This window comes from Centroberyx affinis, unplaced genomic scaffold (genome assembly GCF_046629955.1).
Source record: "Centroberyx affinis isolate AG114_WGS23_722 - 3 ecotype Tasmania unplaced genomic scaffold, CSIRO-AGI_Caff_v1 ptg001394l_1, whole genome shotgun sequence".
In the NCBI taxonomy this organism is placed as follows: domain Eukaryota; kingdom Metazoa; phylum Chordata; class Actinopteri; order Beryciformes; family Berycidae; genus Centroberyx; species Centroberyx affinis.
Window position 1 is genome coordinate 153,047 of NW_027279876.1, and position 142,121 is coordinate 295,167.

A 142,121-nucleotide genomic window follows, 5' to 3' on the forward strand; every position below is an offset into this window, starting at 1 on the left:
GCTTCTGGGCAACTGTATGTGATTTCACAGATAATGTCTTTATGTATTTCTAACACTGAGAAACAGCCAACATTGTGGACATTGTAGAAAAAGGTCTCTGTGGCATGACTCAACCTTACTGTTGTACAATTTGTCTTGGTCACACCGGTGAACCTATAAAGGTGGGGAATGGGAAAAAGAAAGGCCTTGTAACAGCCGATTCATTTTGTCCGAGGAACTTTCAGTTGGTTTGAGTTCTACTTTTTAAATATGGCGATGGTGAAAAATGGTATTGATAGAAAACGTTTTCATGTTAGTGATGTTATTCTACTTCTATGGTTGATAAGATTACTGTTCTGTAACACTATTATCAGCAGTGCTGGCTAGTCTAAAATAGATTACCCATATCATAGATTACTCATGTCATATCTCCTTGTGTCATATTTCCCACAGCGGTCTTTGCTCAGAAGCATTGTGATTAAAAGACATGTTCTTTAGGGTCAAGGTTATTAAAAAAGGTTATCTCCTTATTTATAGCCTTGCTTGATGATTTGAGAAATAGGCCTCTCTCTACACTGTCAACTAACGCAGACAAATGGACACCAGTATGGCCACAGACAACGTTGACTTTTGAGAAAGAGAAGGAGCCAACCATGTGAATCCCAAGTCCTCTCTGAGAATCCAGTAATAAGGACAAATGGACTCGTGACTTGGAGGACACCTCTTTTGCTGTTGAAGGACACATTTATAACCCTCTTGAAATTCAATTCCCAAGGTGAAGTGTGGATCAGTAAAATATTACACAGGCTACAGTAGCCCAGAGGCTGGTTTCTGCGTTTTGAATTGTCATGTTTTGATTTGTGAAACCTTTGGGAAGCCCAGTTGGGACCTGCATTCATTTACGCATTATTCTGCTGTGATGTATTTTGTCTTATATCCTCGCGTGAAAAGTCCAATATGCCTGGTTCCCTAGGAAGCGGTGATGGATTGTGGTTGTCAACCCAGTATGACGCATGAGACCCGTGGTAAACTCTGTCACTAGCCTGCATCATCCTCAGCTCTCCAAGGTGGCTGCTGAAGATACACATCACTCACTAATGTTGAGTTTAAAATGACAAGGCTGGAGCTCAACCCTTCAGGCCAAGTTTGCTGGATATTGGCTATCCATCCTCTGATAATCAGAGATTTACTCAAGGCCTTAACATGGATTGAGGTGGAGTCATGGAGTTACAGCGCATGTATATTTAGCTGATGCTCCTAGCCAGAGTGATTTACAGTGACAGGTAGGGGTTCAATGTCTTGCACTTCAATGGGATGAATAGCTGCTGTTGAACACATATTGAGCAATTAAACATGTCATATCCCAAGACTGATGCAGGCACCCTTTGGGCCAATCAGTAACACGATGCATCATCCCTCAAGTTTCATCAAAATCAGACCGGTGGTGTAGCAGTTATGGCCTTTCAAGCTTTGAAATGTTGACCTTTAATTATAACATCCTCATTAGGCCAATCAGTGTCATTTGTAAGGATAGCTGGATGTTTGTAGCACATTTCATGTCAGTTGGTGGAATACATAGGGGAGAAATTCACATTTTGTTATAAAGTGCTTTTAATGAACAGGTTTTTCACAAAGTGCTTTACAATGCACAAATACAACATTTTGCAACAGCTTTTAATGGTTCTACTAATCTTGGCACATTTTTGCATCCTTTATTGCTTTCACCTTTACATAGGCAGTCGTTGGGAGTTTTCTGCGAATTAACTGAAGTGTGTGCATGTGCGTGCGCATGCTACAATTGAATGTCAGCGTAATATCTCTGACACAACTGGTGCAATTTTGATGAAACTTGTAGGAATGACACACTTTGGCACTGTGTACTGGCGTTTAAAAACATTTAAAACCCAGCATGTGCAGCACTGTGTACAGAGTCACACGTCATATGTGTGGTGTTTGCTCTTGGCAGTTCTTGGCATGTTAATTGTGGAGCCAGTGTAGGCCTGTCTGGCCCTATTCATTAATGCGGCGATCAGGCACATGTGTGGCTGTACTGCATTATTCAACAGATGGAATAATTAAAGTAAAGTGCTCAGGTACAGTCGCAACAGCAACACTCCTATCCCAGAATAGGAATTACGAAAGGGAGAATGTGTTTGAACTGTAAAGCGGTCATGTTTGTTCCACCGGGGCATTCTCCGCACACCCAAGGACTAACGTTGTTTCCATCAATCGTATTTTCCCTTTGAGTCGCTGCTCCCCTGAACACCTCCACCCACCGCTATAATCAGAATGATCTCATGTTAATTGATGGGTTTGGATAATGCCACGGCATAAGGCCAGGTTTTCACCACGCACATTATTTTACTGATCAAATCAATTGTCCTAGCCTCGAGACACATAGTAGATGAGTTTCACATTAACAACATTCCTCATTAATATATGAAAAGGGCACATCTTACACCATTATGTTACCATTAGAGAGTGCGTTGTTTGAAGAAGAACCAATGGCTTTTCTACTATACTCTCGCCTCATTGTCTTCACCTCCTCACCTCTCTAATTAACTGGATTAGATTTTTGTGTCATATTGCCCCACTGGGCCCCAAAGTAGAAGAGGTTTATGTCTTTAAAAGGTCATTATCACAGAAGCAAAACAATGAGAATGCAATTTTATTCAAATCTGTTGATGCAAGGTGAAGATAAGGCTGGTTGTGCTGCAGTCTCTGTTGTGCTTTAACTGGGAGCATATCAATATCCATGTTGTCAAAGATTATCACGTTGATGTGTTTCCCCTGCCTTATTGTCTTTGTGGGAATTATGTGTTTACCTGTCTGTCTGGAGGAGTCTGCATGTCAATATGTCTATCTTTAGGTATTTATATCTTGTTCTCATTCCGCCTGTCTGTGAGCTGAGCAGCTCATCTGTATGCCTGTCTCTCTGTTTGTCTACTTGTCTGTCTGCATGAACGCCATCAACCTCTCCCCTTAAACACCATGTGGCACCCCGCCTCTTCTCTCTTCTTTATCTGTATTGCTCAAGACTCTAAAATATCTTTATCTGTAGTCAGCCTGGTAACCGGAAATGGACGTGGTCTAGCCAAAAGTAGGTGTGGTTTAGCCAAAAGTGTCTGAAAATAGCTTTAAATTTACTGATTTCTATCTTAAATGGTTTACTTAAATGGTTTACTGTCTCCGGACACCCATTTTTTATGAATTTAATTTAATTTAATATGAGAGTGTGACGTTTTGATTAATCCTCTGTTCACAACCTATCACAATTAAATGATATACGAAAAAACAAAAACAGTGAAATATGAGGACACTGAACACAGTACTATAAATTGTCCACCGTTGCCCAATGTGAGGCAGCGGATTACATTAGATGGCTGGAGTGGAGCTACGATGATTATTCACATTGTGGCAGGCCTTAAGGCTGTATGTGAGGAAAGGGTAATGAGCTGTTACATTGTCTCTGTTTTTGTTTTTTTTTATCTGGCACTGGCCAATTGCTACAGATTTAAGAAAGCCAAATGAAAAAGGAAAGGTAATAGATACACTGAGGCTACAGAGCATCAGCTGGTGACATAAACATTACAGAGGCTATAAAAAGGCAAAAAAAAAAAAAAAAAAATCCCGTCTGGAGGTTTTCAGCACAGAGGGTTGAGGAAAAGTGATGGAGGTGGGTGGTGGAGGTTGGAGGTTGGAGGTAGAGGAACACAACCAAATACCACTGAGGCCATTTCCCTGGAGACTGGCAGGCAGCAATAGTTAGGTCATCACCCTCCACCCCTCCGCCCAATCCCTGTGATGAGCGCAGCCCCAGTTTCCAAGGGATACAGCACCCATTGGATTGTGCTGTCAGCTGTTAGTAATTAGTTCCTTTTCCCTGGCTGAGATGACAACAATTTGGCCCTGTGTGCTTGTACCCAATTGCGAGCCATGCACCACTGTCTTGCATTTCACTTATTGGAGGCCACTCTTTCGCCGACTATTTGGTCTCTCTCACTACAATAGACGAAGGATGCTTGCTCAATACTTCACCGAGATCTTACTCTCCTTCTTTCTCCTAATGTCTCTCTCTGTGCCTCTGCTTTTCCCTTTTGATAGAAAGCTCTATTTATTGAGGTGTTATTATTCTTTTCAGGGTAAAGAAAAGTGGGCAGAAAAACTATGTTGTGTCACAGAAAAGTAAAACTGATTTAAAATGTCAAATAAATTGTCAAGAGCAACAGAGGTTGGATAGGCAAGGTTGGGACTGCTTAAAATGGTTGTGCTATTCATGTTGCTTTTTATCGCATTGTATATGTATTGCGCACCAAGACTTTCAAATAGAAATCGATTAGAATTCCTCTCCTCACCCTGTGACCTGCACAGGTCTGGATCTGAGGCAGAATCTGCTCAGTCCAACCTTTGTTTACGCGCTTAGATCAAAGGTTCTGCTCCGTCTCTGTGACTCAAACAGGCTGGCGAGGTGAGAGATGCAAGATACATTTGATTTGCTGTGACGGCACAGAGGATGATTCATTGATGATGTTCTTGAAGTGCAAGAGCCTTCAGGAGTGCATCACATCTCCTCGGTTTGTGTCCAACGACATCAAAGCCTGTCTTCCTCTCAGGGCGGCCTTCACTGCAAATTGATTTGGCGACAAGGGGAAGAGGAAACGCTCTCTCACAATGAAATCCACTCGAGTGTATTGTGAAAGCAAGGTGCAAGATTGGAAACAGGCTGAGACCTCGCAGGAAAGCATAGATTTCTTGGATTTTGTGCTGATGGTTGCAGGCCCCGCGCACTTTTAGCTTCAAAGGGAATTGGGCAACTTTGAAGACTGAGCTGGTTCAGGTTGAATGGCATGAGGACATTTGGCAACAGGCTATATATCATAAAGTTAAACTGCATGAAACCCCATATATCTCTTATATCTTGTCTTTCCTCATTGGATTTCCACTATTTGAACAAGCACAGATCTTTATTACAGAAGCAGTCCATTTATTCTCACAAAAACGCATCATTTGGTGATGAATTATTTCGCTATAAGACCCAATAAATGGAGCCGGTTTGTGGGCAGATGTCTTTTAACGCCTCGTGAAAAAGTTCAGCACTGGCAGAAGGACAATTAAGATCCAGATTTGTCTCAAGGAATGATCATTGTCTCATTCTGGGGATATTAGTTACAGGTCAGCAGTGACAGAGCACCTGAGGGGAGGTAAGGACAGAGGATAGTAGATACTCTGCAGCACCAAAGGGTGATTCATAAGGTTTTCAGTTGCTGGGTTGCCAGGTTCTGTGGTTGCCTGGTTGTGCTTGGCGCCGTTTTATCTTTTGCAACTGAACCCTAAGGTTTGTAAAGGAGCCAGGGCCTTTATCATTTTGCAGCCAGCTGGCATGTTCTAATGACATTGGCTTCAGGACAGTAGTCAAACAACAGCCTAATTAAAATCAGCCGTTGAAGCGAGGCACTACCAGGACGTTGTTGTGTATAATAAGGTGTCACTGACCATAAAGCATTGAAAATGGACAATACCTGATGTCAGACAGATTGCGTGCAAGGTCTTACAGTACATGCAATAATAAGAAAAGACAGAAAATTAAAAGGATTTGAGAGGATGTCTTTGACAATTAAGTGTGATAAGTGGTTTGGCGAGCCCATCATGTTTGATTCATTTGCACTGCTGACTCTGTACTTTACAAAAGCCCATTATGGAATTCTTGTGCTGCTAACTTCAGTAAAGGGTTCCCTAATGAAACTTTACATATTTCATCAGCGTCTTTCCCATTGAAAGTCTGTTTGGGACATTATTGATCAGTACTTTGGTGTTCTTAATGGTTTGAATCCAATGATGTTTTCATTCTCTCACCGTAGACAGGAAATAAGAGGCACTAGAATCGCAGCACTGTAATTATGTGTCATTATAGCAATTCACTCACTTCTTCTTGAGCAGTCTTTTGAATACTGAATATAAAGTCAGCAAAACACAACTTGTATACCATGGGGCCTTTCATTAATTTTGTTCAGTGGTAATTTCTGCTAATTGTCTTTGTCTACCTTTGGTTTATCTCATTTGCATATTAACATGGGCTTGAGAGGCAAAAAGTAGTTAATTGCAAAGAATCAAAATAGTTTGTCCGTTTGTCTAGGATATGGAAGTGAGAATCCTCAAATGGGGAATAACCAAGGCCACATTTTAGCATTTCCTCTCAAGAAACCTCAAATGCAGGTGTGTATGCCTGCTGTGAGTAAATTGGAACCAACTTTTAGATTCTTTTCTGAGGCTCGGCTTCTTCTCACATAGTCAAATACTAGGCATAATGGTCTTGGGAATTTTTTTTTTTAAATAAAAATGTATGGCAATTTACATGCAGAAACAGTTTTTTGAAGAAATTGTTTATTTTCTCTGGGTAGACTGTATTGCACCGCTTCAACTTTTACACAGGGCTTAAAGCAAAATTCTGAGCCTGAAATGTTCCTGACTGAAGGGGGGTAGTCAGCATCCCGCACCATCTCTATAAAACTAGTCCAATAACAAGAACAACTAAAACAATTGACACATTTCTGTGCTGAATGAATGAATGAAGTCCCTCTTTGATGTTACCAACGTAGATATTACAAATCTGTGTGCATGGTTTACTGATCTGTGGGTTTTCTAGTAAGAAAACCGTGCCCACTGATTTTTTTTTTTTGATTTTTTTTTTGTACCAGGTGACCCCCTGGTACAAAAAAAAAAATCAGTGGGCACGGTTTTCTTACTAGAAAACCCACAGATCAGTAAACCATGCACACAGATTTGTAATATCTACGTTGGTAACATCAAAGAGGGACTTTTAGGCCTATATACAGTGAGCCATAGCCATTACATACCACTTGGCATACATATAGTGAGCTATAATAGCCATTAGGCACCTAGGCCTATATGTGAACCATAACCATTGATTGATCACACCAGTAGGTCTAATTTATGATCCGATGTGTGTTTTGGTGACAATATGAAACCTATTTATCCCTATAAATAATGCTTGTGGAAAAAGTAAGTTAATGTATACATCTATAAATTTTATATGCCACTCTGTGGGCCACTGTGGTGTCCCTGTTTGACGCTATCAATGCACATACAAATCTGTGTGCACGGTCTACTAATCCGAGGACATCGTTTAGGACTCTAAAAAACTCTGTGAGTCCTCTTTGAACTCAGCATTGTCCCTCTGTAAATTACAGAGTGACAGTGCTGTCATATGCAGGGATCTGTCTATATTTATAAGGCATGGAATATTGACTGAGGGAATAGAACATTTTGGACTAGATTTTTCAATCTGCTGGTATGTCAAAAACATCTATTCTCTGAGAGCGTTGAAGGGCGCAGTAAGAGAGCGAAAAAAAAAAGAAGAGAAAACCAAACAATCACATTCACTTCTGTGCGCGAGTCCTGCTTTTACAGATGAAAAGATGCCAAGGTCATCCATAATTTATGAGCACACTGCCGCCCTACCTTAGCTCCCACCACAAAATATTATTTATCTAATTGTACTACTTCAGGGCTTGAAGGCAGCAGGGAGGGTGAGGGTTGTGGGCTGAGCCTGAGTAAAATTGATTTGTATTGCTTTACAATGAAACAGCCGTTGTCTATCCAATACCACACATATTTTAAACTGGCTGTTAAAATCATGTTGAACGCCCACAGAGTTCACATTCCACTTCTCCCAAATTTAATCTTTCTGTGCTTCTTATGCTGAATTTGATCCTGACTTGCTCTTTGCCACAGAAGTAAGCAATCAGCATTGAGGTCTTATTACTTATAACTCAAGGCTATAGAGAGAGGTTTGTTTACCTGTGGGAAAGCTACAGTGTTGTGGCTCATGTGTGTATGAATGTGGTATCAGTACAGGGTCAAACTAATTCAACCGCATTGTAGGTATTTAGATTACTTTCTTATCCAGAGCAGCTGACAGCAGATGAGCTGGCAGGTGTCTTGTTCCACGACACTGTGACAGGACCAGTGTTGGGCAAGTTACTCTGAAAATGTAATCAACTACTCTTTACATATTACTCATTTAAAAAGTAATCACATTACTAATTACTCAACAGGAGCAGTAATTAGTTACATTACTCTTTATATTAATTTACATTTCCTTGGCGATAGAGGCGCCATGTTTTTCCCTGAGTTTCACATTGTTGTGTTGTCGTATTAGATGCTTTGATCAATTGGATGTTGTGTTTTTCGCTGTGGAAAGCGTTTTGCCACACAAAGCCACACAAAGTTTACAACGGACGATAATGTTCTTTGCATCCTTGACTGAGATATATTCAAAGTAATGGGAATACTTCCATCTGCTGAAAGTCTGCGTCTCACCCTCACCCTCCATCTTTTGTTTAGTTTTTAAGATAATAGCCGATGTAAACCTGCCCCCTGCACATGTCCTTAAGATACCTATGATGAAAAAACCAAACAGGGATTTGGAAAAAAATGAAGAAAAAAAAAGAAAAAGAAAAGAAAGAGTTGAAGGGTGAGTGTTACTGGGATTAGTAACTGTAATGTAATTACTGAATTTGAAATTATAATCCTTTATACAACTCGTTACTGAAAAAAGTAATCACATTACTGTAGCATGTTACTGCCTAACACTGCACAGGACACATGGCTGTTGAACCTGTGATCTTTCAGCTCCGGGGTAGTCACTCGCTAGACCACCCTGCCACCCCAGGGTGTCATAGTTAGCTGCTTACCTGTACTGGCAGATGTCTTGAAGCAATTGAGAACCATTAGACAGACCTTGAACTCTGTCCTCTGCTGTGTGCGCTCGCCATTTATCTTTCGCAATGGATTAACAATTACCGCAAAACAGTTATTATGACTGCATGAGTTTTACATCAGGGCAAAACAAGGTGTCTCAACTTGTTTTCATCATCATCATCAATCATCACGCTAATAGTGTCATTATAGTGATGGAGACATAAATTACATGCCGATTCATGAATTTATTCATTCAGTTATTTGTTTGTGCACCACCTGAACTGTGCTCTGAATACTGACGCACTGAATCATTATGCACCAAGACGCTGTTTAAATCTAATCAGATGCATAACAATGCCTATGAGCTGACATCAGCCTCCATTCATGCTCAAGGGTATGCGAACCAGGTATTCACACCTTGCCTGGCCCTATTGTGCACTTTGAGAGTCCTTTCAGTTTCTATATTTTTGCAGTTTGGAAGTTTGGAACGTTTCCTGTAAATTGCCCTGCCAGATATAACCTGAAAGGCAAGTACTGTCAGAGAGAGAGAGAGAGAGAGAGAGAGAGAGAGAGAGAGCGAGAGAGAGAGAGAAAAAGTGGGTGGAACATAGAGCAAGTGAAAAAAACAGGAACAAAGTGATAAGACGTTCCAAAGTTCATCTGCACACCTGACGATGGCCACTCCTTTCCCAGGACAGAGCAGAGATGGTTCAGGTGTGGAGGCCAGGCAACATACCAAACGCCTCGACCACTTAAATATTATGTTGCTCCGTGGATTTTGATTGTGGCTTTGTTTGGGAGAGAACTGAGTTTTGGGAGGTTACCTGGTATTTTGTATCTGTGGAATATATCACATGGTGCCTATGTGAAGAAGTCAAAACAGAGGAGCAGCAGCTGGAGAGCCGGACTTTGGTCTCTTTCGTGCGGCCCTCATACCCCGTGAAGATGTGGTCTATGAAAGTCATCATCCTGCTCCTGCACTGTTATTGTGAGTTAAATGGGGCCAACATGGACCGTTCTTTTGATTTATAGAAGTTGATTACTTTCTAGGCAGTCCAACGTTCAGTCGAGCGTTTTCTTTCCCGAAGTAGTCCTAATACGAGTAATAAATAATAATGGCAATAGCGATAAATCGGAGTAATAAATTTGACAGATAGAGTCCTCTGAGATTCTTCTAATCAACGAGAGTCCCAGAACCCCATGAGGACTTTGCTCATTCTAAATGATAGTGATCGATGGAAAACACAATTTCATTTTAGTGTCTGACTGATGCAGTTTGTAATATCAACTATATTATTGTGTAGCTTATAAAAATGCAAATTTTGAAAGGACTACTCTGTATATAATTTTCAACCTGATGTCTTTCACATAGCCGATAAACTACATGGGCTATAACATTAAAACCGTAATATGCTCTGGGTCGGTAAACCAGGGTTCTGTGTATATGGCTCCACATTATGAAAATGTGTAAGTATGAATTGCTCCAGCTGAAAAATACACTAAAAAATATCACCCAAACTGAGGGACGGCATTGTTTATCCCATTCCTGTATCCCAGCTAAAGAGCTGGCAGTTGTTTCCTTGTATCAAACGTGACTGGCAAAGTTGAGAAACAAAACAAAACGCAGTATAGAGTTTCGGCTGCCATCTTACATAATCTCCCTATGGTGCTGAATCCTGTGTATGGGTGCTGTACTGACCAGGCCTTCGCAGCCAGCTGTAGGGTGAAACTGGAACGACTCTGCCTCTCCAGGGGCTTCATTTATGGAGAGCTGCCCTGGCTGAGGATGCTGAGGCTTGGATGGTGTTTCAGTGCTGTGATTAAAAACTGTGCTGAAGCATAGATCAAGGCGAGATGTGACCTGGGTACTGAAGGCTGTACAGTATGTTTTTACGACATGGTTTGGCTGGGAATGTCTGGGGATTTTGTAATGGTACAAAACAGTCCACTTACTTTGCCGTACTGTAACACAAAAAAAGCACATTCCTAGAAAACATCAAAAACGAGGTTGTGACATTGAATTGATGTTGTGACAGGTAGGGCACAAGGTCAGGCTGAAGGCATGAATTATGGATAATGGATGTGGATATTTATTATTTATATTTTTATAGCTTAGAAAAGGGACCTGATTGAAGTGAATTTTCTCTCCGTCCCTCGTTTCCTATAGGCTGTCTTTCTTCTGCTGATTGGAGGCCGTGCTTCAGCTCCAGAAACTTCAAAAACGTACTGCAGTGGGATCCTGTGGAGCCTGACGTCCCGGGGGAAGAGGTCCGCTATACTGTCCAGTACTGGAGGTGAGACACAGGATGACAGTTGGGTGATTATTATAACTGTACTTCCATTACCCTCCATCACCCCTGTGCCTCCCTGTACAGAAACACATGGAGAGCAGGAAAAGGTGTTTGTGGGATACACACTCATTCCCAGCACATACTGTAGATTTCCTTGTCAAGAGACTGGTACCTCAGCTGGCGAATTAGGTGTACGCCACAAGTAGCTAGATGTCCTGCGGGTTTCTATGGGGCTGCAACTAACGATTATCATTAGCGATTAATCTAGTGGTTATTTCTTTGATTAATCGATTAATCTTTAGTCTATAAAATGTCAAAAATAATGACAAATGCCCATCACAAGTTCCCAGAGCCTAAAGTGATCCTTCAAATTTCTTACTTAGTCTGAAAGAAAGCAAAAATAATCTTATCATTTGTGAAGTTTAACCAGCAAATCTTTGGTATTTTTGCATGATAAATGACTAAAACAATTAATTGATAATCAGCATTATAATCGATTCATTTTCTGTTGATCGACTAATTGATTAATCAACTAATCGTTTCAGCTCTAGAAGAAATTTACTGTATCTGAGGACACTCTGAATCAAACTTGAACCTGGCACATATTTTCTTCCCCTTTACCCCAGAAGGTTTTAGCCATTACTGTAACATATGCCTATGGCGAATGTTATTTTAGTCAAGAACTAAAAGTGATGTTGTGGGAAAGTTGCAAAGTGGTTTTCTCCGTTTCTCGCTCTCTCTCCGCACATAGTTTCAGAAATGGCTGGGTGGCTCTATCAATTTATTGCTCCACAACCAGCCTGCGCATTTGAGCTATACAGTGCTGCGGCTCGGCTTCAGTTTGCCTTCCCATGGCTCAGACACAATGCTACAGAATAGTTATGGGACCGTTCCCGGTCATTAGCATGGCCCTCACTCAGCACGGCCTCGCAAGCCGGAGAGAGAGAGCTTTCAGGACTCTTTTATAGCCTGCAAGGAGCATTTTCCTCTTTCTTTCTTTTTTTTCTTCTCAGTCTCCACAAACAGTCTCAACAAAGTGGAAATGTCATCTCGTCTAATTACTCATGACGCAGTCTCCCAGACAAATGTCAAGTGCCACCCCTATCCTATTGACTTTTCTCCCGGCCATTGTCACATGGAATTGCTGCTGCGACGTCCCAGTGTCAAATCAGAGATTGGCTTAACTACGGTCACTCAATATCAGTTCCTCGTTAGGCACAATGCTGTCAACTGTCTTTTTCAAAGAGTGAGTTCAAATGATGGATTAATGATAGGGCAAGTTTCATGTGATGTTTGTAGTAGCCATGTACGGAGTTGCTTTAGTGCAAATAACACAAATGTTACAATGACAATATCATGTCAGTTGTAATAAATTCATATGCTACATGTTGGAAGGGTTTAATTCCAAAAAGTTATATCCACTGTGAAAAACAAAATCCCCTTATGTTCTTATGTGCTTAATATTTGGAAAAATGGTTACATTCTCTTAAATGTTTATTTTGGAAGTAAAGGGCTAAAGCTAGATATTAATCTCAACAATAGTTAATCGGGAATTTTACTATCAAGCCAATAATCATTATAATTTTGTCAGCCAAGGACAACTTATCATTCTTTTTGTCAGAGTGGGTGTCACTTTTTTTTCAAATAGTAGATAACTCATTATGGAATAAAAAGTCTCAAAAAACATCTCCATAGCACATTTTAATATTTAGTATTTGTATGAACCTACAATAATATACAGGGTGTAGATGTGGTTCAAGTTATCATTGCTTTATCACCTTGTTTTCCACTCATTCCAGTGATGAGGATCAGCAGCACCAGACAAAACTGGAGTGTTGGAACATCACCGCTCTGTCCTGTGACCTGACTGCAGAAACCCCATCTGTTTTTGACGTCCACTACTATGCTCATGTCCTCGCCAACGGTCGTGTCTATGGCCGCAGCCTCAGATTTAAACCTATAGCAAAAAGTAAGAAACTCTAGAAACAAGAATTCATAAGAATTTTTATGTCTTTTCCAGTTGTGATCTTTAACTTATTGCGCATGATTACATTGACTCTCTCCGGCCAAGTTTTTTCTCCCACTTAAAAATCGATGTCACTGAATCAATTTTCTCCAACAATTTGTATTGTTTGTTTGTATTGTTAATTTATCTATTTATATTCTGATTCTGATTCTTACATGACAACAGAATAATATTCTAACCCCTAATCCTAAAATCAATATCAAAACAGACACGGCCAGAGATATAGCCATGTAAAACACAGCTTCTGACTTTTTGTCTCATTCTCTCTTTTATCCATCTCTTTCTATCCCTCTCTCTGCGTCTCTGTAGCTGTTCTTGGTCAACCCAGCTTGACTGTAAGCTCTACTGTGTCATCTTTACTTGTGGACGTCAAGCTGCCCTCGGGACCAAATGGCATATCCGTTGCGGACATTTTCAAAAACACCAACCGTCAGCCCTTCAACCCCACAACTCTCTATATTCTCAATATCACTCACCCAAAGTGGGCTGCCCAGGTGGGTCTCCAACCAAACACTGCATACTCACACATGCATTCAATCACATGCAATTACACGGAGTTACATGCAAGCACACTCAGTCCCTAATGCACAAACACCTGCTCGCATTATTCACACTCCTCACGTCAAATCAAGTCGGATTTATTCATGAAGGTTTGTCACAAAGTGCTTTTCAGAAAGACACAAATACTCATAAATACAAGAGATGATAAAACACAAGGCTACAATTAAAACAAAAGATAAAACAAATATATTAGCAATTCCAAAATACAAGGCCAGAGCTTAACACAAGGCCGTCCTTATCTGATGTTTCTGAAGTGACACAAAGTCAGCCTGCTGTGATTATTAAGGGTTGTAAACCGCTGCCGATTGATCATGATTTATTTTCTGCCCTCAGTCTATTTAGGTCAGTTAGGTTAATTATTGTTATAATTATGCATTACTCATCATTTATGCATTTTGTATTAATTGCAGTCCTTTTCCTAACCATTTTCCTTTGTTATTTAACATTTTGTTTGTTTCTGTGTTTCTCTTAAGTTAAATGTTTTTATAAGCCCCTTGGGAGTTTTCTTGTTTGTCTGACCTGTACAAGCTCTAGTGGACTAACAGTTAATATCCATTTGACTCACTGTTTCTCCAGGTCAATACAAGCACAACGGGCCAGTTTGTCCTCAACTTGAAGAACAATAACACCAAATACTGCGGCTATGTGGTCTACAAGCCAAGCTTTGAGCTGGGTCGCCCCCCTAGTGAGAATACCTCCTTCTGTGAGACACTGCCAGGTGAGGACAACACCGACCATAACCTCTATACTCATCTTATCTTATCTTCACACCGTCTTGCATACACTTGCATACTTGTACACTTACATGACGGTGAGTAATTCAAAGGAATAAGTTCCCATGACTCAGTACTTGGGCAGCTGTCCTTAGCTCTATTGTCTATTGCAAAACGTGACAGTAAGGAATGTACACTATCACATAAGGCATCTGTATTGCACAAGCAGCCTACATTGGCTTTCGCAATGTAGAAAATGCACTGAAAACATAAAAGTCGTATTTTTCAATGGGGGATTTCCACTCCTATACATTTCTACTGAGAAAACTTCCTGGTTACTGGAACAAGGGACCCTGTGTGGTTATTGGTACATCCAGGAACATACATACTACGTCACAGGCCTCTTATCAGTGTTTCTCCATAACAACATGCCTGTGCTTGTTTGTCACATTATGAATTTCATAACTTGCTGTACTGAAGTGCTTCAGGCTCTCTGGTTTGGCAGGTGTATTACTTTCCACATAATATGACACAGTATTCTCTTCCCCTTCAGGTAATCCCTGGATGCTTTTTCCCTGGTTCCTCGTGATTGCTGCTCTTCTGGTAGTCATAGCCATAATATCAGTTGCGTGTGTGTGTTTCTACGTGAGCGGTGGAAAGGAAAAGAGCCTGCCAGAGATCCTGGTAAGACAATCCAGTTGGGGATTCCCCTCGATGTGTGTGAGAATTTACAGTACCAGGAAATGTTTCCTTACTGGAAAACCAAGCCCACAGGCGCTTCCCCAAAACCAGCCTGTTTGGTTCGAGTCCTCCGAACCAAGCAGAACCAAATCGGTTCATTTGGGCTGGTGAGAGCAAACACAGGATATGAACTCCAGTCGCAGTCTTGATTGATGCTCATATTCAACTATTTCATTGAAAGCTCTTAGCTGGTAGGAGAAGCTGGTAAATAAGATACGATAAATAAAGCCTATGGGTGCAGTAAAGTGCAGCATGATTTGTTAATGTCATTCACCAGAATAAACCATGTTTTGATTTTCCCCCCATGGCAAAAAGTATGATAGTGTTGCAGGAGGACAGGTCACCAAAACTGTCCAATGACTGAGTTACCTGTCAGTCCATGTGACCCTTATTTACAACTTTTGGTCTGTTTCTAATAAGGCAGTGTGAACCCTGAATTAAGTAGATGCAAAGTGCAGCAATGAATATTTTCTTTGTTGTGAATCATGCCAGACATGTTTCAGAACAAAGAAAACAAACTGTAGGTGTGGCCACACCTTCTGTATAGATGTTTACGGTATTACTAGGCGGCAGGTGTTCATTACACAGTGCTGTAATTCTTTTGGTAAAGGGAAACAATGTATGAGTGACACCAGCAGCTTGTGTGATGCCTTGGTTATGGTGAGGTGTGTGGTGGTGGTGTAATCTGAACTTTTCCAGTCACATGTTTAACTACCATTTGTGTATTGCCCTTATCATGAATAAGTTGTTTGATTTCACTCATCTTTTATGATGTTAATGTTTAATTCCAAATTATATTCCTTTATATAAATCATGTTTCATTTAATTCGTTTAAGAATTCTGATGAGCTCAGTAGACTTCACATAAAAATCTTTAAAAAACACTTACAAAAATAAATCAATCTAATTTGACTTCAATGGTTCAATTTTGTTTGTCTTCCAAACAGGTGTCGAGTGGCAACATCCTGCCTCCAGTGCTGCAGTCTTCAGATAAATACCTCTACATTTCCAAACCAGAGATTTGCCCTAAAGGTGACCAAATTGTTTACAGCACTATCCAGGTGAAGCCAAACGTTGTCCCTGTTGGGTCTGGAGGCTATTCCCCCCAGGACTTCATCTGCCAGCCCCTGCCAGGGAGCAGTGGCTCCTCCATGGGCATGGGACTACACAGTCCAACAGCAGGGCAGCAGGACACCAGCGCCCAGTCCTCTGACATCTACAGCGCAGTGGGTGTACACGTGCCTGGGGAGGAGACTGAAGGATTTCAACAGGCTGCTAATGAAGACAGTGGAGGCACTACCCTCCCACGGTCCTCCCTTCCAAGGAAAGCAAGCTGGGATAAAGGTGGAACAGGCCCAAAGCTAATCTCACGTGTGGCACCGCCTTCACCTGAATTGGACTCTCAGGGGAGCAATTCAGCTGGGCCGCTGTTGTTGCCCACAGAGCGGGATATGAATGGGCAACTGATCTTCCCTATGCTCACATTTCAGTCACAGAGTGCCGCGGCTGGCGCCACATTGCCTCCTCACCCTGAGGGCAAACTGCATTTATCAGACCTGATACACTCCGGGGAGGGGGGTCGCTCGCTGTCACTGTCCTTACACAGCTTGGGGGGTTCAGAGTGGTCAGACTCAGGCTATGATCAGAGTACTGTCAATACCCCCATCTCATCTTTCCCTCCCCAAGATTCCCCAACCCAACTCCTCCTTCCTGCTTTTGAATCAGCTTATAAACAAAACTGGGTGCCATCCGCACCTCTTGGAATAACACGTGAGGACTACTGTGAACATGGGATGACAAACCTCCTTTGGAATTGGACTGATGCCAAAGAAGAGGAAGAAGAAGAGGAGGAGGAGGAGGAAGGAGAGGAGAGAGCAAGGCAAATATTTCTGGGAGGTTGGGTGGTACAAATTCAAGACTAATTCTCCTCTCTTCTAATCGTAAAGGCATAACACCTGTTTTTTTTTCTCTGATTTGGTCCTCAAATAACAGTAGAGACACGATTCAGCTCAGTGAGCTTTCAACAGGAGAGGAGGAAGTTGATGGGCTTTGGTGACGATGCAGACAAATGCCTTTTCTTGTCTGCTGTGTGGCTGATGATCCAGATCTATGGTGAACTGCTGAGTCATACTCAGCAACAATTGGCCCTTTAAAAACACTGTCCATTCCAGTGCTAGTTTGCTTTTACAAAACCACTGTTGTAAAATGTTGAAAAGAAGTTCTGGAAATGAACTCCTCATTTGCTGATCAGTTGACTTGGGTTTACATCGGTACGTACCATATGAACCAAAATCTGGACAGTCATGAAAGTATAGGAAATGTGAATAATGTTCATGGTGTTGTTTTTTTTTCTGTTTGCTATATACTATGAAGTCATTTTCAGTACAGAAATAAGTTTGAACAGTTCCAACTGTATTACCCACAGCACAGAGCTTTTTCATGCCCCTTCAGCATCATGGTATATATTTCAGTGGGCAACAACAGTGGGGTTTTTTTTTCTAAACTTTGCCATCACAGGCTAAAGCTATGTTCAGACAAGCAGCTAAAATATTTTTTCCCCCGCATATCTGGGTATAATATGGGATATTTGTTTGAATTCAAAACACATCTCTGAAATTTAACTCAGCCTGACCATCAGATCAGATTTCAAGTGTTTTATATTTTCGTCTCTCCCCACGAGACACGTATTTAGCTTCTCACATTGTGACGGAAAGAGCAACAAACATGGATGAGAGCCAGCAAGAGAATACCGGTACCTGGACAAATGAAGACGTTTTATTGTTCCTCTCACAAATGCAAGAAACTGGAAAATATTATAAATGTTACTATAATATGTTAGCTACTGGCTTGGTGCAGCGCCCAAAGTTGTTGAACAGAAGATCGTGCACTTAGGCAGCGTGTGCACACCTGCGTTGTTACTATGACGACCGATACCCTAATGACAGCAAATTATAATCCTGTCTAAACACACAAATCCAATCTGGTCACTTGTAAATTGCAATATGGACAGTCAACCTTAAAGATTAGATTTGAAAAACAAATCCGATTAGCTGCTGTCTGAACGTAGCTTTAGTTACGGTCCTGGTCCCCCTGTAATGTTCCAAACCTTTTGAAATGCGAGTAGAATGACTGAATTTTCTACTTAAAGGAATATATTCTTATTCTTGTATCATATTTCAATGTTATCAGTGATGTGTAAATATACAGCATGATTGCATTTGTACATATAAAAGAAATATGTTATATTTTTTTCTTAAACTTTCGTGAAGTTCGTTGTGTTCCTGTCATTGTTTGCTGTTCTTTCAGGGAAATAAATGACAGGGTGTAAAAATACATTTGAGCATTGGGTCATGGTACAACCCATGCCACACTGATAACAACTAGGCATGTAAAAGCCTACGTGCAATCTTTTCCACACAGTTGTAAACCAATAAAAACATCAGGTGTGTTGAAACAATGTGATGCGAGTCACATATGAACAGCTTGTACAGTATAATACTGATATATAGAACTGTAACTTTATTTTTTGTCTGTATGTGATGATTGTGAATTATAATTTTCACTAAACTTTTATGTTGAAAAAGTTCGAGAGTTGTATTCCAAAATGAGATATTCATCATTTAAAAAAAAAAAGCTAAACCTACCCATACAAAACGATTGCTGGCTTTAAAGTAAAATTCACTATTGACTACTATTGTATTAAGTTGTTGTATTTAGGCCTTTACTTACAGAATAGCAACATTTTACATAATAAGTTGAACCTCAGGTAAAGCACGAAACTCACTTTTTTTTTTTTTCTTTTTTTTAAATGAATAAGATTTTTTTAAATACTCTGTTACCAGACTTTGATTTTATATGTAGAATTATATTTATATGTAGAATCCTTGAAAATATTTTGTGTATTTTGAAGCTATGTGATGTGTTGAACCACGGTTTTCTAGTCCTTTCACTTTGTCTCCAGGTGAAATGTTAATCAAATATGCCAGAGCAATATATTGCCACCTGTGTGACATAGCCTATTAAACATTGAAAAGTATTCAAACAGGGCAACAATACTTGCCACACACATATTCTATGGCTCAAACAATAAAGAGGCGAGGTGCGTTGTGCAAAGGATCCAAAGTGCAGCTCATCAGCCTGTTGCCAGGTTACGCTTTCAGTCAAGAAAAATAAAGGAAATTAATTAAATTAATAAATGATCCCATTTACAGAATGACTTGTATAAGAATGACTATTTTAATCAAAGTTTTCTCCATATGAGGGTCCAGAAATCTTATCCAATGGGGGTCTGTGGCTTTATGTGTGGGTCTGTGAAATGAAAACATTTGTCTGGACAAGTCTGGATACGCCAAAGTATATCCAGTATACCAAATAAAACATAACAGTGTGTGCAGATTATGGCATACCTGTGACAGCTACCCCAGTTCTTTGACAAAACAACAAGGGACAATGTAGCCACATGGGAAGCTGTCCAAGGCATATCATGAGCCTTGGGTGGATCTCCGATTCACTGTCCATTGTGTGCCTTGTTATACAACCCAGACAGAATATTTCACAGTAAAAGCCTGACCTATAAACAGGTGACAGGGACAAAATAACAGAAACACAACAACAACAAGTGAAAAGTTGCTAGTTTTCAGCTCACCACCTGTTTTGTCTGTGAAGCTGACAAAACAGGTGGGGTAAAGTATCAGACCAAAGTATATCAATTCACAATATCGCAAGAATTCCCAACATCTAAGTTACACAGATGACAACATCACACAAACAGCAAAAATCAAGGCAACCTAATAGGCCTATCACTGATTTCATTCTCAGGGGGTGAGTGCATGGCATCCCAATGGCATGCCCCCCTTTCCAAAAACACACAGCAACAAGGAAAATAATAGCCGCTCCAATATTTGATAAACAGCCTAGATTAACAGTGAAATCAACCGCTCACTCACACACAATACACACCACAGTATCACAATACCACAGTACCATTTGTAGATGGGCTCTGTATCCAAGGCCAGTGCACAAAGATGCATGGTCTAAGGAGCACAGAACCTGGACTTCTGAGCAATGGAAAAAGTATTATTGTATGTGATGCTTACTCTTTCCTTTTTCCTACATTCAGGTGTGTTTATGTTTGAAGAAAACCAAAGCATAGGCTACCTGCAACCCATGGTGTCTGCTGCCATTATAGACCCACCACCATGGGCAGCCATCCTGTGGTAGTCATTAGGTCTGATGATTGCCCTGCATGGTCATATAAGAAATACAGGGCCATTTACAGGACCATGGACGCCCTGTGGTGCAAACACTGCTCCCTCATGATGTTCAAGATGATAATGTAGCCTACACAAACTCAAGGTTGGTTTCGTGTGCACCAAGATGGAATCAATACGTCCCATGGCTTCAATCACTAGATCTAAACACCATTGAACCTTTATGGAATTTCTGGAGCCGAGAGTGCGAAGTACATTTACATTTCCTTCATTTCCAGTCCCACTAGATATACTACTGTAGTTCAGGACTTCACTCCAGAGCCGGTGTTCTGACGATTTATGCTGCCTTGTCGAAAAATGCTACCGTAGCGCGAATCGCTACCCTAACCCGAACCATAACCCAATAGCACATCTCGATAGGTAGCACATATCAATAGAACACCGGGCGGCCGTGTACGCTCACTACGCAAGTTGCGTAGGGCCCCGCTAATTACGCAAGGGACCCGCCCCCCCCCCCCCCACTCGTGTCAAAGCGTGTGTCAATGTTTACAACTTCGATGAGAGGATGAAGCGGAACTATCCTTCTGGTCACGAAAAGAGGAAAAAAAAAACCCACAATGCGAGTGAAATGCGGGAACAGCAATAAGGTAAACTTGTTTTCTCTCCTCTCCAAGTTTGATGTCAGAAAATAACAGTAACGTTAAGTTGATGTGCTAGCTTGCAGTGCATCTCTCTCTAGTCTGTCTGTCTTGCTAACCTAGCTGGGCAGTGCATCTCTTGGTCTGTCTGTGTCTTGCTTGCCAACCAGGGCTGTGTTCTGTGACTTTGTCCCTGACAAACGTGAGAGTGAACTATTTATTACGTTTGATAAACGCCAACGGGCAACGGTGTTTATAGACTGCAGCTCGGAAAAGATAACCGCGTCGCGCGTGAACAGGCGTTCATGTGCGCGTGCACAAAATGAAACTCGCGCTTTCCAGCAGCAACCTCTGTGGGGACCAGTCCAGACAATATATGGGCGTGATGGCACTCCTCATAGGCACACATAATTTTAAAACAAGACAATGATTATCTAGTCTCTCAGGGTTTAGTTACAACTCTGGACTAATGCAAGATGGAAAGCAATGGATTGACATTGACTTTTGATTAAATATTGAATTTAAAATGTTGATTAGCTGGGCATACTGGGCATACTGGATGCACATTTCTCAGTAAATAATAACCATCAAGTATTCAGCCAAGCCATAGTATAAATAGTATTTTATATTTGAAAATATATAAAAGGAAATCTGGGGGAGCCAGTTTGAATGGGCAGCTGATAAAATTAATTATAGTATTGTTATCTATAATTTACAGGTGCTATGCTTAATTGTTGGATTGTAGTGGGAGCACTGGGGTGTCAGGTGTGACTGTGTGGCAATGGCAAGTGGTTTACATGGCTCACGGGTCAGGTAAGAGGGCCCCTTTTTGCTTAGGGCCCCAGGGAGGTAAGGACCGGCTCTGCTTCACTCCAAGGACGACTGAATTTGTTCTGAAAGCAAAGAGTGGCCCTGCTCCTTTTTATGCACTTAATATTCATGAATTGTTAGGTGTTTCTCTTATCTGTCGACCTCTATAAATGTGCACAGAAATATATTGTGGCTACACACACACATATACACACACACGCACACACACATAAATAAATACACCCACACCCGTACACTCTGTGCGATTGTCCCTTTGGACTCCGGTTGAAGCAGATTGCAAACAGACATTTTCATAAAATTTCCCAACCTTTTTATTTTTTTAACATTAATAATTTCACAGGTTCGACAACTCATAACTTTAAACAAATGTCTACTTTTGCTGTTAATTTTCTTGTCAGTGATTCTTCCCTCTCTTGTTCAGTGCAAATCAGTCAGTCAGTGGCATAACAAGTATGTTGGATATTCCAGACCCCCCAAGCATTCCCTGACCCTCTCACCATTAAAGTATATATGAATACCATGTTTCTGTTCTGCTGCTTGAGAATAACGGCTGAACTACGCTGCCCTTGACATATGAGTGGGCCCTGAACATGCGGAGAGACGAGGACTGACAGATGAACAGGGAGCAGAGGAGGCAGAGTAAAGGAAGATTTAACAGGAGTGCTGGAACTGGCAACGCACCAACAAAGTTCACTGATGTGACTAAAAAAAAATGAATGATGAAATGCATATGTGAAATAGCTCCTCTGAGTAGGAGTAAGTGGGAGGCAGAGAGACAGAGGGATATCGCATCAGAAACAGTCAAGACAATTTTGGGACAACCGCCTCCGAGAGAATCAAACCAGACTTAAAACAGCGAGGAGAAGTGAACCAAGGAAACAAGAGAGGATTCTAACTCTGACAACATACTGAAGGGAAGGAGAGAGAGTGTGAGTGGACGAGGGGGAGTCGAGTCTTGAATTGCAGACATTACATAGGGCCTGTTGTCCAGCTTTTCATCCTCCTCTCTCCCTCTGTCTCCCCACCTGGCTCTTCTTTAGACAGGTGTCTGGACATCTGGGACAGACTTTACCTATAGCTTGCAGCACTGACAGGTTCTTTTCTTTCTGTCTGCCAAAAGGCTCTCTCCCACTCCGACTCTTTCTCCCCTTTCAACTCTCCAAGTCCTGAGAAGACAGGGTGTGAGAGATTGCAGGGAAAACCCTCGTGAGTGCTACGGGGATGATAGAACTGGAATTGGAGAACAGTAGTTCGGATGAACCCTGTGCTTCTGCACAAATAGAATTTCAATCACAGGGGAGGGGGTGTAACTGCCCCGGATCAATGAATATATTGATGCACTGAGAGTCTCGGCCACTTAAGTCATTCCAAGTACCGAGAGCACAGGGAGGCAACTGGGTTTGACCCTTGCACATGGATATTTCAGTTGCTGCCAGCAAAGTAAAAGGACGGCCTTTGATACTTTCACTCACTCAGAATTTATTTTCAATAAAATAATAAACTATCAAAAACCTGTAGGCTATACTGCAATGTGTCCTTCAGACATTACAGTATACAGTGTATTGGTGGATTGTAATTGTACATCATGTTTAAGAGATTCACATTTATGTTTAATGGCTCCTTTGAGATTTGAACTCCAAAGCTTTCTTGATTCGGAGTGTACGCAGTTTTGATGCCCTCATTTATCATATTCTCTTGCATCATTTAAAGAAATATTCCAGCATGGAGAGATAAAGCGAAGAAAAATCCTTTGAGGCAATTATGCCCCTGTCAGACAACGTTTGAAGATGCTGAAATAACTAAACGAAGGGGAATGGATAAGTTTGGATGTCTTATACAGCCGCACGACTATCACCTAACGTTCAGCCTATCTTGGCAGCAACCATCTTTTTCTCCACAGTATCTTTTCTGATAAGGTGGGTAGAATTAACAGGGGCCATTGAAAAATATGCATGCCTCGCTGCTAATGAAGTTCTACTCTGATCTCCAAGTTTGATATAGCACCAAGAAGATCTTTCATGGCTGTTTCTCATTTACTCTCATGAGATAGTGGCAAGAAAAACTGTGCCTATTAAAGGACTGTGTCTATGTTTACACAGTAGAGGGCTAGCTTGAGTTGCTAGTTGAGTTGCTTTGAGTGTGCTTATGTTGCAAGCAATAATTAGAACAATGAGTTGGTTCAGGCAACGCTTAGGGAACATAGGGCAAAGGAAACAGACATGATTCCATTAAGATTTAGTGTGGCTTTTAATGTGATGCACATTTAATATTTAATGTGTTTGAAAGCCACAGTCTAAACCAATGGTTCATACAGCATTATTTATATGTTTGTGTGGTACCTCTGAAGTGATATCACATTTCACATTGGAATAAATACATAAACACACACAATGGCTTTCTATATTTGATGGTTCATCCAATGTTGATGATTGCTCAATGCACATTAGAGAGCAGGCATTGTAATGTTTTGGTGCATCCAGCCGGAAACTCCATTCTACCGGTCTACTTTGACTTGAATTGGCATAACTGGCTCACAATCCCCCATTCAAAGGCACCTACTACCTCTCTCCCAGACCAAATCGCTTGATGGATTGAAGTCTGCATGTAATTGGATGCAATCACTTCGTCCTCCCCCCTTTCCTCTCTTGCATTCTAATGAGCTCTTAATGGGTCCTTGATTAGAAAAAGGCACGAAAACAGCTGTCAAGGCCGGCCAGGAAATGATGGATCATCTTGGAGACTTTGGTGTCCATTAAGGTCTATTCTGGGCCCAATCACAACTAGGTGAGAAGATGAAAAGAAAGTTTAGTGATATTAAGTTCCCACCGAGACAAATCCCGGTGGAACCTTTGCTGCCATCTCCAAAGTGGCTGATGACTGTTGAGGACTGAGAGGAACTGTGCCAAACAAGAACCTCTTTTTATTTATCTAGTAGTGCAAAGCAGATGCTCAGGGGAAGCATTGATCATGGATCCAATAGGTCACAGTTTATTTCAATCAGGAGAAACTAGGTTGAATGCTCAAATGAAAACTTTATTCAAAAGCGAAACATACTGGAAACTTTTGCATAGGCTTCATCGTGAAACTCCTCCCATTCACAGAGTTAGGAGTACATCCGTGGATGGACGTAGGAATTAGGAAGCCCTGCCCCCCTGGGGAACCAGGAAGCCCTGCCCCCCTGGGAAATCCCTCTGGAGCTTTGACATTGGTGGTGGTGGGGTGGAGGAGGGGCGAAGATAAGCACAGCAACTGGAATGACAGCAGCATACAGCAAAGTTCTGTGAGTACCACAATATTATAGGTGACGTGTACAGTATATACTCCACTTAGATGATTGGCTTTCTGAAAAGAGAGGGAAAGTGTTGGCTAACTGTGATTGGTTCTCTGAAAAAAAGTGTTCATTAACTCTGATTGGGTAAATAGAAAGCATGAATGAAACTAGAGAGAGTTGGGTGGTATTCCTAATTGATCTTACGCATAAACTTAATTTGGATAGTCCAATGCTGATACTCACTGTCAAGTGACTGTGTCACTAACAAGTCCACTGAGTTTCAGGTTATACTCACAATAGTGTGAAAATCGGTCAGTAGTCATTCTCCAATAGTCATTCTCCACACTCATGTCTAGGTTAGGGTTAGAAATAAGGTCGAGTTAGGGTTAGGCTAAGGTCAGGGTTACATAGACCATAGGGATGTAGGAAATAGACAAGTGATATTTTGTTGGCTTTTTGTCACCTGATAGCTTATTGAGTATCAACATCGGACTATCCAAATAAAGTGTTACCTTCTGATGTTATTGTGCGCCAACTTTTTCACCACTAAAAACATGCTATACTCTCAGTGCTTTTCAGCGCCCCCCTTCCAATGTGAGTGTCAAGAAAAAGAAAGCAGTGCTGTAGAGACTAAAGAGATGATCCTGGTGGACCTGCACCCCAAGGCCAGGGTGGCAGAGTCTTTCCTTGGCACAGGAACTAATAAAGGTGGCCCTCAGCTGCTTTGTCCCAGTAGTTATTCTTAGTCTGACTGTCACCGCTGATATATCATGAGAAGAGAAGGCCTGGCAACCCTAGCTTGTATTGTGTGCTGATATTCCAGAGGCAGGTGTGGCCACTAAAGGCTTATAAATAACTGCCCATCCTACCACACAATGCTGTGGCCTTGAATGATGCCTGCCCTCCCAGAAGCCCTGTGTGATGCATACACACGCACGCACACACACACACACACACACACACACACACACATACAGATACACAAATACTCAAGAAATCATACAAGCCTAACAACACTGATGATGGTATTATGATTAAAAAAAAAATCAGGCTTCTTTAAAGTTTTATTTGCAGAGGGAGACAGAATAAAAGAAAACTTTTCAGTGGCACTAAATGAATACCCATCCACCCCCCTTATATACACACACACACACACACACACACACACACACACACACACACACACACACACACACACACACACACACACACACAATCTTAATGAACTCAGCCAGACTGAGCACCCTGTTTAATGAGACAGAACAGTGGACAAGTTCCAGGGACTAATCAAAGATCACTGTAAAAGGAGATGGGGAGAGAGGGAGGAGGGGGGGGGGGAGGGGGGGAATACGAAAAAGGGGATGGCAAATGGGAAGATGCAAAGACGGGAGGGGAGCGAAAGGAGGAGATAAAGAATTAATGGAAAAGGAGAATGAAAGATGGAGTAGAAAAGAAGAATCAGATGGGCAAGTCTCAGGTGCTGCAACAGTCATTATTAACCTTTTTTTTTTTTTAACAAAGAGTCCAAGGCCGGACTTTTAATAAGGATGATTCAGACGGATTGGGTTTCTCAGACTGTCTCCTCAGTCTGCTTAACAGCTGAGTGGCTCCCCTCCGTTCTTTTTCCTTCCTGTTCTCCTCTTCCTCTCTCCCTCTCTCCTCACATCCCTCTTCGCCTCCTCTGCCTTCCCACTTGTCATTTTCCCAGCCTTTCATTTTGTATTCCTCGCACCCAGGTGGGATAGTGCTGAGCGGCCGACATAAATATATATTTCCTTTCATGACAGTTATTGAGCAGACATTTTGTAGTTCTACCGCAGCCAGTTGTTCCCCTGCGGCCCTTCCAGCTGTTCCTTTCAGCTGCTAAGGTCATTCGGTCCAACCTGTCTTATTGTATAGGGAGCTATTGTGTCATCTTTTAGCCGCATGTCTGCAGAGCTGCCTGTAAATCGATCTGACTGGATGGCATTGATCTGTGAGTGTGTGTGTGTTTCTGTGTCTGTAGCAGAAGATTGTGTAATTGCAAAGGGTTGTGTGCATTTATGTGCATCTGTGCATGTGTGTCTGTCTACGCGGTGTAAGGTTGAGTGTGTGTGTGTGTGTGTGTGTGTGTGTGTACAGGGGAGGTGTCACTGGTCTATATTTACCACCTTAAGAATGAGGGAGCATTGTGTTGTCCACATTCTTGGCACTGAAGGACACTTTGTGTCCAGGGTCACCCTCACTGCTTCACTGGCAGAGGCAGAGACAGAGACAGAGGGGTGAGTGAGGTAGACACACAGACACACACACACACACACACAGCGAGAGGTGATACAGGGAGGTGAGACGGCAAGATTGATAGGGTGATCATTTGGGCGAGACAGTAACCGAGGAGAGAGAGACAGAGAGGAGGATCTTGAGGCCCGGTGGACTTACCTGTTTCTTCGAAGACAAGCGTGAGTGGGCTTTTTTAATTCAAGCGTAATCTCTAGGTAGCCATGATGGCATCAAGCTTTACTGCCTTCTCTTACTTAAGGCAGCTTACCAACACATTACACTACCTGATAACCCTCAATGAAATATAAAACCACAACACTAAGCCTTAAAGATTAACCATTCACACACTGTTCTTTTACATCTGCATACTGTGTGTCTTTGTATTGTCAGAGAGGTTTCTTTTCCCCCGTTGCTCCTCTTGAGAGTATTCACATGTTTCTCCGGCTAGTTGAACTTCTTAATGGTCTCGTCTTTTGACGGCCTCAATGCATGTAGCTTTTAATTACTCTCTGGGGATGACATAAAGCAAGCTCCTGTCGTGTTAAGACAATGCTTCCCTCTTCAGCGAACAGAATAACAAATTATTCGTCCCCTTGTTCCTCTGTTTGCCTTTTTTTATGGGACCTGGACGCTGAGCTCTCGTTTCATTTCAGAGACTGAAAACCCTGCTTTCCTTTTCCTCCCTTCTCTCCAGGGGCCCAGAATCCAGGCTTACCCATGGAGACTGATCAATTTTAATGCGCCAGAGGTCGACTTTTCATTAACAGTGTTCAAACAAACCGCTCCCCTTGCACAACAATAAGCCACAAAAGGAAAGCAGCTGGGGAATCAGGAGGCCTGCTAGCCCATTAGCCCTGTTTGCTAACTTGCTGCTATTTTCCACAACGTAATTGAAGGAGATGAGAAGAAATAACACATTACGGTTGTTTATGGTGCTAACACAGGTGGTTGCTAGTGGGAGTGGGTGAATGAAGCTATCACTCAGGCACGACCTGATTCTGTTTGTTGGGCGCGTTCTGCATTCACTTCCCCAGAGCAGCCACATGATTAATGATGGGTAGGGTGTGGGCAGCGGCATGGCGGACCCCAACTGATGAATTATTACTGGCTCAATGGCCCACAAAGGGCCGATTCATTTAACATGAGCCTGAAGCACACCTTCCTCCACACCTACACCTGTCTAACACTCCAATGAAAAGGACATTTATATAACTTGAAGAGTTTCACTCCAAAACATGACATCTACAATTTGAAAAAAAATACATTTTAAAACTTTTGCTTACAAAATAGCTACATTTTTGAGAATAGAATATGCATTTTTAAAGTATTGACTAATGAATTTCAGGTTGCAATTTTCCTCCTATAACATTTTGGAACAAAACCAACTTAGTGTAGTTGCTTAGTGTTTCTGTGTCAGGAGGTTGACATAGAAGTTTGACGTGAGATTCTTTTGACGCAGGCCTTAATTGCATCTGGATAGTGATTCAGAAACGTCATATTATTTATAGCATGCTGCTCTGCCTCTAAATGCACTTCAGTTGCTAATCCCAAAACGCTTCAAGATGTCAGAAGATTTGTGCCCCTTTTTGTAGCCCTAATCTATCAGAGAGCAAAATGGTGCAATTAACATTTTGCATACACTTAGCGCACCCTTTGAGCTCAATTACAATTCTCTAGGGATGAGGCTGGCGACCGATTTTCAATTCTGCACCACCGCGATATGGAATGGCAGTGGTCATTAATTTGCCACCTCAACTATGCTGAGTACTAGGTGTGCAACTGTAAGTTGTCCGCTGAATACAAAGCATAATATAAAGCAGTTACGTCCCTTGCCAAGGCTGAAGTGTCTTTAGTGTGAAGTGGCCATTAATTTGGCAACTCAACTGCACTCGGCCCTAAACATGCAGCTTTAAGTTGTTCCCGATAAGAGTGTCTGTCGAATGCTTATAAAGATAAAGTAGTTATGTTCCTTGCCAAGGCTACAGTGCCTTTAGTGTCTGACTCACTTGCCACCTAGCCTTCCACTACACAGAAGCAGCTGTTTCCTCCTCCTCCTCCTCCACACCGCTCCATCCTCACTGCGAGCTTCCCCTCCCTCCACAGGTGCCAGTTGGGGGGGTCACCATGGAAACCAGGATGGTGATGCAGCGAGAGCAGGAGGAGCAGTTGTCCCAGATGTCTCACAGCATGCAACTGTCCTCCCAGATCAAGAAGAAGACCTTCACTTCCAGGTGCAAACACCGTCTACTCTCACACAGTAGGAAATAGGATAGCCAGTTTGTTTTAAAACCTTTATTTTGGGATTTCGCTGAGAATGCACACTCTTTTTTAAGCACCACCTTGCTTCACATTCATACAGTTACACAGAATCACACCAGGGGCTTCCCAATATAACCACAGTTAAGAGGAATTAGAGGATAAGTGCATTGGTCAGCGGCACCTCGAGGGCAGTTGTTGGGGGAAGGTATAGGTCAATACTCATTCACTTTCACTGCCTACATTTTTCTAGCTTATTTGGAAATTTGAACTAGCTGAAAGTAGTGTTTGTAGCTGTGCTGTCAATATTAGCTTTACAGGAACCACCCATAACACAATACAATGTAGATGTTACAGTAAGCCGAAGACAAGAGATTTGCTTATTCAACAGAAAAGTAATTCATCTGCGGTGACTCTGCTGTAAAATTTTGACACATCATTCAAACATTTCAAATCAAGTGTTTCGGATGTGAGACTCTTAAGTATGCTCAGTGTGTAAGTAGCTGTTCTGATTGATAGCAAATTATAGACCCCAGATCTGTTTTTTGGGGGTTTTTTTTGGATGACATGATGGTTTTATAACCAGAACCAGGCTGGTTATTCTGAGCTTATTGAGACATCACAGCCGTGACATGTTGCCTGCACAACGGTCCACTGGTGGTAGTTGCTTGGCAGAGGCAGACTCACACTCATATTGCATTCACAAACACATACACACTTCGTTTAGACCCTCTCCACCCCAGAGAAGCCAGTCTATCTCTGGTTTTATTAAGTTACCTCTGGATGGGGAAGGGTGGACACTTCAATTCCCAGAAGCCCTGATTCACTACATAGCTCAAACTATTTGTAAACACACCCACACATTTCAATGCACACACACACACACACACACACACACGCACACGCACACGCACACTACAAAATGCAGTCCAGAGGCAGTGAAAGTACTCAATAGGTCAATATTTAATGTCTTACCTCTGTATTTTGTACCGTTTCCTCCTATAATTCACTCTGACATTGTGTTTGGGAGGTTTGCAGCATTTTTCAGCGGTGAAGACACAAATGCACACATACACACACAGGTGGAATTATCGAATTACATTTACTCGAATTACTGTAAGAAAGAACTTTTGTGTGTAGGCTACTTTTTTTTACACACACATTTTTTATAAGTTGGTAATTTTACTTTTACTTATGTACTGACTGAAGTATTGTACTTTGTTACATTTTAAATTGCATCCATTACAGAGCATAGGCTGTCCATGAGCACTACATCAGAAACTGGCCAGTCGTAAACTGCATCTGCATTATGCGCAAACATGAAGGTAACATTAAAGGCTAATTTATACTCCCTTTACGTACGAAAATAAATACGTCAGTTTCAAACGATGTAACCGTCACTGCCCACATACTTCCATGCGTCCTTTACGTTGGCATGGATGTTAAACAATACATCCACTAGAGGGCAGTAGAGAGTCAAAAGTTCAACTAACGTTCAATTCCCATCCAATCTCCTCGTGTTCTGTATCAATTGTTTGTCCCTGTGCCCGGGCGAGGTAACATCATAGATATGTTTATAATTTCTCACCAACTCGTACAACCTCTCGTCAGAGAGTTCCGACATTTTTTAAATGTCTTCGTCATGTCTCGCTGGTCTTGCTGGTCTCGCTTGAACTATTGGCTACACTGCCCCCATGATTTCCAGTGGTACTGCGGTGGTACTGCGGTGGTACTGCTCCGTTTCGTCCGTATCCGTAAGCTTTCAGAAAACGTGCACAAATACAGACGAAATGAACGCAGAGTACGGACAGAAGGCTCCGTCCGTATCTGTATCCGTATTTAACATTGAGCATAATTGAGCCTTAAGTTAGCTAACTACAACATTAAATGCTCATATTTATTCATGAGAGTTTAGTTAGCATTAGCCAAAAAGCCATACTTACAGCAGTAGACTATTATTGGTTTGTGTTTGCCTGTTTGTTGACTAGCTAGCGTGCTAATCTTGCTAGCTGGCAGGATAGCTAATAGCAAAAGCAGCATCAATACAGTAACACTGTTGAATGATGGGAATGGACATGGATGGGAATGTCTTTCAAAATCTTATTTTGCTTATAACACTCAAGTCTATAAAAAACGTGCATGTGAGTTAACAGTAATCAAAGTGAATCTTGCCTCTCCCTAGCACGGTGCATAATGTCTATAACCTACCAATGACGTTGCATATTTTCACGTGGCATCTTCATCTTATTCTGTCTTCAACCTGCATCTTACGTGAGCTACTACACACTCACAATTAAGCAAAATAACACTACTTGAGTAGAAAAGGATGATATTTCTATCGCTGTACACTCTCACTCACATGCAGTGCCTAATGACACTGTGGCAGAAGAGAAGTAAGAATTAAACGGGCACACCAATGTCCTTAACACCTAGCAGTGAGATCTAATAGGGATCACTGCTAGCCTGCCCTGAGGTTATGAAGTCAAATTTGCCTTCATTTTCACAGGCCCCAGTTTCTGCAGCGAGTTATTAAATTAAGCTAACCTGTGGGTCCACAATCTGCATGGCAGAATAACGGGAATTGGACATATTTTTCTCCTGGGGGATGATGAAAATAAGCAATTATTCTATCAAGCTCAGTTCTGCTGAGCTTAGAAGTTGTGTCTCCCTCTTAAAACTCCCTCTGTGTGTGAGAGCAGGTGCGTTGTGAATATTAGACGCAGGACAACCACAGAGGGAGCAGGCTCAAATTTATCTCTATACGTTAGCTGGAGCAAGCTTGCCTCTAGGTAGGTTCAGGAAACAATACCGCTAATGAAGGGAAAAGTTTCTGTCTCCCGGAAGAGTTTTATTGTACTTTTTGTACTGTAGCTTGTAGTTAGATCTATTCTTAGTCCCAGATGTCGACATGTATAATACTACAGTGAGTGCAGATCATCCATTAACTCGTCCAGTGCCTCTCTGAAGTCTTCCTCTTTTCTCATTTCTTTCATTTCCTCCTGCAAGTTAAACCTTAATATTTTGAGGAAGCCTGGTGTTTATTATGGCACTATCCTGCCTCCATTCCCCTGCACATAGTGGTAGTATAAGCTCTTTCCAAAGTGTTTGTTTGCTCTGTGTGTGTGTGTGTGTGTGTGTGTGTGTGTGTGTGTGTGTGTGTGTGTGTGTGTGTGTATGTTCATGTTCATATGCATGCCTGTTCATGTGTGTGTTCATCTGTGTACATGTCTGTAGGCTGTATCTTGAGTGATACTGCCCAGCCGCAGGCTCTGTGCTACATTATTCAACGGCCCAGGTCTCTCAGCAAACACGCAACGGGAACCAAAAACAAAGGGGAAGAGAAAAACAAGACAGCAAAAGCAGAAGTTATTCTCTGAGCACCGTGAAATGGGGAAATTTCCCAGCTTATAAACAAAAGAAAACGAGAAGTCACATCAATTTGCATTGTCATTTGTAAGACGGCTTGTTGAAAGCTATGCCTGAGGCTTTATGTTAGCAGCAACGGTAGCTGGGGGTTCTGTAACACACACCTGGGTGAATATCAATATCAGCACACAAACTAACAGAGTTATACACAAGCATACTGTAGCGATATACCTAATAATACTTTGGGAATAAGAAAAGCATTCAGACTGAAAATATCCTTTCATTGTTGCTGTAATTACTCTTGTTAAAAGTGCAATAGTCCTTTGTGGATAAAAGGGGAACAAAAGTTAACGCCTCTCCTATTACAAAAATGCCTTTCAGCTTCATTGTCTCAAGTGACCTTGTCGCTAACAACAAATATAAACTCCTGTTTATAGGGGCGCACATGGAAAAGGTCAGCTCAGTTTATTGTTGGTGCCTTAAATGGATAGCTCAGGCTTCAGTGTAGGCTTACACGTGTGTGTGTGTGTGTGTGTGTGTGTGTGTTTATGTGTGTCTATGTGGCCATGATGAAGAGACTACTTAAAGTTGCCGCAGGGAAAGAAGAACTGGCAACGCTTTTGATTTAGAAACACTTTATGTCTGCAGTGACTGTTTGGCTCATCAAGTGAACTGGAACACAGACTACTCTACCATTATATTTAGGTCCGTGCCAGTGACACAGTGAGGATAAAAAATTGAACATGGCAGATTATTACATGCTATGATGCCACGACAATTGAAATCGGCATTGTACAATGAATGAACTGTTGCCCCCGATCCATAACCTTTGACCCATATGAAACAAAGATCATAAACTATCTTCCTCGTTATTGTCTCATGCTCATTTCAGCAACCCTTGTTCCTCTTGCTGATATAACCTCCCTGTAGACAATAGCATGTGTGTTTACGCACCAGTAAGGAAAAGGGGAACGTTGCGTTGAAGAAGTAGAAGCAGCTGATGATGATCATCACATTTCTCGCACTTGAGAGAAAACAGGTCATCCGCTGCACTGCTTGGCGAGCGTGATTAGGCCAGGACCCCCCATGTGGGAGGCAGCTATGGACCACATAGGTCTCATCCAGCTGCAGTATTTTTGTCCAAAGAAAACAGAACTGCGAGGAGTGTTAACAACATTGAACACAGTGTTCCTTATTCAAAATAAGCTGAAACGTCCACCTACACAATTTCTGCACAATAGCTATAGCTGTAAATGCATATAAAACATAAAAACCTAGCCAGTGTTGATAGGACTGCCACAGAAATTTATATCTTGATCTCTAACTTGCATCTCTCATTCTTGTCTCAGGATGAAAGTTGAAATCACAACACCTTCACAAAGTTGACCATTTTGCATAAGTGCCCTATTTTAATGTAAGCAAGGTGGAACACGCAATTTTCTTTGCAAGATTTGAACAGTGGAAGTGCCTGTTGACATACTGAGCAGTGACAAATCAATGCTGTGCCACACACTGAGCTTGCTTAGGCCTGTAGGGCTGCGGGGATTGACAGAGGGTATTAGTGTGACAAACAGCGTTGACATCATATTTCAAAGAGGGCCTGTCTTTCATGGATCCTTGCAGTTTATGTTGCTTTGTTTGATTTTGGTTTGTCACTGTTTGTCTTGCTGGCTCTTCAGAAGGGAAAGAGGAGACAGAAGATATCCATTAAAGCAGTTTTCTGTCTGGAGATCAGATAGGAGTTGCCAGTTTTAAACTGAATCCCCAGAGTGCTTGAATAAATCAAAGCTCATGCATATTATGTTTGCCTACATTAGCAGCGCTCCCTCTGATGTATGGCCTCCCCTACTGTTCACATGGAGAATAGGAGAGCCGCTGCTGCTTTCTAGTGGCTGAGGAGAATAATGGTCTGATGAATTTCTAATTGGATAATGCGCTGTACCATGTCAAACTTGTTAATAAGCAAGTTAATATGAGCACTCTTTCCATCCATCAATAAAACAAAAGATCAGTGTGGGGAGTGACAAGGTGTGAATATTTATTTGGCCATATTTCACCTTTATTATTCGATGATATCTACAACATCCTCCATTAATCAGGCATGCCTTTGCTGTGTTTTTTTTTCTCCAATGTTCTCCTGATGTAACAGTGATGAAGAGGCCTCCTATGCTGATTTCTATCCCATCATCTCCGGTGACCTGATGTCCGTCAAGGAGATCCTGAACATCGGCAAGTTCCCCCGCCACAGGACATGGTATGGTGAGAGTTCAGATCCAACACAATAGATGGCAAATGGTTTTAGAAATCATTAACAAGGCTAACATGCTAGTAACACATCTTATCCTACAAATATAGCCTACCTTATAAATGTTTTTTAATAGGCAACAAATTCACATATTTTAGAGCAATTTGTAATCAGTATAGAAAAATGACTCACACTAAATGGATGCAATAGATGTCCCAGTTGATAACTGAAATAATGCAGCAAAAGCAGTAAAGATGCTTGAAACACTTTTTTCAAGACAACACAGTCAAATTTCTTTCGCATAGCAACAGCCAAAGTTCCCAACAACAAATCAGTCGCACCACAGGGCAAATTCAAATCGTCTCCATCTGCAGTACTCAGGCACAATGGCGTCTCTGGCACAATTTGTTTCCAGTTTTTTTTCCCTGAGTCATCCATGCCCGCTGCCATTTTGCATCTCTCCTTCATATGCATATAAGAAAGACTGAGAGCGAGGCTGCACTTCTCTCCAGAGGACTTCCTTCCTAGATGAGTTGTGCTTGTCATGAACCTCAGTGGGACTCTACTTCATCCCATCAGTAGTCACCTCCACATCCTCTCTCTCGCTCTCCACTTTATTTGAGAAGGAGGAGTGGGTCAAGTTTCACTGGCGTTTTGCCCCGCAGGCTATTATAGCACAAGAGCTATCTTTTTTGAGCCGTCCTTTTATGTCAATGGAGAGTCTTAATAAACAACTGAAATCAGCGTTCTTTCTTTGCCCTCAGATGTTTGAAATAGGCCAGCTGGGGAATTGTCCCATCACTTCTCATCTCAAGGATGTCATGTAGCCAATAAGCCATAACCATTGAATTGAATGATACTGAATAACCTTGTACATTTGTACTGATGGAGAGGAGGAAAGAACTATCTTCCTCATTATTAACCAGGGGTGGAAAGTAACTGTGGAAAAATATGTTGTTACTTTACTTAATTAATTGTATAAAGGCATACTTTTACTTCTACTCTGTTACATTTAAAATAAAATATTCCTACTTATTACTCCACTACATTTCCCATACACTGACTTGTTATAAATTCCTCAAAAATGGCTGAACATGATGTCGTTACAACAGTCATCACTGTGACCACGACTTTTACTTCAGCCTTCGACTTTACTTTTGGTACTTAAGTAAATCTGACAGTTGATACTTTTACTCAAGTGATATTTGAGATGAGGACTTTCACTTTCAGCTCAGTTGTTCAAGTACACATTTTGAATACTTCTTCCAGCCCTGATTAACCCATGCTCATTTCAGTATCTCTTGTTCTTGATGTTCTCTTGATGATATAACCTCCCTGTGTAGACAATAACGTGTGTTCACGCACCAGAAACGAAAGGAGAATGTTGCGTTGAAGAAGTAGAAGCAGCTGATGTTAATCATCAGATTTCTCGCACTTGAGAGAGAACACCGCTTGGCTAGTGTGATTAGACCAGGACCCCCCATGTGGGAGGCAGCTATGGACCACATAGGTCACATCCAGTGGCAGTATTCTAGCTGACATTTTTTCAGTCCAGTTCAGTTCAGTACTTTTATTGTCCCAACAGGGAAATTAGTTTTGCAGCCAGGAGTAATAAAACACCATCGTACCCAGTTAACAGTTAGCAAACATATAGCAGAGTCCTAATATACACAGCAATAGCAGAAAATATGTTAAGTATGAAAACACAGATGCCAGTAATATACACAAAACCCATTTATATTGCACACCTAAGACGGTTGAGCCTATGTGTTTGAGTTTAGCTGTTTTATAGCTTTGGGAATAAAGGAGTTTTTCTATCCAGCCCTTGGAGGTCTAAATCTACGGTCTTATGGTAGAGGCTGGTGTTAAGTGGGTGGTCTGATCAGTCAAGAATAGACCAGGCTTTATGAGAGACTGACAGACAGTAATGTCACAAATTATCTTGCCTGCCATCTGCACAATTCTGCTGAGTTTCTTATTTGAATATTCAGGTTGCAATCAAGGAGAGCAATAAAACAGACTAAACAAATGATTCATAAAAAAGAGTCATAATCTTTTTATCTACCTTAAAAACACCTAATTTCCTTTGTTGCCCCTTCCTGCAGATAATGTCAGTATTAAGTTGTCAATGGTGATACCCAAGTATTTGTGTAGCAGTGGAGTTAATTTCCCTCCTGTACAGTCTGTAAAGGCTTTAACTCATATATGTATCAGTGAAAATTGGTGTTAAGTGTTGAACACAGTGGAATCAGAGAGGATTTTGATGATGACGTGTATGGAACATCTTTTACTGAAAGTCTCTTATGATCATGTTGCAAGGAGCGGGATTAATACTCAGCTGTCATGGAGAGGATGTCATATATCTAAAAATAATTCCCAGAATGGGGAGGTTTAGGTCACAGAGAACAGGGACGCCAAGGGAACATGGCGTCTTGTGACATGATTTGCTTTACCAAAATCCCTCTTCTGGGGGCACCTTGCCCCTGTCTGGGTCACACATTATCTGTGTCGGGATTCAATAGCACTTTCACACGGGGGACACTCAGCTGCAGCTTCTTTCCTGCTCTCCTCCACTTCATCCAGAGCTTGATTCGATCCTTGTGGTGTCAAAAAGGATTTGACATCTCTGTTGTATGGAGACGTGTCCTCATCACGGCTAAAAATAACACCGATATTATGTTTTCTTCTTCAAGCCGTGAAAGGAAGCAAAGAACTGTCAAGTGGCCGGCAGCGGTAAATAGACGGACAGAGGTCAGAAAGAGTATCGGAGGAGAAGATGAATAGCATGAGAAGATAGAGTCGCCGAGAGAGAGTGAAAAGGGGGGAAGTCATGGAGGGTGAAATCACCCCCTCTTGAAAGACAAAACACATCTGACAGTAATGAGCCTCAGCTGCACCGATGTGCCCCCGCCAACTTGGCATCTCATTAGGTGCCCTCTCCCACAACCCCCCACCTCTCCCCCCGCCCCTCTTTGCTCATCACCGACTGTCTTTCCTCAGCTGCTGCCGTGCTCAGCTCTAATTCACCGGTCTTACCTCACCTTTTGATTTTTCCCACCTGTTAAATCCCCCTTACCTCTGGCATTAACAAGGTCGAGTCCCTCTGAAGCGTAATTTCCCCTCGGAGCCGCAATTCTCCACAAATCTCATACCCCTTAGAAGTGGCGAGACGGATGTGACGAGGATGGGTATTTTGGGACGGAGGATGGAAATCTGCTAACGCTGAAGATGATTGAGTCCTCCCAGGATGAGAGAGGAAGGACGGAAGGATGAACTAGAAAGCTCTCAAGGATTGGCATACTATTTCTGGAAGGCCCGAGTGTGGCAGGATGGGGGAGCATGACATTTGTTTTGAGTTGCGTGCGTGTGTGCCTAGATGTTTGTGCGTTTGTACGTTTGGCTCCAATTACAGACTAATGTTTGATTCACATAACGCACATTATTCCATCCTTTGCAACTTCCCCGTTTTCTCAAGCAAGCCCTCTTTCCCCTCTACTACCTTCTGCTTTTAGTTAGAGTTTTAAGATGTAAATTATGTGGATGACTCACGCATGCCTGGTTTGTTTGTCTCGGTGGGGGGGGTGGGGGGTGGGGGGGGTCAGCCTCTCCTCAAAACTTAAAGCGATATTAAAATTTCCATTTAGAGCAGTAAGTCATAGCACTCTCTCATACCCACTGACTTGATGTGTTCCAAGGGTTCGTTCCCCTCAGGGCCTCGAATTTCTGGACCCACAGAGATTAAAAACACTGACAGGCGCACACTTTACCAAGCCTGTGGCATAAAAAGTCAAGAATGTGCATCTGCATGCCTGTGTGTCTGTGTGTGTGTGTATGTGAGAGAGAAGAAGAAGAGAGAAGGAAGGAAAGAGCGAATGCGTGCACAAGTGTCTGCATATGCATCTACGCGTGTACGTATTTATTTGCATATTTATTGGTGCTGTTTGTGCATTTGACTGAATTATCACAAGCATTTGTAGGGCCATTTATGCTCTAGTGGCCATCAAAGCATGGAGAAGTGTTTGTGAATATTTAAGTTTCTGCCTCTCTGTTTGTTGTGGCAATGTGCGTGTGAAGTGTGTGTTCAAATAATTAAGCCCCGGGGACTGTCAATCAAAAGATGGTTCAGGATACACACCCCTCTGGTAATGAGAGTGGAGCATTAATAAGCTGCGTTTAAAAGGCAGGCAGAATTCGTTATTGCGCATGTTTGTGTGTGTGTGTGTGTGTGTTTGTGCACATTTGTAAGAGTATATGTATCTTCATTCATTCATTCATTCATGCATATGTACAGTATATGCACACAAGTGACTGTGCATTTCCGTGTGCATTTGCATATGGATGTATTCATACATACTATGCACCGCCACAGGGTGTATCCCAGATACTAATGATGTGATACTTTAATGATGTCTGTAGGGAAATTCAGCATTTCCATATCACCCTCCACAGCGAGACCAGAGCACAGGGTCAGCTGCAGACCAGCAACCCTGGAGCTTGCTCAAGGACACTTCAGCAGTGAGGAGGCTTGTTGACAAGAAGCCTTGAACCCCAGTCCTTCAGTCGAAGGACAGTTACCCTGCTTCTCACTACGGCACCCTGCTGCCCAGATAAAGGGAGATCAAGTTTGTGATCCTCTGAGTGAGTAGAGCATCACCACCGGCCATCTCCATGGCAACCAACTTGATCAAAGCCGTGGATGCCAAGGATGTCGCACAGCCAATAGCACAGCAGCACTTTGAACTGTCCACACCTGAGGAGTTCCTGGAGAGACGGACGTCATCCTGTGAAAGATTCAGTAGCGGCGCTGCATCTTGTCATATTGTTGTGAATCAGCAGTGGCAGTGAGGCTTGATATTCCAGCTATAAAAGACCAACCTCTCAAAACCGATGAACGTGTGTGAGTATGGTGCTCATGTGAAATGACACGTAGGTGTAAATGGAGCCTGCAAACCACCGACCTCGTCAGTGAGCTTTTCAAATGACAAAGTGCCAAATATCACAAGACTAGCATGTGTCTCCAAATGGATTTAGACAGACAGAAAAGTTAAAGCACCAAGAATCAATGTAAAATTGCTGTTTGTTTTCTCAGAGATTGACCGCTATTGTTCGAACCATGTTACTTTTCTCTGAAGCCCTGTCTCTTCTCCGGTCACCTCCTCTGAAGCCTGGGTGGTCTTGACAGCCTAATCATAGTTTTCAAATGAAGCTGATTATTTTCCCTCTGGTCTTGGTTGAAAATATTTCTAAATCTAAACGCTTGTATATCTATTTCTGTGCCGACTGAAATCAAATGGGTATTGCCATCTTAAAGTGTGTTTTGCTTTTATGTAGCTTTCTGCAGTCTTGGTACAACTTATTTTCCTAAAAAATGAAATGGTTTATTCATTTGCCACACAAACAAACATTGCATGCATAGTATTACTTCATACAATGGTACAAAGGTATATATTTATGTAGTATTTTGCTGTGTTATAAATATATGAATGTTGCTATTTTGCTGTAAATACGACGCAAATTAATAGTTTGTAACTCTGCTGGGATTGTTGTTATCCACTGCCCCTGTTAACTAAAACAAAGCAATAAACAGAATTTAGGGATGGGATGGTAGGCCTGTTAAAGCCTGTATACTTATATACCTTATATAATTATCTCACGATACAATTCGATACACAATATGGGGTTCACAATTCAATACATACCATATTTCGGCCCACCCCTAATTAACCCCGAATTACACAAATAATAGTAAATCCAGTTGTCCTGAAACCTTGAAATGCTCCACCATGAGAACTTTGTCCACTCCACCAGGGAGGTCCTGAAAGACACCATGGCTGCTGATGACGACGAGTACTACAGAGACAAGTGGACCATGTTTGGGAACGAGGCTGAGAAGGTGGAGATCGGAGTGATCAGGAACCAGCATGTGATACGCACCCGCATCGACCGCATGGCCCTGCGCAAGCAGGTAAGAGTCAGGTGATGGTCACAGGAATGATCCATAGCAATATCCAGTATCGCCATGTATTGAGCTTTGTGAACCTAATGCTTGTATATAAACCAGAGGTTCTCAACCATCAAGGCAGGGTTTTATTTGAACCAATCACTACAGCATTACTACCCACTGAATGTTATGTTATGATCACAACCCTAACCTGCTGCAGCACCTAGCTTACCTGTATGTTGAAATGTTACATTGTCATTCCTGTTGTGTGGTTTATGTCTGTTCTGTGTCTTAAATGTTATCTTTGTTAAATGTCTGCAAATGTCTGACTCAGTGCTTGCAAGACAAATTCCTGTAAAGGGCTAAATAAATTAAATCTGAATCTGAAATCTATGTCCTCTTGTTTCTTTTATCCAATTCTTTTGCAGTTTGTTTGTTTTTTGTTTTGTTTCGGTTGTTCTCTTTGTTTTTTGTTTCTTTTGAAGAGATATTTTTTCTCTGTTCATTTTGTATTTTATCATATCTCATAAGTGTAGATAAATGAACTCTAAACTGTGAACTCTAAACTCTCCTGGATCTGTCTGTGTTCCAGGCGGAAAAGAAGGCATCTGCCCATCTGAAATACCTGGAGGACCTGAGTCAGAAGGCTCCAGACTTCCCAATCCCTCTGCGGGCACACACTGTCTGGGAGGGCATGACGGTCAAACTATCCTGTACCGTCCTGGGCTGTCCAGCCCCAAAGGTCACCTGGTAAGAACTTCTTTCTCCCCTGCACTCCATTCTTATGAATCCCATTTACCTCCTGTGATTCATTTTCCAGCGGTTTATATAAAATGCTGTTGCTGAGGTCATAGCGCAGGCTGGTGTCATTTTAATTTAGTCTCTCACTGGGTCGGAGTGGATTGGAGCTAAAAAAAAAAAAAGTATTATCTGTCCAAGATTGACAGTTTCAGGGAGCTGAAACTATATAATGATATGCACTCCCACTGTATAGCATGAACTTTTTATCACTAATTCATGACTCATCTATAATACACTAAAATACTGAATTTGTCATAAGATCATTAGAGGTATAGAGGTGTGAGAGTTATAGAGGTAGGTAAGGATCTACACCTAACTGTGGCAGTGGTTGAATATGAAGGAGTGGCTAAAAGTCTGTGAGCGGTTCGCGAGAGCACATGAGACTCATGACACCAGTCCTGAACTCTGAGTTGAATATAGCCCCCTATATTAACCTGAAATTACCTGTGTTCATTCAGGCAATGCGCCAAAATGTAGACCTTGATACTTGAGCTGCTAAGAGACTAGCTGATGAAAAGAGCGGGTGTGTGTGTTCAGTATTCATGAACCTAAGCCGAGATCCCGATAACCTGCGGCCCGTGGGTTTAACCAACCCAGATGGGACCCATCCAGCCCGATGAGCTGCGAGAGGCCCTCAACAATACCCAGCTCAAGAAGGAATGAGAGATCAAAGGCCCTCTCTCTCGCCGTAATAGACTCAGTCAAGCTAACTGTTGATTTGTGAAAGATGTGCATAAGTAATTTGTGGGCAGGAGCACAGAACACCCAAGTGCTGCCTGTCGTCCGCCTTTACTTTGATATTCAAGAACAAAATTCTTAATTCATTCGGATCCCTTTTCAACTCGCTCATCTCAGGTACAAGGATGGCGTGCCGCTGAATGTGTCTCGCCAGCCATGGAATTACAGTCTGCAGCAGAAGTTTGGGCTTAACTCGCTGGAGATCAGAAGGTAGGTCGCCGGTTTAAATCCCGGATTAAGGGTGGGAACATTTGGGCAGAGAAAGTGAATCATAAAACTCTCCCCTCCCATCAGCAACCATCCTCCAGATGTAACTGTGTGAATGTGAAGCAGGGCAGCGCTGAGATAGAGCGAAACTTTACCCTTGATAAATAAAGGTTAAAATAAAAAATAAATAAATAAATAAAGAACTTGTGAGTGAGATTGGGAAATGTTGGGTCCTGTGAGGTGAAATGAGTCTGTCAGATGAAAAATTTATGAATTTTACTCCCTGTTGGTCAGGACTGTCCCATTAGCTGAATGCAGAGAAGTGGTTGAGAGTCAATCATTGTTGACAGGTCCGGGGGTGAACCACCAAAAAGCCCTTCTACCTTTCTTTCTTTGGTCCTCTAAGTTGGATTTGGGGATGATTTATTATCCGACACAGCACAGACTGGTGCAGTACTGCTGACAAATCTGCAGTGAGCATCACAGCTTCATAACACTGCTGATAGATTTTTTTTTTTTTTTTCAGCGCAATCTTGAACTGCTACCACCTTCCACAGATACATAACGTCCTATTTCTTTCCCAGGTGCTCTCCTGAAGATGCTGGCGAGTATAAAGTGATAGCCAAGAGCCCCCTGGGTGAAGCTACCACGTTTGGGACATTGGTGGTGAACTGTGAGTAATAGCCTGTTTCATGCTGTATATTCCCCCTCCCAACCCCCTTTTCCCCTGCTGGAAATTCATTATAGATTATAACAGATGGGTTAATACACAACTCCCCCTCCCAGGGATGTAGTCTCGATCTTGAGTTTGGTTTCAAGAACAATTGTCTCGGTCACATGCCTACATGCCAGGCCGCTATTGGCGGCCATTTTGAACTTGTGTCACACTCGTGGAATAGATCTCTAATTGGCATATACAGCGTTACTTCAACACATAAGTGAGAACTTCAGAATTCAGAATAAAACAAGCGAATAGTAAACATGTTGTCCCCCACCAATGATGTAGTTCCACCCTTGGGTCAGTCAGTGATTGCTGAGTGTACTTGAAATATGAGTGAAATTGTATAAGCATTTTCGTATGGGACAATGAAAGGACAGATTGACCATATATTTCTGTTGCCTACTCTCCTCAGAATAAGGTTTACACATTATATCTTGAAATGTAGTAACTGTAATTGTCTTGTTTTTACTCAGTAGAGTACAAAATATAAGAACTACAATACGCAATAAATACAATCCGTACATTACACAATGTACACTACAATACAATTTATAATACAATATGCAATATAACATACAACACCAGGAGCTAGAGTGTTATGAATAATATAAATGCTAAATGATAAGTGATATATGGTATTGCACAGTAGGTAAGTGGTAATATGATATAAGTAGTCAACACTGATGGCACAGTGGTAGTGCAGTGATGAGTGCAATAACAGTACAACAGTCCAACAACTGTACCATAACTACAATAACACAATAAATACAGCAGCGTATCACATACATCAATCGAGTTTATTTTATAAAGCCCTTTTAACATCAAGATGTCACAAAGTGCTTGAACATAAACATAGGAATGAAATAACAGAATAATAAAAAACAAAATAAATACAGACCCAGTCTTGATCCCCAAAGAGCACACATTAGCACAGTAGGCTACTAAACAGGCATCAGCACAGTAGCAAGGAAAAACTCCCTAGATGAAGTTAGAAAATAACTATGATCACTTTAACTGTATTGCTTTACCACTGAGTCCCCATTCATTGTCAATGCCGCCCCCTAGCGGCACAAAGTCAAAGTTACAGTGTGACTAACAAACTAACAAACAAACTAACTAACGAACTAACAGACGGAGACCAATCCATAGTCCCCCCTTTGGTGGGGGACAATTACCTAGCAATCTTGGGAACAGCAAACAATAGTTTGAACTTAGCAGGGATGTTAGCTAGTTAGCTACTAGCTACCCAGGCTATAGATTGCAGTAGCTAGCTATAGTGGGCCAAATATTACCTACCAAACAAGATCTATTGTTGACTTGACTTTTTCCTTGCTATTTAGTCCTTCTATTCCTTCCTTTTTCATTTTCAAAGATACGTTTTTCTCAAACTTTGTTTATTCTCTCCAGCAATACAAAGAAAAAGTGATTACACCTGTGTAAGGTTTGTAATGGTGCTCAAACTGCTATGCATTGATTAGTCAAGTCCTATGGAATAGCCAGTTAAAGGTCTTGCAGATAGATCCTACATCTCTGTTGAGCCTTAAGAAACTCCTTAAGCATTATTTCTACATTTAGGAAGACATAATATATATAATGTTTATGGTCTTGACTACAACCCTCAGATCAGAAAAATGCATTTAGGGTCAGCACACAACATGCATAATGAATTATAATGAATCACGAGTCATGGTGATGACTAATATTCGAAAATCTACAGTGAGCATCACAGCTTTACAACCTTACAACGCTGTGACAGAAGGTTTCATTCATATTACAAGATGGTATTTATTCCCTTTCTCAGCTTGTAAATGACCCGGCCTTTCTTGAAACTGCGTGGGGGCACAGAGTCTAGTGGTAACAAGGTGCCATATCTTTGTAGATCAATTAGATGGTGAGAGCCTTAATGAGACACTTCAAGGCTTCTCCTTGCCATCCATATTTCACAGGCTCCCCTTCGATTGTTAAAAATAGGTTAAAGGGAATATTAGATGTGACTTGCATAAATGGGGCATTGCCAGGATTGATTTGTCTCCTTTCTCTCTCTATCTCTTCCCCTTTTTCTTTCACAATATCATTCTCTCTTCCCCTGTCTCCGTCTTTCTCTCAATCTCTCACCCTGCCTGCCTCCCTTTCTCCAATCTTCCCTCTCCACCACTCTGCCATTCAGCATATCAAGGAGCCGCGGCTGGTTCAGAGCGCTCGCAGACCCCTGGTAAGTTTCACGCCAATGGCTAATGAAAAGTGTCGCCTTTGAAGTTCTTCTCTCCTCCAGTAAAAGGAGGGCTGAGTGGCTTTGAAGGCAGTGACACAGCGCTGGGTGCTGCTGTGCACCTCATAAAGAAAGATTTGGATGACTTGAAAGGGAGCAGAGTGTTGATGGTGTTTTTGCATCACTGGAGTTTGTGTTTCTGTGTGGGTGTGCATGTCCGTAGATGTATGGGTGTAAGTAAGACTATGTGTGGGACAGCTGCAGTAGGGAATGAAAGAATTGGTACCAAGTGAGCTGCAGTGAGAGTCATGTATATTTCATTCCAAGGACAGTGGGGGATTTATTCAGTTTTGCTCCAAGCTGTGGAGCATCACATATTGGCTGTGGCACTCTTTGGCCCAGATTAGCCTTCACCAAGTGGGGGGGATCAGGACATGTTCAGCCTGTACATCCACAGGAGGCTACGCTCAGTCCTGATCGGGCCAGCTATCCACTGGGCTGTAAGAGCTGCGACGGCACTCTTCAGAAAATGAGCCAGAATCCTTTACTTTAACTTGATGTCACGGCCCCCATCTACGGGGCTTTCAGCTCCCAGTCAAGCAGAAAAGACAAAATTTGCTATATTTTCTAAAATCAATGTTAAAGAAAATTGTCCCTATTTAAGATTAGGTTTGGGCCTCCAAAGAAGTAGAGCTTAGGGTTGAAGTCAGGGTTAGGTTTCTAATCTGCTTTTAAGATGGAAATTATGGTCAGTTCCCACAGATTGGACAGAGAGTAATGACCTATCTGTGCCAATTTTCGATTTTACTTTTAGGAGGAGACAAAATGGCTGAAATAAACACAACCTGTTGCACACACAGGGATGATTTTTTTTATCCTCAAGTAATAAGACAAATGGATTAAGAACTTATTATTTGCAGCGAAGGCCTGGGGGAGTAGTTGCAGGGGGAGGGTGTGCTGTTGTGAAAGTGTAAACAATTCATAGTAAGTTAAGAAGTATGGGAATACATGAAGAAATGTGTTTTTAAGAAATACTACAACTGAAAAATACAATTGCTTTTGTTGTTCACTTTGTGGTGATCACTGCCCGGAGTTCAATAGTTTAACCACCTTTTTGTTTACCGGTACATCACCGCCTCTACAGAAGTGTTGCATAAATGCCAGCCAATAGAAACATCCCCCACACGCCCTGAGAAATTAAATGGCAATCATTTTGAATGAAGCTTTATCAGCGTGTAATGCTATCAGGGCCTGCTTGCTGAGAAAATGGGCTGAGGAATCGCATGCTGCCATTTTCATGCAGCTGATACTTCATTATCTCATGAGGAGCCCGCAAGAGCAGATCATATTTTCGAACAAGAATTACTCACGAAACAAAAGAGCAACTGTGGCGAATTTATCATAATCATCAACATGGGCAGAGTGATTGAGTGATTGAGAACGAAAGATCTAAGGGGTGCGTTTTATTAAAGCTATACGCGTCCCTGTGATTGCCTGGGCTGTTCATTAGAATGAGATCATTATAAGAAACGCGTCACTGCCCCTCAGATTCATCCCTGAGAAATAGGATTTGTCAAGGCCTTGTAGCAAACATAGCTTTCACTTCACAAATTGCATCGCTTCAGTGCTTTGTCAACCGCGAAAAGGGTAGCTGAAGGAATAGCTTGTCAGGAACGGTGTACTTTCAAAAAATTGTCACATCGGCTCCGGCTTTTCTGCTGTCCTCAGTCGCATTTCTCTCTCGTTTTCATCTTTGTTTATTTTTTTTTTCCTCTGGGGGATGTCTCTCCTGGCTGTCCTTGGTCTCTGTGCTCCCTGAGATGGAGCAGGGGGACTTTTTCCATTATGGCTGTGCCAGTCGGCATATAAGACCCTCTTTCTAGTTAATTAAGGCCCTCTGGTTTGCTTCGTTCATTTTCGCTCCCCGCCACAAGTGAGAGAAACTGAGGAGGGGGAAAGCTTGTTACTTCTGGCTTGCTGGGAATAATGAGAAATTGATGTCACCGTAGCGTAACTGTACTCGACGGTATAGAGACGTGAGAGCCATCTTGGTCGGGATTAACAATGTGAGGAGATGGTGGTAGGATGAGCGTTCATGTCACATCATCTGCTATCAGTGTAGCTCTTCTCGCCTGTCACTTATCTCTTGCTCTTTCTCTTCTTTCTTATTCTTCTCCTCCTTTACCTGTCAAACTTCTTCTCTTTGTAGAGGTCCAAAAGGAGGCCTGTACACAGCTGCATCACTCTGCTGCATCAAAATGTATTACTGTCTGAATAATTATTATTATTTTTATTTTTTTTTAGCAGTAATGCTGTGTCTGGGCATACTTTCGGATATCTATAATTTTATCTTTGCTCAGCACCATAGAGAAAAGTGGATGTGCGTATGGTTTATGAAAAGTGTGTTTATCATTTTTCCTTCTTTTTCTACCCCCTCCTCTTTTTTTATCACGTTGTTCCCCTGTTTCTCCTTCATCCTCTATCCTTCTTCCTACCCCATTTTCTTCTACCAATTTTATTCCTCTATTTTTACCTTACCCTTTTTCTTTTCCTTTCCCTCTACCATCTCCTCCTCTCTGTACCACCACCTCCTTCTCAACCTTGTCTTCCTCCTCCACTAACCGCTACCTCCTCCTTCTCTACCTTTTCCACCGCCACCTTCCTCACCTCCGCTTCCTCCCTTCCTCCCTCCTCACCCCCTCCACCCTAGCCTTGGTGCTGGAGCAGGACGCCCAGTTTGGCGCCACTTTCCCCCCAACCTGGGTGAAGGAGGGGGGGAGCCTCACCCTGCAGTGTGGCTTCTCCTCGGCCCTGCTGCCCTTCCAGCAGGAGGTCAGCTGGTTCAGAGATGGTGAGTAGAAGACGAGTCATACTAGTCATACTAGACTGACGTTGGGCAACTTACTGTAGATTCTGTACCTGCTGAAGAGGTAGCCGGTTATTACTGCTGTTTGTACCCATCCACTCATCCTACAGGGGTCAAGCTGCATCAGTCAAGCAGGGTGGACATTAAGACGACCAGCGAAACGGCCTCCCTCACTTTGAGAGGCGCACACAAGGAGCATGAGGGCGTGTACTCTGTCCGCCTGAGGACCTGGGACGGGGTGCAGGAGCACAGCGCCTTCGTCTACGTCAGGGGTGAGGACACACTGCTACTCAAAATATATACACAAAATATTGCTGTAGTGTTTTACAATGAAGTGTTTAGGATGTTCTTTATATAAGCACCAAACTGTGAATACAGCCGTTCAAGACAGTTTTATACTGAATATCTGTGGGTTTATTTTCCGATACGACCGTGATTACATATTGCAAGCAACTGCAATTGTGTTCTGGAGGTTCAGGAGATCCTTTGTCCCCACAGCCATCAGACTTTAAAACACCTCAGTCAATGGCAGGGGCTCATGACCTTGGCTGCTGGACTGGAAAATAATACTACTGGATCTGTGTAGGCTTGACTCTGTCAAGGACTATGTGGACTCTGTGCAATAATATTACTGGACTGTGCAATAATCCTCAAGGACTATGTGATACTTTTTATTAACACCTTTTATTCATTTATTTATTTATTTATTTATATGACTCTTTGCTTTTAAGTAATTTCGGTTTTTAAACCTGTGCATGCTGAATTATCTTCTTTTATTGTGTATTGTCTTTAATCTATAGTTATATGTTAATACAGATTGTGTGAGCGACTGGACACCTGAATTTCCCCAAAGGGATGAATAAAGTATTTATCTATCTATCTTATCTATCTATCTCTATCTACATCACAGTATTTTATCATTTCAGTAAGTTTTGAATTTCGGTAGTTACATATACATGGAGGCAGGCTTGAGTACTGTTGGCACTGAAGATCAAGCCGACTGTTCAGCTATTAGGTGGCCTCCCTAAACAACCTGCCAACTTGCCTTACAAATGATGCAATTAGCTATTTACCCTTTGAAAAAAAGTCGATGTCTACTCCTATAAAATGTTTGTTGACACAGAAGCAAAACACATTACTGGCTGTCAGTAAACTTATGAGTCATCTAGAGACCTTTGCATGCGAAACAGCTGTGTTTTCGCAGATGGAATCATCTTTATTTTTTAAATACTGACAGTGAATTTCACAGAGAGACATTATTTTTCTCCAAGAGGAATATACAGTAAAGTGTTTTCGAGTTTACAGACTTTTTATTTACCAGGTTGTGGTTCTACTCCAATTTCATGTCAGTAAACTTACCCTGATTCTTATGGGGAAATTAGACTATCAATCAACGTGTGCTGCTGCAGAAAGCTTGTTAACATTTGCAGTGAAACTATTTACTGTTCGCAAACAGCTATGCTATTTGCTCTTTTGCATTGTTTGCAGCATGCAAATAGACCAGAAAATAACTCCCACTTGACTCATCAAAGCTTTGAAATGTGTCTGGGCGGCCCTGCAAGGGGGCTTGGCAAGTGTGTGATTCAATATAACACCAACCCTTACTCATGTATATATTGCACCTCAACCGCCACATTCACATTAATGTCCACTGAATTTTTCATGAGCTCGGTGTGCACGTACACAGAAAATTTATACTTGCGAGCGCCTGCACACACACACGCACGCACACACACACACACACACGCACACATATTTCTATGCAGAGAAATATGCAGATTTCGGCTTCCTTGAAAGCACGGCTCAGACTTTCCTGTCTTATTAAAGGATCTCGGTCTTTACTGGAGCCAGAGGTAGTAATTAGTGAACCAGCTAACTTCACCGCATGTGGGTTTTTCTGCCTCATTCACCCGTCATATTTGCATTACAAATAAGAGGTAGCCTACAGGAGAGCAGAGGGAAAAAAAGGAGAATGAGAAGAAGATGTGATGTCTTGGGTTTAAGGAGGAGAAGGAGGGAGGGTGAGATGTGCTTGGTGTTGACTGGAGTCTTTTGTTGATAAAACATCCATCCCTAGCCTCAAGAAAAAGTTTGGGAACATGTCACATCGTATCACTTCAATCCTCTTAACGTAATTCCCTCATTTAATTTTTTCTCCTTCTCTCTCTCTCTCTCGCACTTTTTTACTTGGCTGTGGTGTCTAGTAACATAGCGACCTGTTAATCTCAACGCACCCCCTCTGCCTTTGCCCTGCTCTCTCACTCTCTGGCCTAGATAGTTGTGTGTGTGAGCTGCAGTGGATTACATTCACTGGATTACTTTTAATTCTGCCACAATCACACTTTCCTTACGTCATCCTGTCTTTAGCTCCTCGTCTCTTGTTTCTCGATCTTCCTCTGTTTTCCCCTCTCCCTCCCGCTCTCTCATTGTTCACTTTCCGTGTTTTTCCTTTTCTCTCACTCTTTCCTTCCCTTCTCCATCCATTCTGCACTCCTATCCCTCTCTCATATCCCTTTCTCATTCCCCATCTTACACTCTTATACTTCTTGTCCATTGTTTCTTCTCATCTCATCCCTCAACTTTTCTCCCCCTCCAACCTGCTGTGTTCTTTCCACCTCCAGATGCTTCAGCTGCAGTGATGGGAGGTCCAGCTTCTCCCCTGGCAGTCCAGGTGTCTGATATCAACAAGGACTACGTCTTCCTGAGCTGGGAGCCGCCCAGCGCAGATGGAGCTGGCCCTGTCCAGGGTTACTATGTGGAGAGGTACACCGGGAAAAGAGTGCTATGTATTAAATGTCCCATCTTATCCCCTTTCATGAGTTTGTTCCCAAATGAAGAGGTTCATAAAATCAGCCACCACTGGCACGTGCTCTTACAAAATGCTTGGTGGCCTGAAAGTAAAGCAAATTATTTGTTCTTATTAAAGTTTTGAGTCATCTTAAAGTATCATTCTAATTCAGATTTCTACTTAGTCTCCTTTAGATAGGCCTGATCATCAATACATGAAAATTTAAAGTACAATAATTTAGTGTCTTTCACACCATAAAGATCCCAGCAAAAAGTATCTTACTGTCTGTAAAGTGACGAATTACGGGCTAAGTGTCCAACATCTGTTACTCATGATAGGCTACTGCTGATGTAGCCCATTGATGATTTAGGATCAAAATAACATTAGCATGTTTGTTGACATGGCTAGAATAAATTGGTGAAATTGAGATTAGTCAACTTTGTCCTGAAGATCTGTGTGTGTGCTACCTTTTTACCTTTGGGTATTCAACGTTGGAGCATATAAAAAAATCCTAAATGATCAGAAAAAGATGATATAAGTGAAGGCAGCACTTTTAACGTTAACTGGAGCCACCAGCCTGGTAAATGTCGGCTGTGGCTTATAAGTCTGTCTGTGGCTGCCAGGCAGGGATTTACATTGTATTTAGGTAAGACCAAGAGCTCAGTATTGATTAATCACATTTGTGCTTCAGTAGGAACAAAGATTTAGTGGTGAATTGGCCAAAATGAGAGAAGAATTGGATGAAAGGTTCTTGGACTACATTTCGTTCTCCACTGCCAAAAATATACTGAACAGAGATGAGATCTCTCGCATTGAAATCGCATTGGCTTAATGTCAGCAGTATGGCTTATCTTAGGTCTACTTACAGCTATATTTTCTGTATTTCAACTCAACAATAGACAGTTAGCAAGACTAGACTGCTGAACCACATCTTGGTCTGCGTGCGGCGGGTGAGGAAATTGGATTGGGGCAGATAAAGATGGCGGAGGTGGCAGCCAACGGTGGTGTAATATCCATTTGGCAGAGTTCAGAGGAGATGGATGATATACATGGTAATTATCGGCCTCAACACTATGTTAACACCAGAGTCAAAGACTCCCGCAGGAGAACAGGTGCTCACTTATCAGTGACACCGATCAATCAGGATCTCCCTATACGTGTACGTGTGTGTGCATGTGTGTGTGTGTGTGATGGTGTTTGTGTGGTTGCATATGTGACTCAGGTTTACTCAGTGTGGGAGACATAACTTCTACACTCATGAATGTTATTAGATATTGGGTAGAGGAAGAAAGAGACCAAGAAAGAGCGAGATACCTCCCAGTTCCCTAGCAACCCCCTTACGGTTTGAAACCTCCAGTCTTTGCTGTATTTGTTTACTGCAAGTGGCAGCAGTTTATTATCGATGTTGTATAATCTGCGCTCCGATTCTACTTTAAAAATATATTTTACTGTGTAGACCCATTATTTTCACATGATGGATTCTGGACAGAATTACAGACCTTGGCTGTGTATTTACTGGCTGAAATGTTTCTTTTGTGCAGTTTGAAATGATTTAAAATTGGTTTGATAATGTCACACACTGCATAAAATGTGAAATCATACATCTTCCTTTTTTCTTTCTTTCTTTCTTTCTTTCTTTCTTTTTTTCTTTCTTTCTTTCTTTCTTTCTTTCTTTCTTTCTTTCTTTCCATCTCGTAAAAGGGGTATTGAAAGAGTCTTGCTGAGTCTTGTTTAAATGTTAAATCTCCAGGACTAATTTCTTCTTTTCTCTCTCTCTCACTCTCTCTCTCTCTCTCTCTCTCTCTCTCTCCCCAGATGTGACATAGGTCAGGGCCAGTGGGTGCGTTGCAATGAGCTGGTCCAGAAAACGTGCTACTACCCGGTGTTTGGGCTGAAGGAAGGAACCATGTACCAGTTCAGGGTGTGTGCTGTTAACCAGGCTGGTGTAGGACGCCCCTCGAAGGCTACAGAGCCCATCCTCACTGCAGACCCCCTGGAACACACCAGGACCATGGGTAACACACACACACACACACACACATATCGAAACAGAGAGAGAGAGAGAGAGAGAAAGACAAAGAGACAGACAAATAGCGAGGTAACAGTGATGATGCAGTCCTCTTTATGGCTAATAATTTTGTTTTGACCTAGAAGAACACATTTAGCTACTCTTGGAGGTCAATGAATGTTTCCATATTTTTTTGTTGGTAGATAAAAAAACAATGCATTTCTGCTGAAACGCAAAGGTTTCATCAGGGTTACATGACAGACAGACAATGGATCATTTCATGCACCTCCAAGGCATGCAAGGCGAGGTAACAACGTTTTTTTTTTTTTTTTTTTTTTTTTTTTCTTGTAACCTTGTTTCAACCTGAAATTGTATCGCTCCCCTAGGGCCAATCAGTGTAATTTTGAAAATGGCTTGATACAATGGTGAGATGTTTCATCAATTTTGTCAAAATCCAATCAGCGGGGTCTGAGATATCTTGCATGACAGACGAACAAACTAATGAACAAACAGATGAGTGAACAAACAAACAGAAGCAGACTGATCCATAGTCGGTGCAACAAGAGAGAAAAGGGAATAAAAGAAGGAGAGAGAGAGAATTGAGGGAATTATATTAAGGAGGTTTGATCCGATAGAATGTGACATGTTCCCAAACTTTTTCTCAAGGCTACGGATGGATGGTTAACCAACAAATGCAAGAGAGATTTGAGTGTGTGTGCGTGTGTGTATGTAGAAGAGAGAGTGCGAAAGAGTGAAATGAACTAACACACATAGACACACATAGGGCTGGGTGATATGGACAAAAGTAATACCACGATAATCATACAATTTTTAATCTTGATATATAACGATATCTGCTAACATGCAAAATCTCATGTCATGTAGCGTATACGTGTCTTGCTAGCTAACGTTTGCAACTTAACCATTAGCTAACATAGTTTATAGCATATTACAAAGCACTGCTTATGCATTGTGATTTATTCTAAAATGCTCTTGTCTTACAATCATAAAACAATATCGCCATATAGCCTACAACTATGGACGAAGAACCCAGAAGTAGGCTGAGTTTCTAATTTCATCAAAACTCATTTGCATGCAAAGAGAGGATTTTGAGAGATTAAAATTTTCACAACAATACAACTTTTACCTTGTTTTATTACTCATATACAGTACTTCCCAATACAGAAAACAGTTTCATAGCGCCCCGGTTGATTTTGTCTCTTGAAGACCATGACACAGTCAAAGACTCCTATGAAAAACTGCGTGGAAACACATTATCATGGCAGCATAACAAGTGTAATATGTGCTACTACAAACAGTCGACAGAGAGAATGAGCGATGTGTTAGCGGCTCATTCCTGTCACTAATTCACCTCATCCACCTCAGCCGCTGTGTTACACTCGCAAAAAAAAAGAAATCAGGACTACCAGAGTAAACAGATGTAGGTGTAGATGTGGTCTGATCTCATTTTATACAGCCTGCGGGTTTGGCAGTCATTACTGTTACAACTCCTTAATGGTATACTAGAGCGGAACACTTTGTTTCTTAAAAGATTAGTTTTAAGGCATTTGGCTTTTTTTTTTAATACTTTACACAGTGGAGAGACAGGAAAGAAGGGAGAGGGAGAGAATGAGATCCGACAGAGGTCACGGATTGTGTGTGTGTGTGTGTGTGTGTGTGTCAGGGAGGACAGATGGGGTCTCTGGTCAAATGCTGTGGATCATTAAACACAGATGAAGGACGGACAGAAGGTTGGCTTGCCTCTGGCCAGCTCTCCATCCCTCCATCTCTCCATCTCTCCATCTCTCTCTCTCTGGCTCGCTTACCAAGGGCTGCTCCTCCAACATTAACACTAATAGTGTTATCATGGGCTCTCATATAACTTCATTACCCTGATATCTCTTCCTGCTTTCTTCCCACTGCCCCCCCCCCACCCTCTCTCCCTCTCTCTCTCTCTCTCGCTCTCTCTCTCTTCCTGTCTCAGTGGTCAAAGTGGACAGAGGGAGGGAGATCACCATTACCAAAGACCAGCTGGAAGGTGAGAACACTGTGTGTGTTCTTTTTCAATATATATTTTTTCTCATAAAACGATGCCATTTGAACTCAACTTTGCCAAATTTCATTTTCACCCTCGATTCAAATAGCGTCTATTTTTCACTGGCACACAGGGTGCGTGCTCCTCTGCCTTTGGGTTGCCTTGGGCTCACGGCTTAATGCATCTTCATATTATATTTAACAACGAGCTGCAGTAATTGTATGGCCGAGGCGATGAACATTTGTCCCATTTACAGAACGGAGCAGAATGAATAGTCCCCAGTGGGGTCCTGGTAAATGCACATAATGGCCCGAGGTAGTCTGACTGCCGACTGCTGTGAAGAGGGCTGATAACCTGAGTGGTGTAACTGAGGAAAAGAGGAGGGGTTTGTCAAAACCAGGGAATGAATGGGAGCCTATTGAGTGTAGCAGTAAGAGTGCATTCGTATGCGCTGTGTTTGTGTATTTGTGTGTGTGCGTGTGTGAAAGAGAGAGAGAACCAGCAAGAGAGAGTGAGAGAGAGAGAGAGAGAGAGAGAGCATGTGTGAATAAGAGAGAACCAGCAAGAGAGTGAAAAAGAGAAAGAGAGAGTGCATGTGTGAATGAGAGAGAACCAGTGAGAGTGAAAGCAAGAGAGAGAGTGCATGTGTGAATGAGAACCAGTGAGAGTGAAAGAGAGAGAGAGAGTGCATGTGTGAATGAGAGAGAACCAGCAAGAGAGTGAAAAAGAGAGAGTGCATGTGTGAATGAGAGAGAACCAGTGAGAGTGAAAGAGAGAGAGAGAGAGTGCATGTGTGAATAAGACAGAACCAGCAAGAGAGTGAAAGACAGAGAGAGATAGATAGAGTGCATGTGTGAATGAGAGAGAACCAGCAAGAAAGTGAAAAAGAGAGAGAGTGAATGTGTGAATGAGAGAACCAATGAGAGTGAAAGAGATAGAGAGAGAGAGAGAGTGTGTGTGTGTGTGTGTGCTGCTGTGATATATATATTTTTTTTTTCAGTTCCAAGCCTTCATCAGATGACAAAGTGGATGAGAGAGGACAAAGTTGCATTGAAACAAAGTCGTGAGATCAAACTTCCATCAAACATTGACTGATGTTGTGACACGCATGCATTCACACACACACACACACACACACACACACACACACACACACACACACACACACACACACACACAGCCTCACTGCCACTGTCAGATCAACATCTCCCATTTCACTGCGTTCCCTTTGCTCTCATCGCTGTGCTTGATCATGAGATCCAGCTCCAGTGAGTTCCTCTTTGATCCACATCACGGATGTGCTGACTCTTTTTTTGGGGGGGGGTACAAACAGAAAGACAGGCGGGCAGAGAGACAGACAAGCAGGCAGACAGGCACACATGATCAAAACTGGGGACTTGTGACATAAACAGGATGCTTCTGTCACCCTTTTGACACTTGGGGTGTGTCATTCATAGTGTGCTGTCCCAAGCCTTTTGACTCCTCTTTATGTTGTCCTGTATTAGGGATGGAAATGAAAATCTAACCAAAAGAAAAGAAAGGCATCGTCTCAGCCGGCACTATTTTTGCATTATACATTAATTTGGACTGACCTCATTCCAAACTTTTTCCTTTTTCCTCCTCTTTCCTCCTCGCCCTCTTGCTGCTCTGCAGGTCAGATCAAGGTTCCCTTCCCTCCCACGGATGTCCACGCCTGCGAGGTGAGCGACACCTACGTGGTGCTGAGCTGGACCGAGCCTGAACCCAGAGGCAGGGAGCCGCTCACCTTCTATGTGGAGCGGGTCAGTCTTTACTCCCACACACACACACACACACACACACCAAAGTTTGTTTTACTATATTTGTGAGGAAACTTCATTAGCCCCTTTCACACATGCAGCCTGTTCTGTAAATTTAACGGCGCATGGGTCATGTGTGAGTAGGAGCTGGTGTCGAAATGCCGGCAAATCAGTTCCATCAATTTCACTCATCAAGACTGCAGTAGGCCATATTGCGTTTTCGATAAAAATTTGATTAATTGTTCAGCCCTAATTGCCAGTGCTGTGTGTGAATGGTAGCATTACGTTAAAAAAGCGGAAAGGCATGTAGGAAAATGAAACAGAAAATGATACCTTTACCGGAAAAATTAATCTGGCAATTTTATGGGGTTTATTTGTGAAAGGGGCTATGGACTACTGATTCATTCCCTAGCACCTAACCCTAACCTAAACCTTCTCCACTACATGTCAAACTTTAACCCCTTACCCAAAAGTAAGTAATCCTAATTCTAATCTTAACCATAAACCCAAGACATAACCTTAAACTAAATTTAACCTGAACTCTTATTCTAGCCTAATCCTAATTCAAATTTTAACCCTAAATCCAATTTCTAATAATGAACTAGCCCTTAAAGAAGTGAGGACCGGCAAAATATCCTCACTTTGGAGGTTTGTCTGCATTTGGTCCTCATAAGGACCAAATAGAAATAGAAGAACAGGAGAACACACACACACACACACACACACACACACCTACGTGCACACAGATGCACAAACGTTCACACAAGGAAGTACTAACACATGCACCTACATACATACACACACACACAAGCATTGTACTTTGTAACACATACACACCCATTGAACACCATGATCAATGTCTTAGCGCTGTCAGCTCGCCTCTTTTGCTTGTTGAGTGTGAGCAGTCCAGTGCCGGAATATGGGCCAAATTAACAGCAGGCTCCTGACCGCAGCACTAATTAAAGACACAGGAAGAGGAAAAAAACACTCTTCTACCGCTGTGGTGTCAGTATAGGTGGGAATTTGTGGACTCATTAAAGGCAAGCAGACCTTGATGTTGCTCTTTCTCGCCGTGCGCTTTTGGCATTGGGAGTTTAATTTGCTTGCTTGCGGACTTCAAAGATTTTTGATTTTTTACTCTTTCCAGCAAGTGAGTAAAAACTACCTGGGTTGGATTTTGTAAGCGGTGTGTGTGGTTTAAAATGAGTCAAAGCTTTGTCTTAACCTATAGCAGCAGTGTTTCATGGGTGTATTCAAGTGATGCCTCCAAGAAAGTGGGATAAGAGGCCGGTTGGTAATTTGTGATTTTCTGTTCTTTTCACGTCAAAATGACAGTGGAGATTAGAAAAGTTTTCTCCCAGCGAATCCAAGTGCCGCGAGTGACCGTTTCACTTCAGCAGCACTGAGCCTCGGTCCACCAATATCAACCCAGACGCCCAACAGCTTCTAGCTCCAATAATCAGAAGAAAGGGCGGCAATCTGCCACAGGAAATGGATTTTTATTGGACTCTTATAAGTAGCTGGGGTAATAAAACTGTCAAATCTGTCAAAAGCATCTGAAATTACTAAACTCTGCTGCTTTACTTCCGCCCGGAAAATGAAGAGAACATTCAAATATCCCTCTCGCCCCTGAGCAAGCTCTTTATAATCACCGATCTCCTTTCAAAATGCTGCTGAGTGATCCAAGAGAGGGTGAGAAAATGAAACAATGGAAACTTGAAGCAGAAGGATGGTCATTAGCCAAAATGACTAATTGACACAAGATGAATCACTGTTTGTCTGCAGATCTACCTGCGTGTCCGTCTGTCTCTCTGACTGTCTCTCTAACTGCCGGTCCGTCTGTACGTAAGCATCTCCATCTCTTCTGTTTTTCTCAATCTGCATCTGTTTTCCCTTTTGAATCTCTCTGAGCATTTCTCTATATTTCTGTCTGCCTGCCTCTCATAACAATCTGCCCATCTGTTTCCCTATCTGCGCGTTAAGAGTTTCGCTCCAAAATGAGATAAACGCCATTTAAATACAGAGTGACTGACAGTGCAAAAATTGAAATGAATTAGGGCACTTTTTGAAGAATATTAGGCAGTTTGAGTCCTTAGCTGACTCTTTCACAGGCTGGATCCTCTATATTTTGACAATATTGAATAATGAACATCAAGATAATGAAGTCTCTTTTTTTTATATAGTGTTTTGGAAATTAACTCTCGTGTCTTTCTCTTGCTGTACCTCCATCAGTCCCTGGCAGGGCAGAACAGCTGGCAGCTGGCCAGTATGGACTTGGTGGTGAACTCTCCCAGGTTCCCAGTGTTTGACCTGGACAAGGGAAAGGAGTACTGCTTCAGGGTGCGCTCCATCAACAAGTACGGCGTCAGCGACCCCTCCGAGCCCAGCAAGCCCGTCTGCCTGGGGGAGCCGCAAGGTGAGAGAAGTTTTTTGTTACTTCCATTACACAGAAATCATGTTGCACTCCTCAAACGTTAAGTTCTCCTTCTTATTGGCTGGTGCAACCATCGTTGGTAAGTCCAGTTTTCTCTTGATGGAGCACTCACTCGCTGCTGTTTAAGAGAAAGTTTTGCAATTAATTTTGGCAAAGAGTGTGAATCTACAGGGTCTCAATTAGAAGGGATGGGATGTTCTTCTCTCTCGTAGCCACAATTTGTGATTTAGACCAAGACAGGCATATTTTTAGATTTAAAAAATTGCCAGTGTCTTTAAGTGTATTCATATTGTATTATCGTATGCAGACAGATATATAAATACATACACAATAGCTGGTTGTGAACTGCAACAAGGACACAATTTGGACAGTTTGTTTAGAGATGAGGATAGTGATTTTGTAGTGATATGGACAGGCTTACTGAATGTTTGTTTTATGTTTCAGAGCCGTGAGCCCCTTAGTGAATTGAGGCTCGTTTGGGTGTAAAAGCTCAATATTATAACAGTCTACAAAATCAATCTCCAACTCACAGCGGATCAGCTTTAGAGAGAATGTCTAATAGCATCACAGGTTATATTTCCACACACCTCCAGAGGAGTCTCATGCTCTAAAATGTTGTTTGAACTTTCCGAGAGCAGAAGGAACACTTATTTGAATTCTGTTTTAGAGTAGGTTTTTTTTGTTTGTGATCACTTCAGCTTATGAAAATGTGAATTAAAGTTTTTGCTAATGGCTTTTCATCTGATTCCCATCAGCTGTCCCAGCTCCGGCCCACTCTGTCCTGGCCATCAGGGACACAGACACCTCAGTGCTGCTGCAGTGGCAGGAGCCCAAACAGACAGACAGCATCCTGGGATACTACCTGTACTATAGTGAGGCTGGCAAACAAGACTGGAGGACCATCAACAACAAGCCTGTTACCAAAACCAGGTAATGGTGAAAACCTCTTCTTGTACTCTGTTGCTTTTATCTTTGTTGTCCGTATCTGTTATCTGTATTCGTTTGTGGGAAAATTGTTCATATTTATGGCTGGTCCCTGGAAGAATTGTTGGTACCTTGGTAACAAGTAGCATGGGTCTGAATAAAAAATAAATAGATCAACACTCAGCCCAGAATTCAAGGATGTTTTAAAAATGTTTTCTTGAAAAATTCCCATGAATACCAAGGTGATTTCACTGAGCTGATGGTGCAGCAGATGGCCCGGATTCAGTTGAGTGATCAGTCAGTCTGCCTGAACCTCGTCTCCCCACCTCAGGTTTACAGTCCATGGCCTCAAGACCCAGAGGGAGTACGTGTTTAGGGTGAAGTGTGTGAGCCGAGCAGGAAACAGCAAGTATTCGGATGAGTCGGCCCCCATCCTGGTCAAATCAGCCATTTGTAAGTGCAACTGTCAGCCATGACACAAAATTGTATTTTGTGATTTTCACAACCCAAAACTTTCTAATCATCTCTTTACCACACAGGGGGTCTTGCAAAGGCAAATTTCCATGTTAGAGCACTTAGTATTAAAATGGCTTGCTAACATGCTGAATCTGCCAAGCAGTACACAGGATTCGTTAGTCTTGGAGGCTCCCAACACAGACAAACACAGACAAACCAGAAGATAAATTCTGTTAAATGAAAAGGTTTATAACTTTTTAACACTGAAATGATCAGGCAGAAATGTTCATAGGTTTAGATAAAAACAGAAGGAAAGGAGCGCTGCATTTGGTCCTTAGTGTGGAATGGACAGGTGCTCTTTGGATGGAGGTAACAGCTGAGTCAGAATAGGCCAATGCATGGGAATTCTTTGTAAATATAAAATTTAAATTTAAAAAAAATGACAAAAAACATCATCCTTTACAGTATGAAGGCCAGACTAGGTAGTAATGCGTTAAGCGTAAAACGCCTTAACGCCTTGGACATTTTTGCTGGGAACAATTTGACTGGATCTTAGTGTAGGCCTGTACTTACAGAAACTTCCCATGCATCGGCCTATTCACGTTCATAGGTTTCTTTCACCTCAGTTACCCTCTCTGAGCTGTTTGTGTTCTCCAAACTGAGAAAGTCGTAAGCAGAACAAAATCACTTAAAGTCACAATGAAACCACATTTTGAGAGCATCTTGCTTCCTTAATGTAATTTATTTCCTGTAGAAAAACCAATGTGATATTAGAGAGAAAGGCAGTTGTATTTGATGGGAGGGGAGGAGGGGCGGGATTGTTCCAAAATCTGTGATGGTTTTATTGGCAGGACTTTTTGTGTCACCTCCTGCTACTCAAGATTTTGTGCTTTCCAAGAAGTAAAAGTAATTGAAAGTTAAAGTTTTGATATGAAACTACAAGAAAATATTTTTTGTCATTTTGTGGGTATAAGTTGTCAAATAGTTGTATGGTATAATAGGTGAAAAAGTCACTTTTCATTTCAGCCTTTATTTGCTCTGCAGCATTACCGGCACCACAATAACATTTTTAAAAAGTGGAAAAATGTTTTACTCAGGTAGGAAAGCTTTCAATATCATATCACAATGATGTCCACCACTACTTTTATCATTGTTCAACTAAGACTGTGGCTTCTTCCACATACGAGTCTCCCCCCCTTGCTCACATGTAACACTCACTAGTAGCAGCCATATCAAGCAGTGACAGGTACCGCATATGCCGAAGCCACAAAATTTAATGGTTATAGCTAGAGGGATTCTTTCTTTTGTTGTGGTTGGTTTAGAGCTAGGTGGCGAGGTACCTGTTGAAGAGCTACTGACCCTTCCCACTTTGCTGTGCTGCAATCTCAGATAATATGCTCTCTGCAGCCTGCAACCCGGTATAATGATGAGTCATTTTGCCTGCCACTCACTGCCACAGTATTCTCACATCTGGCCTGCCAGTCAGCCATTACCTGGGGATATATGGCTGAAGTTCAATTATTTGTGTCTGGAATCAGACAATGTCCTTAAATGAACTTGAAGAATAAAAAAATTACAGAATAGAATAGAAGTTGAATATTTTTTCCATCCGCATTTTAAACTGCTTAATATAGGCTCAGACTCAGACCACATCTTGGCCTATGCTCCAGACAGCAGTTGTGGTGGATCAGGGAGTTAGTGACATTTCTTACTCCATTAAACAAGGACGTTTGCCCATTGAGATTCACAAAAACATGCTTCTCAGCCTGATTTCTTTCTTTATTTTTTTTTCCCCCCTTGTTGCCCGGTCCAGATGTCCCATCGTCTCCCTCAGCCATCGCCCTGCTGCTGTGCACCGGCTCAGAGATGGTGCTGACCTGGAGGGCCCCTGCCTGCAGCGGAGGAGACCCTGTATGTGGCTACTACCTGGACCAGAGGGAAAGGGGCGTGGCCACATGGAGAGAAGTCAATGTCAAGCCTGTCAAGGAGAGGCAGTTTAAGGTCAGTGTGGGAGTAAAGAGATTTGTCTCACATGCACGTTGAATGGGCATAGCATGATGTAACTATGGTGTAAAGTTGTTGTTTTTTTGTTTTTGTTTTTAATATTGACTTTTTTTTAATATAAGCCTTTTCTTGTGTTTCATGTTAGGTGCATGAAGCAGTGTCACAAGATGATGTTTTTAAATACTGTAGATTTGAAGTGACTGTATCCTACTGTACAATAGCATCTTTTCTATTCACTGAGAGAACCAAGACTTTATTCAACAACAACATTGAGTGAAGAATAGCAATTTTTTGCGGCAAGCACAGCAATACAATTTGTAAAGCCCTTATTAACATAAGGGCTTTTTTTAAGGTAATTGTAACCAGTATAAGTTATCTCCCAGGTTAGCAGTAGCCTTGAAATAATGGCAATATTGGCCATAACTCCCACGTCTCCATCACCTGTGTCACTAGGCAACAAGCTGTGTCCATGGAGACCCAGAGGAAAGTTAAATCTTTAACCTGTTTCAGGGAGATTACAGGTCTAATTAGACATTGTGTGAATGTGTTATGTGTGAGTGGTTGTTTGTAGCTCCCGGGAAGCAACAAAGAGAAAGAATTACCAAGACAAATGACAGTACTGTATCAAGACTACCTGTAGAAACTGTGAAGTGCAGAGTTTTTCCAACCACACTTTATGATTGGAGATCCCTATTTGCTGGAAACCAAGTGGTGAAAACATGCTGCTCCCCCTGTTGGGCTAAATCAGCACCTACAACAGCATCACATCGTAAAATACATCCTCTTCTCCCAAAATGAGATTAGTCAGATTGCTGGCCTCATGGATGCAAATGAAATTAATTAGAATATTGATTGTGCTCGGGGCCCTTTTCTCTTCCTTCCCAGGTTGTGCAGGCAATGTAAATGACTTTGCCCTGAAAGCTTCCACAGCTTTAGCAGTCAGGCTGGCATGCCACCGATCTTGCATCATTAGAAGTGACGTGAACCCTTTGTATTTCTCTCTCCCCAGATTGAAATTCCACCACCTAGCATCTAGCAGTTCATTCATATGGGAGCGGCAGGAGTGCCTTGTAGTTAGTGAGGTTGTCCTCAAGCAGAGAGGGCACAGGTTCAATCCCCTGTGCAGCCATACCTTCTGAAGTATCTTTGAACAAGATACTTATCCCCTACTTGCTCTGCGGGCGCGGCACGAGCCAGCTGACCCTGCACCCCAAGCAGAGGGTGAAAAGACAATCTCCCTCCTGGGGGATGCATAAAGTATATCAAATAAAAAAAATCAAATGCAGCCTGTGCACCATCTAGTGGATGGGAGTTATGCCTGCGTCCATTTTTTTTTTTGGCAGACCCCTTTGTATTTCTCAGGTGGAGAGACAGTATATTGATCTGATAAGAAGGTTGCCGCTCCACCTCGGTGTGGTTAGAGGAGGATCTATAGTTGACGAAGGGTTCAGGGAGGTGGGGGGAAATAGGCTTTTAGATAGCGATTGCTATTACTGTGAAATAAGCTCCCTCTGGTAGTGTCAATTGACAGTTAGTTGTTGGGAGAGAGCCTACAGCAGCCGGAGAAGTTCACAACTGTTCACAAAGGCGATAAGGGCCTTAAAGTCTAAGTGGCTGTGAATAGGAAGATCAATGGGCAGATCGATAAGGCTGAATCCCTTCTCTTCCCAAAGCCAGTGTCTTGGGGGCCCAGCAAAAATGCTGTGGCAGCAGCAGCAGAGCTGATACCATGTAGAGTGCCTGTTTCCGTTAGGATGGCTGCGGACTAGAATAAGAGAGAGAGTATCCTATTCCTATCCCATGTGAAATGAGGCAGGATACTAGTTTGAATTGAGTCATGCTGATCTATGTTTTATTTATGCCATCTCTACCCATAGGTTTGCAACCTGACTGGTGGACACTGCTACCAGTTTAACAGTTTTTCTCAATTGATTTGACACATTTCCCCAAACTAAGGCTCATGCTCTCAACAGTTAGCACAGCCTTCGAAACAAACTGTCAACAGCCCAAATTAAGTGCTGCTTTCCTTTCAGATCACATCTTTATAAAAACCAAATACTGACATCAAAACTGCACACATCTAGTGGTAAGATAATCAATTCAGATATATTCACGAATTCAAGAATACTGATGGTAAAATGTGTTTATCAGAAAGTTCCACAGTCCTTTTCCATAATCTGATTTTGAATTTTATCCATAACTTGTTGATGAAACGTTTTCCTTACAGTAAGCAAAACATCTGTTCCTCACACTTTTGGAAATGCAGTAATATGTAATATTTCAAGGTTTTACATGTAGTGCATTTGTTAATTTCTTGTCATATCTGACAGTTTTATATGTTTGTCTGTGTGTGATACAGTAAGTGTTACAAGTGATACAAGTGTTGATGAATCACAATTTGTTTCAAAAGAAAACACAAACAAGATTACTGTTGTAACCAGTGACTTTACTCCTCATCGACTTTTTCATTTCTGTCAGCCCAGAGGATTTATGGTATTATGTCATTTTGTACAGGTACTTTTACTTTTACTTTTTTAGAGTATTAGTTAAAGGTGCTGTTAGTTTTGTAAAAAGAGTGTAGACAGATGTGTAAACTATTTTGAGAGCATGGTGTGTTTTTGGAGAGTTTTATGTATAGCGTTTGGAAAACTGATAGATCTAGTTTTGTATTTTGTGTGAAAATAGTGTAAAGTTACAGTTAGTTTTGCATAATTGTAAAGGGTTTAGGCGGCTGTGTTAACTGTTTTGAGAGCATGGAGCTTATAAGGTGAAGAAATGTGTCAAATCAGTTGAGAAAAACTGTAATTAACCTTTCTCATGCATGGTTTATTCCCACAGGTTGGCAACCTGACTAGTGGGCACTGGTACCAGTTCCGTGTGTTTGCTGCCAACGTGGCTGGTGTCGGGAAACCCTCCGAGGCCAGTGAGGCTTTCCTGTGTGAGAAGTGGACAATGCCAGAGCCAGGTGAGGAGAATGAGTCAATTCACTGTCATGTCAGGCAGGAAGGAGGAAGGAGGATTTTCTTTACAATCCAAAATACTGAAAGACTTGTGTGACATTAGAAAGTCGTCACATCCAACCTGTTCAAGCGTTTGAGAAGGAACGCTCTGTCATTATCTATTGAGTTGCAGTTTCTATTTACAGTTTTTAGTGGCAGTTTTCTGTTCTGTAGCTGAAATTTTCTCTGACCTCCTGGAAAGGGGGAAAGCAAAAAGAGAATTGCCCTTCAGGAATCAGCAAAGTACATATTAACATTATTATTGGATTATTATTACAAACACAGAGGTGCGCACACACACACACACACACACACACACACACACACACACACACACACACACACACACGAGGAACACTCAGACAGCCATGCCCAGCAGGTCTGGCCCCACTCATATCAGCTTCTCATGATATTAATATTGAAAATGGAGAAAGGCTCTCTCACACGCGACACTTTTAAAGCGCAGCTCATTAATCTTGGCAAATGGGCTTTCCTCCACGCCGTTAATAATTTAAAAGTGACCGAAAATCATTAAGCAAATTAACTACCAGGCTCTGGCACTAACTCAGGAGGGGTAGATTAAGCAAAGTCACCGCGCTTCTTTTGACTTTACTGTTATTTTTTTGTTCCATTCATTATGATTTCCCCTTCTGTCACAAAAACCTTTGTTTGGTTATGGTTTGTTATAGTCGCCGCGAGAAAATATACAGACCAATATTTTTCCCAGTGTTTTTCCCAATATTTCACTGTGACATTTTATTATTGGGGAGGTTTGAGGTTTTCTGTGGTTTTTTTTGGCACACAAGCAAAAGAGGCTGCTGGGCTGCACGTGCTTATGTACACACAGACACACACACACACACACGCACAGAGAAACACACATGCATACACACAATTTCACTCTCTCTCTCTCTCTCTCTCTACCTTTGCCTCTGAGTTCATGGATCCCCTGCAGAAAACACATTCACCTTGTTGTACGTTCCTTGTTGTTGTCACCCGTGCTCCCTCTCTCCCCCAGGCTGTCCCTATGACCTGGAGGTCAGGGAGGTGAGGCACGGCTCTCTGGTGCTGCTGTGGGCGGCGCCGCTGTACGAGGGACAGAGCGCTGTCACTGGCTACATGGTGGAAATCAGCCAGGGTGACCAATCAGACAGCTGGACCGCTCTGAATGACAAGCCAATCACTGACACCTTTTACAGGGTAGGTGAAGGGGGGAAAATGAGAAATAGGTTTTATATAATGGATATGCCCACTCTGTGAAACCTAAATAGGTTGCAGTCAGTCAAACAAATAGAAAGGAAAACCTACACTCACTCTTGTGTATTTATTTGCTGGTGTTGCAAAAGGCTTGATAAAGAAAGGCTGATGGTTTAAATGGGTTTTTTATGCATTGTACATTTTTCCTTTACCTCTGGGTAATTTCATTGAGTAATTTCTGTGTTGTTTTCACAGTGAGTGCATCTGATAACTGTAGCCCAACTGGGCACTTTGGACCATAGTGCCAGTAAATGAATACACGAAAAACCTACCCAAGAGTGTGCAGCGCTCACCGTATTTATTAATTTTGTGGAAAATTGAAGTGCCCCTGTATTCCATCCCTTTGTGTTACCTGTGGGTTTAAATTGTGAAATACAATCAATGGTAAATTTGTTTTTCTCATGACATCCAGGTGTCAGGTCTCCAGGCTGGTCAAACCTACCGTTTCCGTGTGTCTGCTGTCAATGCGGCTGGAGTGGGCGGGGCTTCCCTGCCCTCTGAGCCAGTCACAGCTCAGACCCAACCAGGTCAGTCATCATGGCTCCAGCTGTACAGATCAGTGATGAAAAGTGCCTTGAAAAGCTCTTTTCACATCTACCCAAACACTCAAACGACACTTGTTTAAATCTCTTCAGTTCTCATCAGCACATTTTCCAGCAGTCATACAGATTAGATCAGTTTAGAGTATTAAACATAATGCAACCAACAAATTCAACACTACAGCATGCTGTAGTAAGTAAAAATATATGAATTAAAAATATATGAATGAATGAATGAATTTACAGCATTTTTGCAGTGTGTGCAAATGAGGCAGCAACAGAAGAAAAAGATAAAAAAAAAAATATCAAAGTATCAAAGAAATTACTGGAAAATATGAAAAATGCATGCATGCATGATATGAAAAAAACTTATGCAGTATGAATAAAGAAATGAATATACAGATATATGCAATTTGCATCATTTATGATGAACTGAGAGCCTCTTTTGGATCTGACTTTATACTGGCAGCATTTTTTTTTTTATATTATGGGATTTTCTGATCCCCTTTTTAAATGCTATGAATTTGCCGGTGGAAACTCCAGCCAAGGATGTTTAGTTACAGCAGCACGTTGCAGCTCGGCTCAGCTCACTTTGATCTAGCTCAACACCATGAACCACACTGACCCATTCTATCCGCCTCAGGAACCAGAAACATTGAGATTGGCGTAGACGATGACGGCTTCATATTTCTGGCCTACGAGGCTGCGGAGATGACCGACCGGAGCGAGTTCCTCTGGAGCAAAAACTACCGAGAGGCCATCGACGCCGGGAGAGCCAGGACAGAGAGCAAGAACAATAGGTAGGACTGTCTGTGTCTCTTTGCTCCTGTGTGTATGTGAATTCAACAGAATCTGTGAGAATGTGCATGAACAAGAGGGGGATTCTTGGAGGGAAACAGTCAAGCTGTGAGAGAAATGTTTTGAATTCTAAAAGGTCACCCGGGTGTCAGACTCGGTGGAGACTCTCCCTCACATTAAACGCCTGTCTCAGTAAGGGTTGGGCCGTCTCTGCCTGTCCATCCTTCAATGCCTCTGCCCTTTTCACGCTCAGGTGCCATCTCTCTCTGGCTCGTACAGCACTGACCCAGCTAGCCCCTCTCATGCTCTTCCACCCTGCACAGCTCCAGCAACTATGGTAGATTTCCAACTAGAACTGTCCAATATGGACAAAATATATTGTGATTATTTAGACATATTCCATATTTTTAAAGCTTAGGATTTAGGTCTTGAGTCTATATTTCCATTGCATGTGGTTTGAAACAACACTTTGCATTAGCTTTGCAAAGGAAGATATTTCCCATTGGCATTCCCACTGATTCCCACTGTTCCACTCACTGATAGCATGTAAAATAAGAATGAATGTAAGTTTAGGTTTAGTTGGCTGAGGCAGGGGTCGTTGGGGCAGGAGGCATTGTACAGTCTGATTTCAGCACAAAAGATCCCCTTCAGCGGTCCGTGCTGCACACTGGGAGGATGAACCAGGGAACTGAAAGTACTCCATGGATGCATCTGTCTGTCTTCCTCCCATCTGTCCATCCCTAGATCAGCCCTCACCTTCACCAACCCCTCTGAGAAGGATCTGGGTCTCTACACAGTGGAGATGAGTGACAAGCCCGACCTGTCTTCCAGCTACAACTTCACCGCTGAAGGTAAACTGAAGCTTTTGGTTGTCGGAATGTGTGAAAAGAGAATAGAATAGAAGTTGTTTGTCCATTGTCCCGGTTAGAAAATTCTCTGGTCCTAACCATGACTTCACCCCAAGCACCCCCAATAAAAAAACACACACACATTAACATAATACATCAAATCAGTGCATAGGACAGACAAAAATAAATTCTGAACATAGTATACAATTCAACTCCAGTTCATCTATCCTTATTGAAGAGGCTGATTGCAGTAGAAATCAAGAACCTCTTAAAGATGAACTCTAATTTTAAGGGTTACAAGCTTTTCTCTCAAGCAAATAATTAGGCCCCTCTCGACTAGTTCCCCGGGTCGCTGCTATAATTCAGAATGTGTCCTCAATCAACTTTCCAGGTTACAGGCTTTAAAAGTAGGGCTACGCCAGCCACAGTTCTAGACACTGATGGATCAACATCATGTGTGAGGTGTTATAAAATGTCACACCTGATCAAACTGTTGACACTAATCCTTTGAAATTAACCCCGCTGTCTCCATTTTTCTGTCTTCAGACCTTGAAAGACTGACAGAACTCAGCTGGCAAGTCAGAAACCCACGTACGTACCACAAGGATAATGTATCATCAAGAGAGGAATCACACTTGAATCAAGGGATAACTCACTAAATTACATCAGTTGGTATCAGAATTGATTAAATCGGCAAGTACAATATATGCATAGGAATCGGTCTTGGTGACATTGGTGCAAGAACAGAGTACACAGTGGTTTTATTCAGTGATATTGTCATCCATGTGTTTTTTGTATATCTCATTTACTATGTAAATCGTCTTTGAGTACTTAGAAAAGCGCTGTATACCTAAATAAAATGTATCATTATTATTATTATTAGTAGTAGTACATACTGACACAAGATCAACAGGACTTCAATACAGTGTGAAGGGACAAAGCAAGACTCATACTGGACAGAAGAATATGCATATGAGCATTAATCTATGCGTATTACTCCACATATAGATAAACATTCAGTATTCTATGATGATTATGTGATAGTCTATTCGGATTCAACATAGCCTGTGCTCAGTGTGTCCATACTCTTTGCTTCATCATGTTTCCCTGTTGCAGTGATAGCGCTGAAGTCGGGCTGGGAGGTGGAGGTGAATGAGAAAGGGAACGTGCGTCTGTGGCTGCAGACAGAGAGTCTGAGCAACGCCGCTGAGCTCCGTCTCATCCTCAATGACCGGGAAATCTCCAGCACTCCGGTGAGAGCGGCTGCACAGGTTATCCTGTGAGTCGAGCGTGTCACTAACCCTGTCAGGGTTACGGGATTTGATTCCCACTCATGCAAAAAAAATTGTTTGCACTCGTACTGTAAGGCACTTTGGATTAAAGCCTCCACCAACAGGCAACATATTATGTTATGGTTTTTACATTCTGTACAAGGCTTATTGTCAAACACTTATTTTCAAAATTCACTTATCACTTTTTTGTGGTCATGATTTAAGGTTAGGCATAAGGTCGCTAATGAGGTTGAAGGGTACACACAGAAAATTAAAGGTGCAAACTGGAGTCAAAAATGGTTCTTCGGAGTGATGCCATAGAAGAACAATTCATGGTTCCACAAAGAACCTTTCAAGAACCTTTTAATATCCCAAAGAACTATATATGCCAACCATATAAGCTTTTAATTCTTAGTTATTGGATGGTGGGTAATAGCATAAATCTGGAAAATAACCAAACCCCACCATAGTATATACTGTGCAATTGCAAATGAGGCTATACAAGGGCAGATAAACAAAAACACAATGCAGGTGTCTAAGCAAAGGAGAGCAGAAATGTTTCTTTAAATAACCTTGATCTGAAAGGTCTAGGTGAGGTTTAGGTTTGCAAGCAGCTCTTTAAAATTGAAAATTATGATGCGTCCCAGCAACCCACTGTAAGACATATCAATACTGTATCTCTGCAAGCCTGCGAAAGCATCACTAATTGAGATCCTCTGTCCCACTAATCTTCAGACTGCTTGTTATGCTTTATGCCCTCCTGTGCGTAGGGCATACAAATGCATGCTACAGATGTAAGGGGCATGCATTTGTAAGAATTAGGGCTGAAATATGTATACTTGCATTTAATGGTTGGTTCGCATAAAAACTCAGTAACAACTTCCTGATTCATTTCATTTTGGGAAACAGCTCTGTGGAAGCTGTGAAAACTCACAACAAAACAATTTCACAAACATTCTCACCTTATTATTGACAAAATAATGGAATGGCTACAGCAAGAGGGAATATGGGAAATAATGACACAATAATTTCACTTGACTTTTTTAGAGTGCAATTCAAACTCAGATCACCTAAAAGAAAGAAATAGCATGATCATTGAGGAAAATAAACTGAATGTGAGCAAACATCCGTAGCACTGATATATGTTATGACACCGAGCTAAAAATAACCGGCACGGCTGTCAAGGTCATTGCACCGTGTACAAATGTGACCATAGGGAGAGAAATGAATATGACACATTATATTTCATTGTGGTTTCACAGCTCTGATTTTGTTTGTCTGTGTGTGTGTCTGTGTGTTTGCTTGCGTGCGAGCGACTGCTTTATATTCGGCAGCTTCCATTCATCACTTCTATTTCATTTTCATCTCTTCCATTATTTCTCTGTATCAGAGTTCCATCTGAACAGGACTGATTAGGCTTTATTTCCAAATGATCACAGCTGAGGTTTGCGAATTCAAAAGGCATTTAGCTGATTAGGGCCCTCAGGCTTACCATACATCACAAATCACATTCACCGCCGAGGCCTATCAACATGCAAGGCACACAGTAATCTTGCTGAACATGGAAGTCATAAAAATGAGCTCACATGTTAGTTCTTTGTGTGTTTGTGTGTGTGTTTGTCTGTGCACGTGTGTATGTGTGTGTTCATGCATATGTTTGAAAGAGAGAGAGAATATCAGCATGTACATTATGCATTTGTGTACATATGCCATTTCAGCTGTTTTCTGTGCACTGATACGTACTAGATTGTCTTTGAAGGAGTACCAGTTTTCCTATACAGTAGATTGCAAGTGTCTTGTCTCCCTACAATAAGAGTACGTCTGTCTGTATATGAGTTGACATATATGCAAGGTAAGGCTTGTTTACTCTTCTGCAGCACCGTAAGATCAACTTTGACAAGGCCAAAGGTCTGGTGGAGATCCTGTTTGATCAGCTGTCTCACGAAGATGAAGGCTCATACACGGCTCAGCTGAGGGACGGCCGTGCCAAGAACCAGTTCACACTGGTCTTTGTGGATCAAAGTGAGTCATTCGCTCACAACAATGCTGAAATTATCGACACCATCACACTGGATAGATTTACACTGGAACAAGAGATTTTTAATTCTTTGTGACAAAGATCTGATCTCTCCTCTTCTCAAACGAAGTGGAATATTTCATTGTTTCGACAGCTATGGGAGGATCACAGTTGTGCCCCAATGAATTAAAGAATAGACTGTCTTCCTGTATAAATGCAGAATGTTGTTGGGTTCTGTTGTTGTTCAGCTCACCACCAACCTGTGCTCAACTCAGTCTCCTGAGAGCATCCCAGTATTTAGCTCAGTAGCGTAAAATTAAGCGGAGATAATCTAAGAGATGAGCACCAACCAGCAGGTTGTGATCAGTTATCACAGTATTACTAGTGTGTTTCCATGGCTGTACAGTGGCTGGGTGTCTATTTTGCACTCAGTCTGATGCTGTGTGTGTCTCTGGCAGAGTTCCGTGAGGCGTTGGCCTTGGCTGAAGCAAACCGACGCGACCATCAGAGGAAGTCAGGTGAGGCTTCACGAGTTTGGGGTGCATCTATCCTGCATCTTCATGCCCTGTTTCATTTGCTCTGATGTGGAAACACTGTTAAAACAATAGGAAGTTGTTGTAGTAGTGGTAGTAGTAGTAGCAGAAGTAGTAGTGGTAGGACTTTATAGATCCCATAGTGGGGAATTCCTTTCCCAGCTGCAAATGATACAATGCACAGAAGAAATCACAATTAGGACAATATTCTCATAGAATATAAAACATCAGAATCGTACAGAAACATAGTAAATACCAATCAGAGCCTATGTTACTGGGAAACTACAAAAGGAAGGGCCTGCTACAGCTCCATGTGTTCATTTCAAAGCCTCATCGCACTAGGAGCAAACAACCATTTTAACCTTTCTGTAGTACAAACCCTTTCTGTCTGTAGTAGCTGGTGTTGCTGAAACAACACCTGTGTTGCATCAGTGTATTATGAAGTGGGTGAGCAACACTGTTTTGCTCACCCACACTTTAGACATGACTCCATTTTGCACAGTTCATTCTGAGGTGAAGATTACACCTAAAAGCAACAGCTTTTTTGATGATGTTTCCCAGCCTGCTGTTGTGTGTAATGACAGGTCTGCTTTCTCTCGTCCAGCCTCTAACTGTTGGATCTAGGGAGTCGAGTAAAGAAAGAAAGGCAGCTTTCTCTGCTGCTGAGATTCAGGCTTCGGTCACCTGAGCTCTAAGATGTGTTTAGCAGAAGCCATACATTATTTTTGCATGCTGAGGTCAATGACCCAGTGGCTGTTTGTGCAAACACATCAGTATCTCACGTCATGTACCCTATTCAAAGTCCACATGATGTTTTATCTATTGCAATTAGCCTACTTCTAACAACCATTTATCAAAGTCCACATAATGAATTTTATCTGTTACAATCAGCATACTTTGATACAATAATAATAATCATTTTATTTATATAGCACCATTCATACAAATGCAACTCAATGTTTTTTACATAAAATAGATGATGAATAGATTAAAACAGTAAATGGATTAAAAACAGCAAATGGATTAAAACCATTACATTACATTAAAAGCACAGGAATGACCCTCTATGCCAATGACAACAGCAATTCTAAAATGATCAACTCATAAAATGATAAGCAAGCAATAAAACGGAAGAATAAAAAACACTGCAAAGGAATAATAATAAGTGGACAGTATATAGCAGTATATATCCAAATAGGACCCGAGGTTACATTACTCCCATATTGTTTTGAATTTTCCAGCACTCTCATTTCCAGCACTTGTCACTGTCACTTCTCCTTTTCTCTGGTTTGACACCCTGCCCCTTGCCTTAAATTGCAACCACCCTCTTTGTATGCATTCATTCTCACTATGGACCACTGACATATTAGTGTGTTTCATTGATCATTTAGGAGTAATGACCATTGTTTCTGTGGCCCAGTGCAGGCGGTTAATCATTTGTTCTGTGTCCCAAGGACCCTATTTCCTGGAGTTCCTGTCATGGATCGTGACCGAGGATTGTGAATTCATTATGAAGTGCAAGGTACCTCACAGATATGATGATGTGATATTACTTACTATTTTTGAATGAAATTGCTAATGGATGGTAAATCGCTTCAATTGAAACTGAGTGTATTGACAATAACACATCAAACCTAATATATTCTCATATATTTCCTAATGCACCCACCAAATCCCTGTTATTATACTTAGCGATTAGAGTGATGCTGATTCTTGTTATCGGTATGCACTACACTACCAGTCAAAAGTTTGGACACACCTGATTGAATGGACTATGTTTTTCATTCTCTTAAAGCCATTTTGGTCTAAAGGCTTATGCTTAAATGAAATTTGTTTCTTAGACAAATATAAATAATGAAGTTGATACCTATTTATGCATTTCTTTCCAAAACCTTTGCCTTTCCATCAAGGCAAAGGGCAGCTTTAACGAACTTAAAATATAAGATCGTTTTGATTTGTTTAACACTTTTTTGGTCACTGCATAATTCCATTTGTGTTATTTCATACTTTTTATGTCGTAATTATTATTTTAAATTGTGAAATAGGAAAGGAAGGAAAGAAAAATGTGTGTGTCCAAACAGTGTATGTACACACTGAGAAAATTTTTCTGCATTTTTGCAGTCTGGACTGTATTGTTTGTAGTTACAGTATATCCCTCTTTATACAGGTGACAAATGTCAACAAGGACACGACTCTGAAGTGGTTTAAGGACGGCGTGGAGCTGACCCAAGCTGTGTACGACCGGCCATCAGGAGTCAGCACACTCACCATCCCACAGGTAGCCAGGATTACTCTCTCTTGCTCTATTTTTAGGCTTTTTTATGTTGTGGCGGAGGAGGGGAACAGAGGTTAAGAGCTCAGGCGAATATAAATCAGCATTTAGAAATGGTAGCTAGGGCGGTGAGAGAGAGAGAGAGAGAGAAAGAGAAAGAGAGAGAGTCAAATAAACAGACAGACATTCATTAATTTATAGGATTGAGTATAGGGGTATAGTAGAGGGTATAGTAGAGTCTCAGTTCATCTTAGAGTATATATTGTATATATTGTTGGGTTATCCTGGAAATAAAAATAAATTCAAGTATATGGGTGTTCTCCAGAATTATCAATATTTCATATGAAAAGTTATGAATGTATTTCATTTTAATACGATGCGTCGCCTTCCCTCAGGTGACAAAGAAAGAGGCAGGCTCATATAAAGTCACGGTGGCTGATGGCAGAGGAGAGGATGTCAGCACCTTGGAATTAGTGGATAAAGGTGAGACCCGACCCCGTCGCCAACGAACAGATACGCACATGCAGTAACTCCATTTGTTCCTGCGTACATTTCAGTTGCCATAAATCGTCCATCCGTAATGGCGAAGAAGCTCTTTATGTTTTGTTTTTTTCTGATCTCATTATGTGTCCTCAAGATTCAGATAGCATAACACCTTACCGCTAATCCTGCGTTTATTATTCATAGAGTTCCGACAACAATATAAAAACTCTGTCTGGAAGCTTAATTGTCCTTTTTATTTACAGAGTATGACAAGCTCCTCCAACAGCTGAGTAAACAGTGTGGTAAGTTAATCACAGTTGGAAGCCCTGATTTAGAGAACATCCATTGCGAAATGTGCCAATGACTTGTTTTTCACATCAGGTGCATTGTGTTGGGATGGGGATAGTACAACTTAAAGCCATGTTAATTAATTGTTTTGGTGCATTGTTTCAGAATATTAATGCGATGAGCTCCCCAGATAAGCTTAGCAGTGCAATGTTCTAAATTGCCAAGGAGACAAAAATGTAAACAAACAGTGGCATTAAAATTGTGCTCTTCCCTAAAATAATCCAGTGCCCCTGCCACCCTCCACCTCCCTCTCTCTCTCTCACTCTCTCTCTCTCCCTCTCTCTCTCTCTCTCTCTCTCTCTCTCTCCCTCTCTCTCTCTCTCTCTCTCTCTCTCTCCCTCTCTCTCTCTCTCCCTCTCTCTCTCTCTCTCTCTCTCTCGTTCATGCTGTCTGAACCCCAGCATTGTCAGCAGGCCCAGTGAGGATTCAGTGCACCCCCGAGGGTTTCAAGCTCTACTGCTCCCTCAAATATTATCTGAGCTACTTGAAGACCAGCTGGCACTTCAAGTGAGTCCACCTCTTTGACCCGACGCAACTTCCTGTGTAGGGCTGCTGCCGCGGAAGGTGGTGTTCAAAGTTTCACTTGAAACTGTATTTTAGTTAGTATAGTTATAAAGAAAGTAGTAAGTGTAGCAAGTATAAAGATGGCTGTTAACTGACAAATACATGGGAAAATACCAATACAGTGGAAGCACATCATATTCAATTGTCATATTCAATTTTGGATTAAAAAAATAAATAGAAGGGATCAGAAATTTCAATGGAAAAATATTGTCACATTGAAATCTTTCTTGTTTCTTGAAGGACTAAAACAGAAGTTTTGTGTTTGATTTGTATAAGCCAAAGGTTTGAGGGAGTTTGACTAAACTGGCCCACAGGGCCAAAAATTTAAAAGGCTTGGGAATCTATTGAGAACATCAGTTCCTCAAGATAGTGCTGTGTGGATCTGAACAGTGGTATAGTAATAGTGGAGGAGGTAGGAGTACTGTTGAGGGTAGATGGGTAAACCTTGATGTCTATCCTATATATTTCAATGGCAATTAGGCTGAGAGGTGAGTATACTCTTAATACTGGGTATTCTCTATATACTTGCATATACATTCAGCTACACTGCTGGGTGAGATGTAACCTGAGAGGGTGACCTGCATGATGTCTCTGCTAGTGTTTGCCATAGTGCAGAGCCCAACTTCATCTGCTGCTTAAATAGTTACTCTGACCAAACTGACCAACAAAAAATAAAAGTCTATCCTAGAGACAATTTGTGCCAAATTGGCCTATATTACGTTTTATGGAACACTAACTTTCTGATAAGAGTTAAAAGTTAACAGTTATTTAAGATGTCTTTTTTTTTTCTTAACAGCATATATACTCTTTTTGTTTTAGTAACGCTTTGCTACACATTCAGAACAACTCAGCAGCTCCACTGGAGCTACTGGGGGTTAAGTGCCTTGCTCAAAGACATCTTGACCTTAACCCTTGTCATTTTGTCACATTGGACATTGGTTTTTTTGACATAACAAAATTTGTATAATTGTGGAAAGGATGGAAAAGTTTCTATTTTGCAGTGTTATCCTGCTGACATGACAAGGGTAGCAGGTTTCTTAAGTCAGGCTACTAGCACCACCTGCTGGGGTCTTTAAGGATGGACATGAGAAAAGACAGTGGACGACTGAATAAAAACATCTGACTAGTGTGAGCTACATGGCATGCAGACTGTCGATTTCACCTTGTCCTGGATGTATTTAATTAGATGACTGTAGTCTGACCTGGAACTTTGTAAAAAGATGTTCCTACAACACAACTCCTTTCTTATTCCACTCTGTGAGACTGTCTGAGCTGGTAATTCTGAATCACTCTCTTCTCACTCTCTTCAGACTGAAAAAGTTGAGGTTGCAGAGAGAAAAAGGACATATAGGGCTACTGTAACTGTTTCTCTGAGTCTCTGTGTCTAAGTCTCTGTATCAAATTCATATGTAAGCAGCAGCAAATGACCTCTCGCTGCTACTTTCCCTGCAGGGAGAAGAGAATAGACCAGGAGGCCAGGAACAAGCCCGGCAGCAGTATGCAGAAAGTCTGGATTGAGATCTTTAACCCCACCGAGGGTGACAAAGGCAAATACACCCTGGAGATGTTCGACGGCAACGAGACACACAAACGCTATCTTGACCTGTCTGGACAAGGTGGGTGGGAATTGCATTTTGACTGACAAAGTTTGGTTTCCAGTCAAAAGACAGTGCCAAAACATGATTAGATTTGAGTTTTTCTTGCAATGTCGTCCGTCAAGAATAATATATTTTGTTAAAAATGTGAAAAGGGTACATTCATGTAATTGAAATGTGATGACAGCAGTTACCTAGTGTCTTATGATTTTGTCTTTTATTATTTTCAACAGCCTTTGCTGATGCCTTGCTGGAGTACCAGAGGTTGAAGTAAGTGCTGCATCACACAGATAGTGCGTCCAGCATGGCTTGCTGTGGTTGACACTAACCCAAACAGAAAACACTGAGGGGTCAGAGGTAACCGGCTATTTTCAGAGTTGTGGTTTTATTGTATAAGAATTCACTAGAAACAATTCAGCACAGATTGTGATACATGACACTGTGTACTGTCATATTGATTTGACCCCTTGTTTTTATCCCTCAGGCAAGTGGCGATTGCTGAGAAAAGTGAGTAATAGCTTAAGCGTTAATCCCTAAGCTATTTCTGTCCACTAAAGTGATTGAATGATCCTAGAGTGGACGTCCACAGAGAGTAAATCTTGTCCTTATTGTTTCAGATCAGGCTAGAGTGACAAAGGGTCTCCCCGATGTGGTGGCCATCAGGGAGGGCAAGGTACGACATTGTCAGCAAAACGTTACAGACACCACAGTAGTACTGACGTGATTCTTGTTGTTATCTGTCGTCGTGTTTGCCACTGACTCCTCTTCCCCATCTCCTCAGTCTCTGTGCCTGACTTGCTTCATCGACGGTGATCCAGCACCAGAGATCTTCTGGCTCAGGAACGACAGAGAGATCACCAGCAAGGGTCAGTTTAACATCACTAAGGAGCAAAAGTGCAGCACCATCACTGTCAGCAACGTCACCATGGAAGATTCTGGAAAATACTGCATCTTCGTGCGCAACAAGTACGGCTCTCAGACGGTCAATGTGACCGTGGGTGTGTACAAGCATGGGGATAAGCCTCCAGCAAATGCTGTGGAGATGGATTAAGACAGCAGGAATACACCCACTGATTCAGAAATGTAATTTTCGAAGGGATTGTGTGCTTCAGTTTGAGTTTTCACAAAATCGAGATAGAAAAGTCTTGATAAAAATAGATAGATATAGAGAGATAGAGAGATTGAAAGATGGTGGTGGTTTGTTTATGTGTGAGGGGATATAAGCAAGTGAAAAGACGTCCACCGAGGGTTAATCAGAAATATAATCCCCCCTATATTCTGCAAACTGTCTATATAATTTAACTACCACACAATGAATATGCCAGGGAGATGTCATATCCATTTACAACTTTGTCTGAAATTTCTGTCATAATTGCAAGAGATAATGACTGTGAGGTTAGGAGGTTAGGTTCATTAAGCAAAAACTGCACGTGGCTAAATGGTAATTACATGTCTTGTCTGTGACAGAGATGGGCAGATTTGAATTTCCAATTATATTCCGGGTTATGTTTTATTAGAAATGTCATGTTAGTCATGCACTTTGAGTACACGGGGTATGGCATGAACACTGTTTCTTTATTTCACTCTTCACAAAAGCCCCTGTAGTAATGCAGAATCACTGTAAAAAGCTCAAGTACTGGACTGTAGAGCATTTGCAGGATCAGATATGTCATAAGAATCTGTGTTCACTTGTGTCTAACGAATAAAGTAATTTCTCCAAAGTGACATGTTATATCTATGGGCACTCTTTAATATCTACTCCTAATAAATACATCTTCACAGTCTCATTCAATTTAAACTTCTCCTTTAATATATGTCAGAATATTTCACAAAAATTGAGAGCAAGGCTTTCTTTGTGTATTATTATGCAAGCAGAGATTATGTCTTTTGTACTAAAAAAGCAAACAGTCCGCAGTGTCACTGACCCCTCTGAAGGGCCCCGGTCAGCGGAGTAGAATGACTTTAGGATTAAGCTCAACAGCACATAACGACAGGGTCGCAGCGGTGCATGAAGATCAGTAAAGATCTAATGTTAAAATGAATGATTCCTCAAACAGTTGAAGTATAAATATGGTACACCATATATATTAAATAAATGTAGGCTTGTTTCCTCTATTAACCCTGCAGAATTACAAACAACAAAATTACAAACTATGCTCTATGCTTGATTCACTTTACTGTTAGTGAAGAACATACTTTGTTCCCCGCTCATGTAGTTTGCTGCATCTGCATCCTGTCTGAGTCTATCTTCTATCACAAGCAGCAACAATACAGAAATGTTGCATGTGAACAACTTGTCCTGTCAATGATGCAAGGTATCACCTCCCTACATGGCATGTACATGGGAAATCTGCACATAAACCCAGTTTTCAGCCTCTAACAGAGATCCTGAATTATGGATGACGTGGGACACAGTTCTACGATCCAAATCCATCCTCCATCTTTGGTGGAAGCTGGGGTCGGGCCAAATGGAGTAAGTGAACTCTAGGTTGTTCAAACAGTAGGGATTACTCCAGAGGCGGTTGTTACTGATTAGACACAGTCCTGGGCCCTCCTCTACCTTCAGGTATAAGAAGGCGTGGTAGAGCGTTGGCATCCTCCACATTGTGTTGAGCTTCACACAGCTGTCTCAGGCTCTAGCCCAGCTTGGTAAAGGAGAACCCAGACCTTCTAGACGACATGGACTTCAATGGAACATGGCAGGTGTACGCCCAGGAGAACTACGAGGAGTTCCTCAAGGCCATGGGTGAGCACAACTCATTAGGGGTAATGGTAATGCAGCTAGGGTATGGTGGAGAGGTAACGTACACCAAAAATTGTTGAGAGGTGCTGATCACTGGATCAACCGCAGCTAGGGTTGACATGAAAAAACATGAAATATCTTGAGAACAAATTGGCCATTTTGACTTGGCTAGAGAGTATCTAATACGCTCTGATAATCTTCTCTTGCTGACCAGCACTCCCAGATGATATCATCAAGGTAGCCAAGGACATCAAGCCCATTACTGAGATCCAGCAGAAAGGCAACGACTTTGTTGTCACCTCCAAGACCCCTGGAAAGTCTGTCACCAACTCCTTTACCATCGGCAAAGAGGCTGAAATCACCACCATGGATGGCAAGAAGCTCAAGGTATATAATCTGAATTTACCTTCTATGGAAGAAACATAGCAGAATTATGGCTGCAAGTCTACTTCAATGATATATCAATGTTATAGCATATGATAGATTTGTTTTTCCTGAGTTAATGAAGCAGAGAACTGTATCAATCCCTAAAGAAATTATGAAAGATACATCTGAACAATGGGCATGCAAGTGAAGTTTCTGACACACTTTATTCTTTGCTCCAAGACAATGTTACATTTTTCAGTGATATGTTCAAGTTCCCTTGGCTCCAGGTCTGTTTCTGGAGATCCATGATATTTATCGTGTCCTTCTCTGACCCCCAGTGCATTGTCAATATGGAGGGCAGCAAGATGGTCTGCAAAACCGGCAAGTTCTGCCACATCCAAGAGCTCAAGGGAGGAGAGATGATTGAGGTATGTCTTACTAGAGCTCACTCTCTCTCACACATGCACACACCTAAAAAACAAAAAATCTAAACTGTTAAATGATTAACACATAATGTCACTTATCTCTTGGCCACAAATTAAATGCATGTGTCTCCTGTTCCCCTTGTCCCATTTCAGACTCTGACCATGGGCTCCACAACACTCATCAGGAAGAGTAAAAAGATGTAAACTTGGCAGTGCAGAAACCATTGGCTATTTAAATAAAACTGTTGCTTACCAAGTGTGGTTTGTGTCATTTTCATCACATTCTATGTTGTCTGTGCAAGTGTGCATGTATGCCTCTTTGTATAGGCCTACACCACTCCACCCCTATTATGGCTGTGTAGCATCTACTGTAACTATGAATCTGGCAAGCAGAGAACAGCATCTCTGCAAGGTCAAGCATTTTAGTAAAGTTCCCAGGTTCAGTACCTGGAGACCTCCGCTCTGTTGTACACTGATGTTGATGCCACTTTGTCAACGACAAGGCTGTATGTGTGAGTGTATGAAGATATATGTATTATTGTTATTGTTAGGTTCAGTGGGTGGCAATACATCTGTGAGCATGCGCGTTAGGGATACTGGTGCAGCGGCCCCTTGCGAGTGGACGAACGTATTCACGTAGTCCGTGTCAGCTGCCTAGGCTTTTTGACAAAAAGAGCAACTAAATTGCGCTAATAACCTCATTTACAGCCACCAAATTGTAGCAACAGTCCGTTAAAATGGCGAGGTACCTAAGGCCTCCAAACACCTCTCTCTTCGTTAGAAACATCTCAGACGAATCCAGGTATGTTGTTGTTTCTACCCGGCTGGTGTGTATGCAGCATGTCCAAGCTAACGCTAGTTAGCAAATGTAGCTGTTGTTACCAAGATGGCTAACGTTACGAGTGAGCCCCGTTAGGGAATCTGAGTGGTTAGCTATCCCAATAGTCGTGCAGTGACGCTTGATAATTATTGTTTTATCCGAGTAGCAGTAGCTATAAGTTACTGCAGATAACAAACAATTAACAGTCATGTACATTTTATTGTATGACGCTCGCTAATACCTAACGGAAAGCTAAGAGAATGCATTGCCTTGTTGCAGCAACTCTCTGAAAAGGGGCAGGTCGAGTGGGATAACCATGAAGTCAAATTGCCGAATGTGAGAAGAACGTCTTCATAAGGGTTCTGTGTTTTTCCTGAACGTAATATTACTGTGGCAATATTTAACTAGACAACGTATGAAAACTAAAACTCCATATAGGATTAAGCAGTATTAATAGCTGCATTTAGCCGATCTATTTTTAACTAATTTACGATCCTCAATCCAAAAATGGACTCAGTCCTTTCCTGGTAGCCCGGCTCACAGATGTTTTGCTCCAGTGCCTGCCAAGAGCCCACTATGAATTTCTGTTCGAGTGACTGTGAGCTATTAAGGCATTATTATGCGTGGAATCACATGTCCGCCTTCTGAGAGGAGCTATTAAACTTCTTATTTGTAGATGAAACCTACCTTTGCCTACCTATAGTTTAAGAATGTCTACCAAACTGCATGTGTTTTTTATGCAAACAAATTGCCCACTGGGGAGAGAGTAGGCTTCAACAATATACCATTATTTGGCGCTGAGCCAAAACGTGAAAACATAGGGGTTACTCAAAGAACAAAACACATTAATGCCCCACAGATGTCACAAAAAGTACAGATTAGGCTAATTGCATAACACATGGAACTGAACCACTTTTATGTTATTTTACTTTTATATTTTGCTTTATGTGCTTAAGGCTGATTTGCCAACACGTTTTGAAATGTTAAATGAAATAAATATAGCCTCAGTTAAAGTACTTGCTGTGGTCATTTTTGAGTAGTCTTTGAGTAAACCCTGTGATATTACCAGCTCTGTTACTACATGACACAGGCCCTTTCTGGCTTTCATGGCTACTGCAGCTGCAAGGGGTTGATACTGTTTAGCTGGGTCTTTACCTTTTAAAATTGTATCTACTCAGCTAAACTCTAAAAATGATGATACTTCCTTTTGTGGGAAAGCAAGTCTGTCTGCTTAACAAGTATGGTCATATGCAGCGCTGGCACCTGCTCTTGTGTGTAGCCTGCACACTGGGCTCCAGCTAAATGGATCTGCTAGCCAGCAGAATAAATGTCCTTATTTCATGACACTTTAGGCCAGAGGATTTACGACGTGAGTTTGGTCGTTATGGGCCTATTGTAGATGTCTACATTCCACTTGACTTCTATACACGACGACCAAGAGGATTTGCTTACATTCAATATCCTTTATACTCTTAATTTAACATGTTGGAAATGGTGTTTTCACTGAGGGATTGCAAACTGTTAATTCTAACTTTTTGGTTGCAGTGGGTCTAACCTTTTGGTTGCAGTGGGTCAAGTCACACCTGATATTTATTTGATGATGAGTCACTGTGTTTTTATATCTCAAATGTTTAGCCCATTGCATGGGAAGATTTTTTGCTTGATTTTAGTATATTGTATGCAAACATAAACATATTCCTAACCAATATTTCTTCTGTTGTTGCCTCAGAAATGGTAAAGATACAGTTCTGGAGACCCCACACCAAAGAAAGTTGAAAGGCGGTTGTAGAGTAGATTCAAGCCAAAGACACCCAGGCGACAAGCAATAGTGGAATTTGGAAAATAAAGAGAAAGCAAAAGCATGAAGACACAAAGAGGAGAAAGAGAAAACCCAGGCTTCCATTTGTCTACCAAAGCGAGGAAAAGCAGTTTATTGGGCAAAGACAAGCAGGAAACCTCAAGTTCTTCTGCCAAGCCAATAAAGAGCAAGCTGAAGGTCAAAGGTCAAGCATGTTAAAGGTAACAAGCCAAACTTTTTGTATCCTACCAAACCTATCTGATGGATCACCATCTCAATATTTGTCTTGTGTCTTCACACAGTCCCAAATCAAGTGGGCCTATTTGATTCAGTTTTATATTTTGTAATTGCAGTAGTCATAATGACTTAAGAAAATTAATTTTCATTAATTTAACTTTTAAATTACCAGTTGAAAATTTCTGATTTTTAACCGCACTGGACATATCAGTCCAGTTGCTCCATGTATGTGCCTTGACAGAGTGGAGCCGTCAGCCTGTGTTGTAGCCTTGTCTTTGTAACTGTTGTGCATGTGTGCAGCTTTCTGTCCCAACTTTCCAAAATCCAAATTTGAAAATGAAAAGCCTTAACAATACAGCACGTTTGAGGACGTCCGGGATGCAGAGGATGCTCTTCACAACCTGGATCGCAAGTGGGTTTGTGGGCGCCAGATTGAGATCCAGTTCGCCCAAGGAGACCGCAAGAGTATGAACAGTTTTCATCCATATCTAAGCAGCATACACCTTACTACAGCAGAGACCCATGGTAGATTGTAAAAGATTTGTGAACTATTGAGTAGAATGTTGTCTCGATTTCAATATGTCCATCCAGCACCTAACCAGATGAAGTCCAAGGAGCGCCACTCGCCTCGCAGCTTCTCCCGGTATGATGATGGCGATCGGGATGGCCGTCGCAGGCGATCTCGGAGCCGCAGCTATGACCGCCGCAGGTCCCGCAGCCCCTCTTATGAGCGCCGGCCTCGGAGGTCTGAGAGCCCCAGAGAGTAAGTTAATCTGCTGGCAAGCCTGCCTCTAAGGGTGCATTCACACCTACAGTTTGTTTTCTGTGGTCCAGACTATAGTGGAAAAGATTACTTCATTGCCTTCACATTGCCCAATTACCAGAAACCAGAAAGTCACATGGACTCACAAGGAGCTAATTCATTGTCTCATTTATGATTTATTGGAGTTTTGGTCATCCCACGAGTAGGGCTGGGTTTGGGTTGTTAGAATTTTTTTTCAATACTGGTGCAAAATCAATACTTTTTTCGGTACCTTTTATGAGACAATCAGCTTCATTTTAGAGACAAGTTTGCAAAGTAGGAGTAGTGTAGTGTACAGGTGGCTTTTATTTTAAAGTTCAGCTTCCATGCACAACAAATGTTTACACTAGGGAAAGATCTTAGCTAGTACAGAAGATTTTCTGCGCGGCTCTGTATTTTTGTATAGTCACGAATACATTGCGAGGAGAGAGAGACGACCCACACACACCATCCCGAGATGCATATTGTAATTAGCCAATATGTAGATGTCAGATCCTATGGGAGGCGTAGCTTGCGTATCATTCCATGGGTCTGACTTGTCCGGCTAGGCAATGAAGCTAGAAAAATTAGCCATGTCTGCTTAAATCAATGCAAGCTCTGTTTCAGCTAGTATTGGCTAGATTGCTAAAAACATAGTCACCTGCACCAAGTCATTTCAGTGCTGTGCGTGTAAAGGCTCGTCGCGGTTAGAGATAGTATCAAAGTATCAAAATATCAAAAGTTGGCAAGTTGGTATCTAGCATCACTATAAACTATTTACAGTGTGGCCAAGAGGGACCTTGGCTACAAAAGCTAGAAAGCTAGTTATCCAAATGTGTTCTGAAAATACAGGGTACATATCCATGTGACTTTATTCTTATAGCAATAGCATACACTTTTGGAGTGTTGATACTGGGCTGCTCCTGCAGGTGGACCTCTACTCTCTCAAAGGCAGAGGAGCTGGCAGCATCTCCACCTTTTTATATAAGAAAAAAAAAAAAAAAAAAAGCTCTTTACTTACTATAGTTTCCAGGCATTTATTTATGCCTCTTCATATGATGACATGAGGGTGTTGGCGCACACGTTTTTAAAACACTTTTTTTCTAGGTACTTAATACACTAACATGATGCATCTTTTCCTGACTGACCTGGTCTCTTCCAAATACATCTGTAATTGCAGTAGCATTTTACTGCATCCGTTTCAAGGGCCTGTCTCTTCTTTATCCTCTCCCGCTTGGCTCCACCTTTTCCTCTTTGTATGACTGTGACTGACCATGTTTTACAGACATCATACGCTGCACGTTGTCAACCAGTATGCTTGGCACGGCTCGGACTGACGAAGGAAGCAAACAAACAAATCGCATCTTGTAATTGGCTAGGCATTGTTTGCTGAAGCTGTGTGGCCAGTCGCGTTTCATGACAAGCCAAGGATCAAACCATTAGGTGGAGGGCTGTACAAAGGTCATCTGCGTGTTGTAGCCTAAGTAAACTACATATTCTATTTTGAGTTTTAATCACTGACCAGGGACCATGACTGCAGGCCAAACTAAGCAGGCATGGCACTGACCTTTGATTACCCATCCCTACCCACAAGGTTAGAGATTCAGACTAGCCAAGCACGATGGACTCTGTGTTCTTTCCTGTCATTTACCTTCTGTGGTGTTCATAACAGTTAAGTTAGTTAAGAACAGAGACTGTGGTTTGCCTTTGGTTCATTTTGTTTCCAAACATGAGCAACTGCTGGCTGTCAGATGTCAACATCCGTCTCCTTATACCCATAAAACCTTGTGTTTTGGAGTTGTTTCCTGTGTTTGGTTTGGATTTTTTTGGATTAGCGGTCTCTGTGCGGTTATTTGGAACACAACAGAGTTCGAATGGCATTGTTCTTACCTGCTCAAACGAACCAAATTAAAAAGGTAAATACTCCAGATTTCGAATAAACCACTACAGACATGCTTTGGGTGAATGTGCCCTAAGAGTTTACATTCATGGCTATCAATGAGGATGAACATATTCATAGTCTAACTTGTGCTTCCTTGTTTTCTCTCTCTCTGTAGCTCTCGATCCTATGGGCGGCACAGACGGAGCAGAAGTCATGAGAATGAAAGGTAGGACAATTTGTTGCCCTGCGACAGTAGTGCAGGTGTTGAAGGAATATGTACTGTGCTAATATGTCTCACTAGACACACTCTTGTCATTGAGTAATGTGGTTCAATGTTTGTCCCACCAGGTACAGAGGCCCTCCCCGCGAGCACCACAGGGCGCACAACGACCCAGGCTCCCGTAGCCGTTCGGTGTCCCACTCCCCTTCACCCTCCAGATCCAGGCCCAAAGGCAGAAAGAGCCAGTCCAGGTCCCCCAGCCCAGTTGAAGAGTTCCACCCATCCTCCAGCTCCCAGAAACAGTCTTTGGGGCGCTCCCCATCACGCTCCTACTCTAGATCCATGTCTCGGTCACGCTCTCGCTCCAGGTCCTGGGCAGGCCGCAAGTCTGGAGGCCACTAACTGTACGCTCTTCCAAAGCCCTCTCATTCTGTCTCCAAGGATGTTTGTGTTCAACATTTGACTATGGTAACTAGAGAGTGCTAACCTCCATGTTCGCATTTTGTTAATTGCTAGTTAATCTCATCATATTATGGTGGCATCTGCTGCCACACACACGAGGGCAGCAGCAGTCAGAGACCATTATTTTTTTAAGCATAGTTAAAGAGGTGTTCGTTCTAAAGTGAGTTCATGGAAGATAGCTGGTCCGTTTTTAGTTTTTAGGATTTGCGTACTGCAGGATTATGTTACGGTTTCCAAGACGGTTTAGCTTCACCAGTTTATATTTTTGTACTTTGAGTTAGCAATATTCTGCAATGACAACCCTATTTTCTATTTAATGATATGAAGCTGTATTTGTTTTGATTTTATTAATTTGGTTCTATTGTTTGTCCATTGGATAAATGGTAAGAAAAACTGAATTTAATTTCAGGCCCCGAGATTCCAGGTTCAAGTTACTGTAAGTCCCCTGGCCTTGGATAGCACGTTTCAGCTGCCCTTTTCTTTTAAAAGTAAGCAAATTGTTTACTAGTCATTACCGTAATTGGCGTGAGAATGGACGATCGTGTGGAATGTAATTTGTTGCTACTTAAGTATTGTTTCTTTTGTTGTTACACGTAGCCATGATATATGCAAGGTGTGCTGCATTCATTTCTCTTGTGTACATAAGTGTTCCTTAGTGCTCCTTTATCTCCATTTTAGTGGTTTTATTCCACATGATTTATGTTCTTGTCAATAAATGGGTGAATTTTGTTTTTTCCTAAGTGATACTGTGTTTACTTTTTGAGCATGGGAACATCACAGCAAGAGGTTTGCAAATTATTATAACTCTAAAACATTTTCAGCTCTGTACCCGTTAGGCGAGTTCATTTTGCCATGGAAGCAATGAACTTAATGTAAGTTTGTGCTATTCATTTTTCTATATGGTATTCAGATTCAATTGAATGTTGATCAGAGCTATTAGGACCAATTCTGCGAAAAACACTCAGCAACTCCAATAAGAGACAGACACATAGCTAGGGGGGAAGGGGAGGGGATTTATTTTGTTTTTTGGAATTTTTGTCTTTGCCAATTTAAAGAGTGCATTGTTTTACATTTCAGTTTTAAACACCTAATTAATAACCAATTCTACACACAGGGCATATTTTTTTCCATATTTCGTGACATTGAACAAGAGGGATAAATTAACAGCCAATTCATTACATATTTAAAATTTAGCATAAGGAGACTTTAACATGTATGAATCATTCAGGGGAAAAAAAAAGTTTACATAAACAGCTGATAGAAGGTAGTACTTCACAAAAAGCATGGGGCCAAATTCAGTTGTCAGCTGGCGGAAGAACAGCTGAGAATTGAATGTGGTTTGATTTGGTCAATAAGTTGCTTCGCTACCCAATAATAAAAAAAATAAAATAACCCGCAAGTAGGGTTCAGAACTTCTTTTTGATGTGGGATTCAACATAGGCACAATCAGGTTTTGTTAAACTTAAGATAAAAATCATCAAGCTTACATCCTGTAAGCACATTCAAAGTAAAAAAAAAAAAAAGAAAAATCATTAAAACAATTCATACATATAAAAGTCTGCTGGGTTCCAATTGAAGTTTTTTAATTTTTCTTAATTTGCACTTAGCATCTTTCACCCTACACTGTGCATAATACAAAACAATAAAAACATGTGCAAGATCACTGGCAAGATAACACAGTGCAGGGGTACTGACAAATGCTATAGGCAGGTATTTCTTATCTTTTTTTTTAACAAAAATATTCAGTATTTGAAGTCAAGACACGTCCTTAGCATGTCTTATACATTCAGTGTTATTACTAAAAATACTTTTGTCGAGCAGGTTTCAAAATTGGCCTGCGAATGTACATATGCTACAAGTATTTTATACATTTCATTATATACATGGCTCTTTAACATTTTCAAGCTCTCATACTTTGTTTTGTTGTCTTTAAGCTGGCCATTACAGCTCCAATTCTGCGAAGGGAAAAGAAAAATGAGCCTCAATAAAAGGATTGACTCAATAATTGACAACCCAGAGGGAGATAGTCGATTACGCACCCACCATCAAAATAGCATATCGGTCTGTAACTTATGAAAAACAAATCTGATTGCAGTGCAAGAGGGTAGAGGGGTGCAAGAGGCAGTGAGTGTCTGGAGATTGTGGGATGGCCAACCTTTGAGACCTATTTATAAATGTAAACACATCCACACTGGCCTTGCGCCTCATGTCGAGTCCCCTGGGCCACATCACTTGCTTCAGCTCTGCCCTCCTTGCTTAAAAATGCATGCAGCCAACAGGACCATGACTTAAGAGCTAGAGATCAGGTGAAACTGTTACAGTCCCACATTTAAGTCTGGCCCTCTTCCGCAGTGTTTGAGCTGCAGCATTCCACTAAACAGGCAGAGACTGAAGAGCATTAACAGTACTGATTGGAAAATTTAAACAGCTAGAAGTGACCCCAGGGACTCCCATCTATTCGCCACTCAGGCCGACGAAGTCGATGTGGCACTGGTAACTGCGTCGGCCATGCAAAGAGAGGATGGCGAAAAACATACAGCTAAAACATTGCTTTGGTTACACACAACAGTTCATATATCTTTTAACTACAACACAAAAGGACTTACAAAATAATGCTATGATAGAGAGCTGCGGGCCTTAGGCAAGCTCAACTCCTATAGTGCAGTGCGCACAGCGCAATAAAAAAGGTACAGGAGTTGAGAGTCCAAGGTCCGTGTGCCATGGTCTCATATTACCCTTCAGTTTGAGGTTATGCTTGTGACCTGTACTCACTACAGCTGATCCCCTCCAGTAAGATAGCTTGTTTCCCTGCAGAATTGCAGTCAAGTGGCTTTTAAATCCCAAACAAGAAACGAACACTAAAAAAAAAAAAATAACCGGGCCCTAGTCAAAGAAATGCTACAAATGTGAATATGCTTTAGCACCTGAGGCTTCAGAGGTGACTCCAAAGGATTATCATAAACTAATGTCAATGAATAAGCATGTCTGTCCACAGAAATGGACTGTAAGAGAGATTGAACTCCTATGAATATCTAACCACACCTCTCGTTGGGAAAAAAAGCACACTCGATCTGCTTGAACAGCCAACATAAGAAGGAACAAAACAAAATAACAGAGCACAGAAGTACAAAGGAAATCCAGTTTGTCGTTAGTTACAGAAACTGACTCCACTAAGAGCACCACCCACCAGCAAGGCTGCAAGGCTGTAATATTTTGAAGTATTGGTTAAAAGGGTGGGCGTTGGATAAACATTTGCAGCAAAACATCACTGCAAATGCCTCCTACCCATCAAAGAGCTCAATCTAAAAATAGCTAAAAGTATTACAGCACTGAAGAGTTCCTGGTGGGTGGGTGCCCTCAAAGGAATCTTAGTTCATGCATTGGCTTTTTTTTCGAAAGGTCAAGTGTGGGAGTCCATCTCAGGCCTGCACCTTGAGGAGGCTCTTAAGCTGGAAGGCCATCATCTCCCTGTTGTCACAGGAGCCAATAGGGAAGGACACCCAGTGGCTGGGGGGCTTGGGCAACACGCTGGGCGAGGGTGGCTCGCTGAACTTAGGCCCTGCATAACTTGGGCTCCCCTGGGTGGCCAGGAGCGTGTTGAGGTGAGAAACTGCACCCTCCCAATTCTGATCGTAGTTGATGGCAAAACGGACAGAAGCATTTTTCTTCTCGGCAGACGCGGCCTGCCGCGCCTCTGGAGACCAGGGGTAGGCTGCGCCCTTGTCGCTCCTGCGGTGGCCGTGGTGGTGAAGGCCCCCCGCCACTCCTGCAGATACTGCTGCTGCTCCATTCTGATCACGGCCTCTCTGCTTGGCCCGGCCCAGCTGATGGTTCTTCTTGGGCAAGGGGCGCTCAGGGTGGGAAACTGGAATGTTGTACCTCTCTCCACCTCCCATACTGCGTTTACACTACGTGTCACCTACATGATGAGAATTATTAATTACCATCTACAAAACACTAGAATGTTGCAATTAATGCAATCCCGTGAGGGCATCTGTGGCAGTGATTTTTGCTAAAATAAAGTAAAGCTAAACAGAAAAATCTTCATATTTAGCTCACCGTGTACACAGGTCAAAAACAAGACAAGGGCTTCAGGGCTACGTGCAGAAAGACCGACCACCTAGTCTGTGCCACCCCTCCCCCACACACCCGAGAGAAAAACAGCCTTAGCTCACCTCTTTGTTGTCAGAAAGTTGACTAAGCAGAGATCTCTCTTCAATCTTTCCCCTCCAATCGGGCTCCAGGTCCTCGAAGTAGTTTTCTGCCTACTTCTCGCTGCACTTTTTTGTCCAGCAAGGTCTGAGGTTTTCATGTGCCAATGAGCGTTGTTTTCCCGTGGAGCCGAGCTGAACATCAATTCACCTCGGCGCACGATGCTCTAAGAAGTCGAAAACCTATCGGGTTTAAAAGGAAAATATGTATTGTTAGTAATGCTACAGCTTTGGCATTAGAAACATGGAGATTCGTCGGTGTGTTTGTTAAATCGACGATTAACATGAACGCTATTTTCTTGAGCAGGAAGGGGCATGTTCCGCATAATTCAGAAGTGCGTCATTAAAAATATTACACAACAGAATAAATGGTTAAATAATGGAACCTCTCGTGACTTCCGCTATCGGGTTCTCATAAACACAGTTGGTTATTACCGTCGATAATGTGCATAACAATTCGTTACGTAAAGCAACTGCGACTTAGCCCACTTTGTTGTTTGTGCGCCTCGCGCAGGCTAAGCAGCCGTCGCTTTGTCAAGTTGAAAAACAGGCTAGCTAGCTAGCCGAGGGCTCTGCATGGTTGTTTTGTAACTAAAACATGGAACTGACCTTAATTAGCTTGATCGTAATGGCTTTTAATCGATAACCTAACATATTCGTCAAGTAAATAACGGATTTCCTATCTGGGTCATATTACTTTGGCACTACACCAAAACAAAGAACACTGACTCAATATGGCGACGAAGCTCAATACGGTTTTCTTACCGACTCCTTCAGGCTTGGTTGTTGAAAGCCCTTCGTCAGAATATATGAGCTTGGCCTTTGAAATCTCTCGGCGAACAACGTAGAAATTATAGCAAGCTAAATTTCCTACAAATCCGTGAACCTTGGATTTCGTACGGTGTAAAAAGTGGTTGTATGATGCCACTTCTCCTCCCGACTCTCTGTCTGAATTGCAACAAAATGGAATCTACAGCAGGGATATGTAGCTTGCCCTAACCGAGATCCCACCAATCACGTACCGCCTCGAAACCGCGCGACCAATCGTCGAAGCGACTGCCAGACGCATTCATTGCTGTTGCCAGACTGGTGACGTCAATCCCAGACCCTCCTCTCTTCCTTTGTTGGGGGTATTTCCTGAGAGAAGTGGGGAAATAGCAACAAAACAACCCAATTTCATCACGAAAACATTCAATTTATAAACCACTGTGTATAGATCGCATATCTGCCGTTATATACAGTATCGTTTAAAGGCTTTGGATGACCGATAGACATAGTTTAACGTTATGTAATCTCAGCACCCCATTCAAACTCAAGAGGTGTGCAATTCCACAAATTAGATTGGAGTTAATATATATGTTTAATCATACAGGGAATATCAGATTTGTTTTACAACTGCCACGGTTCCTTTTTAGGCAAGCTAGGTCTTTAATGGGTTGAAACAGCTGCAACAGGCTGGAGAGGTCTTAACCGGTCGAAGAAACACAGCAGTTCTTTGCCTGCTAAGATCCCCACAGCCCATCCCCCACCTGTCTTCTTGACAAAACAAAACCTTGACAATTTTAGTGAAACTCAAGTAATTTATGATGGTGTCTTAAATTACCAATTTGTGGAACAGTAGTGAATGGGAATGGGTCCTACTCTATTCAGCACAATATGCTTTTTTGGTCATTTGGATGGTTTTGTTTTTTTCTTTTGCCCTCTCTTTCTCTCCTTGGTGGTATTCCAGTGAGTTTCCTGTTTAGCGCCTTAGGTCATTACTTTGGTTTGAACCTGCGAGATAATTCACCCTACAGTCAGCAGGCAGTCAGCCGAGGAGAAAGGCCAAAGTTTAGACAGCTGCTCTGTGTGAAAATCATCAACTTGGTGGAGGACATCTACAGTGATCCTGTTTTGTGAACTGGGAAAACAAAACAAGTCCCTTTTGTCCATAGACTCTTGTGGCTAGGCCCATGTTAGTTTTGCAAATAAAAATTTCAGGGCAAAAAGTTTAAAATTAGCCAATTTTCCTGCTCCTTTGATATAAGTATAAATTGACCAGTGTGATAAATTCAGGTGTGCTTTGAGCACCTTTCCATGTGAAGACAGAGAAAACTTTTTATTCTGTTCTCAACCAAAACACCCCATCCCCACCTGGGTCACTGTGGTTGGAACACAGCATTTTAGATTTGCAAATATAACTTCTCTGGGACACGTTGCCATTGGCAAAATGTGAGTCCACTATTCAAACCACTTTGTCATTCACTCTGTTCTCTCTCTGAGTGATAAATGACCCTGACCTGATTTGCACCGGTCAAGTCTGCCAGAGTGGACACAGCATATTACGTAAGTTTAAAGGCCTAAGTAAAAAAACACACAGGAGCAGTAAACTACTCCATGCTATGATGTTGCTAAGTGTCAATGTGCTGCTTTCTCTCTGATATGGCCGACCCATTACCCTCTCTGTCTGATTTGTCCTGGGCAATCACATATTTCTCTGTGCCATATGAGGCTCTTGGCAGACTGTCTGCCGGGGCCTTTCTGTATTTCAAGAGGCAGAAGGAAACCTATCCTCACTTTAAACTGCTATGGAAGGGAGAGTAAAACTTCAGGTCACTGCTCGGGAAACAGCTAGTTCATATATGGTATATTTGGCTTGCAAAACTTGCAAACTACAATGTTCCATTTTCTCCCATTTGAAAGAGTCAAACTCAGAGTCAAAGTCAGGGTAAGGTAGTCGGCTACAAAATTATTCAAGTAAAAGAGTTACTCACAAAAAAATAGTGAAGAACTACTTAATACTGCTACTTAATATTTTGTGGACACACCAAAATTGGGTTGTTAGCCCAAGATTTGTGGATAGTTTCATTGTAGCTGATGTTAACAGACTAAAAATATCACTTATGGGAGATAAAGGTCACACAGACTGTTTTACTGCTGGCTAAATGCCTGATGTTGTTACTCTTTCTTCTTTCTTCCTATATCAAGTTATTTACAGAAAATGCTCAAGTAGTGGGAAAAGTACAGATATTTAAACATCCTCAGAAAGTAGTTTTAAAAAAAAAATCTACTCAAGTACCGTAACTAATGTGGTTGTAACTAGTTCTTTTCCCCTCTTCTTCTTTAAGTGACATGTGTCCTGAATATCATGGCATGTTATGTTCTTCCAACAGGTTTTACTGGAGTCTACTGGTCCAGGTCTAAAGGATAGAGGAAAAAAACACAGGCGTCATAGTTGAACTCATATCTAAGTCCACAGTCAAGGCGTCTTAACCGTCTTGAAAGGGATTTAATTTATGAGAGTTGTGCAACATTTTGTGTGTCAGCCAGCGCTCAGAGCTGCGGGCCATAGGAGGACACTCCCCACTACACAAGGCCTGTAAAGGGGGAGGGGCTCTGCTCATAAAGAATCACCTATCTATGGAAAACTAGGTCACTGAAAGGCTCCTGTAGGTCATACAGGACCAAAGAGGTGGTCAAAACGCCAAATTTGACCGGTCGTAAAAGCCTTGCTAGTGTAAACACAGCGTCACAGACATAGTGAATGTGAAGCAGGCCGCCCACTCCAGTCATGGAACGTGTAATGGAAAATACATTCAGAGCAAGAGTCACGTCCAGATACTGTACTTAGATTTCTAGCAGCGTTTCCCGTCTCACACAGACATGGATTACGCAAGGACACACAGACAGACACACACACTCTCTCTATCACTGGCAATGTAGTTATTGGGTGTTAATGGTGAAAAGTAAGCAATCAAAAGTAGTTTCACATTATGACTCTGAATAGTTTGAAATGTATTGTGAAACACTCCCACACAAAGAGTGGGTGGAAACTGGGAAAGAACAGTTTCACACCACTACACTAATCATTTGGGCCATTACCAAAGACCCTTTATAATACAGTATATTACATTCTAATGAGTCTCTTATGTAACATGTTTCAGCGCCATCCTCTCCAAGAAGGCCATCCAACTATGGAGGATCAACAGTCAAACTTAAAGGGGCAATTAGTACGATTTTTACTGCCCCATAGTACAACATTACCATAATATATCTGTGGGGGCCAGTGGTGGAATGTAACTAAGTACATTTATTCAAGTACTGTACTTAAGTACAATTTAGAGGTACTTGCACTTTACTTGAGTATTTCCATTTTATACTACTTTATACTTCTACTCCACTACATTTCAGAAGGAAATATTGTACTTTTTACTCCACTACATTTATTTGACAGCTTTAGTTACTAGTTACTTTGCAGATTTAGATTATTAATACAAATTATAAATCAACTAATAAATTATGATATATTTTTATAGGTTAAGCTACCCAGCAGTATATAAAGTAATTAAAATTAGCTCCACCTTTACCAGCTGCAACATTAAAGTGATGAACACATTAATGCATCAATAATTATAGTCCAATAACATTATATATATGATTCTGAAATGGGTCATTCTGCATAATGTCGACTTTTACTTTTGCTACTTTAAGTATATTTTGATGCTAATACTTTTGTACTTTGACTTAAGTAAGATTTTGAATGCAGGACTTTTACTTGTAACAAAGTATTTTTAAACTGTGGTATTGCTACTTTTACTTAAGTCAAAGATCTGAATACTTCTTCCACCACTGGTGGGGGGTTTATAGGGCTAAAACACTTCGACACTATTAAAACAGCTACTGGTACCTTGGAATTCTTTTGTTGTTTGGAGGTGTATTTTTCTTGATCTGTTGCCATGTATCTGATGATGACATGGCATGACATCATGATATTTCCAGTGTAGCTACAATGGAGTTTAATAGCAGAATTTTTTTCAACCATCTAAAACATCAGCAGTAAATGTCAGGTTTTGGTGTCAGTCTTTCAGAATCAAAGAGCAAGGCCTTCTTTGTAGAAAAACCATTTTGCACGACGTTCAACAACCATACAAGGAGAAATCTATTAAAGAAGAGGCAGAGAGACCAATTTCCACTAACAATATAGACCATATTGCAACGCAGCCATAAGATATGTTGTATTTTGAGTAGGGGAGCAACTCTTGCCCTCTCTACCTACATGTAGCCTACAACACACAGCTGAATTAATCAATTTCATGCCCGCTCTCTAGTAATTGCTGTTGTAGTTGTTGAAACTAAGGCATTCTGGGAAATGTAGGAAATCAATAACTGACGAAGATGTAGACGAGGCAGGTTGAGGCAAAGAGCGTACACCAAAAAAATAAATTACAACACTTCATCACAAAATAACTCCTGGAATATATTGAACCTCACACATTGATGATATATAAGTGTAAGAGTATCCAAGGGTGGATTTTTCCTTTAACTGCAAGCCCTTGCACCTTCGCAACTAGTGGCTCCCCCTGTTGTCTGCGACGTGACACTGTACCCTCTCTTAACCATCCCTCCTGCAGTGTCGATTTGCAAATTGAAAATGGCAACTGGAAACGGAAAAAGAAATGGGAAAAAAGCAAACCGTCTTTAACTTTTTAAATTGAACTTTTAAATTGAGTAATTCGTTTTATCTTTTCTTTTGTTTCTCAATTTCGACTTTTTGTTGAATTTGCCACTTTTTCTCTTTTAAATTTCATTTTTACATTTACATTTTATTATGGCATTATTATTCTGAGCAGAATAGTAAATAATAAATCATTTGGCATGAAGCGATTCCATTTTAATTTGACTCTTTTTGATATGTCCAACACGGCAGGACTTCACAAGAAGCTGCTTGTTGTTTTTTTCACATTCATCTGGTCTGGCAATTTGGGATATAGAGGAGAGGAAATTTGATTAATAGATATAGCCTGAATTAATATGAAACAGTAAAACCAGCTCTGACTGAAGCTTGCATCCATGGGGTGATTTAAAAAAGGGTTGTGTATCAGTCGGATGTAATCCAATTGGTAATCAAACGTTTCGGGCTTCATGCCATCCTGTGCTGTGTTCTGCTCTGTCCTAAAGCACCTGCTGACTGTGACAGAGAAGAAGCCTGATTGGAGCTGTGCTGTCTGCTCCTAATCACATTTCCTGCCTTCTGGGCCGTTGGATCTATCGGGTCAATGATGGGGCAGAAGAGGGGAAGACACTGCCAGTGCACCAGACATAGCCATTGTTCATATTGCCAGACCAGATGGAGTTTTTTTTTTTCCTTTACTTGGACATTGTCTAAATACAAATGTCTCCCTGACCTATTTGCCTGTCAGGTCGTTTGATATATTTATTGGTCCTAGTTATTGTGTTATTTAACATACTTTTCCTCTATATTGAGAGGCTAAAATAGAATTATAATTTATTTCAGAATGCCTCAGGTATGTGATATTGTGACCTGATTAAATTGTTATTGAAATAGCATTGTGGTTTTTTGCCAGAAGGACACAGTCTAAATTGAACTGCCCTGATTACTGAAGGAACCGCTTATCTGATGGATATGAAGCAAGTTGGACTTTATATCTATGTAGGACAATAAAGATTGAAATATAAAAACAACCTTTTATCCCGTCACCATCCACTGCCATGTTAGTGAGCTCATTATGTCCACTGGAAATCCATGGTTACTTAGCATTGCCCCCTGTTGCACTGCAAACAACATTACACTCTGACTCATCCACTGTTAATTTGTGTGTGAATGTGAATTTACCAGTAAGGACCTCAATACAGCTGGTATCACATGCATTTGTTTGATGAAAACATGTTTGGCTGTATGTTTTTTTTCTTTTCAAATGGAAAATGTTCACATTAAAAATTGAAAAGGAGAAGCATGTTTGACTTCATGAGTTCTATATTGATTTTAAGAAGAACATAAATGCATGAAAGTGAAAGGACCAGATAGACAAGGCAGCCTGGCTTTGGTTTTTAGAATAAAAAGTCAAATGTTAGACCGCTTTACCTCTAACTCGCTTTGTCTTCCTATCATTAAACCACATTAATTGTAAACCCCCACAGTGTTCAGCTATTCTAGATACTTGAGCGCCCATGTCTGTTATAAGGCCACTTAAAACGAAGGAGAGGGGAAAATCATTTGGGATGGAGATGGTTGCAAAACACCAAGTCCTTATTTTTATTCACAGCAATGGCTGTTTTTTGTTTGTTTTTTAATAAAAGGGAGATAAGGTGTTTTTTTCCCCTCCTTTTTTATTGACATGTTTTCACACCCACCCTAGCACCTACTATCTCAAGTGCTCCTCTCCCCAGAGTGTGTCCTGACCCTGTCGGCTTGAAGGACACAACACACAACGGTGTGTGTGAGCACTTCAGTGGGTTCAAATGGTCACTATCTGTAGCCTATATCTAAGGAAATTTTGGATTTAGGCCTTTCAAAGTTGGATTTGTAATGAATAGACTACTGGAGACACATCCAAAAGAACTGAATCCTATTTTTTTTTTCATTAATGTTATCGCTGTCTCCAGCTGTACTCATATACTTCAAAAGGACAGTTTGGTCTCTTTTATCTCCCTCCCTCCCTCTCGCTCTCTCTCTCCTCTCTTACCACAGTCACCCCTCCTTCTCTTCCCCCCTCACTCTCTCACTTTGACACCAGTGAGGTCTGCAGCCTGTGCGATGATGCTGTGGTTGTTCTGCTGCTGTGTAAATCAGGTCATCTAAAACACAACAGCACTGACCGGAGAACACTCAAGGTAAGCTCCCACAAGGTCATTTCATTATAGGAGTATAATTCTTTGATATAATTATTATATCCTGACTGGCATTATGACAATATTTAAAGATGCAGCAAGTTTTAAGGAAAACTGTTTCTCACAAATGTACCAGGAGTGTAACTGTTCTTAAGCTTCAGCAAGAATTTTTTTGCAAGTGTATTTGAAAACTAGAGGCAATTCTGTTACTTTGTGACCTTTTTCATAGCAATGCTGCTACTTCGCAGGATTCAAATTGTCTTTTCATTTGTCTACTTATGCCAGAGGGGCTTGAAATATTTTGAAGCAATGTGGCAGGATGTGACAATGACAGTGGGTTATTGCCACATCATATTTCAGCATCGATGTCGCCACTGATGTGTGACTACTATGGATGTCCATATTTATGACTTTACTTTTTTGGACAATCGTTTGCTATAAGGATATGACTGGATTGAGCATCTTAAGAGAGAAAATGTATCGCCCCTTCAATCAAGATCTCCACCATGGGGGAGGATAGAAAGAAAAGCCTGAGGTGGTGTAATATCCAGAGTGCATGCTGCACCCATATGGCCCTTAGTCGAATTGAGAAATATTGTCCCTCAAGTCAATAAGGGACTCTCTGGAAACTAATTTACTCCCACCCCTTCTGCCCATATGTCCTCTATGCTTTCATAAGGCAGTGCCTTATTTGTGGTGAAAAACAGAAATAATAATCTTCAGGAACAGAATGAAGAAAAAGCACTGGAACAAAGGGCATGGTGATCCATTTGTTTGGGTATAAACGCTCCCTCTCCTCTGCCACTGGGGATAGTGATCACTCACGCTGTGGGTTATCTGCTATCTGCCTCGTTGAGGAGGAGCGCACTGGGAAGCAATCATTTAAGCCTGTACTTTGCATACATTTTTTTTTTTATCTTTGGCACAGTCCTTTAACTTTCTTTTTTAATTAATTCAAAGTTTTATTTTTAATTCATTGAAAGTTCTCCAGTTCTGAAGAACCTTTCCTTTCAGATAGATTTATAATTTAACTTTATTTTACATTTGGCTTAAGTTGTAGCCTGTAAAAAATATTTCTTATGTTTAAGCTATACAGTAGCTACAAAATATTCCACTGTGGAATCCAGGCCATCAGTTATGGGTGAACACTGCCGTTTATCACAGCGCCATTTAGTTTGATCTAATCCTCTCACATCAGCTTGTCACACACTTAGTTTAATCTATTGATTGCATAGGTTCATCCTATAGGAGATAGTTTAGCTCACTGATGTCTACAATCCACCCATGCATGACCAGCATGCTCAAATACAATCCCTTCTACTGCCAAAAGAGGGCAGTCTCCAACCTGCCAGCCAAGATAATAGGACAAAGTCATGTATTTCCTGTTATTCCCATCTCTGCAGGTAACTGAATGCAGTAGTCTCCCAAAAAAAGTAACTGAGGGAATATGTAATTTTCATTGTGGTTCTGTTCTCCGGAGTATCTCAATTCACAAAATCATAATAAGAATCACTTAAATCACCAAGGTTTCGCAGGACATACTGACACACATGGTACAAAGACAACAGGATCTTACATGCAGTGCAGAGGGACAGTGACATACTATGGACAGTAGACTATACATATCATTCTACATGTTTAACATTCCCAAGCTGTGTGCATTCAAACAGCATGGCATTCAGTACGGTTGCAGCTGTGGAGGGAAACCTACAAACCACCAGTGTCACAGAAGTTACTGGTTTTAGAACGTTACAGCTATTGTTGTTCATAGGCAGCAGCCAAGAACACACCGAGATGGGAAACAGTGGCTCATTTCAGCAATCACACTGTGATCACATTGGCCTCATTAAGTGTTTCTACATGGGGAGGGAGTTTTGGAGTCATCACTGATGAGGGGATTTTGACCAAATTAGTAATTTTTCCTCTAGCCAGGAGGGGTTTATAGCTTTAGACCCTGATCTGTGAGGCCCCTTGTGACTATTTGTCCAATGACCACATCAGCTGGTACTGTAATGGTCATTATCCCTTCACCCTGGCCTTTCCTAAATGACGTTCTGTCTTGCCTCACAACATCTAATGTTTCTTTTTAAGCTTCCAGTTGAATATTACCAGACACATAAAAAGTAATCACATTTTCTACCTTTTTTCTTCACAGGGAGTTGCTGATTCATCTATTTGGTGTAAAAAACCCAAGGTCAAGGTTGGTAGTTAATGACAATGAAGTAATCATAGAGATTAAACCATTTGTTTTTACAGTATTTCTTATCAAATCATTGGTTTGCAGATACTTTTTCTCACATATGAACATGTACATAGAAATAAAGTTGAGAATGGACAAAAATGAAAGATAAATCCTTTTGCACAAGTTTGATTGATTACTCTAATATGTGGCTGTAGAAATTCATGTCAGATCGCTATGTAATGATAATTTTTGTTACTCAATACATCTTCGTTCATTATGGCTGTTCGTATGTCAGTTATGTCAAAGACAAAGATTTCATCCACCATTTACTTTTTTTCCTAATTAGATTTTAGCATTAACCCAAAAAATAACTGTTGTGATGGCGGAATGGGACGGTCCCACCTCTTTAGGACCCACAGAAGCCAAAGAGAACACATCATCGCCCATGGGTATGTAGTCAGTAAATACTTTGCATCTTTAATTTTCAATAAAATTTTTCTGAAAGTTTTTGATCACAATAAGTAAAAACAGAATTCAAATTAGTTTGGTTTCAAATATAATGAGTACAGTAATGATGCTAGCTATAGTTTCAATTTATTTGTCCAAAACAAAAGATTTCCATGAGATGTACCTCTCTGTGTTTTTCTCAACTGACCAGCTAATCTGGAATGCTACATGGTCTTGACTAAGGCGGAGAAGACGGCCATCGGCTCCATCTGTTTCCTGGCCGGTCCTTTCACCCTGCTGGAGAACGCTCTGGTGCTGGGGGTGATCGCTGCCACGGCCAGCCTGCGGCAGCGGCCTTCCTATCTGTTCATCGGCAGCCTCGCCCTGGCTGATGTCTTTGCCAGCTGCTTCTTCACCACCAGCTTCCTGGACTTCCACCTGTTCCACCGCAACGACGGCCCCACTGCCTACCTCTTCAAGTTGGGTGGCGTCACCATGGCCTTCACCGGCTCAGTGGGGAGCTTACTGCTGACTGCCCTAGACCGCTACCTCTGCATCCACCAGGCCTCCAGCTACAAGGTGCTGCTGACCCGCCGCCGAGCCCTGCTGGGTCTGCTGGTTCTTTGGAGCGCCGTTATCTTCATCTCCTTCTTGCCTCTGATGGGCTGGAGGTGTCCCACAGCCCTTGCCCCACCCTGCTCACGCCTCTTCCCCTACATCAACCAGGCCTACCTGGCCTGTTGGACCAGCTTCATCCTGGTGCTTCTGGCCCTTATCTTGGGGGCTTACGCTCTCATCCTGTGGAAGGCCCACCTCCACGAAGCCTCCATGACCAGCTTCCAGGGAGCAGTGGGGACAGGCCAGGCCCGCATGAGGATGGATATCCGGCTGGCACGGACCTTTGGTCTGATACTGCTCATACTGGTCGGGTGCTGGCTTCCTGCCCTCTCCTTCATGATAGCTGATGTCTCTGTGCACCTGACCCATGCCCAACAGAGGGCCTTTGCCTTCTGCAGCACCCTCTGCCTGGTCAACTCAGCGGTCAACCCCCTGCTGTATGCCCTGCGCTGCCGAGAGCTGAGGGTTGCTCTGCTGCGGCTGTTGCAGGGCCTGTTTGAGATTGGGAGTTGCCAAAAATCCACGGGGGACTCAAGTCCAGCACTGCCCACAGGAGAAGACAACAGCTGTACCAATTTCTCTGAGGGTGAGGCGCCCAGGATTGCAAACAGCCAACTGAACTCGGTCTCGGCCAGGGTGGACCAGCAGCAGCTGAACATTGGAAAATGAGAGGGGCGGAGAGACATACAGGGGGAATAGCTATACAGTTAGAGTAGCATATGTTCGTGACAGTATGCTGGTGGTGAAGAGGGGTGATGATAATTAGATAATACAGCGTAACAACAGACTAATGATAATAAAAACACATCATCAAAAGATTCACTGTAGAGTAAGAATGAAATCTACAATACTTAAGAGTAGGATTCATTGTGGACAAATCATTAGTGCTTAGTATAATTAATTAACTTGCCTTTTTGAACAAGATTTTTGTGGTTAAGACTATTAACTATTAGGTGTGTAGGATAAGATCAGGAAGTCTACAAAATGTGGGAAACATCCCGTGCACTGTGTCTTACTTGTAATTACAAGAACTAAGAGACAGTGATTAAAATAATTGATTAAATTGATTAAAACTATTAAAATATTTTAAAGCACTAGCAATAGAATAGAATAGAATCTTCATATTTCCAATCATTGGTTTAGGCCAAGCAACAGTTTTAGTTGTTGTTTGGACCGTTTTAGGCAGGCATGATGTGTTCTGACCACACAGCACTTACCCTTTAACCTTTGCCCTCTCTGCCTCCCATGCCAGTGCTTTAGCGCTCTCGCTACTATGAAATATTGTCTTCTCTGAACTGAACTGCTGACTTTTGGGTTCAACACACAGGAGAAAGGTGGATGTAGTATGCTTGTTTATGTTTGACTGTTTGTCCCTGAGCGCGCAGGAAAAGAGGACGTTGTGGGTCGCCTATTTGCCCATGAATACTGCAACATTACAAAAGCCCTATGCATGGGAGGATTTTACACAATGTTGACCGCATGTGAGTACAAGCAGTGTGCGGAGGTAAGTGGGGCACATGCCAGGAAGAGGATGAGCCCAGAGCACAGATACTGGAACACTCTTTGCAATAGTAACAACTGGCAGCTATAGTAAAACAAGCACTGACATGCGCTCACGAGCACGCGCACACAGAAAGATGTCACTATAGTGAAGTTATCACAAAATACTCAAACACAATTGTTGATCTTTACGTCTTGTGGATACTAGTCAATATACCTGTTTAAACCACTATATCAAGTAATTAAAATTATACTTGAACACTTTATTTTGACTCTTGATGTCTTTGTTTTTCCTCAAAGCAATTCCATAAATGAATATTACTCAGCTCTATGCCATCTTTACTCCTTATCAAGTGACAAAGCAGATTGCTAGGTGGGCAATCTGGTGTTTGCACTGCAGCCAAAAGCTGTATGATTTGTAGTTGTCTCCTCTCCTGTATCAATTCCCAGGACATCCCTGTTGCCAGAGGTGACAGGCTGGAGACAGGGTGTCTGCCATGCCAGATCATCAGTCAGACAAGAGTGGAAAAATACGGGACAGTTTAGGTGAGGGGTGAGCGATGGCAGAGACTGAAGTAGGAAAATGAGGAAGAGAGGGGGTACGGGTGCATTTTTAGACATACGGTGCCTAAAAAAAGATAGAGTGGAGGATGATTGCAGCTGATATGCACATCCTTTTATATCCGTTAGATAATGGTGGACAGTGGACAGATTAGACGTTAAAATGGATTTTATTTTCCAAAAGGCTGCAAATAAAACAGGAGGCAACCGAAATGGAGAATGTGAGTCTAAGAAGCAACCAATTCAAGGCAGATGCTGAAAACCAACAGCATAACTTCATCTCCAGTGTCTGCTAGCACCTTTTGGATGAGCTGCTAAAATGTCACCTTGACTGATATTGCTGAATGCGTTCCCAGCAGTATCACATGAACAAGGTGTGTCAGATGCAATCTACAACATCTCCACACTGCATGACTGTGTCCCTGCAGCTACTTCTCCTCCACAACAGTAATGACTGCACATCACCAATGCTTTGTTTGCTTTTACCAATAAGCCAGGCCCCTAGTACATTATACATAATTTGCTTAATTTGTTATGCATGCACCCCAATTTTCCACTCAGGGATCAATAAAGTTAATCTTATCTTGTCATCTTGTCCTATGTACACCAACTCACCCAGGGAAATTTCTAGCACATGTAAACTTGCTTTGCAGACAAACTGATTGTGAGGCCTGAAGAAAATCCAGTGGTCGAGAGAGCAGCTAATATGAATTGATGGGTGATTCATAATTGGACAATGCCAGTTTCAGCAGGTTATTCAAAACAACAGACTGCAATCAACGTGTGACTGGTTAATAATGTGTGTGATAGAGTTGATAAGACACAGGAAGATAAGAGCAGCAAGTAACCTAACTAGCTATACATACAAACGTGTTCATGCAGTGTATATGATAACACCTGTAATTGCATGCCGCTTGTGTGCAATCAGTCAGACACAGGCTGACTGTACCATGGCAGTGTTGAACGACAAATGGAATATTTGGTTATTTCTTAACTGCTTTGACAAGAAGTGCTATTTCCTGCCTAGTTTGATCACTGTGCCACTCATTACATGGCAAAGTGGAACAGCAGGCCCCAGTCATAGCCTTCTTCAGACATTAATGGTTCTAGTCACAGCAGACAGTGCAGTCAGGCTCCCAACACTTTCTCTAATGCAGGGGCTAGCCTATATTTTTGCTTTATGACACTTCACTAGGCATCTCTAACCTAAATCATTATCTCATATGACCACACAGTCATGCAGAGACAGTGACCGTCGGGTATCATTGTCCCTGATGTAGCCAGTATCTATCAATTATATATCCACGAACTAGAGTCTACTTTGTATTCAGTTTAGCAGACAAAAGGCGAATTTGAAGTGCCGGTGTAAGGACATTAGAAAACTGAATGCGAGGTCTGTTGGTAGTTGAAACACGGGATGGGGTTTCTATCTATATCCAGAAGAAGCTCTGCTTTCCGTAAAACAAGGGTAAAGTCTAATCTTATTCTGAAGTTAATTTATTATCTACCCGATTTACCTGAACATCAGACGTCTCGTGAACCTTCAATTTGAGTTCAACTAAAAACAATCGACACCAACAATAGGGTTGGAAGGCAGCAACACGGAGCATAAAAATAGCACGACAGATGATAAAAATAACAATTTATGCCAAATGATTAATAATTTTTTTAGAAAATGTGTCTTAATTACATTAATATTCCAGATGAGTGGAAATAAAAGCAAACAATGTATTGTAAATATTCGAGATCCCCCTCTTTTTCTGAATGGTATGATCAGACACTGTGACGTTGTAAAAATTCAGCAGGCAGGCTCGGCAGTTGGCTTACTACTCCAGTGAAGAAAATCCGTTGTTGTGAGGAGAGGAAGAAAGGCTGAAGAAATTCGAGGAAAGCTTAACATAAGAAGTGCCGGCGTTAAACCCTCATTTTTGCGGGTCGGTTTTTCCCGAACTTATTTTTTCTGTTTTGTGTAGCCAACATGGCTTGTGGAGCTACGTTAAAGCGGTCGATGGAGTTTGAGGCCCTCCTCAGTCCCCAGTCTCCCAAGCGGAGAAGGTGCAATCCACTACCGGGGACTCCAAGCACTCCGTCCCCTCAAAGATGCAACCTCCGTCCCCCAGTCGACAGCCCATCGCACTCGATGTCTCCTCCGGCCATGGGAGGTGAACACAGGCTCACCCCAGGTATAAAATTGTACCAAATTTAGCGTTTTGTCTGCGTTTCTGGGTGGGTGTCATGGGGGAGGGGGTTTGGGTGGAGTGGAATGGATAGCTAGTTGAAAGAATCAGAATGGGGGTTGGAGGCTAAACGTTAGCCCAGCTAAGCTAACGTTAGCAAGGTGGACGTCGTCGCTAAGTTACCAACATAGAACATTTTACCGATTGGAGGATTTCCACATACTTAACGTTATACATTAGAAACGGCTGGTTAGGAAGCTAGTTTGTGCCATTACTGATCTTGCCAGCTCACATTGTATTATTAGCTGAGTGAGTTAGCTTAAACCGGCTAATGTTAGTTTGTTACCGAAAATGTTAGATACATTAATAAGTCCTGTGCTTAAATTGTGACAATAGAAATTATTTCTAAAATTTGCGTAAATGAAGAAACATGACTGCCAAATCAGCTTTGCCTTCATAATTTCAAGTCTGACCATGGCATTGTCTTATTCTCAGCTATTGAAAACAATAAACAGATTCAATTTAACGTTGTTTTAAAACACAGTATGTAGAAAACAATAGCTTCATAGTAAGCCCTCCTTTTGGTTTTACACCTGGGTGACTGGCTAGGCTGTTCGTCGATCTCCTAAAAAGCCAAATGGCATCACAGCAGTCTTTGGCAAATCATTGCAGGCTGTTAATTAGGAGCTGCATGGCTAACGTTCCTTGTCTTTAGTGCCACAATTGTCTTGAACGGGAGTGGGGGGTTACCATTCTGTACGAGAACCATTTCTCTCCCTCCTTTGGCCTGAAAGGCATTGTTCATTTTCTATATGCCTATACTCTTCTTTCCCATTCAAATGCAACTCCCCTGTGAGCATTGGATGGGTGTGGGGGGCACAAGTGGAAGCAAGATAATTACCTGGATATCTCCACAGCAATCCAGTGAGGCTTATTGTATGTGCCAGTCACTGGGACTGGGCAGGATGACAGTGAGGCCTAATCCTTACACTTTTTGAATTCTAATTAAAAATTGCTGGGCCCCGTTGGAATTATCATTCCATCACTGGGAAATGTAAGAGAGGATAACAAGGTTGAGACAACTCTACTGCTTACACTTACCTTCTTTAACCCCCAGAATGTTATAGTTTATGCACCCAGTGGCTAAAAACCCATTGCCTTTTGGCATAGCTTGTATCAGAAGGACCAAGGTCCCTCCTGATGCAGTGAAAAGCATTGTGTGTGAAGAATTTAAGTGACTCAGAAATCTAATAAGAATGTACACGACTGCATCCCTGACCACCAATTTGTATTGACAGGGCACCCCTTGGACAAGAAGTCTTTTGTTTTAGGAGTGCTCCCATCCCTCATAATTACCCATGGGCTGTGTCTTCAGGCACTTGCCTCATTCATTCATCTGTTTAAACCACCTTTATTCTGCCTTTGTATATTGGTATCATAGATTTTTGACTGCTTTCCATCACGTAACTAACCAAGGCTGATGATGCATATTTGCAGCATGGCTGTCAGCCAACACCCCCCTCTCTTCAGTGCTCCATGACTATTGTGTTTCAGTTGGCATTCTCCATGGAACTCAATTCACCTGCGGAGTAGGGAGTGTAATTTCTAGGAATCCACCTAATTCAATTATCGCAGTGAATGCGTAGCATTACCCTTTGTTGTCCTCCAGTGGTGTGGTTGCATCAAAATGAAACCAGGCACATGGCAGGGCTGGGATTGAAATTCCAAAGCTATTGTGACCCCAAAAAATATCTCAATAGTGCATGATTACCTGGAAATACAAGTGAAACATGAGCTTGAGCTATGAGTGAGTGGTGTTTTGATTAAAAATAAATAAATAAACAAGGATAACTTTGTCTAGTCCACACAAGTCTGATTTGTGCAATGTGGCTGTTATTTTGGTTGTTTAGATAAGGGGCAAATCATGCTGCGTTTTGTTCCTGTTTGGCATTGTAACAATATAATATGCTGCGTAACACTGCAAGATGATATGGAGGGTGGGACACTTTTGTCTTAAACATAATACCAGAGAACTTTGGTGTCAGCCTTCACACATGCAGGTGTCAACAGATGTGCAGGCTTGTGTGACAGATATGCAGAAGGAGGTGTAGCCACAGCTGGCTTCCTGTGAAATGCATTTTGGTGAAATGGGTTTGGGCATTTGGGAGTTTTTGGGAGTTTTTGTTTGCAAGAGCAAACATAATGGAGTTCACTGAAGCCAAAAGGAGAAGACATATTTTATTCTTTGTCCCTTTTATTGCTTTGGCTATGTATGCAATCTGACTTGCTCATTATGTTTGCTCTACAGAGGGGTGTTCATAGTGTAACTATGTTATGTTAGTACACAGATAAATCATCAAGATCAGTTTATTCCAACTGTCTTACCTCACATTGCTTGACCTAGCCTGGATTTCATGCTATGCAATCGACTGGCCTCTAGTGCACTCCCATTTTCTTCAGTGTCTGCCTGGCTAGCTGAATTACAGCACAGCAGCTGCAGAGGGTGAAGGAATGTAGATTTGTGTGCGTGTCTGTGTATGTGCACGTGCACGCTGCAGACATGAGGTCCGGATACCAGGTATTATGCTCACCTTCACCCAGAAAGAGGCCCCTCATGGGACTGGTGCTGTAGGCCTGCCTTTCTGCTATGGTTTGCCAAGTGAAAGCAGTTTTGTATTTAGCTAAAGGTCAGCTGTCACCCCTCCCACCCCTCTCTACCCACACATGCTTTCCAGCTAGTCAGGTTTGCTTTGTGGTGAAGACGGTGGTGATCTGTGACTATGCAAGGAACCAACTGCAGGCTTGGCATAGGGAGCCGTCACCGCCAGGGCATCTTGAGGCAATTATTTTATAATGTAGATAGGATCAGCAACTCCATTCCCATCCTCCTCCGTCCTTGTGCTACCAGTCGGGGCTTGTGCTTTGGTTAAAATGCCCCCAGATGACAGACGAGCCTGGGTGCCTGCCTGAGGCATGATGTTGCCTGAGCAGCAGGACTGGTTTAACTGACTGGTTTAACGCCCTCTCAAACCAGAGTAGTGGGTGGAAAAGTGCCCAGGTCATAGTTTGGGCCTAATTAGTGTACTGTATACCCCATAGGATATTTGATGTGATCTGTGTATTGCAATCAGGTCCAGGTAGGCTAACTTTCTCTTGGCTACATTGGCTGGGATATTCCAACATTTATCACTATTTTAGAGACTGAATGTCTTAAGTGAGAGCCTGGTTGTTTATCTGCCAAAGTAGGTGGTAGGGTTGTCTCATTCACCAACAGTAGCCAACATTTGCCAGCATTTGGCTGGTGGTTGTTAATTCCCTACCTTAACTGATTTATGGGCCTAGCACTGCACAGCACCTTAGATCTTCCCAAGACAATGGGGTTTGGTCAGTTAAGCCTAGATCAGAATTGCGATGCAGGTTTTGCCCTAACTTCGTATGCTAATGTTGGATTGATTTTTTTTCTCCTGTGTTTCTTTTAGACTTGAGTTGAATTCATTATTGACTCTGGCCTTGACTATTTGTCTTGATGCAGTTGAAACATAATCCCAGCTATGTCTATCTTTGTATCCTTGCTGTTCTTGCTCCAGATTGTTACAATAGGTATTTCAGTGCCCAACTTCCCGATAGTCAGCATGTTAGTTGCCAGTTCCCATTTCTGTCTGTGTTTTGCAACCAATGACGATCATTCTTGAATTCTTAACTGCAGAATGTCAACTTGAACTGACCCACAATACATCACAGGCTACTTCCTGGTAGTTTGGGCATTTTAAGCCCCCCTCACTATCCTTCAGCAGTGAAGGGTGAAATGAAATGAGTCAGACGCCCGTTTTCTCTCCACCGCCCCTCTTTACCCTCATGTCCAATCTATCTGGCCAATCTCCTGTCGTATTCACTGTTTTTGTTTGGCCTGTGCCTAAGCCTTTTAGCTGAGGCTTTCTCCACTGCTTTACCCCGGCTCCCGGAAGTCTCTGTGATTGATTGCTTGGCCTGGCTGTGACAGGGTCATTGTTGCCAGGCAACGCCCACGATTGGGATTCTAGTAGTTGGCAGTGCTGGAAGTGACTGGCAGCAGGGGAGGGTTTTCACTTGTCAGTCAGAGGTACCCCAGAGTACTGAGATCACTCAGCATATCTAGCTGCACTGCAGAATAGATCTCAAACATGTTTTCACTGCCTTGAGTCAGAACTCTGCATTTACTAAAATCTGCTTCATACTGAGCGCAGTTGGGCTCACTGTAAGATTTTGCCCACTACGCTAATGCAAATTGTAGGGACGGGACAATAAATCAAAATTCAATATATTGCGATACAAAAAAGTGACAATACGTATCGTGGGGCAGAAAAATTAATTGTGATATTAGCTACATTTTATTCTGTTGTAGTTATCACAAATGAGATGGCTTGGCCATCACAGCTTCACAAGCTCTCCATCAAAATTATATTATTCGTACTTAGTTACATTACATTACGTTACATTTTTATATTGTTTACATTCTAGCAAGCCACTGCCATTGCTAGAGAGATTTGTGAAACCCATATCGCATGTAGAATCATATCGTGAGATTTAATTTGTGCTAAAGATCTATTCTGGTTGTTTACCATTGTACTGCTGTTTTGTTTTATGTTTGTACTCCATACCACGATGTGTGGTCTAGAGTAAATAACATCTGAATCAGATAAGCATATAGTCCCATCCCTAGTAATAGCAGTTTCAGACGCATGCTAAACTTTGTGGCAAAGCGGGGAAGAGATGATTCCAAGCCCTAATTATACTCATCCATTTGTAGGGGACAAGATTTAGTTTTAGGGATGTTGTACAGCCTCCAATGACATAGCTCTATTAAGTGTGAAAGCTTTGCTGCAGCTAAACAAACAGAGCCAGTCAGATTAGGGTTCTGTATTGTTAATGCAGGAAGGCTTCAGTGGCCCGTGACCCCCTCCCCTTGCAGTATGTTTTCATTGAAGGCTCCAGTTCAATAATGCACGACCACATATCGTGGCTCTTCTCTTAAAATGGCTCTGTGGAGAAGATCCTGCTTTCCTCCCCATTCAAAGAAGTGTATTGTTGTTGAGCAGGCTGAAGTAGCAACATGGCTGCTGGCTCTCTCCCCACCCAAGATAAATGAGGCAGGGCTCCCCAGATAGAGGTGCAACATATGCGCAGGCACTTCACCCCTCCTGGAGTGGAATAAGATAAGTCCCTCTCGTGCATTTGGTTATCAACTCTGGTTCAGGTGAACAGCAAGAGGTCATGGTGTTTTTCTGTTGTTTTTCCCAGGACGTTTCTGAACTTTAACCATCTGATTAGATGTGTATGTGGTAGCTGTAGCTTTAAGCTGTGTTTACAGTGGGCAGCAGGGTAGCATAGGGTTCATCTTGAGGGGGAAAGATTTGAGACTTTTCCATCACCCTCCATAGCTCTATCCACATGTGCCTGTGTTTAAGAACCGGCGTTGCTGTGATCACATGGTGATTGAGCCGGGGCCCAGCCCAGTTTTCTCCGAAAGAGGGCTGAAGCAGGGGTGCCCTGTTTCACACAGTCCTTCCGCACTGCAGTCCAATATTACCCAGATCTGTCCACACTAATCGGTCTGCTTTATACACACATGGAAGCCTCAAGCGTCTGCACAACCGCCATATTGGCCTCAAGAGAATAAAAGGTTAAGGTTTTTTTTACTTTGTGTCAATGTCTAGTAAAGTACCACAAATTAAGTTTCAGCCTAGACCTGAGCCTTTTCAACCACTGCAGCATGGCATTGTGTCTGTGTCATGAAAGACTTTGAGAGTGAAAACTGATAGTCATAAGATCACAAAGTGAGTGTGTTCACTCGGTTGTGTTTTGTGTGTTTGTTTGTTTTTTTTAATTTGTCACAGCTGTGGTAGACATGTCACTGATGTCGGTCTTGCCTGCACTTTAAAGCTCTACTTCCTGTCAGTGCGTGCTTTTTCTTTTGAACCCGTGCTAGGTGAAGATTGCACAGAGGAAGTGTGCATAGCTGTAGGTCATGTTCAGTGAACCTATAATATCTCCAGATTACAATACATGATTATAGCTTCCCGTAACAGCACCTATTCGATTTGGAATACATTCAACATCAGATGAATGTGGTTGTGCTGCTTCTCTTCATCTGATTAGGCTTGGATTTCTGTGTAACCCCCCCATTTAAACTCCCTTACAAAGCAACGACGCTATTAAGCGTTATTTCAGCGTGCAAGAACTTGTTCTGCCAAAGGCTAACTATGTAGGCAAAGACAACATTATTATTGGTTGTGGCTCCAGGCTGAGTCTAGTTTCACTCTGTATCCAACCTTCCCTGGAATTAATTGGTCTGAAAATTCCTGTTCACATGGTTGCACTGCTTTGATCCAGTATCTGCCACCTAAACCAGACCAGTGCAGTTCAACTTTCACCATGGTGTGGCAATGTGAACCAGTGTGTTGTCGTGTGTCCTGGTGATCTTTGGCCTGGTTTTGACTGTTTGTGTCCTTGTTTTTGTTTGCTCCCCTACAGAGCAGATCTTCCAGAACCTCCGTCAGGAGTACAGCCGGATCCAGAGGCGGCGGCAGCTGGAGGGGGCCTTCAACCAGACCGAGGCCTGCAGCTCCAGCGAAGCCCCCAGCCCCAGCTCCTCCCTCGCCGCCCCCAGCTCCCCACCAGGTAGGAGCAACATCCCACCATAAACCTACGTCTACTGTGGGCTGCACGCGCCCATCAACTGCTGTCACACATCTCACTGTATACATAATCTTAGCTCGGGTTTACTAGCTTTGACTCCTGAAGCCATGCCATGTCTTCTGGTCTTATATAGCTCAAACGAATAGAGCAGGGCACTAACTAAAAAAAGAATAGCAGTCCATACAGGCATGATGTTCAATTTAAAAAAATTCCAAAATGAAAAATACACTTCGAACTTACTATACTAGCATCTGATTGTACTTTGTAGCTGTATTGTAGTGTGTTTCAGCTCAGCTTTTGCTTACATTTGTGCAAATAGTGAACAAATGCAAAAGATAATTGTGCATATTGATGGACACTTTCCCCCTCTGCTCCTCTTTCAAAACAACGCATTCTGTGGAGCAGGTAGAACATCACATTGACGTGAGACTGATGGTGGGGCAAAGTGCCGCGTTTAGTGGAATTTTACATGGTGTGAGATGTAATCCAAGCCCAGGGTCCTCAGCCTCCTTTGCTTGTTTAGTCTCACTCCACAGGATCCTCTCATAGATCAGACTGGCCTCACTACTACTGCCAACCTGGCCTCTTTCTGTCTCTGAGCCTGCTGTTAAACCCTCATCCTCACTCTGCCATCCTGGCCTGTGATTTATAAACATTTTGGTCCAAGCGGGTCATAGCAGACCTCAAAGGCCTGGGGCAATGAATCACCCAGCCAAAGCTGGATCCAGTTGCACTGTGAAGGAGACATTAGGGAGACATGGAGAAAGGGTCCTCATTAGTGCCACATGACCCTCTTGGGCTGCTGCCGCCACGGAGGTGAAGGAGGACAAAAAGCAAAGCTGTAAATTGCGCCTGGCCCAGCACCTATTTCTGGAGAGAGGACATTGCGGTCTCTGTGACTTATCACTGTATGGATGATGTGAGTGTTTCAGCCTTTTTATAGCTTGTGCGTTTTTGTGTTTCTCAGGTGCCTCAAGGAAGGACCAGCCCTCGTTCACACTGAGGCAGGTGAGCTACCTGTGTGAGCGCCTGCTGAAAGACCATGAGGAGAAGATCCGGGAGGAGTATGAACAGATCCTCAACACAAAACTCGCAGGTACCAAACATTCTTGTATATGTGTACTACATGCTGATATTAGCAGTGTCATTGGAACTATCACATAGTTGTTCTCGCCATCACTTTTTGCATTCTGGCAATGAAGCAAAAGTGCCACTGTAATATGGGAAATATCCTGCTCCTTTAACAGGCTCTTTCCACATAATGGCTGATAATTTCTGCAGCGCTGGCTCCCCATGGTTGCTTCAAATGAAATTTGTAGATGCTTCTAGATGCCAAGACTGTAAATGGGCATGGAATGGAATTGTGTTATGGTAGCTGGAGTGAACGAGTGTGATAAAGAGGGTGTAATTGTGTTTAGCAATTGAAGCAAGACTGTATTCACTCATTCCTGTGCCCCATCTGGTGTTTGAGTCTGCAGCACTGCTGTTTGTACTAACACCCTCTCACCCCATCCTCTCCTCTTCCAGAACAATATGAATCTTTTGTGAAATTCACACAAGACCAGATCATGCGAAGATACGGCGCCCGGCCTGCTAGTTGTAAGTATCACCAACCACCACACATCATTTTGCTTCAGAAAAACAAACATTCCTCAGTGGGAAGTATAGATTTCTTTTTTTTTTTTTTTTTTTCAATGTTCAGAGTTCAAAAGCGTGATCTCATGTTTGTTTTTTGTTTCTGGCTGCAGCACTCATCCATTAATCAATTCCTCTGTTCCAGATGTCTCTTGAACTCGCATCGATGAGATCCCGGCTTCCCTCTCACAAGATGGCTGCTCTTCTACTGCCCCCTTTCCACTTGATTTTCAATTTGTTTCCCTATTTTTTCCCTCTCAAGCCGTTTGGGTGCCATGGTTTATCCACAATTTTATTTTATTTTTTATCCAAAACTTGATTTCTTACTCCAAAACTATTGCTGCTGGCCAAAACTTAGAAGAATCTGAAAGATAAAAATGTATAAAGCCCCTTTTTGCCCTTTCTTGTTGATATGCTCTCTCTGGAAATCTTGACTAAAGCAGATTTGTGTCAATCTCTTGCCGGCGCTGTAGAAAAAGCTTGGCTAATGTGATCATTCTGTATAACCTGCCAGCAGCTGTATTTAATGGCTCCTGCTTCTCACATTCTCACACTTTTCTTGCCCCCTCACAACTCTTTACCTGAGAATGTGGATTTTTTTTTCCCCTTTTGAAAAAATAAAAGTTCTGTGATTAAAATCTGTTGTCTTGATTTAATATGGAAATGTTTACTCTCAGCAAGGATGGATTTTGAGCAATCATTTGTGCAATCGTATAACGAAACTGGTGGTTTTGTGTGGTTTTGTGTTTCCTCAAAGGACTTAAGACCCAGGCTTAAGACTCAGTTTTCTTGTGTTATGTGGTCTGTTGATTCATTCCTTATGTATGAGGGGGACTGTGATTAAAACATTTTGACGCTATACTTGTGTATTGAGAAGGAGATAATCCACTGGCAAAGTTTCAGTGCTCTAGAGCAGTGATTCTTAACCTTTCTCATATCAAGGATCCCTAATTTAGTCCACATTAGGGCCACAGACCCACATTTGATGAGATTTTGTCTCTCAGAACAAAATCTGAGAATACTTTTATTGTTAGATATAATTTTGTCCAGAATTCCATGACTATCTGTATTGTAGGTAGAGCGATAACAGTGAAACTATGATCAAAATAGTCATTCTTCTATGTTCTCAAATTGTGTTAACTTCTTGTAAATAAAATAATGGTGAAGTTAAACAACTCATTAATTTGCTGGGGACCCCCTGGAACCCCCTCAAGGACCCCTGGTGGTCCCAGGACCCCACGTTGACAACCACTGCTGTAGAGATGTTATCACACCCTCTGCTGGTAAAATATAAAAGTACTCTCGACTGTCCCATTCAAGGAAATGTACAGAAATGGTTTTAGTAAATATTTTTTATTAGTTCGTAAAGCAATGCGTGACTGATTTTTGTTTCTCAGCAACTTGCACAATATGTAACGGCAGTCATGGTTCTTGGTTGTGGAGTCTAATGCCACCTTGTGGTGTAACCAGGGTCATGCATTTATTGAGGTGGGACATGGCCCTCAGTGCACTTTACTGAATTAGGTACTGTATAATTTAGCTTTGAATGAGTCACTCCGTGGGTCAAAGATGGTCTTTGTTTTCATGTTTCATAGAGCTGGAGTGGGTGGTGTGGGTTAGTTGCCCTACTAGAAACGCTGAGCTTCTGTCTGCAATGTGGATAATGAGGCTGTGCTCGGCCAGTGACGTCACGAATCTCAGGTGTGGCACGGGGAAACAGGTAGGCTGTGGTTTTACATAGCTCCCAAACATCAAGATCCACTGTCATGCTAAGAACATTTTTATACTGAGTTTACTGGAAAAGGGGAAGTGGTCGGTGGTTTGTTTGTGCTGAGGAAGGAAGTTTCCTGCGGGGAAAAACAGGGAAAGATCTATAATTATCTCAAGCTTTTTTTTTTTCCCTTCTTCTTCCGAGCGCCTATGGACAGTCATTTTGAAGAAGGAACTTCGCGGGTTGTCTGATCCTAAAAACATGGTGGAATGGTTTTGAAAGAAAAACATAAGGATGCATTTTGAATTCCAGTACAATCTCTAACCATTTGCAATTTCTAACTCTTAACTTATAATTTGCGTTGTTTAGAAAAAGTTAAATCGAATAATTTATGCGTTTCGGGCCGCCTGCGGACAGCGCTGCACTCTTCCTGTTGAAGGTTTAGGTGAGTAACAGTAGTTCATTTCATTCAACACTAGACCAAATATTTGCCAACTTCACCGTGTCTAGGACCCTCAAACAGATGTGTATTTTAAGTTGTAGACCTCCTGAAATAGTCATCAACCCGTGCCGTCTGAGAACAATGCAGACAACTGAGCATACGTGGTAATAGCCTAGTAAACAGCAGAATGAACCAGTGAATTTCTGTGATGAATGAGTTCGTTACTTAATCAATGAAATATAATCAAATGAAGCTCTTAATTTAGTTGGGAACTCCTTCAGTGCTCCTCTGGGTCGGACAGTCGCACACATGCACATTTTAAGAGTAAAAGTACAAATCCATAGTAGTCTTATTCAATGTATCTGTGGTCAGTTTCTTTTCTTTCTATTTTTAAGGGTTTTTTGGGTTTTTTTTTTTTTTTTTAAGCAAAACTGAGTTATTTACTTAGTCTTCGAACTTTGAATGTTGCTTTATGCCTGTATTTTTTTTTTTTTTTTAAAGAAATAACCTTTTTGGGGTTAAATATGTAAAAAGATAAAAAGTGACAGTTTTACCAGATGGTACATTAAATCTTTGATGCTGAATATCAGTAGAGCACTTTGTCCTATAGCTCAGGATATCATGGCTCACAAATGCTACATGCATGTTGAAGTTCCCCATTTTATCACAGCCAAGATAATACAGTCTTTATGTTGACTTCATTTCTCAATGCCTAAAACCTTTGAGAAAGTATTGGCCTCTCAATAAATATCCTTTCTAGGTTTGGCGAAGTGATGGAGGACATCGACATCGAGGAGCAGGACCCGTTTCCTGTGGACAGAGACGGGAGGCAGTGGGGGGACGATGCGGACCGGACGGATGGCAACAGAAAGATGGGATGCTGTGAGAAGTTCCAGCGCTCCGTCTCCAAATGGATGCTGCCAGAAGACTCCCGCAACACGTACCTGGAACGTGCCAACTGCTGCCCGCCTCCCATCTTCATCATCCTCGTCAGTATTGGAGAGGTGAGGCTTTCAGAGATACTGGGCCGGGCTCATTCCTTGCAGGATCATTACACTACATTACATTACCTCCAGCCATCTTGCAAATGCTGGGAAATTATGACGTTGGCTGGCAAGTTTGTACATTCCAGCTGCCACATTGACTTATCAGTTTTTCAGAGGTCCTCTTCTTAAAGGAGGAATCCGCCCTAAAACACTAACACTGTAAAAGAAAAACAGCTATTGGTCATGCACTTTGCATTTAGGCACCCATTTTGTTTTTGATGGTGTATTTTTCTTATTCCCACGGATTTCCAGCACAACTGCAATGGAGTGTCAGTCCCTCAGAGTCAAAGAGCAACGGCTTCCTTCTAGACTCAACATTTTGCACTGATGTTCAGCCATCATGCAGGGAGAAATCCATCGTGGAAGAGGCGGAGAGACCAAGTTCTCCACCCACAACAGCCTCAATAGACCAGAATGCAATGTAGCCACAAGACATGCTGCATTTTTGAGTAAGGGGTGTGACTCGCTTCTCCTCGATTGGGAAAAACTCTGCTCTGTAGTTCTTAATAGGCTTGTTTGAGTTGACTACCTGCACACCTGGAAAATAGACGAGTGTAGCCGAGTACAGTCAGGCGAGGAATCAACAAACTGAACACTCTCGACTGCACACTCACTGCTCTTTTTCTTCTTCTTCAGTTTTGTTTAATGGCGGTTAATAAACAATTTAAAAGGTGCATTACCGCCACACACACTCACTGCTCTAATGACCCAGACCTTCATGTTACTTATTTTTATTTTAATGTAGGCATTACATGTGGCATTTATGGAAAATATGACATAGCGTTCTAATAAAATAATATACATACTGCTTATGGAGTGACATCTTGGAACAAATATAAAAACTGAAGTTTCTTCATTTCACTGTGGGTGTGTGATACAACTGTGATAAACCAATGAGCGCTCAGCTCGAGGTGTTTCCCATCATCCTTGGTGCTGTGCAGTTGGTGGAGAGCAACTGCAGCGCCTCGCTCCAAAAACTGCAGCCGCCTCAGTCCTCTGAGATTCCCGTGGCTCGCGCAGTCGAGTCAGCGCAGCAAGTCGGACAACTTTTCTAACGATCATGCAACGGACCAAGCAGTCGCTGGTCAAAACTGCGCAGGACTTGCTCATCTCAAACGAGCCTAATATCAATATTGTGCTCTCTCCATTTTCACCTAAATCCAACAGCTGACTGCAACAAGTTCACTCCTGTTGTCTGGGGCTTGTTGAAAGGAATTCTCGGAAATGTAGGAAATCACTAATTGGAAGTAAGGCAGGTCGAGGGAAAGTGGGTACACCAGAAAAGTAAATTGCAACACTTCATCACGAAATAATTCCTGGAATGTAAACATCATAAATTGATGATATCAAACCGTGTAAGAGCATCCAAAGGTGGATTTTTCCTTTTTAAACTGATTTGGCTCATTAAGCGGTTACTGTGGCTGGTGAATTTGGGGATTTTCCAGCTACTGTGGCTAGTGTGCAAAAATGATTAGTGTACTATATGTGGCACACACATACAGTATGAGCTGAGATTGGGACAACCAGTATGGATTCTGTGATCTAATTCTAAAGCATGTGCAGCGTACATTAGACACAGCCATGGTGTTAATGACGTTATTGATTTTCTTTGATTGTATTTAGGGCAGCAGATGATGTGGTGAACTTGTTTATCAGGGCCTGTGTCAGATATCTTTTGATCGTGACACTAAGTTAAGCTATTAGTCTTATTTGACATCATACAGCTATTTGATTACAGGGTGGCTCTTGATTTGAATATGGCCAAAGTCTAAACTGAGAAGCTCTTGTACGGCCATAGACATTCGCCTTTCTCTTTCTCTCCACTTCAATCTCTCAGTTTCTCCATCTCAAGCGGTTTATTCCTGTGAATGTCTTGATTCATTGAGTGCAATCCCCCAGAAGTAGGCATGGTTTCAATGAAAATAGCAGTTGGAGGTTCAGGTTGGATTGGGTGCAGTTAATATTAAAAGTATGCGATTCAGAGGTGCTTTTCCTGAATGTGTAAACAGAAAGCCACCGTGCCTTATTGATTTTTGGATGCATGTAAATAAACACACCTGTGTATCACAGAGAAGCATGGAATGTGTGGAGGGTCAGTGGGAGATTTGTTCAAATGGCGAAAGGGGGTGCTGGTGACTAGGATTCCCCTCATATTTTCCCTTAAAACTGCGGATTAAAAGGGGGGGTGTATTTAATTATTTCTTTCACAGGGTTGATGTTGATCCCCCTTATATTGATGCCATTAGAGAATGGTTGGAAAGATATGCCTAAAACACTTAAAATCTAGGGAAATCTGTACAACATTATATGCAAAGTCAGTGTGCCAATTGGTCTTATGTTGGTTGTGAGGTTGCTGTTAGAATCGGTTGAAGGATGTCAGTTCATGTTGCCGTTTTCTTTCTTACCAGTCAGCACTTTGCACACTGCTTATTCATACTTGGGGAAAGGCAGCTACTGCTATCTGAATGAACAGCTCACCCGTTGTTGCTCACAGATGTCCACTGTCACTGCATTTGAATGACTGTAGATACTAAGGAAGATTGACTGAGCTGGCATGGTCTTTTTCAACACAGCCATGCTTCACATTCATACAGATACAAGCATTCAGACCTGGGAGCTGCCAAGTATAATCGCAGTCTTCTACCAGTTGGCAGCAGTTTATCTCTTTGTACAATGTTTTTGGGAAGAGAGTAAGAGAATAACACTGCCTGTAGTGTGCGGTTGACCACTGAGTCAGCAGGATATTTTCTTGCATGTAGTGACTTTTTGAATGTCTCACTATGTGACTAATGTGGGGTGTGTTCGCTGTTGTTGATCAGTTGGCAGTGTTTATTTACTACGCGGTGTGGAAGCCACAGAAGCAGTGGGTGACCCTGGACGACGGCATCTGGAACAGCCCCCTTACCTACAGGTCGGACATCAGGCAGGAGGCCTGGCGCTTTGTCTCCTACATGTTCGTCCACGCCGGGTAAGGAGCGGGCTTTGTTAGAAAGCGTTAGTAAGCATTAATAAACATGATGTCATTCCTCCCCATGTTTAAGTATTACCATTTTCTTCCTTCTGTGGCTGCAAGTAACAATTATGTTCATTCGCGATTAATCTATTGATTATTTTTTCAATTAATCATTTAGTCTATAAAATGACAAAAATAATGACAAATGCCCATCAGAAGTTACCAGAGCCCAAAGTGATGTCTTAAAATTGCTTTTTGCTGACCAGCAGCAAGTGGAAAACTTGCACATCCAAAAAAATGGTTAGTGCAGGTGCATCAGAAAAAAGCAATAGAATCAACAATGAAAAAAAAACACCACACTCTGCTACTTGCAATGCAACACATTATTTATTACAGAACAGCAGCCAAAAAACCCCAAACAAATATTCATTTTATAATGATATGAAACAGAGGAAACCAAGCAAATCTTTGCATTTGTGAAGCTGCAACCAGCAAACGATTGCTATTTCTACTTGATAAATGACTAATACAATTAGTCGATTATCAAAAATATAATCTATTAATTTTCTGTTGAGGGACTAATTGTTTCGCCACTTCTTCCCTCCCTGCCTCTCCCTCCCAGTGTGGAGCACATCCTGGGGAATCTGGTGATGCAGCTGCTGCTGGGCATCCCTCTGGAACTGGTCCATAAAGGCTTTGAAGTGGGGATGGTCTACATGGCCGGCGTCCTGGCAGGTGGGCATCACCCGTCTCTCTCTCTCTCGCTCTCTCTCCCTCTCACACAAACAGCGAGAGATAGCACTCTCCATTGATAATCAGCCTTCAAAATCCACGCTAGACTTCAGAAGTGAAGTGTAGGCGAGCGCTCTGAACGGTATGCACCCAGACTTCTGACACTCGCTCATCTTGAAGTTGGTTTTTCCTGTTTGTGTTAAAGCAAGCCATGGGTGTCAGAAATGCCATTGATGCTAAAGCCGATTATTTCTGTGGCCGTTTCCTCTTCAGGCTCCCTGGCCAGCTCCATCTTTGATCCTTTCAGTGCCTTGGTGGGGGCCTCTGGGGGGGTGTACGCCCTGATAGGAGGCTATTTCATGAACGCTGTGGTGGTGAGTTTAGATACAGCTGGTTTTAATTGGAAGAGTTGGACTGAACATGAACTTGGGCTGCATTTCATTATCAAGTGTGTTGATTTCCCTATTTCACTGTCACTCTTTCAGTACAAATGTCATTTTGATCGTTTTGCAATTAATGTCAATTTAAAGGTGCATTTAGCAGTTACTGAGCTATTGAGCAGACATTCAAGCCCTTAGTTTTTTCACTTTTAAGTATATTCTTATGACATTGGTGTTACGTATTCTTGTGATTTTTCTGCCCTGTCAAGCGTGCCTTAATAGAATCAGCAGTGCAAGTCTTCTCTTTATTTTGTAAGGAAACTGCTATCCAAATATTATTATTCTTTAAAGCTGGCTTGTGTTTCAATTCACAGAACTTTCGAGAGATGATTCCTCTCCTGGGAGTGTTTCGTATCCTCGCCATATTGCTTATTGGTTGGTTCCTCTGGATTCTCCTTGTTGTATTTCCACCTAGTTACACTATTGGCTTATTTGTTATGATCATACTTCAAAAAATAGATAAGTTAATGGTGTTTTCTTCCTCTAGTTGGGACAGATGTTGGATTTGCCATCTACAGAAGATTTCTCAGCGATGAGACTGGTTTAAAGGTATGAAAGCATCTGGTTTTGAGATTTCCCTTCGCCTGTAGAGTACAGGGTTGTTTCAACAGAACAGAAAACAAACAAAGGGCTTTGTGCAAACCTTTTCTCACATGGAAACGGCCTTAAGAGCTTTCCAGCCAACCTCGCCCAACAGTGGCAGGCGATGGCTTGGATTTGCTTGTGGCTATAGGAAAGATCAGTAGCTGTGCAGTAGTTGTGTCACCCAGCCAGGGTTAGGCTTATACAATGTAGACACAAACCTCTTGCCAAGAGCGATAAATCATGCAGCCACACGCCTCTGTATAGGCATGTAAACACAGACTGTAGACTATACACTCACGCACAACCTACTTATTTGTTTTTCATCAATAGTCCCCATCATGATGTTTCGGCCCTTGTCCTTTGACTCCATAGTTTTAAGTTTTGAAGAATAAAGCAACAGCCCAAAGCACATCTTCTCCCGTTTTGACTAAGCATGTTTGTCTTTCTAAAAGATTACACCAGAACCTGCTTCCTCACTCCCTCCCCCCCCTGGTTATCTTCTTTCCCCCCCGCTTTCTGTCATTTATTTTGGCAGTTAAACTGGTCCTGCTAGTTTTGCGGGGTGTCAGATGAATTGTGGATCTGTGGTCAGTGTGACTTTGGTGGTTAAAGACTAGATCAAATCAAACTCCACCCTTTCTTGCCTTAGGTGTCCTTTGTGGCCCACATCGGAGGAGGGGTGGCAGGAATGACCATCGGCTATGTCTTCTTCAGCTGTTACAACAAGAAGCTGCTTAAAGACCCGCGTTTCTGGTTCTGTATAGTGGGTTACTTAGTCTTTGTGCTCTTTGCTGTGCTCTTCAATATCTTCCTGTCCCCAGCATCATAAGTCCCACTCACACTACCTTTTTTATAAAAGTTAACACTAAAAGCCTTAAAGTCACACTCAGGAAGCTGCATTTTACTGATCACGTATTGATGATACTGATGATGTGTTTCAGAGCAAAGTTGCTTTTCAGGGACTTTCAGGGTATTTTTATTTTTTTTTAAATCTCTGATTTTAGAGCAGAATTTGTTCTAATGAAACGGGGCCTCCTGCTGTTTATGTGTAGCATTGCACAAGGCTTGTGTTTCGCATTTTAGACAATAATGTTGATGATAATGTGCCTTTTTTTGTCTAATTAAGTAAATAATTTAGTCCTGAAATGAAATTTTATACCTTGTAATACAGTGATTGATATTTTTTGTATTACAGATATGTTTTTGTTTTAACTTTGCCGTGTTTTATCAGGGTAATTTATATGTATGCATTCAGATGTATTTGTACTGTTCATGACTGTCAGCAACATTAAGGAAATCTTCTGTCATTTTGGTCTGATAAGAATGAATTCCTCAGACTTTCCTCTTCCTGTTTTTATGGCATCTTTTTCTCTGTTCCTCTGATGTTTGGTAGCCAGTTTTTGCTGAATCATCACTATCATAGGCCTCCAGTGTTTCTTAAAAATGTCCGTTAAACTCAGTGAAATCCCTCTTCCACATAAATCACAACATTTGATGAAGATGTTATGTTAACCTCTCAGGTGTCGCTTCTATTCACAACAGTTGCTGTACGATAATACTACTACGATAATACAGTGTTTCCTCAAAAGCTTTATCTTTCTATGGAAAACCAGGCAACTTCAGGGAAAAGGGATTCATGTCCAAAACACTGGAGTTCCCCTTGTGTTTTGTAAGCAGTGGACCTGATTTACCACCAGGCCTTGGCTGAATGCCTGGGTATTGTTTCAGTGACATCCTGTTGACAGGAAATGATGAATTATGTGTTGAATTCATTAAGATGTAAAACTATTGATTCATTTCTCAGTTATAACCATTACTTCTTGTTTTGTGTGGAAACACAAAACTTGGGCTTTAAACATGAACCTCCAGCTTTTGCCAATTGAAACTGTCTGGGTAGATATCGTACCATACCGTTACTTTGTTAGTATTCTGTTGTTGAACGTAGGGCAACACAATTAATTTGTGGATCATTTCAATGGTGTTTTAATGAGTTATAGTACGTGTAACTGTATAGTGACTGTACATGGGTTATGTTTCGTAAGTCTATTAGGAAAAGCTTTATCACAATCTTACATCTGGTAGGTATAGATTTTGATATAGGAGCAGACTTATTTTATGCCATAACTTAATTTCATTTTTGTAATATTATGACCAAAGCTGTTTTGACCTTAAACACTTGATTTTTCATTGCCATAGCTTAATGTTTGAGAGAGCATTTTAATAAAATTTTGACACATTGTGAAAAGTCTTCTTGGATGTGTTTGATATAATGTTTTGTCATATAGAATCTCTGAACATCTGCAGAAAAGGGACAAGGCTGTTGATTTTGTCTGATGAATCTATACAGTGTTATCAGTAAAGAGTACATTTCCTGCAGGAGGTGGCTAACATGACTAAAGGTTAGTAGGCAGCCGCAGTGTGTGCATGGCACCAGCCTGGTGTTTCGTGGTGCCAGGCTAACTGCTTGGCACTCTGTAGCAGGGGGGGGACATTAAAACAAATAAAATTGATCGTACCCCTATCGCAGCCACCACTTCCGTCCCTTTATGTGGAACATTCCATAGTTTCCAAACTCACCACATCAATATAACCTTGTGCATTTGTAATAGCTTGTTGTTCTTTGGAAACAAACAGTGGGAAACAGTATGTTGCCCTGTACTCTACAGTAGACAAAGTTGATGATATCATTCTATATGAAAGCTGAAAACCTTTGTGGACATTGTAGTGGTAATCTATGAGATTCCTGTGTTTTTATGTTGATTTTGGTGACATCTTTGGTGCTAAGTGGTCTTTGCTGTGGTGTTTTTGCACTGTACTTCCCAGAGATCACCTGTCAATCAACCAAAGCTTTGGAATGATATACCCTACAATGTTACTATCAACATTGTATTGAATACTGACCACAATTCTCAAATTCGGCCAAGAAATTAAGGTAAAACGAAAAAGTTGGCATTTTGAAATGGAAAATGTGTAGAAACCCTGTTTTATATCCAAGGGAGTAGGAAGGTTTTGTGTTCTTGATCTTCAAATAATTGTTTGTGTTTTCTTCAAAAACTCAGAAACTGGACTTAAACACTTGCTTTGCTAATGAGAACAGAATTGGAGCAAATTTACAGCAAATTTGACATTTGTCCAAAATCCCACATGACAGCCTAATGATGAAGTCAGTGAGTAACATAAAATTTTCAGTCATTTTTTGCCAAGGCAGTTTAAGTCATAAGTCAAGAGGAGGTGAACAGTTGTTTCACACTGCCATAACAAGAACAACAAGAAATCCAAAAATGCATTCTAACAAATTGTGCAAATAGACAATGGGCAAGAGTGCTTTCTGTTGCAACTAAATGTAAAGATGAGGCTGAAATACAATTAAAAGTTGATTGCTGTAATTAAAAGAAAAATGTGAAGTAGCACCAGGATTTTCCCAGTAATCACTGTGACCCTCTGTCCCCTAATTTGCCTGTACCAGACTTGTTTAAATCAATCGTGCTCTGCTAGGCCATATTAGGGCAGAATGAGGGATTTAAGCTCAGAGATGAAGAGTTCAATTTGGGATAAACTCACATTAACAGATGTGCCAAATACATTTTTTGTGAGGAGGAAGTCTTGAACTGAGCTTAGGTTAGTTACATCAGTTTTGATCTAGATAAGCAGAAGCAAACTGGTGCGCAGGTCACAGAGGTCAGTTGAATTTTTGATTTGTTTGGCTCAACCGTTTCCACAACCGATAATTAAGCTGGTTTTGGGGTTGGGTTTGCTGTTTCCTGCTGATAACCAATATTTTCACACTTTGAGATGGTTTGTCACGCTCTACATAACTAATGACATGTACTGTAGAGGCTATTTATAGATGACTAGCAGTATATCAACGGTACATGAAATACATGATTCCTCTGTGAGTAAAAAAAAAATAGATCATGTCATCATATGGCCTTGGAGCTCTGGGAAACACATCATGATTAACTCAGCTACAACCAGTCATTCATATCATACGGAGGCATTTAAAGGCATTTTATGGTCTTTAGAATTAGAATGTGTAGCTGGCGAGTGCAACAAGCCAGTGATTGATTTCTTGTAAATGGGATAAAATTTTGTGTCAAGTGGATGAGACAACTTAATTACATCCAGAGAGGAGCAGCAGGGTATGAAATCGGACATGACTCATTGATTGTTTCACAATAGTAGAAAACTATTGATTAAATAAGGCCTGTGTGGATGAGTGACTATCATTACATTGGTGATGTGGAGATACTAACCATGGTAACTGTTTTCAGTGCTCTCTGTCTGTACATGCTGAACAGCTCATCAGATAAGCTGCAACAATTAACTGCTAATGTATCTTCAGCATGTAGCCTAGATGGAAAGATCTGCAAAACAAATAAGTCATTGTTGAGCGTCTATTTGGAAACAGTGCGGTTACATACAGCCACAACTAATACACACACTCTCAAGTGAACCACCAGAATATGTGTAATATGAGTTACATTTGTCATATCCATGCAAACAAATTTTCTAATATTGTTGTGTGGAAAAGTAAAACTTATTTGAGTTATACCCAAACAAATACAGGCAAATGGGCTCTGACTCTGCCAACCTTGAGGTCAAAATCCATGTTACAACCCCATTGCTGTGAGGCTATGATCTAAATGTATTGGTGGATCTGTTGGTATTGACTTTCTCTTGTCAGAGTAATGTTGGCACTCTTCCCTCAACAGCTCAGTTGTCCCCACTCTGTGTCTGGCAACACTGGGCAGAGGCGGGTCACTGAAGTTCAGGTGATGTGCAGGGACAGATGTGGAGGGCACCAACGATTTTTCAACATTTTGGTGACCACGTCACGGCTGCATGACCCGAGGAGATTTAAATCACCGGCAGTCCGTCCATGCTGCTGCAAGGTAAATGGAAACGGCAACTACACAGAACTCTGTGGGAAGGGAACGGCTTTGCTAGGAGAAAGCAGGACCGATGAAAATATCTAAGGAGAAACAACTGGCCATCCTAGGATCAAATCAGTGGCTGTTAAGTCTGCTGAGCTTACTTTTTGATATCTTCTTTTTGCAAATATGCAACACTTAGGATGCATTATCACTTCACATTACTTTCCTCAATGTTAATATTTCATTTTTCCTGCCGTGAGGTATGTCCCTGATAAATTTATTGGTACTTGTTAATTGTTACTTTTATTAAATTAACTAACTTTTCTAGAGTTTCTAATGGTTTACTTTGAAGCTAAATGATTTGCCTTAAATTTATACTATGCTCACTTAATCTGAAAGGCTGCTCATATTTTCTACCTACTGTTATTTTCTATATAAAAATCCAACTTGCTTCCTCAAAGGAATACCATACCTGTAGATATACCCATTACACATTAATGCTTACACAAATTTGAAAATTGGTAACTCAACAATTTAATCAAATCTTTTCCCTAATGATTTCATCTCTCTCTACTCATTCCATGCCCCTCTGCCAGTCATAATGGCCGAGTGAAGATGGGGGACTGGAACTTCCTTGGCGGGATATTGGAGGAGGTGCATATCCACTCCACTATGGTGGGCAAGATCTGGCTCACCATCCTGTTCATCTTCCGCATGCTGGTGCTGGGTGTGGCTGCCGAGGACGTGTGGAACGATGAGCAGGCCGATTTCATATGCAACACCGAGCAGCCTGGGTGCCGCAACGTGTGCTACGACCTGGCTTTCCCCATCTCCCTCATCCGCTACTGGGTGCTGCAAGTCATTTTTGTGTCTTCTCCCTCGTTGGTTTACATGGGCCACGCTCTCTACCGGCTTCGGGCGCTGGAGAAGGCCCGGCAGAAGAAGAAGGCACTCCTGCGGCGGGAGCTGGAGATGGTGGATGTGGAGATGGCCGAGGCCAGAAAGAGGATTGAGCGGGAGATGAAACAGCTCGATCAGGGCAAGCTCAACAAAGCCCCTCTGAGGGGTTCTCTGCTGCGCACCTACGTGGCTCACATTGTCACTCGCTCCGCTGTTGAAGTGGTCTTCATGACGGGCCAGTATCTCCTTTATGGCTTCCACCTCTACCCGCTCTTCAAGTGTGAGCGGGAGCCTTGCCCCAATGCAGTGGACTGCTATGTTTCCAGACCAACAGAGAAAAGTGTCTTCATGGTGTTCATGCAATGCATCGCCGCGGTTTCCCTCTTCCTAAACATCTTGGAGATCATGCATCTGGGCTACAAGAAGATTAAAAAGGGAATCTTGGACTACTACCCACACTTGAGAGATGAGCGAGACGAGCTTGATGACTACTATGCCAACAAGTCTAAAAAAGAATCAGTCGGGCAGATGGGATTCAACGCAACCCGGAAGGCGACGATTGCCTCTGCACCCAGTGACTACAACCTCTTGATGGAGAGGGTCCAGGGCACAAGCATGTACCCAAACCTTATCAACCCTTCGGCTTTTCTACCTCTTCAGGGTGAGCTGGCCACCCAGCAGGCTTTGGATAATCCTAACGGTGCAGTTCAAAGCCCCACGGAGAATAACTGCACCTCCACCAACACGACTAACGAGCCCCGCTCACCACCCTGCGACTCGGTGACCCCTCCAAAGCAGGAGGAGGCTGAGGACTTTTCGCACCTTCCCCCGCACAGTGAGGAGGATGACGGCAGTGAGATATGGCCGAAGAACACAGCTCATGCTTCCTCCTGCCCCACGCTGCCAGTAAGTATGGCGAGGAGAGCATGGAGGGGTCACGGCTCGTTCAACTGCGCCACAGTTCTGGAGGGTAGGAGCTCCGACACAGATTCGTGTGGGGCTACAAAAGACAGTAGTGGATGCCCCTCTGCTCGAGCGCGGTCAAAATCAGATGCCAAACATCACAGTCGGCCCTCCACCCCGGAGTCAATAGATGACTCCAGCTCAGGATCCAGGCACAGCCCAAGACCACCTTCCTCTAACCGCAAAACATCCATGGCAAGCAACACAAGCAGCAGACGAGCCCCGGACTTGCAAATCTAAATTCTGAATGCAAATTTAGTTTTAGTCCTTATTTGCACCACAGAACCCTGTGTCACTGGGACATTCATTAGACTGACATTCATGACGGACACTGCAGTTCATATATGGATTTAACAGCACTCCAAGCCTTGCTCCCCCTTATTGGTGAGAGGTTGCAAATGTAGATATTTGGTGTGTAGTTCTGTCCTCATCTACAAATGTTTAAAACCACTGAATAGGTATCAATACTGCATGCTTTCATGGCACATACAGCAAAGCCACTTTTCAGTTGCTTTCAGTGACATATTAGAATGAGGAACAACAGAGGTCTGTTACAAGTGGACTGTGCATATTTTATATATTTTTTAAATGTTCTTTGGAATAAAGCTGTTTTATATTGTGACTGACTGCTGCCAATGCTACCAAACTAGCATGTAACCACAGTAAGTGTTATTTTGGAGGTCTAATCCAGGATTAGGTACATTTGGCCTTACTGTAGTAAGACATTATCACTAAATGAGTGTGACAGGGTTGAATGATTTTTCATTGTAATGTCACATCCTTACATTCTATTAAAAATCACAATATCATTTGAATATGAAGAATATATACCATAAATTCTGGCCACTGCATTAACCTTATGCTCTAGGGACTATTCCGTTTTTAAGTGAAAATTCAATTCTGTCTCCAATAGCCAGGTTTCACAATTATGGCAAAAATCTGACACACTGCAATGGGGCAGACAGCTTGTTCAATATCACAGAGAAGCCTACATGTTAGCTATGCGAAACAGTACATGTGCAAACTATGTGACTGGTCAGAGTGTTACTATTACATCAATACTGAACAGGCAGAACTACATCGATATTTTTGGTATATTGTTTTGTCCACAGGGTGCTGTTTTTTCAGAGTTCCATTATACATTTTAGGGCATCAGCACGAGTGACTTGATCACCTTTGAAATGTACAGGAGACAGCCAATTGACCAATGCTGAAAGCAGAAAAGATGGAAAGATTGGCTGGGATTTTATTCAGACCGATTTTATGAAGATCCAAGTTCATGTTCTGCCTCAGAAGTAACAGCATTGCTATAAATCAAAGTCCTGGGTGTAAAAATTCACTCGTACTTATCAATAGCATGTTAGACACAGTGGTACTCGAGACCCAGAGTACTGCTGGATTTCTATTCTGCCATGTAGTTTTCAATCGGTCTAATCAAGGACTGATTTAAACCTGGGACGTCCTGTTAGAATAGCAAACCAGCAGGACTCTGGATCCCGAGAACTGGATTTGAGGACGACTGGGTTTGTGTTTTTGCTGGCTTGTAGCCTGAGGGATATTTGTTCATTTTGCATCAATACATGTTGAGTGCTGGGTAGTGAGTGTTCAGCCATATTAACTGTACTGTGCCTGACAGCTGTAACCACTACAAGTGGAAAAATCCTGTGATATTCCAATAAGGGCCTGACGGAGATTAGTTCCACTGATGATGCATCGATAAGATCAGCACAAAAAAAAAGATTTCAGCACAATAATTTGAGCTTTTCATATTTACTTACACCAGACCTTTGTAAAGAAAGAAGTGTGTCTTAGAATTCTGGACAAGTATTTTGTGTGGTGAGGTTGTATTATTATGAAATATGTTAAAAAACAACAATGAATGAAGAATCAAGCCATTATCAGCCGTATAATCAGATATTTGTTATTTTACAGACCCAAAAATTACATTGGCACCAATTCCCATGTATTAAGAGGAAGGGCAGTTTCAAAGTCAGAATCCAGGCTCAATGAACAAGACAGATATGTTTTATACATTATGTACAAAATAAGTTAAACTCTAAGAAACGTAGAAACTAAGACTTACGAAAAATAGCACAGGTACATAAAAATCCTTGGTGTTCACTTAGCAGTGCTGTCTTGTCCTGAAACCCAAAGTGAGATCCATATAAAGAAAAACTACATCAATCAAGCCGAGGCTCTGTTGGGGTCTAGTCAGCTGCTCCATCCTCTGGCAGGGGTTCATAACGTTGAAGCTATAGGGGAAAAGGGAGAAAAGGTGAAACTACATTCGACGATTCATACGTTCCTTGAAATTATGCACAAGTTCTACACTGAGAACAAAGTCCTTAATTTCATCATGAGCAGAAAATATACCCTTGTTTTGAGTTCTTTGTTTTCTTCTAGCAGAAGTGCACACCTCTGCCTCATCTCATTCAGCTCCTGCTGCAGAGCCTCGGTGTCTGCCGACTCCTCGCCGGCCGCACTGAGGTACTGCCTGAGAAATCTGGGGGAGACTCGGTTAAAGAATCCACAAAGCAAATTTGCAGCAACTGCTCCCCATTATCACCTGAATTCTAAAAAAAAAAAATCTCCCCGTTATTATTGTGGTTTGGGTGGTGGCAGAAATTTTGATTCACCTGTACCTGTCAAATTAATGAACAATCAGAATGAATAATCAGTATGAAATCCAACATATGAATTTATTAGTATCTACAATAAGCATAAATATCCATGATAAGTGTATATTAATTTATTAAAAGTCTTTTTTTCCCAGCATACTAGCACTGCAGGAAATAATGGTGTCTCCAAATGAAAAGAATGGGCGGCTTGCCCAATGCAGGCATGAGATGTCATGATGACCTGCAAGGTTAACAGTTGACGGAGTAGACACCATTAATTTTGATAAACGGTAGAAAGACCCCAAGACAGGTAAATAATGGTGAACTGGCAAGGAGGAAAAGTTTGGGGAAAGATCAGAAGGTGGGACTTTCCAACTAAGCCCACAATGGGAAGGGTCAACAGAATAGCATAAAAGAAGATGCATTGAAGGGCTAGGTTAGTTGCTCCATGGACCAGCTTGGTTTACGTGTACTCTGCTTGCTTTTGCAGTAAACCTATATCATATTGAACTCTACTGAATCTGTTTGATTATTTGATTACTGAGAAATTCAAAGTGTGGTGGAAGACCTGAAGACATCTGTCCCAGCTGAAGGTTTTTCTCCCACAGCGTGAACCTGTAATCTCTGAGTCATCACCTCAACTCATTAACAACTGTGCCGAGCTGTATTTGCTGCTAGGGTGGCGCAGTTGTTTAGAACAGGCAAGGATTGCTTCATGAGTACAGAAGGATACTCCACGGCATTGTTGGGCTTGTCGTTCTGTTCATACAAAGCCACAAGTACTGAAATCCAGAAAAAAACAAAACAAGATTAGATGCAATTGAACAAGAATTAATTAGTTCAGGACCAATGTTCCCTCTGAGATTATATTTTGGTGTCATCTAATCATTTATCAGTGACCAAATGATATCTTATAACAAAAATCTGTTTGGTGGCATTTTTATTTACATTTTACAAAATTTCTTACTATCATCATTCAGCCTGCTGTTTTCAGAGTAAGGGAATCTATTGCCATTATTAAACAAATGACCATATACAGTAAGTAAACATATAATATTCAAAAATATTTGTACAAAACACTGTACAATTCATACAAAAACAGCAATTTGCCAATGAGCCCTGTCAGCCATTTGGAAAAGGGTAAGGGGGTGATTTCAGTGGGAACCTTGTCTACAGCTGAATCTCCGGTTGCTTCATTTGCTTTTTGTTGTAATTAATTTTGTGTAAAATGGCCAAGCACAGTGAGAAATAACCTGTAGAGAAAATGTACCATACCACTGGTAAGACTATCCAGAACACCAGCTCTCTCCAAGTATCTCCGAAACTGTTCCCTTTTTGAATCCGAAGCCTATGGAGAAAAAAAGATTCAGTGTTAGTCAGTTCACTACCACCTGATAATGTTGTACAAAGCTGTTCAATGGTTCATGCCTAGCTACTAGGATACACCATCAAAATTTAGATGACAGCATGATTGACAATGTATTTGTTTAATTTGTCATTTGTGCCACAAGGGCCTGCTAGTTAGTAATTTCCAGTCTGACTGAGCATAAAATGGTCAGATGAAATGACCCTGCAGCATAATGTCACCCCAACTTAAAAACGAATAAAGTAATAAAGTTAGTTTGTTGACAAATGGGTTGAGGGTTTTGAACTCAAGTTTAACAACAAAGGTTAAGTCATTAGGAAAACCAGAAAGGTACTGAACCAGACTTGAATGTTTGGTGTCACAGGTGATCAATCTGGCGGCTGGTAGAAGCGTTACCTTGTAACCTTCCAACTGGCTAACATTAGCTTAGCTAGCTTGCCATCTGTTAGACATGCAACGTTACTTCACGACAACATAAGTCAAAGCGAAAACATAAACACACTCACTCTATAATGTGCCATAATGATGTGAAGGTTATTTCCCCGTTATAAATACTAGTTGTGTTTCAAGTGTTCCTGGCGACACAACAGCACCAAAGTTGTAAAGCAGGCAAACTGCCGGACACCGGCAGGATGGATGTAGTTAGTTTCGTTTATCACTTTCCTTTCACGTAGTGGGTGTGCTGGGCTCGCTGCTGCATTCACGTGCTCTTCGTAAACTCCACTATCCGATTACAGAAGTCGTAAACAGAACTTGGCGCGCATTCAGATGCTTTTTGTCAGCAACAAAAACAAAATGGATCCTGAAACAAAAGCAAAATCAAGCGACAGAGTTACGCTGTACTGGAAAATGTACACCAGTCATGTAAAAGTGTAATGCTTTCATTAATTTATTACCCAAACGATGTTTTATATCTTCTGTACGCATCCAAATAAACTCTTCGGCTTATTACTATAAATAAACTCTCGGCTCTTCAGCACCCAGAGGACAAATTCTAAGTATGTACAAAAACGTGTGACAAAGAAGAGTGAACACAGAAATACAGCAATAGAAACAATGCATAAAATAGGGGGAAACCATCGTGGGGGGAAATCGCTGCACCGCTCTACATCCACCTTGCGTGACTGAACATACATCATTGTACTTGTTCCCAAAGTTAAATATGTCTAAAAGCTGTTGTGTGGTGAGCTGCACAGCCAACAATCTTAAAACCCTGAATTTAAGTTGTTTGTGCTCACGAGCAGCTAGGTACACTTGGGGCATTTTTCCCTCAAGACACATCTCGGCAATTCGGGTATCATAGACACAGACAATACTTTGTTGGGTTATTCAAGTGTCCTCTGCTCCTAAATGCAATATTTCCGACAGAACATGAAGGCAGCATTTTTACTGTTGTGGATGTGCGGCGCCATCTGCTGGTGACATCGCAGAATACCACAAATAGCCACTTATTGATTTGGTTGGCTTTTCTTTAACCTGTATTAAATGTGCATTTTTTTACTGGAAATGTAAAAATCAACGTTAATTTGTTATGACTATAGACTGAAATGACTTGGAAAAATTGAACACTTGTCACAAAAGTATGAATTTGTCTGTTATTCAGGTGATAGGTCACAAAACAAGTCTGAGTACTAGTCAGGTGACAGCGAAAAGCCTCCGTAGAGTGACAGCTTGACTGACAAATCATTATTCGCTTTGTAATCCGGACAGCAAATCAGAATTAGGGGGCGGGATCAAAGGCAAGTTTTTTTTCCAACAGGAAAGGAAATCCAAAGGAAATGTGTGGGAGCACGCTCGGTGTTTGCAAGTAGCCTAGGCATTATTGATAAACTATTTCATCGTTTAACCCGTGGTGCAGACCGATCTTCCGATACAAACACGGCTGTGTTAAACGACAAGTGAGGGGGGGATTAGGGGAAGCGGCCGTCGTTAGGTCAAAATGTCGATTCAGTACGAGGTGGAACAGCTGGCTGACAGCTACGGGGTTGCGGACTCGTTCCCCAAAGATTTCGGTTATGGAGAAGAGGAGGCCGACATCGAGGATAGCCCGGCACCGTCTGACAGCAAACCAAGAATCCTGCTGATGGGTTTGCGAAGAAGTGGCAAATCGTCGATACAGAAGGTAGGAAGAGACGTTAGTGACCAACTGTATCTGCCTGGCGCGGCGAGCGACGCCTTCCTCTGGTTCGTGCAAGTAACGTTAACGTTAGCCAACTAGCTAGCGAGTTAGTTTAGCATGTAGCAAGCTTGACGATAATGAGCAACAAATAACAATGCTAGCTAGGGTTTAACTGCAGTGTAGCTATCAGAGTGGAAGAAATGTACTGGCAAACCCCATACACTCATGGCTGGCTAGTTAGCTTCCAACATTAGCTTGTGTGTGTTTTGATAGCCATAAATGATTAACCAGGTGGACACAGAGGCTCAGTGCATCTTGCTGATGTTCCTTTGTGGACATACGGCATGTGACTGTCTAGTTAACAACTTGGTTATATCATGCCAAGTTTGACTTAGTCCCACCCATGTGTGAAAGGTAGTGAAGGCAGCACATAGCAGGTCTGATTTATCGCTCTCACATGACAGCAAAGCGGCCACACCTTTCCATTCTGCAAGTCATAACACTTTGTTATGAATGAATGCACTGGATATAGTGTATGCATTTTTTCCCCCCAGTATGCTCTTTCCGTATGAATTTGACCGCCATATCTAACTGCATGGCATCACAGATTATCTAATTTACTCACTAGAACTAGGTTAGGCTATAGAAAGCTTTCTTTGTCATTCTCTCAAGTCTGCCACTTTTAGACTGGCACTGTGGTTGAATAATTGATAGTGAGCTGCAGCTGTGTGTTCTGTGATATATTTTATTATTCATGTTAAACTGCACACTGGACTGCGTGTTTCCTCTTAAAATACAAGAAGGGAAGAGAAACAGACTGTATATAGCCTGACACAACAGTGGCCTATCCTACAGATATTGCCTAGAGAAATAGAAGTGAGTAATTCTGCATTTATTTCTACACTGAAGTTCCCATGCTTCCTAAGAGTTGTACTGTGTTTGACATAAATCCACAGGCCCCCCAAGTACCAGATTAAAGTTCTCCTGTAAGCCTCCAGTATGGGCTGAGAGACATGTGATTTGGCTTTTTGCTGGTTCATTGGCCTGTAATCCCAGTGCCGATTCAAATGCCGATTCACTTATTAGTTCTTCACGACACTTTGCTTTACAGCTGCAGCCACACGGTATGCTGTTTGAAAGCACGCAGCTATGAAATGCTAAATGTAGAGTGGTATGTGTAGTCCAGTGGGCATAGTATGCTTTGCAATATCCCCTTACTCTGTATGCGAGGTCCTGCTGTCCTTGTGCCACATGTGTCCGTGGTATACTGTGGTGTAGCTGCCATAACTGGTGCCTGCTGTCTGTCCGTATAAAAGCTGCAAGTTAGCTATTTTTTAAGCCTCACCTAAGCATGGGATCACAGGTATTTGAGATTTCGCTGTCAGAAGCAGCATTATGAGCTTGCAATTTTTCCTTAAATCTACAAAGTAGCCTAGTGGTTTTGTTGTAACCTGTAGCCTACTCCCACCACTGGTACATAGCATAGCTAAGGCTTTGTATAGGGATTGTGCTATGAAACTAGGATTGTTATGATTTAACATTGGCCTTGTAGGCTACTGCAAGTACAATTCTTGTTTTAACCTTGTATCTATGTACCATGTGTGTCAATATTTTCTGTCAAACTCTCTAGGTTGTCAGTATGTAGTGAGCTGCATTATGTACCAATGTTACCAAGACAAAGTAATGTGGATTTAGTACATCGATATTAATACATTTCTGATTTCAGGTTGTATTCCACAAAATGTCTCCCAATGAGACTTTGTTCTTGGAGAGCACCAACAAGATCTACAAGGATGACATCTCCAGCAGCTCCTTTGTCAACTTCCAGATTTGGGACTTCCCAGGCCAAGTGGACTTCTTCGACCCCACCTTTGACTATGAGATGATCTTCAGAGGAACTGGGGCCTTGATATTTGTCATCGATGCTCAGGTGAAGGACGGAACCAGTTGATTTAGCCGACAGATACACATGAAAAGGAGCGGCCAAATGGAAGTAAACATGAAACAAAAACATGCTAGCAGAGTACACGCTGATTGCACGCCTGTAGATTCACATCCAAACCACATAACTAGATCACTGGTGAACCAGATGAGAACATCTCATGGTACTGAACATGTCAGGCTATACAGTATTTGGCTGTCTCCAGTGTCAACAAACTAACCAGGAAGAAATTATAACCTTGTACTGCTAACAAGCATAAAGACAGACAGGTAGCATCTACCCCAAGTACCCAGAAGGCCAGTACACGTTTACATATAGGAAAAATGCAAATGGTTCCTTCTGTTGCTTAAGTTACACTGTTAACATTAGGTGCTGTAGAAGCCCCTTTTCAACCCTGAACAAAATGAACCTGTTGCACTCAGTGATGAACAGCCAAAGGTAGCCTGGATGACCCTCAGGCTGCAAGACAATTAGATGTCACGGCTGTTAAGTCATGTGCGTGGGATTGGCCTAAGTGCTTTCAAGAAGTAATCTCCACCATGATCTAATTCAAAGCCGATCTGATTGAAGGGTTTATTTGTACTCAAGGATGCACATCGAATTGAGTTTGTTTCAGTGGTTGGTCACAGTGATATTTGAGGAGGTACTATTTTTGTCTTGTTGTCTTAGAAGACAATGGAGTAGTGGATTTCCTCATACCTGCTTTAAAATGGGTGTGAATGTACACTTACCTTTTATCTTAGGGCTGCACCTAATAATTACTGTGGAAAACATTGTGTTGTCAGTCTCAAACATTGGTGTTTATCTGTAAGTATAATGTTTAGCTGCATTAACATATTTACAATGGCTATTTTTGAAGCGTAAGCCCACGATGGTCAGGCATTTGTGAGAGATTTCATTGTCAGAAGTAGCATTGTCAGCTTGCAATGTGAGATTACCTTAAATCGACAAAGTATCTTAGTTTCTTTGTTGTGACCTGTTCCTCCACTATTGGCATTATAGCAGAGCTCAAGTTTTGAGTGGGGATTGTGTGAATGAATGCAGACGTGGAGGATGATCATAATCTAAAATTGACATTGTAGGTCACTAGAGGTTTTGATTGTTGTTTTATATGCATAGCCATTTTATGATTCACTTTCTGAAAAAAAAAATGTGTGTTGTGTCTCACCTCCTCCCTCTTAGGATGATTATGTGGAGGCCTTGGGCAGGCTCCACCTCACCGTGTCGCGGGCCTACCGGGTCAACCCAGAGATCAACTTTGAGGTGTTCATCCACAAAGTGGACGGCCTGTCAGACGATCACAAGATCGAGACCCAGAGAGACATCCACCAGAGAGCCAATGACGATCTGGCAGACGCTAGCTTAGAGAAGCTGCACCTCAGGTACACACACACACACTTACACACACTTTAATCATTTATTTATGTCCACATTAGTACCAGAATAAACAAGAAAGATGCAGTCAGAAAATTTCCCAGACTTCCTCGCTACCTATGCGATCACAGTGGATCTAGAGATAGCATTCTCAAGATATGGTGTCTGATGCACACGCATACATGCATACACACACCACTTTCAGACTAAGTTGCCTCATACCTTTTATCTCTGCATGTTTAGACTTTGTTTCCTAATCACTTCTCGTAACTGCATGCCTATGCAAGTCATGCAAGGAGGCTCTTTTCCTTGTCTAGTAGCAGCTGAATCCCTTTTTTTTTTTGTGCAAGAGCTTATGAGAAGTTAGACGGGCCATAATAAGTGTACAGAATACCTGCACATTATTGTTAAGACAGTGCTTAATAAACATTAGTGTGGGTTGATGTTGGGTTTTTTTTTAACTGTAAGTGAAGTGAATGTGGAGGTACAGGCTGGGGAATTACCACCAGCTGCCAGCCAAATGAAAGCAAATTTTTAACAGCGAGAGGCAACCATAAAAGTTCTAAAAGATATCGGCACATTCTTTTCACTTGCTTCACTGAATTAAACTATTCCAGACTTGTTAAGCCAATGCTGAAATTGTGTGTTGGGTTTTTCTGTGAATGTGTGTATCTTACATTTTTATCCTTACATTTTTCATATTAAATGTGAAATGAAAACCGCTACAGCTCATCATATGATATTGATACTATAAAGGTGACTTTCTCTTCCCGTCTGTTGTAAGGCAAGATGGCTCTATCTGCCTTGTTGGACTGGCTTCCTGGAGCTGACTGCCTTTACACCACACGCGGATGAAAAACATTCACTCATGTTCTGAGATGACATGGAACAACACACAGTCCTTGCTTTGTTCTAACAGTTGCCTGTGAGCACAGCCATGGCACCTGGAATAACAGTGATAACAAGGAACAGACGACACCATTGATATGTCTGAGATGCTTTGGGGTCATTGGTAAACAAACCACATCACAAAAAAGCCAGATTACATTACAACTGAGCCTTCGCAGCATCATGTTGAGGTCAAAGCCATCAGTTTTCACATTTTAATAAGTCATAGCTTCATTATCCACCCAGCTTGGGCCTTGGTTTTTTGTGCCGATTTGATAGTTGAGATCACTGAGCGTTTTACATTTTGGATTTTCCAGTGTGCCAATCACAAGCGCCTCAGTAAGAGCTGGGCTCTGTGTTCGTTTGTTTGTTTGTTCGTTCATTTGTTCATACACTTTTTGCAGTGCACAGTGCTTAGGGTAATTATGGTATGCACTCTTTAGGGCATGCAGAGCCCTACATAAGGGAAATGCAGAGTGCGCTCATACACCAGGCAGTACAGTAGAAGTCACACAAGCATGAGCCAGCCTGCAGTGTCCAAGTCATCGCATTAATTAAATATTTTGTTCAGCGATACTCTTAAGTTACAACTCTTAGCTACAACAACACTGTGCTGCCACAGCACTTTGGTGTTAACAGGTGGAGTTTTAAAGTCAAGGTAGTTTCATTCACTCCAATCACACATACCCCTCCACTCGAGCACCTAGACAGCGCTAACACGCCTGCTTGGCTCTAATATTTGTGTTTAGGTTGAAAGTGTAAATTGGGCTACATTCACAAAGCAGCTGAATGTGTCCCAGTTCTGATGGCGCAACAATAAGTGAATCTTCCATCATACGCCTGAGACGACTGTCATAATGTTGGCGCCCACAGCAGCTTGGCTTGGCCAGCGTTAGCATGGAGGACAACGAGACACAATGATGGCAAAGAAAGCGAAATAGCTGACTAAATTAGTATTTGGGGAGGTGCGTCAATTCAACCAAAACTCAAAGACGTGTACCGTAACTGAAATGTGTTTGAAACAATGGGAGAAAACAAAAAACAGATGTGTGCAGCAGTTTAGAGCAGTATGACGGCCTTAGTGTCCAGCAATTTTATGCTGTCTACTTCATACTTGTAGAGGAAAATTTAGTGGGTTTTATGTCATGTCAGCAGAAAAGATTGTAATTTTTGACCCAGTTTGATCAGAGTAGGTCATGGGTGGGGTTAAGGGTGATGGGCATTTAGTTTTGATGTTAATAGTCAGGCCTAGTTAGGTTTCTACTGTTTCTACTGGTGT

At 41.9% G+C, this 142,121-nt stretch overlaps 11 protein-coding genes across 15 annotated transcripts in view; 9 read left to right on the top strand and 2 right to left on the bottom strand.

Moving 5' to 3' along the window:
* The first annotated feature begins 9,374 nt into the window (after positions 1-9,374).
* Positions 9,375-19,244, top strand: ifnlr1 (interferon lambda receptor 1). The gene is made up of 7 exons (XM_071526213.1): positions 9,375-9,688; positions 10,868-10,994; positions 12,791-12,960; positions 13,327-13,511; positions 14,155-14,296; positions 14,845-14,975; positions 15,979-19,244. The coding sequence occupies exons 1-7, from the start codon at positions 9,646-9,648 to the stop codon at positions 16,951-16,953; spliced, it is 1,773 nt and encodes a 590-aa protein (XP_071382314.1). The 5' UTR covers positions 9,375-9,645; the 3' UTR covers positions 16,954-19,244.
* Positions 19,245-29,364: 10,120 nt separating this feature from the next.
* myom3 (myomesin 3) lies at positions 29,365-80,258 on the top strand. The gene is made up of 36 exons (XM_071526199.1): positions 29,365-29,471; positions 35,012-35,116; positions 40,916-41,072; positions 41,641-41,798; positions 42,705-42,797; positions 43,379-43,467; positions 45,683-45,727; positions 48,435-48,575; positions 48,701-48,862; positions 51,212-51,353; positions 53,194-53,393; positions 55,371-55,424; positions 57,075-57,202; positions 59,432-59,615; positions 60,389-60,563; positions 60,889-61,010; positions 62,827-63,014; positions 65,856-65,982; positions 67,035-67,216; positions 67,686-67,800; positions 68,456-68,612; positions 69,355-69,461; positions 70,005-70,049; positions 70,575-70,711; positions 72,607-72,751; positions 73,205-73,264; positions 74,734-74,801; positions 75,447-75,557; positions 75,947-76,034; positions 76,298-76,336; positions 76,784-76,889; positions 78,399-78,562; positions 78,775-78,811; positions 79,026-79,048; positions 79,159-79,214; positions 79,323-80,258. The coding sequence occupies exons 1-36, from the start codon at positions 29,365-29,367 to the stop codon at positions 79,590-79,592; spliced, it is 4,287 nt and encodes a 1,428-aa protein (XP_071382300.1). The 3' UTR covers positions 79,593-80,258.
* A 962-nt stretch (positions 80,259-81,220) lies between these two features.
* fabp10a (fatty acid binding protein 10a, liver basic) lies at positions 81,221-82,279 on the top strand. The gene is made up of 4 exons (XM_071526210.1): positions 81,221-81,287; positions 81,499-81,671; positions 81,989-82,078; positions 82,229-82,279. The coding sequence occupies exons 1-4, from the start codon at positions 81,221-81,223 to the stop codon at positions 82,277-82,279; spliced, it is 381 nt and encodes a 126-aa protein (XP_071382311.1).
* A 426-nt stretch (positions 82,280-82,705) lies between these two features.
* On the top strand, positions 82,706-88,991 carry srsf10a (serine and arginine rich splicing factor 10a). 4 transcript variants are annotated; one of them, XM_071526207.1, is made up of 7 exons: positions 82,706-82,877; positions 84,248-84,352; positions 85,292-85,395; positions 85,522-85,693; positions 87,769-87,819; positions 87,942-87,974; positions 88,050-88,991. In XM_071526207.1, exons 1-7 carry the CDS (start codon positions 82,813-82,815, stop codon positions 88,213-88,215), a joined length of 696 nt encoding a protein of 231 aa, XP_071382308.1. In that variant the 5' UTR covers positions 82,706-82,812; the 3' UTR covers positions 88,216-88,991. The 4 variants fall into 4 exon arrangements, with proteins under 4 accessions (XP_071382308.1, XP_071382305.1, XP_071382306.1 ...); XM_071526204.1 differs by having other exon boundaries at positions 87,942-88,991; XM_071526205.1 differs by having other exon boundaries at positions 87,972-88,991.
* A 277-nt stretch (positions 88,992-89,268) lies between these two features.
* On the bottom strand, positions 89,269-93,429 carry pnrc2 (proline-rich nuclear receptor coactivator 2). Its single transcript, XM_071526211.1, has 3 exons — positions 93,252-93,429; positions 92,451-92,669; positions 89,269-92,194 (listed from the first exon to the last, which is right to left on the bottom strand). Exon 3 carries the CDS (start codon positions 92,169-92,171, stop codon positions 91,695-91,697), a length of 477 nt encoding a protein of 158 aa, XP_071382312.1. The 5' UTR covers positions 92,172-92,194; positions 92,451-92,669; positions 93,252-93,429; the 3' UTR covers positions 89,269-91,694.
* Positions 93,430-100,002: 6,573 nt separating this feature from the next.
* Positions 100,003-104,016, top strand: cnr2 (cannabinoid receptor 2). Its single transcript, XM_071526212.1, has 4 exons — positions 100,003-100,097; positions 102,250-102,294; positions 102,623-102,725; positions 102,935-104,016. Exons 3-4 carry the CDS (start codon positions 102,656-102,658, stop codon positions 104,008-104,010), a joined length of 1,146 nt encoding a protein of 381 aa, XP_071382313.1. The 5' UTR covers positions 100,003-100,097; positions 102,250-102,294; positions 102,623-102,655; the 3' UTR covers positions 104,011-104,016.
* A 3,214-nt stretch (positions 104,017-107,230) lies between these two features.
* Positions 107,231-116,515, top strand: akirin1 (akirin 1). The gene is made up of 5 exons (XM_071526200.1): positions 107,231-107,585; positions 114,090-114,236; positions 115,222-115,350; positions 115,782-115,853; positions 116,035-116,515. The coding sequence occupies exons 1-5, from the start codon at positions 107,381-107,383 to the stop codon at positions 116,043-116,045; spliced, it is 564 nt and encodes a 187-aa protein (XP_071382301.1). The 5' UTR covers positions 107,231-107,380; the 3' UTR covers positions 116,046-116,515.
* Positions 116,516-117,602: 1,087 nt separating this feature from the next.
* On the top strand, positions 117,603-126,028 carry rhbdl2 (rhomboid, veinlet-like 2 (Drosophila)). The gene is made up of 8 exons (XM_071526201.1): positions 117,603-118,045; positions 118,803-119,046; positions 121,908-122,056; positions 122,664-122,776; positions 123,047-123,147; positions 123,528-123,588; positions 123,701-123,762; positions 124,448-126,028. The coding sequence occupies exons 2-8, from the start codon at positions 118,816-118,818 to the stop codon at positions 124,625-124,627; spliced, it is 897 nt and encodes a 298-aa protein (XP_071382302.1). The 5' UTR covers positions 117,603-118,045; positions 118,803-118,815; the 3' UTR covers positions 124,628-126,028.
* A 2,612-nt stretch (positions 126,029-128,640) lies between these two features.
* On the top strand, positions 128,641-130,775 carry gja9a (gap junction protein alpha 9a). Its single transcript, XM_071526194.1, has 2 exons — positions 128,641-128,690; positions 129,269-130,775. Exons 1-2 carry the CDS (start codon positions 128,641-128,643, stop codon positions 130,773-130,775), a joined length of 1,557 nt encoding a protein of 518 aa, XP_071382295.1.
* A 1,050-nt stretch (positions 130,776-131,825) lies between these two features.
* LOC139649721 (c-Myc-binding protein-like) lies at positions 131,826-135,166 on the bottom strand. Its single transcript, XM_071526208.1, has 5 exons — positions 135,026-135,166; positions 134,429-134,501; positions 133,887-133,935; positions 132,909-133,038; positions 131,826-132,787 (listed from the first exon to the last, which is right to left on the bottom strand). Exons 1-5 carry the CDS (start codon positions 135,038-135,040, stop codon positions 132,743-132,745), a joined length of 312 nt encoding a protein of 103 aa, XP_071382309.1. The 5' UTR covers positions 135,041-135,166; the 3' UTR covers positions 131,826-132,742.
* A 1,129-nt stretch (positions 135,167-136,295) lies between these two features.
* The window catches only part of rragca (Ras-related GTP binding Ca), a 12,696-nt gene continuing 6,870 nt past the window's right edge, over positions 136,296-142,121 (top strand). The window contains exons 1-3 of one of the 2 annotated variants that reach the window (XM_071526202.1): positions 136,296-136,641; positions 138,365-138,568; positions 139,763-139,962. In XM_071526202.1, coding sequence (XP_071382303.1) covers positions 136,459-136,641; positions 138,365-138,568; positions 139,763-139,962 — 587 coding nt within the window. In that variant the 5' untranslated portion in view covers positions 136,296-136,458. The remainder of the gene's footprint in view (positions 136,642-138,364; positions 138,569-139,762; positions 139,963-142,121) is intronic. The other variant, XM_071526203.1, reaches the window with a different exon arrangement.

Excerpts from the sequence above, each read along its gene's own strand:
- ifnlr1 (XM_071526213.1), top strand. The coding sequence starts at position 9,646 with ATGTGGTCTATGAAAGTCATCATCCTGCTCCTGCACTGTTATT. Across the intron at positions 10,995-12,790 it reads TATACTGTCCAGTACTGGAG|TGATGAGGATCAGCAGCACC; the intron begins GTGAGACACAGG and ends CACTCATTCCAG. Across the intron at positions 12,961-13,326 it reads ATTTAAACCTATAGCAAAAA|CTGTTCTTGGTCAACCCAGC; the intron begins GTAAGAAACTCT and ends GCGTCTCTGTAG.
- myom3 (XM_071526199.1), top strand. The coding sequence starts at position 29,365 with ATGGAAACCAGGATGGTGATGCAGCGAGAGCAGGAGGAGCAGTTGTCC. Across the intron at positions 70,050-70,574 it reads CTGGCAAGTCAGAAACCCAC|TGATAGCGCTGAAGTCGGGC; the intron begins GTACGTACCACA and ends TCCCTGTTGCAG. Across the intron at positions 78,812-79,025 it reads CTGGAGTACCAGAGGTTGAA|GCAAGTGGCGATTGCTGAGA; the intron begins GTAAGTGCTGCA and ends TTTATCCCTCAG.
- fabp10a (XM_071526210.1), top strand. The coding sequence starts at position 81,221 with ATGGACTTCAATGGAACATGGCAGGTGTACGCCCAGGAGAACTACGAG. Across the intron at positions 81,288-81,498 it reads GGAGTTCCTCAAGGCCATGG|CACTCCCAGATGATATCATC; the intron begins GTGAGCACAACT and ends CTTGCTGACCAG. Across the intron at positions 81,672-81,988 it reads TGGATGGCAAGAAGCTCAAG|TGCATTGTCAATATGGAGGG; the intron begins GTATATAATCTG and ends TCTGACCCCCAG.
- srsf10a (XM_071526204.1), top strand. The coding sequence starts at position 82,813 with ATGGCGAGGTACCTAAGGCCTCCAAACACCTCTCTCTTCGTTAGAAAC. Across the intron at positions 82,878-84,247 it reads AACATCTCAGACGAATCCAG|GCCAGAGGATTTACGACGTG; the intron begins GTATGTTGTTGT and ends ATGACACTTTAG. Across the intron at positions 85,694-87,768 it reads AGGTCTGAGAGCCCCAGAGA|CTCTCGATCCTATGGGCGGC; the intron begins GTAAGTTAATCT and ends CTCTCTCTGTAG.
- pnrc2 (XM_071526211.1), bottom strand. The coding sequence starts at position 92,171 with ATGGGAGGTGGAGAGAGGTACAACATTCCAGTTTCCCACCCTGAGCGC.
- cnr2 (XM_071526212.1), top strand. The coding sequence starts at position 102,656 with ATGGCGGAATGGGACGGTCCCACCTCTTTAGGACCCACAGAAGCCAAA. Across the intron at positions 102,726-102,934 it reads GAACACATCATCGCCCATGG|CTAATCTGGAATGCTACATG; the intron begins GTATGTAGTCAG and ends TCAACTGACCAG.
- akirin1 (XM_071526200.1), top strand. The coding sequence starts at position 107,381 with ATGGCTTGTGGAGCTACGTTAAAGCGGTCGATGGAGTTTGAGGCCCTC. Across the intron at positions 107,586-114,089 it reads TGAACACAGGCTCACCCCAG|AGCAGATCTTCCAGAACCTC; the intron begins GTATAAAATTGT and ends GCTCCCCTACAG. Across the intron at positions 115,351-115,781 it reads CCTCAACACAAAACTCGCAG|AACAATATGAATCTTTTGTG; the intron begins GTACCAAACATT and ends CTCCTCTTCCAG.
- rhbdl2 (XM_071526201.1), top strand. The coding sequence starts at position 118,816 with ATGGAGGACATCGACATCGAGGAGCAGGACCCGTTTCCTGTGGACAGA. Across the intron at positions 122,777-123,046 it reads CATGGCCGGCGTCCTGGCAG|GCTCCCTGGCCAGCTCCATC; the intron begins GTGGGCATCACC and ends TTTCCTCTTCAG. Across the intron at positions 123,589-123,700 it reads CCTCGCCATATTGCTTATTG|TTGGGACAGATGTTGGATTT; the intron begins GTTGGTTCCTCT and ends TTCTTCCTCTAG.
- gja9a (XM_071526194.1), top strand. The coding sequence starts at position 128,641 with ATGACCCGAGGAGATTTAAATCACCGGCAGTCCGTCCATGCTGCTGCA. Across the intron at positions 128,691-129,268 it reads TCCGTCCATGCTGCTGCAAG|TCATAATGGCCGAGTGAAGA; the intron begins GTAAATGGAAAC and ends CCCCTCTGCCAG.
- LOC139649721 (XM_071526208.1), bottom strand. Across the intron at positions 133,039-133,886 it reads AAGCCCAACAATGCCGTGGA|ATTTCTCAGGCAGTACCTCA; the intron begins GTATCCTTCTGT and ends AGTCTCCCCCAG. Across the intron at positions 132,788-132,908 it reads ACAAAGAACTCAAAACAAGG|CTTCAACGTTATGAACCCCT; the intron begins GTATATTTTCTG and ends TTTCCCCTATAG.